The sequence below is a fragment of the Saccostrea echinata genome, unplaced genomic scaffold (genome assembly GCF_033153115.1).
Source record: "Saccostrea echinata isolate AGI-Se365-2 ecotype Australia unplaced genomic scaffold, CSIRO_AGI_Sech_v1 ptg000004l, whole genome shotgun sequence".
NCBI classification, from domain to species: Eukaryota; Metazoa; Mollusca; class Bivalvia; order Ostreida; family Ostreidae; genus Saccostrea; species Saccostrea echinata.
This window is the reverse complement of record NW_026889753.1, coordinates 11,366,833-11,491,550: the sequence shown is the minus strand read 5'-3', so window position 1 is coordinate 11,491,550 and position 124,718 is coordinate 11,366,833. Positions and strand designations below refer to the sequence as shown.

At 34.7% G+C, this 124,718-nt stretch overlaps 7 protein-coding genes across 8 annotated transcripts; 2 read left to right on the top strand and 5 right to left on the bottom strand.

Annotated features, from left to right (window-relative positions):
- Positions 1 to 7,935: 7,935 nt before the first annotated feature.
- On the bottom strand, positions 7,936 to 14,523 carry LOC133179179 (pirin-like). 2 transcript variants are annotated; one of them, XM_061313969.1, is made up of 9 exons: positions 14,494 to 14,523; positions 13,739 to 13,998; positions 12,276 to 12,368; positions 11,924 to 12,004; positions 11,256 to 11,462; positions 10,916 to 11,045; positions 10,190 to 10,275; positions 9,087 to 9,153; positions 7,936 to 8,714 (listed from the first exon to the last, which is right to left on the bottom strand). In XM_061313969.1, exons 2-9 carry the CDS (start codon positions 13,988 to 13,990, stop codon positions 8,587 to 8,589), a joined length of 1,044 nt encoding a protein of 347 aa, XP_061169953.1. In that variant the 5' UTR covers positions 13,991 to 13,998; positions 14,494 to 14,523; the 3' UTR covers positions 7,936 to 8,586. The 2 variants fall into 2 exon arrangements, with proteins under 2 accessions (XP_061169953.1, XP_061169955.1); XM_061313971.1 differs by having other exon boundaries at positions 8,595 to 8,883.
- A 2,499-nt stretch (positions 14,524 to 17,022) lies between these two features.
- Positions 17,023 to 25,342, bottom strand: LOC133179181 (pirin-like). Its single transcript, XM_061313973.1, has 8 exons — positions 25,162 to 25,342; positions 22,309 to 22,401; positions 21,441 to 21,521; positions 20,382 to 20,588; positions 20,030 to 20,159; positions 19,644 to 19,729; positions 19,249 to 19,315; positions 17,023 to 17,646 (listed from the first exon to the last, which is right to left on the bottom strand). The coding sequence occupies exons 1-8, from the start codon at positions 25,252 to 25,254 to the stop codon at positions 17,519 to 17,521; spliced, it is 885 nt and encodes a 294-aa protein (XP_061169957.1). The 5' UTR covers positions 25,255 to 25,342; the 3' UTR covers positions 17,023 to 17,518.
- A 3,461-nt stretch (positions 25,343 to 28,803) lies between these two features.
- Positions 28,804 to 44,058, bottom strand: LOC133179180 (pirin-like). Its single transcript, XM_061313972.1, has 9 exons — positions 43,944 to 44,058; positions 36,342 to 36,452; positions 35,969 to 36,061; positions 35,493 to 35,573; positions 34,897 to 35,103; positions 34,356 to 34,485; positions 34,118 to 34,203; positions 32,386 to 32,452; positions 28,804 to 31,041 (listed from the first exon to the last, which is right to left on the bottom strand). The coding sequence occupies exons 2-9, from the start codon at positions 36,438 to 36,440 to the stop codon at positions 30,920 to 30,922; spliced, it is 885 nt and encodes a 294-aa protein (XP_061169956.1). The 5' UTR covers positions 36,441 to 36,452; positions 43,944 to 44,058; the 3' UTR covers positions 28,804 to 30,919.
- A 3,319-nt stretch (positions 44,059 to 47,377) lies between these two features.
- On the top strand, positions 47,378 to 50,112 carry LOC133179170 (tripartite motif-containing protein 2-like). Its single transcript, XM_061313953.1, has one exon. The coding sequence runs from the start codon at positions 47,799 to 47,801 to the stop codon at positions 49,764 to 49,766; it is 1,968 nt and encodes a 655-aa protein (XP_061169937.1). The 5' UTR covers positions 47,378 to 47,798; the 3' UTR covers positions 49,767 to 50,112.
- A 1,976-nt stretch (positions 50,113 to 52,088) lies between these two features.
- Positions 52,089 to 58,776, bottom strand: LOC133179178 (uncharacterized). The gene is made up of 5 exons (XM_061313968.1): positions 58,591 to 58,776; positions 58,365 to 58,517; positions 55,662 to 55,910; positions 54,230 to 55,437; positions 52,089 to 53,857 (listed from the first exon to the last, which is right to left on the bottom strand). The coding sequence occupies exons 1-5, from the start codon at positions 58,745 to 58,747 to the stop codon at positions 53,660 to 53,662; spliced, it is 1,965 nt and encodes a 654-aa protein (XP_061169952.1). The 5' UTR covers positions 58,748 to 58,776; the 3' UTR covers positions 52,089 to 53,659.
- Positions 58,777 to 75,790: 17,014 nt separating this feature from the next.
- Positions 75,791 to 89,657, bottom strand: LOC133178927 (uncharacterized). Its single transcript, XM_061313580.1, has 6 exons — positions 89,580 to 89,657; positions 89,152 to 89,340; positions 79,791 to 79,944; positions 79,561 to 79,710; positions 77,295 to 78,511; positions 75,791 to 76,323 (listed from the first exon to the last, which is right to left on the bottom strand). Exons 1-6 carry the CDS (start codon positions 89,655 to 89,657, stop codon positions 76,126 to 76,128), a joined length of 1,986 nt encoding a protein of 661 aa, XP_061169564.1. The 3' UTR covers positions 75,791 to 76,125.
- Positions 89,658 to 109,074: 19,417 nt separating this feature from the next.
- LOC133179177 (ankyrin repeat domain-containing protein 50-like) lies at positions 109,075 to 123,149 on the top strand. Its single transcript, XM_061313967.1, has 3 exons — positions 109,075 to 109,265; positions 110,467 to 112,998; positions 120,686 to 123,149. The coding sequence occupies exons 2-3, from the start codon at positions 110,518 to 110,520 to the stop codon at positions 122,324 to 122,326; spliced, it is 4,122 nt and encodes a 1,373-aa protein (XP_061169951.1). The 5' UTR covers positions 109,075 to 109,265; positions 110,467 to 110,517; the 3' UTR covers positions 122,327 to 123,149.
- Positions 123,150 to 124,718: the final 1,569 nt, after the last annotated feature.

Here is a 124,718-nt window from a genome sequence, read left to right as displayed (position 1 = left end):
TGTTTTTCCAAGATTTGGGCCTCAGTCGCACCCATACAACCCACCCCCAGGTCCGAGCGAGCAGAATAAAACACCCAGTAGTCCGTAAATCAATGCATGCCCTAATGAAAATTCACCAATTGATATGGGGCCATTCACCTTCCCTCTGAGATACACACCTTCTTCTAAGGCCTACTGCTTTTCAGCTGAATTTCCTCTGCAACTGACCACGTGTCTTAGTTTCGCATTTACAACTCTGTCTATGATAAGTGTCATAGTGACACCTACATGTTTCACATCATTTTTTTCAGCAAGCACTCTGCTACACTGCAAATGTGTCCCAAAATTATTCTAATCATTTTTCTACATAAAATATCACATCAAACAGAGGATATCTCAGTTTTTTAAGAAATTTGACCGGGTCTTTAGTACGAAACTTTAACTTTCAAAGTTTGCTTTTCAAATAAAATAACTTTCCATATTTAGAAAGTGCAATCAATTCTGAGTAAAAATATACTAAGTACGTCTTATTTCAATGAAAAATAAAAAAGTTACAGGCAAATAAGTGACCCCACCAATTGACGGTCAACCACCTTAACCCCATATTCTTTGTGTTACTTCAAAAATGACCAACTCCTACAATCCAAAAGAAACTATTTCTTATCAAAACAGTGTTTAATGGTAACTTTGATCAATTTCAAATGCAGCTACATATAAAAAATTCAATAAGAATTGCATGCCTTGATGAAATGTACTCACATGTAACACATACTCTCCTATTTTTGATGTTTTGAGAAATCCCATTTTACCTCTTAATTGCTTGAATTTATACATCTATAGCTTGTTTGCAAAAAGAAAACCTAATCTGTTTTTCAGGATATTTACTGTAATATACAAAAACCCCTCTTGCATCAAAGTTTCAAGAAGAAGTGTCCCTGGAAATTGCAGTTATCTACCCTACCCCTCCAACCATTACTTCATTCTATTGAAAATATACTGTGGAAATCTGATTTTCCTGACTGTCCTTTTTCTGAGTATATCACGTTAAATTTCAACATATCTGAATGATCAAATACATGCATTTGATTCCCCTGAATATTTAAAGTGATCATCCTGTCATTACTTGGCATTTGTGAGTAAATTTCAGGTGCTTAGTAGAATCCAATAATTACATGAAAATGTACATATTTTTGATGGTTTTTTTTCATTAAATATGCAAAAACACCATCTGTTTTGTTTTGATTTAAAGAAAAATATATAATCTATATGAAAATAATGAAAAGGTCAAGTTCTATCACATTATGGAAGACAAATGAGGGGGGAAATGAAGGGGAGGGGGGTATTTTTTATGTAATCATCAATAGTAAAATGGGTCTAATTTGAAAAAAAAATTAAAGCACAGCAATTCTTTGAATAAATGTGGTTCTGTGAACTGATATTTTTGCATACTGACTCATTCCTTTTTTCAAAATAATGATATTTAGTGAAATACATGTAAAAAAGAGTAAGTTTATGTAATTTCAGTGATATCGCAATAACTGAGCCCCTTTAATTTTAATTAATACTAAGTGATTGCATCAAAATTTGATAAAATATATGGGACAGTGCCCAAACTATTATTTTCAAACAAATAAATTTTTCTCAGAAAAAAATTGCCTTACTCTGTTAAGATTTGTTATGCTGATGCTTCAAACTCTTTGAAAATGTGTATTGGGAAAGGTTTACCCCCCTTGTGTTTAGGTCTCTCTACCTAAATGAATAAGAGTCAAATAAAAGAAATATGGTGAGTTTTGAAAATGGCATACATCAATAAACTTATTTAGAGAAGAATTAGCCTAAATTACATATTTCTGAAAATTGGTGTTTTCTTGAAGGTGGCAGAGGATAGTTTTTTTTAATGCCAAACATGTGTCGAGGGGGTACACATATACATGCAATCCATAAAAACATATACATGGGGACAGTTTTCCAGGGGCTAATTAATTACACTTCATATGCCCATGGCCAAATTATGTCAACAAATTCCATGTAATCTGCCTATTAGAGTGCACATGTACCAAAAATGCACCTGGGAACTCCCCAAATTTTGGCTTGTTTTTCCAAGATTTGGGCCTCAGTCGCACCCATACAACCCACCTCCAGGTCCGAGCGAGCAGAATAAAACACCCAGTAGTCCGTAAATCAATGCATGCCCTAATGAAAATTCACCAATTGATATGGGGCCATTCACCTTCCCTCTGAGATACACACCTTCTTCTAAGGCCTACTGCTTTTCAGCTGAATTTCCTCTGCAACTGACCATGTGTCTTAGTTTCGCATTTACAACTCTGTATATGATAAGTGTCATAGTGACACCTACATGTTGCACATCATTTTTTTTCAGCAAGCACTGTTCTACACTGCAAATGTGTCCCAAAATTATTCTAATCATTTTTCTACATAAAATATCACATCAAACAGAGGATATCTCAGTTTTTTAAAAAATTTGACCGGGTCTTTAGTACGAAACTATCCCCTGCCACCTAAACTTAAAATCGTTGTTTTAAAATACATAGCGATACATGTTTGTTCAATAAATATAAAAATGGAACCAAAATAGAAAAAAAATACATGTAATTCCAGGGAGCCCATGTAATTCATCTAACGTCATCACCACGAAAATGAAAAATGTCATTGATATCATTAAATGATTAATGGCCAGGAGAAGTCCTGTATATGTAAGGTAATTATAAGGTTTATGTCATGACTTTGCATTTCTTTGAACCTGTGTTTGTTCGTGTATTTGATTTGAACATATTATGTAATAAAACATAAATGGATTGAGCAGGAGGCTTTGCCTGTATAAGTCCTCTTCATAGGTACATAGGAACAAAGCCTTGTATTGAAGATGAATTAAAACAAATTATTTGCAATGACAATGTAACAAAGAATAAGAATACCATCATAGATATCTTCAATTGCATGTAGAAACTCACATATTATCTTAGATTAACTGCCCAAATTTAACATTTGAATCAATGTCTTGTTAAAAGGTCATTAATTATACATTGAAGATATACTTCGTCATGTTCATATTTGATCAAATACAGACACTCACAGATTTTACACAATATGAGGTAAACAGCACATTTCTGGTAAGTATTAAACAAGAGGCCCAAGGGCCTTAACGGTCACCTGAGTATGATACAACAATTTAAAGGATGCATAGAGTATAAAATGAACTGAAAGGTGAAGCTTTGTTGCCCAAAAGCAAGAAAAATAGGGTGATCATGATCAACAAAATAATTGGTCTTAATATTCATTAACAGTTCATAAATTAGGTTCTAGTCTGTTCCCCATTTATCACTATCACCATACAGTATATTAACAAATTATCAATGCTTCTGTACTATTTTAATCCTTTGTAGAAATCTCTTACATTGGCCTCTCTTGGTCTTTGATGAATATTTAATAAGACAAGTTATTTTTGTCTCATTTTTATTTATCTACTACTTACAAGTCTATCTTATCATTAAAACTATGAAAGTATTTTTTGTATTATACAATAAAAGTTTTTGCATAATTCTCTTATTCTATTTACCTTTCAAGTACATTATTTACAGTGATAAATTATCACAAGTAAATGGCAAAGGGGAATAACTCCTCTCAGTAGAATACAAACTAATAGAGCCCTGGCCAGGACCAGAACACTTGACCAAATGGTCCAGATGTTCAAAAATCTGGTAAAAATTCCCTTCCTTATAATAACTTTTACTCTGTTTGCCTCAGATATGCCCAGGTGTGGAGAAGATTTTTAAATAAATAATGCATTTTTACTACAGATTCACTATATTATCAATAGAGCCCCCAACCCCAACCCCCCACCCCCACCCCTGAAACACCAGAGCTTCTGACCCTGGGACCATATGTTTGCTCATCATAACTAATCACTTTGTTTATCTGTTTAACACTAAGGAGCAAACAGGATTATTTAATAGAATTAATGCATTTTCACTAAATTATCAAGAGCCCCACCCTCACACCAGCACATCTGACCCAGGGGTCATGAAATTCACTACTCTGGAAGAAGCACACTTGCTCAGCATAACTATACACTTAGCTTCTTTGCTTTTTTAACCAGAAGAAGAAAAGAATATTTTCAAAGAAATTTTGCTTTTTCACTTTATAATCAATAAAAGCCCCCCCCCCCCCCCCCACCCCTTCACCAGAACCCTTGAACCTGGGGTCATAAAATTCACAATTTTGGAAGAGGCATCCTTGCGTATCATAACAATGTATTTTTAAATTAGTCTGTCTAAACCCAGGGGCAGAGAAGAAGATTTTCAAAGAAATAATTCACCTTCACTATAGGATCTATATAGCCCCGCTCTAGCACCAGAACTCCTGTCCCCGGGGCCATGAATTTCAAAATTTTGGAAGAGGCATCCTTGCTTATCATAACAATGTACTTAGTTTGTTTAAATAATACCCAGGTGCAGAGAAAAAGATTTTTAAAGAATTAATACATTTTCACTTTATAATCAATAGAGCCCCACCCTAACACCAGAACCCCTGATCCAGGAGCCACGAATTTCACAATTTTGAAAGAGGCATCCTTGATTATCATAACTATGTATTTAATGCGTTTCAATAATACCCAGGAGTAGAGAAGAAGATTTTCAAAGAATTAATGCATTTTCACTATATAATCAATAGAGCCCCACCCTAACACCAGAACCCCTGACCCAGGGGCCATGAAATTCACAATTTTGAAAGAGACACTCTTGCTCATCATAACTATGTACTTAGTTACTGTATTTAATACCCAGGAGCAGAGAAGAAGATTTTCAAAGAATTAATGCATTTTCACTATATAATCAATAGAGTCCCACCCTAACACCAGAACCCCTGACCCAGGGGCCATGAAATTCACAATTTTGGAAGAGGCACTCTTGCTCATCCTAACTATGTATTTAGTTAGTTTATTTAATACCCAGGAGCAGAGAAGAAGATTTTCAATGAATTAATGCATTTTTCACTATATAATCAATAGAACCCCGCCCTAACACCAGAACCCTGCCCCCGGGGCCATGAATTTCACAATTTTGGAAGAGGCACTCTTACTCATCATAACTATATACTTAGTTGGTTTATTTAATACCCAGGAGCAGAGAAGAAGATTTTCAAAGAATTGATGCATTTTCACTATATAATCAATAGAGCCCCACCCTAACACCAGAACCCCTGACCCAGGGGCCATGAAATTCACAATTTTGGAAGAGGCACTCTTGCTCATCCTAACTATGTATTTAGTTAGTTTATTTAATACCCAGGAGCAGAGAAGAAGATTTTCAATGAATTAATGCATTTTTCACTATATAATCAATAGAACCCCGCCCTAACACCAGAACCCTGCCCCCGGGGCCATGAATTTCACAATTTTGGAAGAGGCACTCTTACTCATCATAACTATATACTTAGTTGGTTTATTTAATACCCAGGAGCAGAGAAGAAGATTTTCAAAGAATTGATGCATTTTCACTATATAATCAATAGAGCCCCACCCTAACACCAGAACCCCTGCCCCTGGGGCTATGAATTTCACAATTTTGGAAGAGGCACTCTTACTCATCATAACTATATGGGTGAATTAAAAAAAAATGACCACCAAACTAAATTTTTTTGGCAAAATTCAACTACTTATAACATATTTTTCACTTATATCATCATATTGCAAATGCATTCTAGTTTAAAATCCTGAAGTGGCAATAGAATAGACAATTGGATTAAAAAGTTTCAGAATTTTTATTAGTATAATTTCTTTTGAAAAAAGAAAATATCATTACACCATAAAAGACTTTCTAAAATACATAATCACAAGAAATTATAGTTTTTTATGCTTTAAAATGGTAAAAGGGGTATAAATGATTAAATCTAGACCTTGAATGAGTATCTTCTCTTGCACATGTGACAAAAAATTGGCTTTTTGATTGTTATTTTACATTATTTTTTCAATTCTGGTTTGAAAAGTTTTAATATGAAAAAAATATGAAGCAATAAAATTCCCCAAAATTCACTTTCTTGTTCGTTCAAGTCAATTCTTTAAATCTAAGCCAAAAAAGAATTGTTATATATGAGTTCTCTTACGAAAAATACTAGATTTTGAAGTGACCCTATGTTACATTATTGTGTTGCACTCCTGACATCTGATATATATTTTATTTAACATTGTTTTAAAAATTATAACACACAATAACCCATTCTTACTTTGTAAATCAATTTGTTGTGTTGATATATTTCATCGTTTACAGCAGGTTTTTCATATTTTGAAGACCTTAAAACATGATTATTTGCAAAGTGTAATATATATAAATTGTATTTAAAATATATGTGAAATGATGAAAACTATTCCCTGAATTGACTGTAAAATTTCTGTAATTAGTTGATAGACATAGTGTTTTGAACATCAAATAGTATCAAGCATTTTTTTTCAACTTAATTTTTAGTAAAGATAGTTAAAAAGCATCGGTAATTATGAAGTAGTTTTGTTGCACTCCTGACTGCAGTAAAGTTTAAAATTAAAACCACAGAACACAAAAATTCATAAAGTGTTGGCAACATCAAGTGGTAATGAAATTGTGCAATACTTATAGTCCAATACTTCATAATTAAAACAGATGAAAGTATTTAAAATTCGCATTTTATCTGGAATTATACCCTATTTTATGCCAAAAAACTAGCTTAAATGTATATTTAGAAGATAAAATATATTTTAAAGCATATTTTCCTTTAGAAGACAAACACAGTAACCCACCAGAAAAATTCTTCTCATCATTTTTTCTTTCTTTTTATTCTTATTGGATGATTTATAATTCTAACATATTTGTTGCACTCCTGACCAAAAGCATTTGGGCCTTTAAAGTAGAATTCTGAAGTGAAAATTACATAAGAACTTGTTCTGTTGTTTCAGTGAAGTTGAGGAGGAATTACTCGAATTTTATGACAATGTTTTAGTGTGTTTATTTTTAATGTTCATTAAAAAAATCACAACAAAGTTAAAAACACATCTGAATTGATAAAATTGAAAAAGGAAGGATTTTAATAATAAAACTGTCAATAATTTAGCATTAAATTATACAAAGAGATCATTATTAATTAATGAATACTTCTAAGCATGAATAGAAGTCTTTTCGTCACACAACTTGAATCTTTAAAAAATGTGTTGCACTCCTGACCATAGAAATATGGATCTGAAGCACAGACAGATCCTGTAATTGATAAATCTATTTGGTAAAAATGTTCTTTGTGTCTCTATTTTCCAAAATAAAAATCAGAAAATCATATAATGATAATAGTTTTTTCATGCTTGGGAGCAAAATATCAAATGTTGCACACCTGACATTTTGGGGTATGCACATATACTTGACTCTCATTAATGCTGCTTGTGATTTATATAACATTTTTAATTTTTAAAATGTATATCAGTTATTATTTTACACTTCCAAAATTCTTTTTTGTCTTAATTTTCTATCAGAATTTTACAATTGATGTTTTTTTGGCAACACTACATTTTTTCTGTTGCACTCCTGACATGGTATAACATTTTTTTAAACATCAGCCATGACCACAACCTGATTAAACAAAAGTTACTACAGTCCACATTTAAAGCTCAATACTTTGAATATTATCAGGAAAGTCTTTATTTTCAACATGAAGCATTATTTTTTATTTCACAGAGCTCCAAAAAATATTGAAATTTCAAAATGTCACAAAAAGGTGTTGCACTCCTGACAATTTTAGCATCATTTTTGGGCATAACTTTTTTGTTAATTGAGATATCAATGAGATATTTGGCAGGTATTTAGACACTATCTAAAGACATATGCTGAGACATAGAAATCTATTTTCATTGCCTGTATTTTTAGTGTGGGTTGATAAATATGCGTTTGGTCATTTTTTTTGAATTCACCCATATACTTAGTTAGTTTATTTAATACCCAGGAGCAGAGAAGAAGATTTTCAAAGAAATAATGCACTTTCACTATATGATCTATATTAAGCCACGCCCTAGCACCAGAACCTCTGACCGTGGGGCCATGAATTTCACAATTTTGGTAGAGGACTCAATGCTTATTACAATGATGCCAACAGTTTGACTGCTTGATGTCCAGGAGTAAAGAAGAAGATTTTTAAAGATTGCATTAATTTTGGTGGTTTTAGCCCCACCCCTCAGGCCCCAGGGGGGCAGGGACCATGAAATTCACAATTTTTGTTCCCCTTCACACATAGATGCTATATGCCAAATTTAGTTGAAATTGGTTGAGCGGTTTCAGAGAAGAAGCTAAAAATGTTCAAATGTTAACGCACATCTCACGTCGCCGGACAAAAACGGATAGCAATAGGTCACCTGAGTGACTCAGGTGACCTAAAAAAACCCTGCAAAAATGGTGTGTATTAATTTTTTTTCAAATTGTCTCCATAAATATTATATACTGGTAATATAACATAACATTGATTTCCAGTGTCTATCTCTCGTACTATAAATATATGTACACAGTAATTAAGACTATACACAGAAAATGGTATGGAGGTGGTATGATCGGGGAAAAAAGGTCTCATCAAAAGACGTTATCCATTGTCATCCTCAGTGACAATAAAAGAGTTCCAAGTATGAGCATTTTCAAATCCATTCCTCCCAAACTGATAATCCTTTCTAGCCTGGTGAAGTTCCTCCTCTGATGACATAACAAATGGACCTACATAAATCACAAACAAGGGTGAGGTTACAGGTAACAGATTCCACTTAGATGCGATTCTTCACATAATCAGACTTCCATTTAGGGGCCTTCTCAAAACCATTTTTCCCAGACTGATATTCCCGAAAAGTTTGTTGTAATTCGTCTTGAGAGTTCATAACAAAAGGTCCTGGGGGATACAAAACAGGCTCACAATCAAATAGCAAAACATACTTAACAAATTTCATAACAAAAGGTCCTGGGGGATACAAAACAGGCTCACAATCCAATAGCAAAACATATTTAACAAATTTCAATAATTTCCATTTTTTCTAAATATTTCAGAGAGTAAGTTAATCCTACTTTGTACCTTATCTAAAACAAATGGCTTACCATACTGAAAAACAGGCTCTTTGATTGGTTCCCCAGCAATCATAACTAAATGACATTCTGTTGACCCCTAAAATGTAAAAAAAAAAATTTGGAAATATTTTCCGACGAGTTTATAGACATGATCAAATTTGGTCCATTTTTTGTTATAAGAAACAACCACAGATAACATTTTGCAATTGAAAACCTAAAATAGTTCTCAGCTCTAAATGAATCAAACCTACATCTATCTTCCTATCCATATACAAGATGTGTCTAACACTACTGCTGAGTCTGCATAAAATGATAGGTAAGTGTGCCCCTACATTTTTTTTAAAGCAAATTGTACTTTAAAAAATGATAGAAAAAATGATTCTATGGAGTAAACTCAGAGTCTTATTGTGTAAGAAGAATCATTTCCTCCCTCCATCAAGCTGTTATAACCTGTATACATACTTGCCAACCTCCAACATGTAAAAAGAGGGTCATGACCCTCATTGGAAAGTAAAAAATCTGGTCATAAAGCGTAACGACATTCACAACATATTTACCATGATTATATTATATTTCATACTGCATATATATACAATAAGCATTCGTATACTGAGGATTATTTTACTGACATGAGAAGTTTGAGCTAATTTTGAAAGTATTCAAATCCTTGTTTTTAAGCTATTTTTCATCTCCAGACCTAATAAACAATGCAATGTAGATTTAATGTACAGTTAGCCTCATACTATTTTTAATCACTCTATTTTATCAAATTAAAGTTGAGTTCCAAATTCTTTGATATGTACATAAATATTGTTTTTATTTTTCTTGGTGTTGTTGCTGCTAGCCCTGATAATGATCTTATTCTATCCAAACCCAATTTATAATGACTTCAACATAGTTTCAAAATTAGGTTGATAACTCGAAATTAAATGTGCAAACTAATTTACAAACCAAACCGAGATTTTCGGGTTGTTCGGCAAAAATCAGGTGAAATCCATGAGCACTGTGTTATAGAAATAATCAGGTTACAGGTTGAAAAATAAGGTTGACCCAAAAAATCGGGTTAATTGGTAACTTTGTGTATAATACATGGATAATCTCTATATAATCTTTATATCATAATAACAGCTTACAGAGTTCTCTGCCTGTATACCGTCTCCGTCATCATTGAAGGTTACCGTGTGATGAGCTTCATGTTCCCTCTGATTTCCTGCTGGACCTGTAACCATAGCAACAATATCTACTTGATGTCAGGATACGTGGGAAAAAGTCTGATCATGCATCATTTTGAAAAGTAGATACACATGGTTCAATGTACTTGTATGCTTATATTATTTTATGACTGGGAAGGTATTCTGATAAATTTCTCACAACATATGTTGTCTTATAAGGTTCTAATTGTTCTCATACTGATACCATCCCCTACTAGACATTAGGTAAATTAATAATCAAATACAAGGGATTTATAAAGTTTTAAATTATCTCCAAATATAACTTACTCTTAAATACAATTTCCACTGAAATAAAAATTAAGGTTTTTTTTTTTTTTAAATTTTGTTGAAAAATAAAAAACAATGCCAATTAATTCTTATCATAAAGCCTTGCAGTGCTGAAAAATATTGTAATCTGTATCATTTTGTAACCACTGTCTTGTGATATGTATCATTTGATTCATTTTACAGAATGCTTGTATCATCACAGCCTTCATTAATTTGAAGAAGTAAAACTTTAAGAACATGTACTATTCCTACAGTGTATCTGCACAGGTACATGTAGCAACCCCTGAGTATACAGTACATTTCCAAATCCAACTCCCTTCTATAAATACCAATGTATATATGCAAATCTTGCCAACTCACCAAACTTTGCCTTGCCAGATAGGATGTACAAGAAGGACCTCCAACCAGCAGGTATTGGTTGTTCCAGTTTAGATCCAGGATCCAGCTTAAAGTCCAGATACATTGTAGGAGTGCGAGTATATACCTTTGACTACAACATTCATAGGATAAAATCATCAAAGTCCAGATAAATTAATACTGAGAGGAAAATGAAAGCTTAGTCCATAAGATAGTCACAGTAAAATAGGAATGCTTGAATTCAAGGAGCACCTGTAAACATTTTAACTGCATGTTTAAAGTTACATACAGATGTGTAGAAATGTAAATTTTTAATAGTCACTTTATACATTTTCTTATTAACCTTTATGCCAAAAGCTTCCCCAGCAATGACCTTGACCGTGACCCCATTTTTGGTTGTCCTTGGGATGTCCTTGTCCTTCAGCTCCTGATAAGCTGGTTCAATCATTTTGTATTTCTTGGCCAGATTGACCCACAGCTGAAGGCCATGGGCCTCCCCCTCTCCATGTGGCATTTCACAGTGGACAATTCCTCTGCCAGCTGTCATCCACTATATCATAAATGAATATTTATTACTTCAAGGTGAACAATAATAAAAACTGTTAGAAGGAAAGGGCTTTATAGTAAACAATTTCAATGATCCCTTACTCTTGAATGATCGATTTTCTTAAATATAGAAGTACTTTCAGTTAAACTCTTGGAGGTATTTTGGCTCTCCAGAGTTTAAGATATCTGCATGGTTTGGTAAATCTCTCTCTCTCTATATATATATATAATTATATGACATTATGCATCAAATCTAACAATGACATCATAAATAAAGCTTCATAAACTTGCGGGAAGCAGTATAGTGAGACTATACAATGTGAAGTGCTATAACATTGAAAATAACAAAGGGAAAAATAAGAAGCAATGAATAATTATAAACAGTGCAGTCTTAAATTATTCAAATATGATTACTAGTATTACGTATACCAGAACTAATTTTTTTCTCTGGTTTTCCTTCTTTACCTGTAAATCTCCATCCTGAATTATCCCCTTGTGACCACAGAAGTCCTCATGTCTCATTGACCCTTTCAAAACATAGGTGACCTACAGACAGAATATTCACTTACAATTACCCTTGTCGTTTTTAGAATTCCTCTTGCTGTTTCAAATATTCATGTATAACATTATCTAGCAAATTAGCAGTGATTAATTTTTTGTTCAAAAAATGTTAAAATATTATCTTGAATTAAGAAAATTTCTGGGAAAAACGTGAATTGACAAAAAGTGAACAACAATTGAAAACATTCCCTCTAATTAAAACATCAATACACATTTATCATGTTTATTAACAAAAAATTGTAATCTAAACACATACCGTCTCAAATCCTCTGTGTGGGTGGTCCGGAAATCCCCCTGGTGCCTTTCCTTTGAATTCATCCAGCATCAGGAACGGGTCAAAATTTTTCAACTACAAACATTAAACATTGATGATATAAAGGGTTATCAAATGCAATTTGAATTTTCTACATTTATTTTTGGAAATATATCTCTTAAATACATTCACAAGAAGATAAATATTGGATGAATTCCAGTAGACTTCCCAGTAGCACAAGTTATCTAGGTGTGTCCTCAAAAGTGATCTCTGTCTGTGAAGGAGCTAGCCTATCAATGTGGAATTTCATTCTAAATTCATGTATACCGTAAATCTGGAAATTTTTGCTGTAGATAAATTTTTAGCAGATTTGCGCGTGCATTGCATTCGCAAAAATATATTTCTTAAAAATAAATCAACAACAAAAAAATGAAAAACAAAAATTTTTGCTATTTTTTAACAAGATGAACAGGTGTTCGTAAGCAGTGGTCATTTTTAGAAATCTGTTTATACTACAAGCTAATTACCCGTGACAATCCGTGCGTAAGACTACCTTCACTACATTCAACATCGTCCGATGGTCTGACAGGCAGTATGTCTCTTTTAAATTATTTCTTTAAGAAAGAGAGGCCAGTTGTTTTATCTAAGAACAGATGTTTTTATCTGAAGGTTAGTTAAAACTGACAGCATTTTATATATTTTTTGTACATGCGTGATTTATTAAAATGTTATGAAAACTTTAAATAGGTTAGATGTTTTATCTCCTAAATTCTAATATTTTATCTTATTATCGAACACTGGCATTGTTTAGTATTGTATGTACATGTGTAATTTATTGTAAGTACATGCGTAATTTATTGTATGTACTACATCCTTAACTTATAAACTGCTATGAAAATTTTAAGTGCTTTTTAATTTTAGCACCAATGTCAATTCGCAAAATTTTGAAACGTAAAAATTAATCAACAGCTTTTTGAACCAGATTCGCAAAAATAAATCGACGTAAAAATTTCCAGATTTACGGTAGTACCAGTAATATTCTGCATATATTGTCATTATCATGTTGATACCCCTTAGCACAATACAGTTGACCTTCAGTATATCAAACACTGATATCTCGAATACCACGGATATATGTCAAAGTGATTTGGAAGTCCCAATCACTTTTTCTTTATGTATTTTAACCTTGATGCCTATAGACTCCTCGGATATCTCAAAGTTTCTCGGTCCTATCAAGTTCGTGATAATGATGTTTGACTGTATATACAAGTGTCAAATGTGCATGTACATGTTTACATATATAGATGATGTATGTAAACTTACGCTTTTTAACCTATATTTTAGAACTTTTCCTTCTTATATTTCAGACTTGACAGAACTCAAAAAGAGTTCACTAAAATTATTCCAGCACTCGAGTGTTTTGAGCTTGAAACATCAATCAGATGATACACTGTTCTAAGTGATACCTCTGGTCTCCCTATACTCCGCCTGACTCGAGCCCCCACTCCTTCGTCCTGCTCCACGGACAGTACGGCCTTCTGTACGGTCCTAGCCTTCATAGTGGATACGGCTCGGGATACAACCAAACACGTCTGGTTAGAAAATCTGAATGGATTAAACTGCTGACAGCTTTTCTTGAGATGATTACTGGATGTGGCTTTAAAACTCCCAAGTAGGGCTGACAGTGTGCAAGTAACAAGACTGTATCTACTCAGCATTCAGGGTACTGCAACAGTCAATATTGGGAGTTTGTGATTACACCAGTTGATTCAACACTATCTAGATATAATTAGGCATTTAATCAAACAGTTGCCAAAATCTATTCATGTAATAAAATGAAATGAAAGTTGACAATCGCGTTTTTGAAGGAAACAATACATGTAGCCTGTATTCAGATTTTATACTGTACCGCTGTTATATCCACAAATATGTTCATAGTACACTACCATATGTAAATATATATTAATTTGTGAAAATATATTACACATGATATATACACACATGCACGTCGTCTTTGTATAAAGCCTTCTGTATGGATTGTCAATATTTAGAACATTCCACAATGACATAGCGGTATTTAATTTTTTTACGTAACATTATTTCAATGTCAATTAAATGAATAAGAGCAAAACACGGATGTCCGTGTATATTTTACATTAAAAGAAAGAAAACTGGATCCATTTAAGAATTCGTATATAACTGTTACAGTTAGTCTACTCACTGAAAATTTCCAAAGGAGACATCTAACATGCTACAATTTTTTGTAAACAAACCTAGTATGCTTATGTTTTTTTTTTTAATTTCTAATTACAGGAGAGTTCCGATTCGAGAGGCCCAAAGGTGTTAATGGTCACCTGAGTATACTGTACCACTGTTTGAATATAACTTAAGTTAAAACAAAATAAGCTGATAAATGAAGCTATGTTGCCCAAAATCAGGAGAAATAGGATGATCAGGGATCAGCAAAATAAATATAGATTAATTTAGTGCTCAGTAACACATTTTAAAGTTGATCTATTTACTTGCCTGCACTTGCCCCAATTTGACAAGTTATCTCCATGCTGGAACAAGATAAAACAATGGTTCTTGAGCACTATTAGTAAACTGATCTCAATCCCTCTCCATTAGACTCACTGAGTCTTTGAAGAACATTTAATGTACAAATATAAGGTATTTTTGTTCCTTTTTATTTATCTAGTATTTACAAGTATACCTGTTCATTAAAAACTAAGAGAGTACCTTTTGTATTAAAAATTATTAAAATTCTTGTATAATTCTATTATTCAATTGACCTTTCAATTGCATTATTTACACTGATTAATTATCAAATGATAGGTGAATAGCAAAGGGGAATAACTTCTTTCAGTAGAATACAAATTAATAAATTCACAAAGTGGTGCAGACTTTAAACAATCTGGAAAAATACCCTTGCGCATTACAGCTTTATATACTCTGCTTGCTGCCTAGATGCCCAGGAGCAGAGAAGAAGATTTTCAAAGAAATACAAGTGTAATGCATTTTCACTATAGAAGAGCCACACCCTAATGTTAACACCAGACCCTCTGACCCAGGGGCCAAGAAATTCACAACAGGCTCCCTTACCCTTGCTCATCATAACCATGCACTCAGTATATTTGCTAATTACCATGGACAGAGAAGATTTCCAAAGAAAACAATGCATTTTTTACTATAATATATTCCAAAGAGCCCCACCATAGCACAAAAACCACTGACCCTGGGGTTATGAATGTCAAAAGGATGATTCTCTATAAGGCCATTTTCAGGCCTATGATAAAATCACTTAAAAATGTGATTTTATGTAACTTTCATCATTCTATTTCATGATTTTAATGTTTGTTTTTCAACATCAATCACCTATCTCATGTGATTTAGAGATCACAAACGGCCATCAATTAAAGAAAAATTGAGGCTAGGTCTATTTACATCAAGTTTCTAAGCATTTTTCTAAATTTTAAAGATCAAAATTGCTTATTTATGTCAGAAACATTTGATACTATTTGAAGTCACTGTAGGCAGCAAAATGGCCTTATAGAGAATGAACCTTTGAAAAGGCATCTTTGTTCATCATAAGCATGCAATTAGTTTTTCTGCTAAATATCCAAGGGCAGAGAAAAGATTTTCAAAGAAATAATGCATTATTTTCACTATATTTTTAACAAACCCTCACATGAACTCTGGAACCACTAATTTCATAATCTTTTGAAGAGGCATCTTTTCTCATCATAATCATGCACTTAATTTATCTGCTTAATACTCAGAAACAGAGAAGATATGCAAAGAATTAATGCAATTTCACTTTATAATCAATAGAGCCCCACCCTAAACCAAAACTTCTTACCCGGGGGCCATGAAATTCAGAATTTTGGAAGAGGCATCCTTGCTCATCATAACTATGCACTTGGTTTGTTCAATACACTGTAGCAAAGAAGATTTTCAAAGAAATAATGACCTTTTCCTATAAAATCAATAGAGCCCCCCTCTCCCAGACAACCCCTGACCCTTGGGCCACAAATTTCATAATTTTGGAAGATGCACTCCTGATTATCATAACTGTGCAATTAGTTTATCTGCTAAATACCGAGGAGCAGAGAAGAAGATTTTCAAAGAATTTATGCAATTTCACTATATAATCAATAAGAGCCCCGCCCTAACACAAAACACCCTAACACCAATTCCAAAACCCCTGACCCACTAGCCAAGAAATTCAGAATTTTACAAGTGCTCATACATGCACTTAGTTTATCTGCAAAATATCAAGGAGCAGAGAAGAAGATATTCAGAGAAATAATGCAGTTTCAGTAAGAGCCCCCCCCCCCCCCCCCACTAAACTAAAATCCTGACTCTTGATCACCATAACCATGCACCTAGTCTATCTGCTAAATATCTAGGGACAGAGAAGAAAATTTTCAAAGAAATAATGCATTTTCATTTAATAAAGCCCCATCCTAACATCCTAACACCAGAACCCCTGACCCAGAGGCCATGAAAATCACAATTTTTGAAGAGATGCCCTTGTTCATCTTTAAATTATTTGCTTAATACACAGGAGTAGAGAAGAAGATTGCCAAATTTGGTTGAAATTGGTTCAGCGTTTCTTCTAGAAATTCCTAATTGAGGACATTTTAAGTGGTAAATTTTTAATACTATTGACTTAATTAATACATGTATATTGTATCTGACTTTTACCTTGGATTTGATATTAATCAGTTATACAACAAACATGCAATCATCTGAATTCTATTTTTATTACACACTCAAACATGTGGAATGTATTGTCAAAAAATATATTAACTAGGCAAACTTAAATCACATGTATGTAAATATTATTAAAATATTCTCTTTCTCCTCCCTCTTTCCCTCTCTCAAAATATACATATACATATAAATATGGCAAAATGTAACTCAAATGAATTTCATGTGAAATATATATGAAAATTTTCACAATTTCTCATGAGGACCATTTGCCTGTGTATCGTTACAATAAAAAAAAAATATTTCAACTCCAACAGTTGTACTTCTGTTTAAAACATACAAATCCAATAACATTTTATTTAGGATGTTTTGTTTTACATTAATACAATAATGCTTACCGAGAAGTTAATGTTCTTCATAAGAAAACTTATTTGATGTTTTTCATTTGTATCAATAAGCATTTTATTCCTTCTTGTAGATTGAAAGACATCTTAACACACCTCCTGAGAGAAATAATAGAGATCAGAAGTTGGTCAGCTAACATCGAGATTCTTTACATAATCAGACTGCCATTTAGAGGCATTCTCAAAGCCAGGTCCCCCTGTCTGATAGTCATGTAAAGCCTGCTGTGCTTCCTCTTGTGAGTTCATAACAAAAGGTCCTACAGGTAGAAAAAGTAATAAATTACAAATTAAAAAAACAGAAAATTTCTCAGGGATTAATGAACGATCTTGACTATTTGAACTAAGACCCTTGACCCTAAAATCTAGAAAAGCCTTTTCTACCTATAAATGAATTTGATGTCTGTAGGTTTCAAATAATAAAAAGTGTGTGTAGGAATAAATAAATATATTTAACTTAAACGATTTGTCACACAAAACTGAATAACTCAAAATCTTTATGTTTCTCTAAGCACATTACGGTCCATTGAAGATCATAGCAGCTATGTAGCTCTATGAAGAGCTACAATCACGAAGGATATGCTAGCCTAGCTGCTACATATTAGGGAATAAAAACAATTAATTCATATTGTGCATTAAAGCTGAACACGACTCGTAAATAGGCATTCACCATTTTTGATAATACTATCTACAATTTCGGCACTGGGGTATACTTTTCGCATTCGTTACACCTGACTGCTTTAGTGTCATGGGTATCGGCATGGAATGGTGACACATGTTCATGCTGGTTATCTTGCATTACCTATGTTTACATTTTATTGCAGTAACATGTATTTGTGTTTGTTTGTATACTGCACTGACCTGTGCAACTGTTGTAAGTTTCTTTGGTATATTACTCTCCTGCATAAGAAGAAGTACTCAGTTATTTGTTGTTGCTAACGAGTGCTGTATAAGCATACGTCTGTCTACACTGGTGACAATTGATTACACTGAACAGTGACTAAGTGAGTGGCTTTATATAGGGAACCTCAGATATAGCGAGAGACCAATTGATATGGCAGACACATTCCTTTTATGAATCGTGTTCAGCTTTAATGGACCTATCAATCTAGCCTAGCAGGTAGGCTAGCAGCTATGATCTTGAATGCAGCCCTGCAAGGTCACTTGCAAAGTGAAAATTGATTATGTAAGCTGACAGAATAATGGTCTTTTTGTCATGGTCCTCTGGCACATATTTTTGAAAGAATGTCTAATGCCCAAGATCAGAATGAATTTGTTTGGTCATAAAGATCTTGATCTTTGGCCAAAAGACCCTGACTCCAGTCCATAGGTGTCTTCCTACTTCCACATAGCATTTCCTATCTTTATAGTATATGAATATATATCAAGTTTGTAATTTTGAAATAACAGTACTATTGCACCAACAATTGTATAAATAATCTTGGCCTTTGTCTGAGACTCTCAAATTGATAATATCTTTCAACAACTTAGTGATACTAAAAGTTTGATAGTTCAAAGGCACTGAAGTTACACAAGACTGTTGACCGATGACAGAGGGACAAGTTTATCACACAGGACACATTAGTGCTTTATAATTTCTTTCAAATTACCAGAATTTTACGATAGCTGAACTTCAAAGCAATATGGTAATTATATTTTAATGCCTTTTATGCTGCTTCTTGACTGCTAATTCAAGTACACACTATCATATGATAAAATAAATACATACAGAAGTTTTGTTCCAAATGCACTAATTTATGATTGTGCTAATCAGTTGATGAGGAAGATTCAGCTAAATGTTGAGTGCACTAATTTATGTATGTTTACAGTATCTAATAACTACATAAAATCACATGACCTACCCTGCTGATAAACAGGTTCTTTGATTGGTTCTCCAGCAATCATAACTAAATGACACTTTGCTGTCCCCTAAAATGTCAAATTATTTCTCAGTATTAACAAAAGATTTCTGAGAGCATTGTTTAAGTAATACATGCCCCCCTCCAACAAATTTTCACAAAGTATACATTCACACAAAATGATTCTTTATAATATGATCTGAGGATTCTGCAAATAATTACAATTAGCTAGCATAACAGTCAGCATTCACACAGTTAGCTGTGAGGTGTTGGATAACTTAATTCAAGGTTTAATCTGAGCAAGTGATTCAACAAATCCACTAAATGTGATATAAATATTCTGTTTGTGTCTCCCTCCCTGAGTGATGAATATTTAACACTCAATATCATCAGCTTACAGAGTTCTCCACTTGTATACTGTCTCCATCGTCCTCAAAGGTCACCATGTGATGAGCCTCGTGCTCCTCCTGACTTCCTGCTGGACCTGTAACCATAGCAACATTTAGATATATAAAAAACAATGTGCTCATTGGCCACAGCACTCAAATAATTATTCCCATATAAAAATGTTTATCCCTGTTGTGTGTATACATGTATATAATTTTGAAAATGGCTTTTGTACATTAATTTTGAAGTGGTATTAAAGTAATGTACTGTTACAATATTTATCGGGTTCTTTTTCTATACTGCAATGCAAATATTTTGCTTTCCTGTTTCTATGTGAACTATCTTGTCAGGTTTCTTTGGATTTCAGTGTATATGTGTCTTACATGAACCAACCTACCAAACTTTGCCTTGCCGCACAGGATGTACAAGAAAGACCTCCACCCAGTTGGAATCGGCTGTTCCAATTTAGATCCAGGGTCCAGTATAAAGTCCAGATACATTGTAGGTGTACGCGTGTATATCTTAGACTATAAAAATTATACAGGATAAAAGATACACATGGCAACATTTTGGTCATAGAATGCATTCTCCACTAAGTTTCCTTTGTTGTTGATGGTTTTGAATAACAAAAAAAGTATAGCTGGGATAAATGTTTTCCATTCACATATATCTGTACAGAAAATATTCATTTTATTAAAAAATTGTTAATCTTTGGATAAAAAAAAGAATTGCAGGGGTCATTTCATTACCTTTATTCCAAATGCTTCCCCAGCAAGGACCTTGACCATGACTCCATCTTTGGTTGTCCTTGGGATGTCCTTTTCCAGCAGCTCCTGAAATGCTGGCTCCACCATCTTTTCTTTCTTGGCTAAATTAACCCACAGCTGAAGTCCGTGGACCTCTTCTTCTCCATGTGGCATTTCACAATGGACAATTCCTCTGCCAGCTGTCATCCACTACATGTATAACACAAGGTCACAAAGAACTGTATGTCTCCATGAAAATCTTTTACAACCGAGGATGATAAAAAGATTTTCTCCAATTCTAGTTATTTCTATGAGAGACATTTTTTTAATTCAACTAATGTGGGAGGTTTGATAGGTTCTTGGTAAATATCTCAAATACAATGGTTAGTTTGGATCTTGCGTCTAAAAACAGAGCAAATGACTGTAAATGAACTTATTCATGGTCACTCAAGCATAAAATGTAGATCAGATGCTGTATTCAATGCATATATAAATCAGAACATTATCTGTAAATTAGAAGCTCCATATGCCTCAATCAGTTTAATTTGAATAACCTTTTGAAATAAGCAGCCTGGAAAAGATCTCATTGCTTCCCTTAAGTTAAGAGGAGCCAATCTATTGTAAATGTAGGTCAGATACAGCATCCTTTGCAAGCATCAGACTTAACAAACATTTACAGCCACCACTTGTGCAAGCATAGTTTGGAAACCCTTGGGAGTCAGACACAGGCCTAAAGGCTGGTAATCCTAAGATACTGGAGCATATGAAGCACTGAACATCATATCTGCAAGTTTGGTCTGAAGTTGAATACCCCTTAATTGAGATAATTCATGAACTAACTTAAACAATAAGCTTAAAAGAAATAAAGGCAGACAGAAAAATGAGTGGATGGACACAGTGATTCCAGTATACTCCCCCTCTCTCTCACAGCTTGTTGCAGGGATATCAAATATAAAAAGTACTGGTATGGCTTGTGGGTAAATTTTCATTACAGGTACATTAAACACAGTGACTGATCTTTCTTGCTGGTTCATTTAGCATGCTAACTCACCTGTAACTCACCTGTAAGTCTCCAGGTTGCAGTAGTCCTTTATGACCACAGGAATCCTCATATTCAATTCCTCCTTTCAAAACATAGGTGACCTGCATCAGATAAAAAAATCATATAAAATGAAATTGATTTTGACTTCTTACATGTTAAGTTCACAGTTTCCCATTACTTTGTGACTTTTCATTTTTCACTGGACCACTGACACTCTGAATCTAAAAGCTCAATGTTCCCTTCATGTGAATTTATTGCAAAATGTACATCGTACAGTGTAGAAAACACAGAAGTGAAGCTGCAGAAAATGTACTGCATCAAGCACTTCAAACGTCTTAAAATGTCTTATGTCAGAGAGAGAGAGAAGGATGTGGATCTAAGAACTGAAATTCCATGTTCCATTTTCAATGTGGACAAAACTTGACTTAGGATAAAAAGCTAAATGATAGCAGCTAGAACTAATAACTAAAATATAGTATTCAATCCAACCCAAAATCCAAGTTCACATTTGACAATATGTGCATCATGAGGCACAGAGAATACTGCAGTCAGTCAGGTGTGTCCAATATGCCTTTTTCCTTCTTTATTCATGGTAGAGAAGAGCATATTAGAAATACTTGGATAGCAATGCTGCTTTGCATCTATCCACGCAGCCATCAATTTCAAAATAACTTCAGGAACTAAGATCACAATACCCCCCCCCCCCCCCTCCACTTTATCATGGAAATGTTGGCATATTCTATACATTTATTCTAATTACTAATGTTTCAAATTATTTCACACTGCCAAGAAACTTAGTTTAGTATGATGCATATATAAAACAGACGTATGTCTTGATACTATGAGAAATTAATATTCTACTAAAAGTGCAAGTTATTTTAAACAAACCGCCTCAAAGCCTCTGTGTGGATGGTCAGGCATTCCATCAGATAATTTGTCTGTGAATTCATCAAACAACAGGAATGGATCAAAAGTTTTCAACTAAAAAATAAATTAAAAAAACAAAACAAAATGATATACCGGTATTATTGCTAAAAAATAATAATGTGAAGCAATCTGTACGTGAGTGGTTCAAAGGATCTAATTTTAATGAGATTGGTTAATTAACACTAACACGTTTGGAATATGACTTTACTTTACCAGTCCCCAGAAAAACGTGCTGAAGTGACTTAAGTATATAAATTATGAGATCGCGTGAGCAATCGAAAAAAAATTAAAGTATGAGGTTTTTGGCCTTTTTGGTCCTAAAATCGAATTCTATGGTTAAAGTTTAGTTTAAAACTTTTGTTTTTAAACTAAGTTTTTAACCTAGTTCTCTGAAAAAATTAAATAAATATTGTTTATTCACTGAAAAATCGACAAAAAAAAAAAAGTCAACAAAGCACGTGAGCCGCATGCTTAGTGAAGTTTCTTTTGTACTTAGCCATTTTTTCATGTAAACAAACCAATGAGATGTTGTTGAAGCTGAATTAAGATCTTGCAAAAAATACAGATGCAACTGAAATGCTTAATAATCTAAAAGAACAAGACACTAACTCTAATCTCTCAAATGGTTAGGGAAGACTAACCCAAATCTCACAAGTGGATGCTAGACTAACCCTAAGCAGACAAATAATGTGCGAGGAATAACCCTAATCTCTCGGATGGATGCGAGACTAACCCTAATCAGTCAAATATTTCTGCAAGAACTAAACCTTGTCTCTCAGGTCGGTGCAAGACTAACCCTAACCAGTCGAGTAGTGTGCAAGACTAACCCTTATCAGTTGAGTGACGTTTATCTTACATCATAGTGCAATGAGTGCACGGATCTTGCGGATCTGGGGACCGGTAAAGTAAATTCTACCCACATGTTTAGGTTTATTCCAATCAACAGCTCCAATGTTATGGACCAGACATAATCTTTACAACTACATTGTTAAGTAGCCTTAATCTTGAATTTTGACAAGAACATGCCTATGGATGATCATCAATATATTCAAGTTTAAATACATTCCCATCCCGAGTCCTAGAGTAATTGCCAAGACGTGATTTCTATATAATATCTATGTCAAGTGACCTTGACCTTTAACATATGACCTTATTAAATTGAGAACATGTCAAAACTTTGTGCCATCTGCAACAACAAACTTCAGATTGAACCATTTCCAACCATAGATTCAACAGGTCCAGCACAATTTCTTGATTTAGCTATATAGCTTGATTTAGCTATATAGCTTGATTTAGCTATATAGCTTTGTTAAGCTATCCAGAATAGCTTGATTTAGCTATTTCATCACACTTTTTTCTTAATGTGTTATTTTTTCAGCATGTACAAAAAGTTGCTCTTGGTGTAGTGATAATATTGAACTCTTCTGAAAATAATGCATGTAAAAATCACTCATCAAATTGTGTCTCCTTGAGAGACTTTGTACTCAAAGTTCTGAAAGTTTTGGGGCAATTGGTAAATGTGACCACACAGTTACTTCTTCAGTGAAATTATAAAGAAGGCCAATTATGGTCAACAAGATAATTGATTGGTAATAATTCAGTACAATGAGAGGCAATCATACTTCTCCACGCCTCAACGCAAACAAGGTAGTGTACATGCAGTTACTCAAACAATGGAAATTCAGCTTTTGCTGAGTATTCAAATGCTGCAATGTTAGAACTATTTTTGATTTCGGTTGTTGTTTTGATAGCCCATAGTACATATATGAATAATCAAATACTTGCGACTTTTTGTCTATTTCTTACAAAAAACATTTTTCTGAAAAACTGCATATAATTAGCTAAATCAAGCTATTTTGCATAGCTTAATAAAGCTATATAGCTATTTCAAGCTATATAGCTAAATCAAGAGATTGTACCTGACCTGTTCAATAGTAGTCGATACACTGTTTACTTCCTTATTTTCCAGTGACCATGACCTTTGAAATATGACCTGTAATGGTCATAACACACTCTGTACATGTAGGTCATCTACAACAAATTAACAAACTAAAACTTTTGATTCATTCAAATTAAGAGTTCGGGAGTTATGATTGAAAATAGCTCGTATACGATTTTGTGACAGACAGATAATCGGTGAAACAGACAATCAAAATCTCATCCTGCTGCGGGAGACGTAAAACAGTGGTGCGCTCGTGCCGTAAAACACAAACTGCGGGACGGTTCGCCCCAAAAGACCATTCGCGCTGAGACGTTTCGCCCCAGGACGGTTCGCACCGAAGATCAATCAATTAATTATGTGGCAATTATCACTTGTTAACAGCAATTATCAACTTCTTAACTTTTATACTGTGTTATATTAATCCAATCAATTGGTTCAATCAATAATACCAATTTATATGGGTTATACTTAACACCTGACACCGCAGGGACCTATAAGGACCTATAAGTCCCTGCGGACACTGAAAACCAAATTATAACACCTTAATTACAAAACTGAATCAGACAATTATGATTGCTGAATAAACATAATTATATCTGCACATGGATAATTATACCTTTAATTATGGTATAAGCCTATTTTCAACAATTTAAACAGACATGAAAGTTTTTTTTAGTAACTTTAGAACTTTTTTTAATAAAGTCAATATTAACCTTATATGTAAATATTTATCTTAAAACATATCGTATTTATATCGTTATAGACAATGAAGATTAAATCGGGCGCGAAACGTCTCGGCGCGAAAGGTCTTCAGGGGCGAATGGTCTTGGCGCGAAACATCAATTGGGGCGAAACGTCCCGTTACCGGGTACCTCAGGTCTTCCTACACCCCGTCTGACTTTTGCTCCGGGCCCTACATCCTCCTCCACCGTCAGTAAAGCTTTTGATACAGTCTTAGCCTTCATTATAAACACAACACTGGTTCAAACCAATTGATATTAGTCATACACTTGTTTTGATTGACCATATTCATGATATTGTCAGAAAACTTTCTGAAGTAAACAATCCTACGACCTTTCATTGTTTCCAATCACAGAAGAGCGGGCCCCATTCGGCTCACCTCGGGAATGTATTTTGTTGATGATGTAATCAACCAAGGTATGCCGAGTAGACACAGAGGAGGCGGATCAAAACGAAAATATTGGGATGAACTGTAATAGGCCTATTTCTTTTCCTACATGTATAATGTTTCATAAAGATTTTAAACCATAGTATTCACATTTTTTCATTTCTTTTTTACATATCTGGTGAATGAAAAGAAAAAGCATGCATAACGTACTTATACATTTATGTAATTTAATGTATAATATATATATAATGTAATGTTAATGTAACGTATAACAGTTATGTAACATTTTCAGGTGCACCTCAAACTAAATTGACATGTTTCTGTATGATTTTAGTACATGTATACAATAAAACTTCCTCTTCCAAATAAAAACAAAAATTTAAGGAAGCTTCTAAGGCCAAAGTTTTTATTTTTTTTGGTTTACGATTTTCTGTCTCAAAAAAATGCATTGGGTGGTCGAAAAATAAAAATAAAAATAATTTAGGATTCAACAGTTTCATTTTAAAATACCAGCAATGTTTATTTTAATAAAAAATAATACACGTCAATAGTACTTTTAAGTTTTATTGTCTAGATCACATAACTCTTTTTATTAAATTTTGATTCCTTTCTAACTATAGACTGAATGTCATTTTCATTTACATATAGTTCTGATTTTTGTTTGTCAATCAGTGCTTGGTTCATGATGTTCAACTTCTTTTTGTGCTCTTCAGTGATATGTGATGTGTTATAAACCTCGGTATCCCCACAAACTAAAAATAAGGATCCAAATTTAAGTTAAATTTAGATTGATGAAAAATACGATTTAATTGTTTAACAATATCAAAAGTAATTGACACTGTTGAAATAAAGGTTATAATAATTTGATCATGCAGCTATCAAATTTAAAGTTCAACCTGCGGCACAATAGCCTAATAATTTCTCCATCAAGTCCTTCTTAAAATTTTTGTTATGTACATGCACAGTAGGCAATGCTCATTATTTACTTAGTAATTCAAAGGGCTTTGATCTCAATTGAGTATGAAATTTGCAAAGATTTGTATATTGAATTTACTTCTATATAAGAATAACAAATGTTTTATACACATTTGAATTTATCCACTGAAATACCAGTCAGCGTTACTTCAACTAAGATGTATCTCTCAACACTAAATTGGCCTAACTATTATCAATGGATTTATCAGCCTATTTTGGGAAACACCATTTTTGGGGAATTGGGAATAAATTATCGGCTATTTGATGAAAATGGAAAAAATTTAAATCCTGTATTCAGGGGTAATTCATTTAACATTTCAGCATGAACTCTAATTTGGGCAACCAAACGACAATTAAATATGATCCATCTTCATCATACAAGATCAATTATGAATAAAAGACTAATAAAAGTAAATTGGACTTCAATGAGTGTAAAGCATTTATACAACTTAGGGTAGTACATGTGTGTATGAGATTTCAATTTAGGTCATGTAGTATCTGTTTCTGGAGATTATAAACCTCCTGCAAAAAATTATACCAAGTACACATTTTCTAAAAGTCCTCTTTTAATATGTATCAATGCATTGAAAATATATTTTTCTATCTGAAATAATGCCTAAAGTCCTTACCATTCACTCGCAGGTCAATTGAGTAGGTGGAAATAACTTAATAAATCTATATAATTACATAGTATCATCTTTTTTAGAAAAACGGAGGAAATTCGGATTAAAAGTTGGCGATGTTTTTACAGTGTTTTTAAACATGTGTTATGACTGTAGCTTTGCTAAATGAGTTAAATAGATGAAAATTACAGACAGTCTGACAATTTTACTTTGTGATTTTTCAAGATAATTAAAAATAAAAGCATTGTTCACCAATTGGCAAAAAATACTGCCAAATTGGCAAAAACTGAACTCATTTTCAATTGAAAATGGGGCCGAATTTCGGCCCCTGAGAAGGCACTGATAAATCATTGTTATCTATAGGTGTAACCGTGTCTGCTAGGTCGATCAGGGTTGGGCATAAACTCTCCAATATTACGGTATGAATTTAGCCAATTGAGACATTGCAATTGGAGAAAGGGATCATGCATCCAATATTTTATTCACTTTTTCATGCAGAAAAAGTTCTTTAAGTGTGTGTCATTGCTTTCAGTGAGGAATTACCTTGTTACATGACAGAACCGCCATTTTTGCTTCGCACATGTGTTTATTTACGGTCAACTAAATGTTTGTAAAGGTCTCATATATTTATAAGCGCTTATTCGACTAAGATGCATTCTAAAATTTAAAACCCACCAGTTCAGCTGAGAAAAATCCGGAAAAATATGTCGGAAAAAGTCATTATTTTTATTTTCATGATTGGTGAAAATTAGGGTCGGCGGAATCGTAAACCAATGGAAAAAAAAACTTTGGCCTAAACACTGCAGACTGAAGAGTTCTACTTGTAGGGTAGTTTTATGTAGTTAGAGTGATTTCGCCTTAGAAGTAAAATGGAAGAAAATGTTTTTTTTTCAGTTAATTACATTGTAATAGATTTAAATATTCTTAACATTATATTCGACCAAAAATAAGTAATTGCATGAATTCATTATTTCCATTAATTTTCCCAATGTAAGTTAACAACAGTGATTTCTACATGTTCACAAATAGTCCGTTGTCTTTGAACATTTTTTCTGCAGAAATAAGGCAGGTACCTTATGCTGAAAATGAACTAAATAATCTTAATATGCACATCATTATGTGATATATTTTTCTCCAAGTCCAAAAAGCACTTTTTGTTAGGTGTTTAGAGCTTCCTTACACCACATTTTTATCTACCGATTTCATTTCACAAATTGATTTGCATCTTCCTCAACCCTAGTCCAAAATATCTGTTGTTTTCCAGTTTTTTTTTTACGATTTTGATTTGACGTGCCAGGAAAAGTTTTCCTGCATGGCACGTAAAATACCTAAATTGTGCAAACAGCCTGGAAAACGTAAGATATTTCGTACTACCTCAACCTGTGTGTTTATGGAATAATGTCTAGTATTTTTCAAAATTATGTATGTCTATTGTTACATGCTTTATTTATTTATTGCTCCAAAAACTTAAACCTGCTTAATCTTCCAGAAAACGTAGGTCTGATGCAGCATCTGAAGCAGTTCTGGTAGGTGCTCTAGATGCATCGTCCATGCAAGTTTAATCCAGGTAGTGGTACGGCTTTTATGGAAAGTACTTGCTCCTTACACTTAAACTGGGGGATGCCAATACTGAGGGTATAGTATAAGCTCATCTCCACATTGTGAAGGTGAGCTAAGCTCATCTCCACATTGTGAAGGTGAGCTAAAAATTTAACCCAACTACAAATTAAATAATCCTATATTATATGTAATTATTATACATATATGTATTACACATTCATCCAATGTTATTTTAATCATAACTTTATTGATTTCAAACTTTCATCTTCAAACAACAGAATGCTCTGAGAGAACTAATAAAGGTGAACATAACAAAGGAAAACAATAAGCAGTGTATAAAAGTAGGGGAAATATAACTATTAATAACAAGAAACATTGATCTTTAAACTAGCTAACACACAAAGTCTAAAATGTCTCATACAAAACACACTGAAAAAAAAAAACATCATTCAAAATAATGTTTTTCCTGGTTGGTCATTACTTTAAATAACCACATCAAGGGCAATATGTGCTGAAGTTATTAAATGTATCATGTTTTCAACCACGCATCTATCTTTTAATTGATCAAAGAATTATTAAAACATACAATTATGTCAATTTATAGCCTACAACAAAATTTCTGAATCAAATCTCAATTTGCAATGACAATTTAGAAGAATTAATTGTGAAAGATAAGAGAATTATAAAGATTTCTTATATATAAGAATTTCCAGGTAATTAACTTTCCTAGTTCAATGTTTATAACTGTGTCTGACTGGTAAACTTGCATACTAGATAATAAACACCCTTATTTGAACAAAATATTGGACACATTTAACAAAATTTCAACGAGTAAAAAAAAAGCAAATAATTTGTATTTATTTGACAAATTGTATAAGAAAAAAATACAAAATTTAATTTTTACATATCTAAAAGATTCCAATAAATCTGCTTTTTGAAAATACTAAACAGGTATGAACACAGATGTATATAATAAAAAGAGATGAACTTGTGCACTATAACTGTGCATTGTGACAGCACCAAATCATCAAATTTTCCTGCGAGAATAAAAACAATGAAAAGTGATAAAGTGAGCATTATCAAGGGATGCAACCCTACCCTCTCTCTCTCTCTCTCCCAAAAAAAAATCCAGAAGCTTAGAATAATTGAAGCTATCTATTGTGATTATATTTCTGTCAGCAGTCTTTTAAACTGAGGAAACATATAGTTTTAAAATAAAGAATGTATATTTAATACTACTGACTTTGTGTAACTGTATAAAGTGTTCATTTTCACAGCAGTTTTGTTTTCAGCTTTTTAGACAGAGAATCATGCTGCGATTACTTAACATCCCCAAGCTTTGCTGGTTATTTTTAATCAATATAAAATCTTTCCACTATGAACTAAGGGGCATGTACATGTTTGTACCACAATGAAAAAAACAAAACAAATGATTTTGAAAAAGAAAATAAATATCATCACTTTTAAAATACAACTCCTCGTCCGCTATTATCAAAACAGAACTGCAATTAAAGGGAGATAAAGCTGTAACATGTATAGGAAATTTCCTAGAAACATGGTTTCCACTTGACATCACTTAATAATTTAATCAAATAACTACAATCCTGAGTTCTGATAAGTATACAGGTTTATCATTCTCCATCTTCTGATTTTGAATATTTAGACATAAGTAAAAAAAAAAAAAACACCCTTCCCTGATAATGTGGGATGTATATGTGACTTCTAACAACACAACATACAGGTTAAAAGTACTATTTAAAGATTACACATAGTTCATAAACATTTGATAAAAAATGCTTTTTCGGTTGTATTATAGAGTATTTTAAAACACCTGAATAACATCTTTAGTTTTAATTCTTAGAGAACATTATTGGCACAGAAAAAAATATATACAGCATAAAGGATTTATGAAAATATCATTATAGACGATACTTTGCAGGGAACTAATATTTTTCATCTACATTGCAACTTTTTTTTTTAGACCATACTGCAATTTTACAATTTTATGCCTCTTTCCAATAACAATGTTGCTAAAAATATCACATCCAGGGCTACTACAGTTGTTCCCCATAGAGAGTAAATTCTGGCCAACATTACATACTGATGGCAAGTAGCGAGAAATTGTAATGTTGAGATGATCAGAAAGAATAGCAGAATTACCGCTACCAGGAATTCAATCTTGTCAATTACTTAGTATTATTCCTTTCTGCAGTGTCTTGTATATATAAGTGGAATGTAAAAATCAATAGTTGCATAAAATAAAAACAAAATGTATAATATTATACATAATCATCTTGCATTCTTCATAAAAATAAAAACTTTTGGGACTAGAAATTAATGAGATCAGCTGTTGCTTTGTAGGAAACTGGACTGCCAGGAACGTGCCTGCTCAAATCCATTGATGCATGATTTATAATCCTCCAAGGCCTGGTGAAGTTCCTCCTCTGTGTTCATCACAAATGGACCTGAAAACAAGCATGCATTAAAATTTAACAAACCTTAATCTTGCTCAGAAACAAAAGTTGGCTTGAAGTACACTGTATCTGTTAAATACATGGATGTGGAAATTACCATGGAAATTAGATATCATTGAGATGGTGGCCATCTCAAAGGGCCCCGCTTTCAGCAACGAACATGAAAATGTAAGGTAGTTGAAAAGGGTTTATTTTGAAGAGGAACATTTGTGTACTATTAAGGGATGTGTTGTTTGAGTCTAAAGGGCTTCTATGTCATCCTTGTTATAATAAAAAATGGCACAAAAATCACGAGTGCTCCATACCCTCTATCAAAAAAACGGCACAAAAATCACGAATGTTGCATATCCTCTATGAAATTTGTTGCATATCCTCTATCAAAATATGGAAGGAAGATCACAAATGTTCCGTACCCTAAGTCAATTGGTAAAGTTTGAGGCTGACTGGACTTAAGGGAAAGAAATTATGCACCGAACAAAGATTTTAAACAGAGAGGCTATTTTTGACCTTGACCAAGAAACTTCATTCAAGGTCACTGCACATCCATTGACCAGTGGCACTCTGTGAGTGAAGTATGAGCCACATTGGACCAAGGGGAGAGAAGATATGCTCCGGATAAGGATTTTTCATATAATTCTGCTATGATCTTAACCTTAGACCTAGAAACATGGTTCAAGGTCACTGCACACCCTTTACCCAAAGGAACTCTGTGGGTGAAATATGAGCCAGATTGGGCCAATGAGAGAGAAAATATGCTCCAGACAAGAATTTAAACAGAGAGACTATTTTTGACCTTGACCCTTGACCTAGAAACTTCGTTCAAGGTCACTGCATATCCATTGACCAGTTGCACTCTGTGAGTGAAGTATGAGCCAAATTGGATCAACAGGAGAGAAGATATGCTCCGGACAAGGATTTTTCATATAATTCTGCTATGACCTTATCCTTAGACCTGGAAACATGGTTCAAGGTCACTGCACACCCTTTATCCAAGGACACTCTGTGGGTGAAGTATGAGCCAGATTGGGCCAAGGAGAGAGAGAAGATATGCTCCGGACAAGAGATCTTGGACGGACGGAAGGACAGACGGACGGATGGACAGACTGATCACTATACGGTGCCCGCAGAGCGGGGACCTAATTATTCATAATTACCTATTGCAAATGCCTATAACTTATAAAAAAAAACTTATGAGAAGAATTGCATAAAAAAGTTCTTTTTGTGAGAACTTGACTTGATTCTGACAATTAGCAATTTTTTGTAATTCTCAAAGCAGAGAGAAAACAAGCATGTGAGGACTTGTCACCAGCTGGTTCAACAGGTGAGAAAACCAACCTTGTTGAGCCACAGGTTCATTTAATGGTTGACCTGCCAGGAGAATAAAACTGCACGGATCAGACCACTGGAAAGGAAGAAGTCATTCATTAATGTATCACAAGCACCAATATAATTGATATCCATGTACCAGTATCAGAATTTTTTTCAAATGAACAACCCCCCCCCCCTCCCTTTTTGGGCCAAGTTGACAAGTTACCACAGAGTTATCAGAATACTGTAGTACTTGATTTTGAGCCATTACTCATGTTTACCACCTAGTTATCAGAATAAATGAATAAATGGTTTTGAGCTACCACAAAAGTTACAACTGAGTTATGAGAATACCCGGTTTTGAGCTTTGTACAACACAGGTTACCATTAAGATATCAGTTTAAATGGATTTGAGCTACACGTTACCACCGAGTTATCTGAACACCTGCAGGCATGCTTATGAAGCTGTCTTAGGACTAAGACATCTCTTAAGATGAACTTACGACATATCTTAGTCTTAAAGTGAGGCCAACGAAGCTATCCTATCTTATGAGACTTCCTAATTTAAACCCTTAACTTTTTATCTTAATATCAACTTCTTCAAACCTTGTAAACCTTTTCATGTGTGTGTGAGGGAGGTGTGTGTGGGGGGGGGGGGGGGGGGAGGGGGTGGAAGTGGGGGGTTAAGTCACTTGTCTTTACAAATATACAGAACATGTTCATATAAATTACTTTCCTTGCCATTTTAACCAAGGGTCCATCTTTTCTGTATACTGTATACTTTTAATAATTCCAAAAATCCCAGGGGACTGAAACAAATTACCCCCACCACCCATTACATATGCACATACATAATTATAATGGAAGATGGACCTAGGAACATGTAATATTTGTTTTACAAATAAAGAAAGAGAGAGAACTGCTTAGAACGGAATTTATGACATCTTAACTTAATATTAATTAAAGGTATTCCTAAGATACTTTTGTTTTACACCCTAAGACAAGTCTTAGAATAGTCCTAAGATATGTCCTAAGTAATATCCTAAGACACGTCTTAAGACGCATCTTAAGGAATTTTTATAAGCATGTCTGCTGGTTTTGAGCTAGCACACAAGTTACCACTGAGTGAGTTATCAAAATTCCTATATACCGGTAGTTTTGAGCTACCATACAATTAAGATACTACTGGGTTTCAAAATACCTGGTTTTGAACTACCACACAAGATACCACTGAGTGAGTTATCAAAATTCCTATATAGTTTTGAGCTACCACACAAGTTACCACTGAGTGAGTTATCAAATTCCTGTGGTTTTGAGCTACCATACAATTAAGATACTACTGGGTTTCAAAATACCTGGTTTTGAGCTACCACACAAGTTACCACTGAGTGAGTTATCAAAATTCCTTTGGTTTTGAGCTAATATACCATTAAAATACCACTGGGTTTCAAAATACCTGGTTTTGAGCTACCACACAAGTAACCACTGAGTGAGTTATCAAAATTCCTGTGGTTTTGAGCTACTAAACAATTAAGATACCAGTGGGTTTCAAAATACCTGGTTTTGAGCTACCATGCAAGTTACCACTGAGTGATTTATCAAAATTCCTGTGGCACTGAGCTACCATACAATTAAGATACCACTGGGTTTCAAAATACCTGGTTTTGAGCTACCACACAAGTTACCACTGAGCGAGTTATCAAAATTCCTATTGTTTTGAGCTACCATACAATTAAGATACTACTGGGTTTCAAAATACCTGGTTTTGAGCTATCACACAGTCTCCTTCAGCATTTAAGATGGCAGTCTGGGTTGGATTTACTAGTTTTTCTTTGCTCTCTGGACCTAAAGTTAGAGCAAATAATTTTTTCAATAAATCATATCATTTAAATAATGATTTTAAGACCATGTGCATCAAAAATGATAAAATTCTGAAACAAACAACAGATCAATGCATGAATCATTATATGTTTGGCTTTGAAATTCATAATACATACCAAATAATGCCTTGCCAGAGAGGACATGAATAAATGCATTCCAGCCTTTGGGAATTGGCTGACTTAATTTAGTGCCTTCATTCATTGTAAAATGTAAATAAAGAGTTGGAGTCCTGGTCCTAATCTTGGACTGCAACGAAGAAAAGGAGTTCACAATTAATTCTAAAAATTATTAGCTTTAGTCTCTAGCATTTTAAATAGGTGCCTTAATTTTAAAGTTGATTATGTTGTAAATTCACTGAATTTCAATTTCAAGAATTCAAATTTCACATTTCAACTTCCAAAAAAAAAAAAAAAAAAATCATGGGTGTTTACTTTTATACCTTGATATCACAGCATTTTTTTTCAAAATGCAGTAATCACGTAAACAAACTTAAAGTGAAAAACTTCTTCGTTAAATAAAGTATCTGTACATTAATTATGGACTAAAACTGTGGAGACAAGATTTATCAAAATCTGACTTTCTAAAATCATACTTCCTCACAATGAAGTTTTGCAATAAAATGTTCCAACAGTACTATGACCCCTAGAGAAAGTTTACCTTGACACCAAATGCCTCTCCAGCAATGACCTTGACCTCTATGCCTTCTTTGGATGCCCTTGGGATATCATCTGCAAGCATCTCTTGACATGATGGTTCCTGCATTTTCTGTTCTTTGGCAAGATTAATCCACAGCTGTAGCCCATGAGCTTTTTCCTCGCCATAAGACCACTCACAGTGTACAATTCCACGTCCAGCAGTCAGCCACTAAAGTCAGTAATAGATGCAACATTGCATTCAATGTCATAAAATATAACACACATTATGATTCAAAAACTGTTAAAATGTCACTTAAATCTGAAGAGATATGCCATAAAGGTATCCATCTGACAATCTTAGCCAATAGGCATAAAGAACAATGAATGCAGCATCTGATTTGGGTGAGAAGTTTTAACATTGTGTTTAATAATTTATCTAAAAACTGGTTGAGATTTCATCAAGTGATTAAATGTGAAGCACTGCTTTTTTTTCTCCATCTTGATTCCCAGAGATTTATTATCTGTCCTGTTCATTTGCATTAACACCCCCCCCTCCTCCCTTTTCCTTTCCAGATAACATGAAGATTAGTTTACACAGGATTTTACATAAATAGCTACCTGAACATCCCCAGTCTTTAGCTTTCCTTTATTTCCTAAAAAATCCTCATGCTGACCAGTGCCTTTTAAAATATAGGAAACCTACAACACAATATACGGTGCATATCATATACTGCCTGATATGTCAGTTTCTTATTTAAAAAAAAAAATCCTGATATGGTTTGTGAGGGATTTTCCCTGTCTTTGATATCATCTACCTTCTGCTTTGAACATGTTGAAGGACTTTAGTTTATATTCATAGTCAGTAATACATGATTAAAATTAACTTATGAAAAATTAAAAAAAAAAACTATAACAATTAAGTCACTCAGTATGATTTCATACTGGTATTTTTCATTAGAATAGAATTTACACTGCAGTACATGTACCACTTTGAGATTTGTTACATATTTTAAAAATCATATGCCCAAAATTGTCCCTGATAAAATACACAATAAAATAAACACTAGTCTTTCATTTGACATCAAGTGACTCACCAGTTCAAAGCCTCTGTGAGGATGGTCAGGGAAACCAGTGGGGGGATTTACCGTAAACTCGTCCAACATAAGAAATGGGTCAACAATGTCAGACTAAAAACACAATGTTATTATGATCTCATTTGTTAGTGTTTAACATTATCCACTAAAAAAAACAAAATAAAACTGTCAATTATGTTTGACTGATCACAAAAAATACATTGTGCTTTATAGTAAACAGTAAATATCAAAATTAAACACAAAACAATGCTCAGAAGTACGAGCTCAGATCAACTATATCTTTTGAATATAAAAATAATCATGATAAATATGTATGCAATATACGTGTATAAAAATCCACCAGATGGGAAACACAGGATAAGGGTAGCCTTACCACATCGTCCCCGAGGCACCGCTTGATGGTGGTTCCATCTCCCTCTCCTTCTGACTGCTCTACGCTCTCCGTTACCTTCCGCACGCTTCGAGATGTCATCACTTAATTACTCTATATGAATGAATATTCTGCTTATAGATTACATACCCTAAGATGTATCATTCACAATACTGCACTGTGAGTCATTACTAAAAAATCTGTCATCACATTAAATTAAATACTCCAGTAACAATATAAATTGTGTACACATCAATAGGATATAGGAACTGATAGGTCCTCCTCTATAATACAAATGTACTGACATTACCCCTGTTTATGTTTTGATTAAAGGACAGTACACTGAACTGTACAGCTATTTATCTAATTCTCAAATCAGTGACAAAAATAAAGTCTAAAGTGTAAAATACTGGGACAAAACATTTCTAAAAGAGATTCTTTACCATTATAGCAGCATCTGTCTGCAATGATTATTTTTTATGACTGATAAACAATATAACAGTATCTAAATATTACAGGCTTCTCTCAGTGACTCATATTTCCTGTTTTTAACAATCTTGAAGTGTGCATCATACATGATCCTTAAAAAGGAATGTTTATTTATATATTCTTTCTCTAAATGCACAGTGTTTAGATTTTGTTTTTTTTAACATCTTTAATATCTCTGCCTATATTGAACTCTCTAAAAAAAAAAAAAAGAAAAAAGGGAGAGATGCTTGTGATGAACATGTATGTAAATTTCAGATTCATAATGCATGCTGATTTTGATTAATTACTTGGATCTTTATGCTTAGTTGGCAGTATTTCAGACATGTGGATTTTGAACTTTGGTGTCATTTTCCTGTAAGTGAAATCAGCTAGAGTCCAGACATCAATATAAAACAAAATAAAATATATACATGTACTTGTGTAGCAGGAAAAACTGAAATTTTTTTTTTAATAAATAATAAAAATAAAAAAAAAATTTACCAAGATTGTCAATACCATTCGATTATCCATCAAGGAAAAAAATGTAGTTAACTCAAATGGTTGAGATATATTAATCGCAATCCTTATTTAAATAAAAGAGGGGAGAAAAATAACAACCCTTCTTCATGTAATTATGTTTAAACAGGTATAAAGATAATATACTGATGCAAAGCAGCAAAGTGGCCAAAACTTTCCATGTGGGGATCAGGATAGATAATCTACATGTATGTCAGTGGACAATATCTGCAGTTGATTGCCGCATGTTGAGATAGATGGACATCGCATCAAATGTGAAGTGTCAAAAAAAAAAAAATACCAGTGTGTCATTCACGTGTATCAAAATTTTCTACCAACTTTTCTCCTATTTTTTTCTTTCTTTTTTTTTTGAATACTTTATTTATCACACTCATGAATTATATTATCTGATGAAAAATAATAATAATTAAAAAAAAAGAAACTTAATAATAGAAACAAATTAAATAATAAAGATTACAATTTTTAAAATCTTAGATATTCATAACTTTTACATATCTTATCAATAAGGAATTATTCCAATCCCTCCAAATAATATAATTTGATGACTGTCTTTGTCCATCTAGTAATATTCAATACACTTAAAACTGTTTTCCATTTGAAGAACAAATTCCAGTTATATCTCATCTTTACGGTATGCATAAATCGCAAAGGTGAAAGATCACGAAAAAAAAAGAGCATTGAAAACAGTATTGAAAATTGTAAACTATTTAATATAGTTGACCATATTGAGCTCAGTGGCTAATACATATAGCTGGTGAAAATGAAGCTGCATTTAATCAGATCTCTTAAGACTGACATCAACAGTTATTCAAATATTTTGAGGTGGTAACAAGCACTTATATTTTGAAACAGTTCCCTAAAATGGATTGCCACTGGTGACAGATGCATAAAAATCAATTTAACATGGATAATGAATGATTGAACACTGCATTGGAAAAATGGTGTAGGGATAACAAAGGCAATGACACAATTCTTGGAAGTTTGAATATTTTTTCCCCATGTTTCATTTAAGTCAGGTAAACAATTTGTATATTTCAGATAAGGACAACATTCTTTCTTTCAACTAAGAAAACTTTTAAGAGGCCCAGTTTAAAGACTATTTCTACCTATAGCTATTAATAGCGACCTACATGATTTATATCTACTGACAGTATTTACTTCTATCTACTTTTTACCTGTCTTTAAAATAGAAATAAAAAATAATTGAGACACATCTTTAAAAGGTCAGACATGTTGTTTATCATGTTGTGCACTTGCTCCGCATGAGCAGTCTAGACGAACTCCAAAAACGGCGTGAACTCTGAAAACGAAGTCTTTGACTCCATCATGCATTGCGGCAAAATGGTGTCAGATGTAAACAAACGATGGATTGTCGTTCGCTTTCTTCAAACATATGCCCAAATAATGGTTGTACTTAATGCATTTTAACTTTATTTTAATTTTTTTTGAATGGATAGTTACATTTATTACCGGTATATTATTTTGTGGATATTGACTTATTTATCGCTTCAAACTCTTGCATATTAGTAATTTGGATATACGACATCATATTCAATACTGCTGGTAAGAATTATTTTCTTATTTGATTTATTGTCTCCTTGATTTAAATTTTATGTCGTTCCTTCAATAAAGGTGTTTTTATTTGGTTTTGAAGACACCCAGCTTGTATTTTTATTACAATCAGAAATGCGTATTTTTCACCACGGAACAGAGATATTCACAGGTTCATTTTTAGAAGACATGTTGTGACCTTAATTTCTAGAAGAGTGGTTTTTAAAGTTTTCATATTGATAGATAATAGTTTTTAAAAAGTTTTCATAATAATATATATTCGTGTGTGATAAAAAAAATCGTTAAATATCGATGGTAAGAACTTACGTGTTAAATTCAGATGTCGTACACAAATAAAACACCGGAATGCTAATTTATGTGTAAAATTTACTCAAGTTTTTAACAGTTACAATATATATTGTCCCATTTTGCTTATATATCCCTTTTATTATGCATATTTACTTCTCAAACGTATCATTTTCTCTGTAATTGATCCAACTTCAAACGTGAACTCTGAAAGTAAATATCTCCTTTTTTGCAAATAAAATTAAAAATCTGACAAATACGATCTCTTTTGAAGTCTTTTATTTAGCATTTCTGAGTACTGGCATAATTGCCATACTTTCCAAAACTTTGCACAGACAGTTTTTGTTGACAGATCATTTTTGCCGAAAAATCGTCATTTTTTGTGTGTGTGTGCATGCATGGACTCTATTTTCAGAGTCTTTTTCAGTCTCAATTTCTTACTTCCGGAAACGCTGTTTTTGGAGTTCGTCTAGACTGATGAAGGATTGTCCTGAATCCTTTTATCTAAAAATGCATGAAGGCAAGTTTTAAAATTAATACAGAGTTGTAAGATGTTTTAGGTTTCTTACCACTTAGCTTTGAACTTAAGCTTCAAGAAAAAATGAAACTGAATGTATAGTTATTGATGCATAATTGGGAAGTTGAAAAGTAATCATTTTTTAACCAAATTTTTGTCGTCTTTATGTTGTCAGTGTGATAATACCGGTAGATTGTATATTAAAGAAATTTGGTACTCATCAATGATCATATTCCGACATACCTGTGATTGGCCTCAACATGCACATAAATGCAAAAAGAAGGTAAAAAAATAGCTACCTGGAGTAGAATTAAATTCCTACTCCTAGGTAAACTATAAATAGCTACGTAGATAGAAAAAGTCTGGACCTGTTTAATAGCGAGCGCAGCGAGCGGCGCCGCTCGTCACCGCGAGCTCCAACGACAACACCTGGGCGAAGAGAAAATTCGGACTACTGCACATTCATTCAATAGAATTTTTTTCCGCAGTAATTCTGACCCTCAATGCATCGCTTCTTGTTCTCGCTGCTAACTTCATTCACGTGGTAACAACAACTAAAATTTCACAAAAAATAAACTCACCTTAATTTAATGGATATTGCATGCAGATAGTAGATTAAACGTTCTTTGTTAAAATATGTGCACTTTTTAAACTTTGTTTATGGAAATGCAGCTAACATACGTCATGTGACGTCACAGTCTAGACGTTCCAAATGTCTCGTGCGGTTTGACGAGGCGGATCTTAAAATGAAGTGAACAATGCGCTCGCCCCAACATATATGGCAAGAATTTAGTGCTGATTTTCACCTATGTTCAATTGTAACCAGTAACACAGGTTACATAGCCTTTTCACTTGGGAGCATTTTCTCATTTATTCAGTTTTTCATTGGTTACACTGGTTACAAAGGTTACAGTGGTTACACTGGTTACAGTGGTTACAAAGTGATTAGTTCTTATCTTCATTTGTAACCAGTAACACAGCTTCTGATGAACAGGTCAGCATTTTTCATTTATTCAGTTATTAATTGGTTACACTGGTTACAATGGTTACAGTGGTTACATCTGTATCTACAAGTTCCCATTTGGATTTTATATGATTTGTCACCAAAAGAATATAGTTGTAACCAGTGTAACCTAAAAATAAAGACCCCTTTCAGTTTCAGATGATCTGTAACCATTGTAACCGATTGTCACCAAAAGAATATAGTTGTAACCAGTGTAACCTAAAAATAAAGACCCCTTTCAGTTTCAGATGATCTGTAACCATTGTAACCGATTGTCACCAAAGGAATATAGTTGTAACCAGTGTAACCTAAAAATAAAGACCCCTTTCAGTTTCAGATGATCTGTAACCATTGTAACCGATTGTCACCAAAGGAATATAGTTGTAACCAGTGTAACCTAAAAATAAAGACCCCTTTTGGTTTTAGATGATCTGTAACCATTGTAACCGATTATCACCAATGGAATATAGTTGTAACCTGTGTAACCTAAAAATTTTAAAACCCCTTTTGGATTTAAATGACCACCATCTTTGAGAGATATATGTAACCTTTGTTACTGGATTAAATAGTCTTGTAACAGGGTTACAATTGAACATAGGTGAAAGTCAGCACCAATTTCTTGTGGTGTCGGGTGGTTACGTTCCGATTCCGTGTTCGACCCGCGTGGTTACGACCCAAGTGGTTTCGACCTACACTCATGTCTGTTCTGTTCTGTCATTACCTGAGTACAGGGGTATACACTGTGCGGTAAACAAGAGGCCCACGGGCCTTATAGGTCACCTGAGTATCATGCAACAACTTCGCCACAATGGATTCATGTTTTAAACCAGAGGCCATGAAATTCACAATTTCGAAAGAGGCACACTTGCTCATCATAATTTTACATTGAGTAAGCTTACTTAATACCCAGAAAGAGAGCAGAGGATTATCAATGAATTAATGTAATCATTAGAGCCCTGCCCTAACACCAGAACCATGATGCAGGGGCCATAAAATTCACAATTTTGGAAGAGGCATCCTTACATATCATAACAATACTCTTAGTTCATCAGCTTAATACCCAGGAGAAAAGAAGAAGATTTTCAAAGAATTATTGCATTTTTACTATGTAATCATTAGAGCCCCACCCTAACACCAGAACCCCTGACCCAGGGGCCATGAAATTCATAATTTTGGAAGAGGCACCTTTACTCATCATAACTATGCATCAGTTTGTTTGTTAAATACCCAGGATCAAAGAAAAAGATTTTTAAAGAAATAATGCATTATCACTATATATTCAACAGAGCCCCACCCTAACCCCAGAACCCCTGACCTAGGGGCCATGAATTTCACAATATTGGAACAGGCACCCTTACATATCATAACTATACTCTTAGTTCATCGGCTTATTACCCAGGAGAAAAGGAGAAGATTGTCAAAGAATTATTGCATTTTTACTATGTAATCATTAGAGCCCCGCCCTAAAACCAGAACCCCTGACCAGGGGGCCATGAAATTCACAACATAGGAATAGGCACCCTTATTCATCATAACTATGCCTTCAGTTTGTTTGCCCTGGATCAGAGAAGATTTTTAAAAGAAATAATGCATTTTCACTATACATGTATATTCAACAGAACGCTGCCCTATCACCAGAACCCCTGACCCTGGGGCCATGAAATTCACAATTTTGGAAGAGGCACCTTTCATCATCATAACTATGTATTTATTTTGTTTTCATAATATCCAAGAGCACAGAAGAAGCTTTTTAAAGAAATAATGCATTATTACTATATATTCAACAGAGCCCCACCCTAACACCAGAACCCCTGACCCTTGGGCCACGAAATTCACAATTTTGGAAGAGGCACTCTTTCTCATCATAACTATGTACTTAGTTCATCGGCTTAGTACCCAGGAGCAGAGGAGAAGATTTTTGAATAATTAATGCATTTTCACTATATAATCATTAGATACCTGCCCTAACACCAGAACCCCTGACCCAGGGGCCATGAAATTCACAATTTTAGAAGAGACACCTTTCATCATCATAACTATGCATATTGTTTGTTTCCTAAATACCGAAGAGCAGAGGAGAAGATTTTTTAAGAATAATGCTTTTCACTACATATTCAACAGAGCCCCACCCTAGCACCAGAACCCCTGACCCTGGGGCCATAAATTTCTCAATTTAGGTAGAGGGCTCAATGCTTATTACATTCATGCCAACAGTTTGCCTGCTTGATGCCCAGGAGTAAAGAAGAAGATTTTTAAAGATTGCATTAATTCTGATGGTTTTAGCCCCACCCCTCAGGCCCCAGGGGGGTAGGGGTCATGAATTTCACAATTTTTACTCCCTTCACATATAGATGCTATGTGCCAAATTTGGTTGAAATTGGTTCAGTGGTTCCAGAGAAGAAGCTGAAAATGTTCAAATGTTAACGCACGACGGACGACGCACGCCGACGGACGAAAACAGATAGCAATAGGTCACCTGAGTAAACTCAGGTGACCTAACAAATGGATATTCGGTAGCTGCATATTGTATGGCTTCAGAGATGTACATGTCAGAAGGTCGTTGTTTCCGTATGTGTATTCAACATGCAGTCAGATATGGTTTCCTAATATTTTTTTTCTACTATCGCGGAACAAGGAAGTTGATAAATTTGATTTAGTAATGAATTATATTTGAACAGTTTTCCATAAAAATTAATCAAATACTTCTTCAAATGCACCGTGATCACATATGCACTGTCTAAACAATGTATGTTTCTCCAAATTTAACTACATACGATAATTATCACTATTTAAATGATTGAAATATATGTGGACGATATAAAAAAAATGTAGATGAAAAAATAAAAATATAAAACTGTTGAAAGTGTTAATTAATTTCGTTCCGAAGCAATTAATTGTTAATTGCTTTGGAACGAAACCACTTGGGTCGAACATGAATTCGTGTCGAAACCACGCGGGTCGAACAAGTAATCGGAACGTAACCACCCGCATTCATACGCCCCAACGGTCGCACCGTCAACATATTAGATTTTCCTAATAAAAACTGAAATGTTGAGTTTGAAGCGAGCTACCATGGAATTTTGGCGGTTTGCTAAGTCCCTTCTCCTCTATTTTAGGAATACTTGTCTTTTCTTTACTCAGATTATGCCAAAATCCGCCTGTGATATGAGCAGCTTACTGAGTTATTCAGTTTCTTGCTTTTTCCCGTCTTCAAAATTTTTACCTGAATTTGTCAAAATTATAAGCGCCAATGTTCGAGCATTTTTCTCCTTATTCAAAGTTTTTGAGGGAGCAAAAGATTTCTCTCAAAAGAATTGCTGCATTCGATCAATTTCAAATTTCTGTTTAGAATTGCGAATTGTTGTCTTCGATCTCGAGGCGGAAGTGATACCATATTAATCTCTAAATTGAAGAGTTCTATTTCATGGCCACGGGCGACAACGTTCACCTGATTCCACTCGCGTTGACAAACATCATTTTGCAGCGGCAATGATTTTTCATGATGTGATCCTGAAATGAAATTCTGAAAATTGAAGCGGATTTGTCAATTTGAAAAATGTTTTACGATTTTAATATTGTTGGGGCGAGCGCAGTTGAATACCTTCAAAAACTTTTACTTAGCCTACAATCTTAACTTTGATCTCCGCCTCAATACTCACATCCCGTTCCCTTTCCGACCGGTGCTTAATCAACCTCGTTCGGGGTGTTTTTCCGAGCTTACCGGAAACACCCGAGAAGATGCGATTGATCTTTCATATACATGTAAATTGTTAGGCTACTGAATTGTCTACGGATTTTTCGGAGAATTCTCATCTTGAGGTGGAGGGGGGGGGGGGGGCTCTGAAAATCATGACAAGGCATACACAGCGGGTGTGATCAGTTGACAGGGGATGCTTACTCCTCCGTGTCACCTGATCCTACCTCTAATTTCAGAGGCCCGTTTTGGCTTTGCTCATTAAATGTATTATATGATTCAATGCATGATTTTAAGAATGGTACAAACTCATTAAACAAATCACGTCTTTTTTCTTTTGCTAAAGTAATAGATGTAGCCAAACGCAGCGAGAGAAGCGGGGTAAAAATAAACACAACCAACTGTAAAAAAAAAAACAACAAAAAACAAAAAACAAATATCAGGCACACAGCATTGGTTTTGATAAAAGGGACATTATAAGGGGAATAAATGACACCTGAAAAAAAATCTTTAACGCCCCCCCCCCCCCTCCACCTCAAGATGAGAATTCTCCGAACTCTATATATTATTTGAGGGCTAGGCAGTGGCGTATATTCCTTTCTGCTAATGTGTAGGCTAATGTGAAGTCACAGTTTTCACCTGAAACGCGAATTTCGGGTAGGCAAGGAGGGCATCGCTCACCCAATCGCAACTTCTCGGGCCTTTCCGACTAGCGGAAAAACAACCTCGAATGTATTACGTAGACGCCATGACAGCCCCCCTTTTAACAAACTTTGAACTAAATGTGGGAAGACCTCTTATCTGTGGAGTATAAAGTTAAACTTTACTGAATTTAAAGATATTACCCAAAATATACTATACAAGGGACTCCAAACTCCGTCTATCCTATAGTTTAATAAATAGGAAGTTGAATAAATTTTTAACATCCGGTGATGTTAATATATTCGAGGTTGTTTTTCCTACCTCTGATGGAAAGACCCGAGATGATGCGATTGATCGCTCACCCTCAATGGAGGGTGAGGGGTCGGAGATCAACGTAAAAGTTGGATAGGCATAAAAGTGTGGATTGCTAAAAATACTTTTATTACATTTGATGAAAAAATAGTCTAGTAAACTGGTAAAAAATATGATTTATGATCAACTTTCCCCCATTTTCAACCAAATACATGTATAAATGTATAATATTTTTTACATCAAGAAAATGATGTGTAGGCTACAGCCTTTTTGCCTATATGGAATATACGCCATTGTTAGGGTCAATTAATATAGGAGAGGTTTTTTAAAAAATGTTTCAAAAATGGGGGGGGGGGGGCAGACTTTCAATAAATATTTTCAAATTAAATTAAAAGTAAAAAAAAAAAAAACGTCCAGAAAAAGGGGTGGGTTGGACTAATTTTATGTTAGAGTTATGTCTACCCGTTCCATTATTGTAGGAGGGATTTCTTTATTATAATGTATCAAAAGTGAAGGGGTGGGGGCAATCAGACTTCCATTGAACATTTTCAAACTAGATTAATAGTAAATATTTATACGTTCGGAAAAAAATACGGGGGGGGGGGGGGGCAATGATCACTGTTCTTTATCTTTACATTTCATATACAGATTTCAGTTTGAATTTCCACTGTTCTTACTCATTTGTCGCGCCGCTCGCTATTAGATATCAAGAAAATGAAGAAATAACATTTTTAAAAGCAAAATCCCATTCCTTTTGTATGAAACGCAACATGTTTGGTCAGAGTTATCGAAATAATCAGAAAGTTTTTCTTAGATTCAGGAACATTTTTTTTTAACTTACACTCGACAGAACGTCTCCATTTCAACAGGACAGACAGAAATTTGCAAGATTGACACTCATTTCATGTGTTCACTTTTTTAAAAAAGCGTTATACCAGAACTTAAAAAAATGACTAAAATTAAATACTGCACAAAAAGGGGTTAAGTATCTCTCCTGTTTTGAAATACTAGTGATCTTATTTTCATAATTTTCCATTAATTAAATGGAAAAAATGTGATTTATTATAAATTGCCGTGATCAAATTTCATTTCAAATTTTCCACCAAAATCTTCAAAATATCTTCAGTTTTGATGATTATATTTCTGTCCTTACTGTTAGTAACTCACATTGTATGGGAATTGATACAAAAGACAAAAGTTTAAACTAAGTTATGCTTAGCCATCTATTTCAAATTTAACATCTTCTATGGCATTTTCGAAATGTTGTAGGATAGGAGTACAAATGCATACATACACTAGTAGCTGTGATTGCATTTCACCTTAAATTTTACAATTTACAACACTATAGTTTAGGTAGACTATGTTTTGTATATATACAGGTAGTATGAAAGTCACATAAATTTCTGTTTTAAAGTTGTAACAAACTTTGCTTAAATATCTTTTAATGTAAGAAATTAGCATTATCATTAACATCTATGCTGGTAACAAGACAACTGGAAAACTGTCCTAATTAACTTTTTTTTTCAAGCCTAGATCTTGCATGTCCATCAGATGGAGGTTCACTTTTATTGATATAACTTGAAAAAAAAATTCTCAAGACTAAAGAGTTAAAGCATTGCCAGTGAAGAGAGAGAGAGAGAGAGAGAGAGAGGGTGGTTGGGTAGATAGGTTCATGTTTTTTTCAGATTATTAAATGGAGCTTATAGTGTATGTAAGAAGGTTACAAAAAGAACAGCTTGTATTATAATACACTAGGCTTGCGTCCGCCAATTGACCCCACTTAAACTGCCAAATGTTAATTTATAATTATCTAATACTGAGATTACGAATTCCCATACCATTCAACACGATTACCTCAACCTAAAAACTTATTTTTTTTCGATGTTGTCTCTATTAGCTGTGAAAAATGCGCAAAATATTTTTAAATGCTTCCAATCAGATAAAAAAAAAAAGCAGACACATTGATATGTGACGTCAGATTTATTTATCTTGGTCTCGTGTGTACAGATTTTTAAAATAATCAATGACTTGAAACATAAATTCTTGATCTACAGGTTCCTTTCATCACGCGTCTTGACTTGTACCCTTTGGAGGGTTTTAAAACTCTAGTTAAGGCGATGCGCCACGGGGTGACTCGAGTATGCACGATATTTTGTTACATGGATTGCCTTTTGCGATGTTTTTGAAAATTTAAATAGATACAACCATGGTAGCAACTACACCCATGATGTTAAGTTGATAGAAGTATGTGATTGTTCAAAAAGGATTTAAAGAACCAGCTTTCTTCACCTTAAATGGGCCCTCGGATTTTATCACGTCCATGGTTTAAAACGCAAAATCATTTGAGCTGCGATTAATTGATCAATACATTCCCCTAGTGCTAACGTTAGTAATGAATGCGTAAGGAGTTAGTTACTTTTTCGGAATAAGATGGGGGACCCATCAGAAGTTTCTTCTGATCCGCTTATGTGTGGGCTGTGTCATAAGAGATACAACGATCCAAGAATCCTGGACTGTTTCCACACCTTTTGTTGTGAGTGCTTGGAGAAACATACACATAATGCTCATTCCAAGGTTACCTTCCCGTGCCCGATATGCCATCTGGAAATCACCATTCCGAAAACTGGAATCAAAGGACTCAAACAAAATTATTACGTCAGGGCTATATTGGCAAGTGCCACTTATTCAACAAATTGTAAATGTGACACGTGCAAAGAAAACGAGCAACAAGCACATTCCAGATGTCTTGAGTGTAACAGTAATTTTTGCAAGCCTTGCAATACCCGCCACATGAAAGCAAATGAGACACGTGACCATCATGTGATAGAACTGTCACCACAAGAGGCAAAAAGCATTACTAAACTAACTCATCGGTCATTTTGTGAAAAACATAAAGAAGAAACAGTTTACTATTGTATTTTGTGCGAAACCCCGATCTGCAAGGACTGCGTCACAAAAGTGTCCGAACACAAGGGACACCGATATAAAAACATCGTTGAAGGGGCAAAGGAGAAAAGAAGCAAAGTGAAACCTATGATACAGAGCATGCACGAATACCTGCCATGTTTACAGGACTACCTCAATGAACTGCACTCAACCAAAAAGCTTCTGGCTGATTACGCCGAGGAAACTGTTAACGAGATCAAAAGTCGTTGCAAATACCTTCAACAAGAACTACAGAAAATCTGCAACTCGTTGGTGGAGGGAGTGGAAGGAAAATTAAAGACCGAATCCAATCGCATAGAAACACATGCTAAAACTATCGAGAATACTCTTCGGTCTGTCTCCACCATTACTAAGTCGGCGGAGGAGGCGATAAACCTTGGGAGCGACAGCGAGGTGGTGTTGATGTGTCAGAAGTTACAGAATAGGTTTAAGCACGCAGACAAAGAGATACCTCAGGTTGGCTTACATCCTGCCGTGAGCAGCAACTTCCATGTTGGAGAATCCCATGGCTCAAATTTGGAGGAGATGTTTGGGTCATGTGACACCACGGAAATTAAGCTGCCTATGTTGCCTATCCCCTGGGGTCTCCGAATAGCCTTAAATTTTGATGTTCAACTGATGTACAACTTCAAGGTTGCCAACCACATTGATACTATACATGCAATAGCTCCACTCTCAGAGAAGGAAGCTTGGATTTGTCACGGATGGGGGACCCAAGAAATGAACCTTTACTCAAGAGAGGGCGAGAAACTTAGGACGGTCAAATTGGATATTCAGATTGACGACATCCTCACAAAGCCAAACGGCGACATCTTAGTCTCTAGCTACGACGACAAAAAGATCATAAAGCTAGATGGAGACCTAAAGCAGACCGATTTCGTGCATCTGGACTTGTACCCAGGGGGAATGACGTATACCAAGCGGAACGAGCTGCTTGTCTGTGCAGTGGACAGTTACGTCACAACAAGGAATTCCAGATCTAGGCGAATGATCATTCGAATCAGCGAGGCGGGAAAAATTATAGATATGATTGAAGACGATGGATTTACCGCCATCTTTACCGCACCTTATCGTCTGCATGAGAACATGCTGGGAGATATTGTTGTATCCGATCGAGAAGAAGCTGAGGTTCACACGACAACGATCACCCTGGACGGGTTTGTCAAGAATAAATATACGGGACAGAAAGACTACAGAGTGAAGAAACCATTTAATCCCTTCGGAATTGTCTCCGACAAACACGGTCACGTACTGGTTGCTGACTGGAGTAACCACGCAATCCATTTACTGGATTTGAGTGGACAGTTCATTGGATTTCTGATTACGGAGAATTATGGAATTCGGGGTCCCAACGCGCTTGCATTGGACAAAGAGGGGTATCTCTGGATAGGGGACACAAAATCCACTGTGTGGATATTCAAATACTCTAGACGTGTGGAAAACAATACATGATCTACTTATGACAGGACTGGGACACAAAATCCACTGTGTGAATATTCAAATACTCTTTAGGTTTGGAAATTAATACTTGATCCTCTCGATTTATGGTAGAAATATCCTTGAAAATCCATATTATGGATATTCAAATATTTCAGACGTGTTGAAAACAATACATGATCCACCGAAGACTGAATAAGGGATATCTGAAGTTTGGATGTTCAAATACTGCTGGTGTGTAGAAACAAGGAAAGATCCACAATGACTGAGTTAATAGCTAGAATTATCCTTATGCTTTCCATTGCATTTATCCATATTTTATTAAAATACTCTTGTATTTTTATTAATGTATATTAAAAACACCTCGTATTTCATACGTGTTATAACTTTAGCAAGGGCACCGCAAAGCGGAGCATCCCCTTGCAAAAGAACATATCGGTGTTGAATATTGAGCATGTTGAGTTTTGATATGTTCCATATCATAAGGTATGTGGACCGCTGCCACAGTTTGATTTATTAATGGGTGTAAATTTATTTGAGCATCGATCATTATGAATGATTTTTGAGTTATAACCGATTCATGCAAGTGCTATACATATACATGTACTTTGCAGCTATTATTGTTTCATAGGCGTCGGAAGCAAATTGAAAGTGGGGAGTTAAACCAACAAAAAAAAAAAACTTTCGGGGGCTAAGCCCAATTTTCAATGCCTATATTATAGCATAATATACATACGAATGAATCGAAACTGAGAAAATCCGTAATTGGCGACTTCACTACGTAGGCAAACTACATGTATGTAGCTAAATATATAGTGATTGGACAAGAGCTGTTAAGAAGTAAACTTATGTTTACATGCTTAAAAAATAACGACAATAATCGTGGATACGTAAACCTGTAATTGGCAACTCATCCTCGCAATGCCAGGGGTCCCGAGTCAACACGTTGCACGTGTTGACTCGGGACCCCGGCATTACGAGGATGTTGGCAACTACACTGTACGTAGTTATAAGCTATTCAAGCTACATAGCTAAATATGATGTTAACAATCAATTCAAACCCGACTCAATTATAATTTACACTTGAAAAAGCAAAATGCTGTATGTTATATTTTAGTACAAATCTCTTTTCTGCTTAAACTTTCAGTAAGGCGTGACATTCTCGGCGATACATAATTTGTGTCTCTCAAATAGTGACCTAGATTCTCATTGGTTGCCGGATTAGCTCACCAATACTGAAATTTACACAGCTTTTCATTCTTGGGTGTAATACACACGGGATAAAAAAGAGTTCGAGTCAATGAGTGACGCAAGGAACTAGTTACATCGTTTCTTACAGTAAGGTGTGGCTTATGTCATCTCATCGTTTGTTAACAACAATCTAAAGTTGCTAATGTTATTAATTTCTTAACCAATGAGAATCTAGGTACCCATTTGAGAGACGCTAATTATGTATCGCCGAGAATGTCACGCCTTACTGAAAGTTTAAGCAGAAAAGAGATTTGTACTATTATCCCATCGTTCAGTTTTAGTTACGTGATATTGGAATATGAGAAGGTCAGACATCAGAATTATGTATTTGAACCAGTTCTACATAATCTTTATAATACTGTTTACTAAAAATGTACGATTTCTTTATGTTGACATATACCTCTGTTTATTTATGACTCCCATCTTAAAAAATATGGCAACCTGTATATTTTTTGCAATTATTAGTTAATTTAAACTAATACAATGAATACAGTGAAAATAAATGCAGTTTTTCTACTTTGAACCATTAAAACTGTGAGGTCGGAAATACCTTAAATCAGGAAATCGAAACCCCTCCATAAATCATCTCCTTCATTGCCATATATTATGTAATTCATACTCAAGGCTGAAGCAAGTAATGGAGAGAAATGTAAGCTAAGAGAATGTAAAGATACTTCTTGTTACACCAAGCCATCAAATGAAAAACTTATGGCATTTTTATCACATTTCCCCCAACGTGACACAAGAGGCCCAAGGGCCTTAACGGTCATCTGAGTATAATGTAACATTAAAGGATTCATAGATTGAAGTAAAATGTATATAAAATTAAACAAAATAAGCTGATAAACGGAGCTATGTTGCCCAAAAAGGAAGAGAAAAAGGATGATCAGGGATTAGCAAAATACTTTAGCACTCGGTAACAAATCGTTAAGTTGATCTTTTTACTTGCCTGTACTTGCCATCATTTGTTACTATCCCAGTGCGGTATAAAATAATAGTTATTGAGCTATAAGTAAATCCATCTTGTTCCACCACGCATTGACCTCTCTTGGTCTTTGAAGAAAGAAAACTCCTACCCTCATACAATTTATTGATTAAGGCTTTATTTTTTACATTCCTTTGCTTCAAAATCTGTAATGCTCCAATTCATAGCATCCTAGTCTTTGTTTTAGCAGTGAACCTTTTGAAAGTGACAGTGGGATTATATTGTACAAATACCATCTTGTAAAGTATCCTGTATAGTTCACGTTGACTATGTACATGAATGGTCTTAATTTTCACAGGGAATACACATGTGAAATATGAAAGCCTAGCACCAACTGTTCTAAAGTTATGGACACGGTTAAAGTTTTTCGAAAGTAGGTCAAACTCTCTTGGTCAAAAGGTCACAAATGTTGGTACCAAATGGAAGGTCTTGTCCTAACATGAAAGCCTTAGCACCAACCGTTCAAAGGTCATGGCTAAGGTTAAAGGTCAAACTCCAAGGTCACAATTTTTGGTACATAAAGAAGGTCTTGTCACAAGAAAAATATAAAATCTATAGCATCAAGCATTCAAAAAATATGACAAATGTTTAAGTTTTTAAAAAGTAGGTCAGACTCGAATGTCAAGAGGCAATAAATGTTGATACCCAAGGGAAGGTACTGTCACAGGTGAAATATAAAAGCCCTAGCACCAACTGTTCAAAAGTTATAGCCAAGGTTAATTTTAAAAAATCAAAGTGAAAGGTCAAGAGGTCACAAATGGTCAAAGTTAAATATGTACCCAAAGAAAGGTCTTATCATATCACAAGAAATACACAAGAAAAATGAAAGCACTAGCTAAAATCATCAAAATTATGGGCAAGTTAGAATTTTTGCAGACAAACAAACAGACAGACCAAAAACTAAATGCCCCCAAAAACTTTACGGGGGGGCTATGAAAACCTTAAATCTCCGTTTCCTAAAGCTTCAACATTAAGTATTTGTATCATCTATCATGGCCCTTCTGTTTGTAAAAGATTCAATACTGTTCGTTATCTCCATATTTCATTTTAAAATCATTTTTTCCTTCATATTCTCAGGTAAATATTTGACCTCCCCATTGTGGCTCCACTTACCTCCAAAGGACATGATTTATATAAAACTGAATCTATATCCTGTAAGAGTTTCATATGAGAAAAGGATTTTTTAAATGCCCCATCCTAAAATTGACTATTTCTGAATTAATGATCTGGTCCTTGATTTCAACAAACGTAAATACTCTTTGATCTAGGATGCTTTGTGGCAAGTTTGGTTGAATATGGCTCTGTGATTCTGGAGAAGTCGAAAATGTGAAAAGTTTACGGATTACTGACGTCACATGATAGTCAGACGGACGCTAGACATTCTTCGGTCAGAAAAGCTCGATGAGCTAAAAAGGGAACGATGCTGACGTATTTTCCCCAATTCTTATAATAAATGAACATGTGCAATCAGAAGTGAAAATCAAGTAATCTAACAATAAAAATGTTTGGCTTCATCTACGCGCAAGTCAACAATGCAATCATTAAGTAAAATGGATGCAAGGGAACAAAATGGCGACAATTTTTTCTCAGGAACAATGTCACTCCACTGAATGAATGGTGTTGGACCATCGTTTGGGAGGTAGAAGGAATCATAAATCTCAAAAGTAAACATTTAGTCTTTAACATCAAAACAGTAAAAATTCTTGGCTTTATCCACGCGCAAACCAACAGTGAAATCTAAAAAGAAATGGATGCAAGGGAACAAAACGGCGACGAATTTTCCAGGAACAACGTCACTCCACTGAAAGTATGGTGTTGGGTCGTCGTTTGGGAGGTAGAAGGAAGCATAAATCTCCCGTCTATCAGAATCCTGAAAGCAAAATATTACCAGAATCAAACACTGTAATGTTAAAAACAAAGGAGACGGTTCCCATGAACTTTATAAAATAAATATCCTTTTTTGATAATCCATCCATTTTACAAATTAGAAGTTAGACATCCATGCTTTGGTGTCAAGGACTTCCCCACAAATAGATAACCAAGCGCATTAATGTTTTTTCCTTTTTCTTCTTTTTCAAATATTTATGGTTTAAAAAAATGACAGAAATACTAGTCATAAAAATAAACATTTCTATATTTAACTTCATCCAAGCCAAAAGGTCGGATCGTTTACCCTGGTCTATATCCTTACAAACTGTCTTTGATTGGATGATTAAATATTTAATGTACATGAATAATTTACCTGCAAGTATACACTATGACAGCCCCTGTAGTTATGGAACCTTCTAATGTAGGCGAGAAACACATAAGGAAGTGTAGCAATGTTAGAGGAAAACGCAGATTTCCCTTCTATTGGAATTTCTCTGAGACGGGTTATCAGAGTGTGATAGGGAAACTTTCTTTTAGTTTTCTCTATCGCCTTACTGCGTGATTGCGCAGTTCTTTCCACAATCCACTTTAAATCCGCATTATCAGTAACAAATAATGGATTTCTTGGGTAGGGTAATTTGGCGTGGGAAGGAGAAATGTCAAATCTTAAAGATTGACCGTCCGCAGAATTGTAAACGCATGACGACATTGTTATACCTGAACCTGGTAAATCGGATGTTGCACATGTTTTTTTGTGTTCAGATTTATCCAGTTCCATACAGTGTTCTGAGCAGTAAATTGAAGATTTACACATGGTACAAGTGACATTGAAAGTCCCAGGGGCTAGTTTTTTTAAACACCGATTGCAGGAAAAATCTGTAAAATCTTTTTTTTCTCCAAACTGGATTTTCCCGTCATTTTGGTTTCTCCCTCCGTGTTCTTCCGGCGTGACAAGACCCATTAATGAGCACTCTGCAATAGTGAGAGTCTCTCTCACTCTCGGCTGAGATCTGTATGCTTTACATGATGTTTTGTGTTTATTCCAATCAGACTTTTGGCAATCTTTTGAACAGTAATAAACAACCCTACAGCCAGAACACCTGAGTTCTGCACTTTGACTTCTACAGTTTGCACATATTGGCAAAGGACTGCCAGGGCCCTTTTTATTCCCACATGTTGGTTTTCCCTCTACGGTGCAAATTGATTTGTGCGTTTTCCAGTCTGCTTTTTGACATTCAGGAGAGCAGTATTTTTGTAGTTTACATCTTTGGCATACTTTTATTGTACCTGTTTTTCTGCATACAGTACAAACATTTAGCGGTTTATGATCGTTATCTTCTTCATCAACGGTCGACTCTTTGTTAAAGACATCTTTCTGGTCGCCTTTCTCCACTCCTTGTAAACCATCTCTCTCCTCAGCTCGTACATGTATCTTCACACATTCATCCTTGTGTTTTTGTGTCCAGTCCTGACTTTGACACTTTCTGGAGCAATAAGACACCTTCAGACATCTTGTACATCTCTGTAGCTGCTCTGACGGTTTCTTGCAGGAAGTGCACGACAAAATTTGTGAACTTAATTCTATTAAAATAAAAATCTCAGTATTATGCAGGTAAAAATTCTTTGTTTGAACTTAGTTTAGGAGAAGAAGAAGAATTGGAATTTTCGGTTGGGGGAATTTCTACAGCAGAGCAACAGCGACTATGGATAAAAAGTGTGGAAACCATGTTGTGCAAAAATTATAATATAAACAAATGATATAATCTAATCAACTAAAATTGTTAAAGCCAGAAATTGTACTTTACTATGATCTTCTTCATCAACGGTCGACTCTTTGTTGAAGACATCTTTCTGGTCGCCTTTCTCCACTCCTTGTAAACCATCTCTCTCAGCTCGTACATGTATCTTCACACATTCATCCTTGTGTTTTTGTGTCCAGTGCTGACGTTGACACTCTCTGGAGCAATAAGACACCTGCAGACATCCTGTACATCTCTTTAGCTGCTCTGACCGTTTCTTGCAGGAAGTGCATGACAAAATTGGTGAACTTGAATCTATTAAAATAAAAGTCGTAGTATTATGCAGGAAAAAAATTCTTGGTTTAAAATTAGTTTAGGAGAAGGAGAAATACGTCCTCTTTTTTTTAACTTGAAAAATATAAATTTCATTAATAGAAGTTTTCTCTTTACATGTTAGCCCATGGCTCTCAAACTGCTTTTTGGGAATGGGGCCGGGGTCATAAAGATTGGGAAAATGGCGACATTTGGGGGGAAATTTTTGGATAACCATCATACTTTAAAATCATTATATATACTGGGTTTCTGGTCCTTGATATCAACTAAATTTCTTTTTTTGCAATACAGAGGAATATAAATAACTTAAGTTATTATATATCTAACTATATTTTCTTAATTTTTGGAAGAAATGACTATTGGGAAAATAGGTACCTTTTTGACTTGGGAATTGGGCACTTGAACAGCCCCATAGAAAATCGAGAGCCCTGTTAGCAACTTTATTTTATACATGTTGTTTTATGTTGTAAATTTATACTTCAGGCACTCCGTTTCCATTTCCATCATGATAAAAGAAGTGAATGTGCACATTTTACAGAATTTGTCAGCACATGAATATTATTGTTATTATTCCCCTACCGGTGAAACCGGAGGGGACTATAGGTTTCCTCTGAGTCTGTCTGTCTGTCTGTCTGTCCGTCTGTCCCACTTGGTTTTCCGCAATTTTCTTCTAAACGCTTGCAGATATTGAGCTGATTTTTGGTATGTGAGTGTATCTTGTCGAGTTACAGAATAAGTTTGCATCTCGTTCCACTTCAATGATTTTTGACGGAATTACGACATTTTCAATTTTTCAGGGTTTTCCGCACTTTTTTCTAAACGCTTGCAGATATTGAGCTGATTTTTAGTATGTGACTTTATCTTGATGAGTTATAGATCAAGATTGCATTTCATTCCGCTTCATTGATTTTTGACGGAATTATAGCATTTTCAATTTTTACGGGAACCAGATTACACTTGCCGGTTGGGGACTAGTATTGCTAATGCAATACTCTCAGAATGCTTTTGTTTCTATTTTTTTTCGGGGGGGGGGGGGGGGGGTTCATACCTTGTTTATGTGCCTAATATTTCATACAAAAGACTGTATGCAGCAAACCCCACTGAACTGAAGTATAAAATTTTAACAGGTTAGTAAAATGTTAATTATATAACACTTCGGATACGTTGCCATGATGCGCTCAGTGGCGAATATGCACATTTTAACGGTAAACATTTACTAGCACAAATTACCAATAGTCTTATAATATATATAAATACATTCACATCTTATAATGTTATCAATCGCTTTACCATTATTTCCATGCCCATCCATATGATTTTTTTTAGTGATATTACATCCCCTCATTTTTTTTAAACATCGGGTTCAATGGCATTTGACGTTCTAGAAATTTTCATCAATACTAATTGTATGATTGGCCATTGGAGAAAATGATTTGCACGTTTTGTGTTTTAGTCAGTTCTCACAACTTATCTCTCCTGTATCAATTTAATAAAGTTTTGATTACTAGTAAATCATTCATTAATGACTATATATTAAAGAATTATTCGATTGTTATCAGTTTCATTACAAATTGCCAATGACTTAGATCCGCCAACCGTAACCACCACCGTACTATCTTTTTTTTTGCTATTTCACGGCTGTTTATCGAAAATGAAAATAGATTTTAAATTAAATTTACTATAATTACTATGCGAGTGAAATCGATATATATTTGACGGACAACATCTCATAATTAGTGTAATATTAGAGGAATAAGTATGACTCTGGTGCAGGTGTTTCGGAGATTATTTGCAAAATTTATTATTTATAAATATATATCTACAATGAAGAAATATATTTTTAGAGGAAAATACTTTGCTCCCAGAGAGCTTATTGAATATGAATAACAATAAATTTCTGCATTTTATTATGAATTTGTAGGAGGACAATGGTACCGTCCATATATATTGTAGTTCACTAAATTTCCGCGACACTTTACTTTCGCGAGATAGCCATTTACTCTTTATTAGCAAGAAGAAGTATTCACAAATTGTGCCTATTACTCCATACAATCTATAGGAATACTAATATCACGAGAAGAAAATTTTTGCGAGCACATTGTCTCAAGTAATTACGCGAAAATAAAATTCTCACGAATAAAACGTGATTTACTGTACTTAAATCTGAGGATGCAACACTGTTCCATACACAGTCTTTCAGAAGAAGGTACGACCCAAGATTTTGGTCTTGGGTCGTTTTGCAATTTTATTTTCATTTTAACGTTGATAAAATTGTGATTTAATATTAATAAAAATCAATTTTGTTTTTAAAATTATATAATTATAATCTCAAAAAATTATGAAGTTTGTGAAATTCTTGACCTAGTCATACATTCTTTTGTAAAAGTGGGGCCTAAGTTTGGAAAACATTGTTTTCGTGTAAGACTGTCGGCTTACCGTCTATGCTCACTTCCTTGCAATCTCTCTCATGTCCAGCTTTCCAGTGATTTCGTTGACATTCCCGTGAACAATAAAATTCTCCCTTACATCGACTGCATCTCATTAAATCTGAGGATCGGATCCCACAAAAACTGCAAATGTTCTTCATTTCTACAGACATTAATAACAACCATTAAATATTGAACTGTAAGAACTTTTTTTCACAGGTATGTATTCCTCTTACCATCAACGCTCACTTCCCTACACTCTTTCTTGTGTCCCTCCTTCCAATGATTTTGTTGGCACACCCTGGAGCAGTAGAATTTTGCCTTACAGCGACTACACCTCTGTAATTCTGATAAGTGGACACCACAAAAACTGCAGTATTTCATCATGGGCATATCTGAAGTAAAATCTTTAAAAACTCATTGATATAAAAAGCCTCCTTATTGGGAGTGGTTGGGTCACAGCTGATTTTGGATACTGGGCTGTTGATGAGCTATTTGTGCAAGGAATAGTTGGCCCATGCTCATAACTATTATCCGTTTCTGATATTTTATGAAATCAAATAAACTCTGCAGGCCCGTAGTACGGGGTGGGGGTGAGGGCTACTTTTTTGAGAAAAGTTTTAAAATGTAATTTTAATATGTAAATTTTCATTTGGAATCTCCCCTCCCCCATTTTTTGTTGCCGTAAGGTAGAACACAAGTAAATCCCAGAATTTGAAAAGAAAAATTAACCGAAAAGTCAGAAAAAGGTCCCCCACACACTTTCATGCACATATACACACATGGAATATTTTTTGGAGTTTACTTTTTTCCATGATTTTTTTTAGTTTTGTTTGTTTGTTTTTTTTCCTTGTAATATTTTAAGGGTTGTCCCCACTTTGAAAAACGTACTGCTCAAAAATAACAATAACACTAAATCTATTTATGAAATATATGGAGATAACGAACAGTATTCAAGCTCAAAAGTCCATTAAACAATACAAATTTTGGAGCAGAGCAAACATCAGAGGTGGGATCAGGTGCCTTGGAGGAGTGAGCATCCCCTGCCTACCGGTCACATCCGCTGTGTGCTCCTTGTCATGATCAGGAAATAACGGAAAAATCCGTCGACAATTCAGTGTGTAAATAATGGCCTAACAATTAGTATGAAAAACGTCAGTCAGCATTTGATTTAATGATAAATTGTATTTGCTGACAAGGTCATTGTATCGAGACTGCTGATACTCTTTTTTCATCAACTTGTTTGTCAATATCTTAGATCGTTTTAGAAATTGTTCATACGTAGAGCATGCATTTGCGTATCGAATCAACCGAGAGATATAAACCCTGTATGCAGGTGATGTAGGTATATATATATATATATATATATATAAGTAAGGGAAGTTGACGATTAAAAAGTTAAATTCAACACGTTTATCATAAAGCTTGGTTGTTAGATTACCATTAACATCTTTTTCGAATAAAATATCAAAATATGAGTCAGATGTGTCAGACTCTGTGGTATCTTTTATTTCAAGCTCACCGGGATATATCGTGTCGACATAAGAATGGAAATAACCACTGTTAATTGACAATACGTCGTCGATATATCTAAATGTCGAGTTGAAGGCCACAGCAAATGTTTTCTTCTTTTCACGTATAAGATTTTGAACAAACTCTGCTTCATATGAATGTAAAATCAGTAAGCACATTTTCTTTATGCGCTATTTCATCGATGCCTCCAAAAGCACATTTCGCTCATCAAAATGATCATTTTTACATGTCTGTCATATTTATGAAGGTCTATGCCAACGTATAAACATGACTTACCATATTGAATACGGTTGAAAATATTTTATATTTCGTCTCAATTTGCACTATTGCACTACACGTTGGAGATAACGTTAACGTGACGTTATAACATATAAAATACGTTAAATTAATGTTATTTTTGCTGTTGTTGATACACATACTTTTCTTAAAATACAATTAAATAATTTTTTTTTTCAATTTTCAAAATATTTTTTTTTGTTTACAAGTTCAAAATAAAGGGAGGAAAAACCTATACTGGAATAAATTCTAATTAATACGTTGACATATTGTGGAGGGCCCTGGTGACGGAGTTAGGGTTCGTACACGGATGTGATTCTATTTTTAGCAGTTTATTAGTATAAGCCCAATAAATACATTTTAAAAACAAGAGGCTCATGGGCCACATCGCTCACCTGAGCACAATGGCTAGGAAAAAGCACAAATCAATTTAGTATTGAAAAGTTTACATGCGGGGGGGGGGGGGGGGGGGGGGGGCTTGAATTTTAAACTACATGAGGATGCTTCCATATCAATATAATAAATGGCTTTGTTGTTCTTAAGCAGAAGATTTTTAAAGATTTTTTCCTATATATTTCTATATTAAACTTTGATCCCCCATTGTGGCACCACCCTACCCCAAGGGGTCATGATTTGAATAAACTTGAATCTACACAATGTAACAAAGACTTCCAATAAGTTTCAACCTTCTTGGGCCAGTGGTTCTTGAGTAGAAGATTTTTAAAATATGCCACCATATTTTCACTATTTCTGAATTATCTCGCCTTGAATAAGGGCATGGCCTTTCATTTGAACAAACTTGAATCCCCTTTACCCAAGGATGCTTTACGGCAAGTTTGGTTGAATTAGGCCCAGTGGTTCTGGAGAAGAAGTCGAAAATGTGAAAAGTTTACAGACGGATGGACAGACAGACAGACGGACTACAGACAAAATGTGATCAGAAATGCTCACTTGAGCTTTCAGCTCAGGAGAGCTAAAATGGATTGAAAATATTGTTTAAGTTCATTACTAAGTTTAGCATACAAGAAACAAATTTAAAATATAATTCAGAGAGAAACATGGCGTGATTTCTGATTATGGTGACGGAGTTTGGGTGGCAGGGATAATATTGTACCCCATGTACTAACAGTTTGATTTTGTGAATAAGCTGAATTTGAACTTTGCATTACTGTTAATCAAAATATATGATTATGCAAATGATGCTGCTTATTATGACATTGTTAGGGAAAATGACCTATGATTGAGTAGTATTTTGGCAGGCGTTTTTCATACTAATTGCTAATACTAAATTTGACTACGGAATATTCTGTCTACCTGATCAATATTTAAGGGTGAAACCGATCGACCTGGGATACTTACTCCTCCTAGGTGCCTGATCCCAAGGCTGGAATTTTGGGGGGTTCGTGTTTTGTGCCCTCTTCACATATTTGTATTGTTTGTGGATTTTTTAAAAGATCGATCACTTTTTGTTAGCTTCACCGACTTCGTTACATTATTGCATAAATACTAGAGTCCCATGGGCCACAACGCTCACTTGAGTAACTTTGGCCCTTCAGTTCTTTGTCAGGTTTCCCCCCTTGTAATACTTATTGTGGCCCCACCCTACCCCGGGGGTCATAATTTGAACTATTTAGAATCTACACTACTTCAGGAAGATTTTTCCTATATATTTCAATGCTAAACTTTGTTTCCCTATATATTACAGCCCCACTCAACTCCTAGGGGCCATGATTTGAACAATTTAGGATCTACACTACCTCAGGAGGCTTCCAAATATGTTTCAGCTTTTTGGCCCAGTGGTTCTTGAGAAGAAGATTTTTGAAAATTTTTCCCATATATTTCCATGTAAAACTTTAATTCCATGTTGTGGACCCACCCTACCCCCAGGGGCCATGATTTGAACAATTTATAAACAAAGCTTCCACATAAGTTTCAGCTCTTCTGGTCCAGTGGTTCTTGAGAAGAGGATTTTTAAAGATTTTTCTGATATAATTCAATATTTTTCTTATATAATTCAATATAAAACTTTGATTCCCTATTTTGGCCCCACTTTTACCCGGGCCATAATTAATGTGAATAATTTAAAATCTACACTATCTCAGAAAGTTTCCACTTAAGTTTAAGTTTTTCTGGACCAGTAGTTCTTGAGAAGATTTTTTAATGACTCCACCCTTTTTTGTTTTTCTTGATTATTTCTCCTTGGAAGAGGGCCTGGCCCCTCATTTTAACAATTTAAACTTCCCTTCAGCCAAGAATGCTTTGTACTGACTTTGGTGAAAATTGGCACAGTGGTTCTTGAGAAGAAGTTGAAAGTGTGAAAAGTTTACAGACGGACGGACGACGGACAACGGGTGATCAGAAAAGCTCACTTGAGCTTTCAGCTCAGGTCAGCTAAAAACTTATTTTTAAATGCTTACCAGTGTTTTGAACTGTCTTACCTATTATCTTTTATCTTAAGTGTTCGCCCGTGTATACCTTAAAAAGAAATTCTCTGAAAACAAAACGAAACTACAGCCTGCAGCGATAATTTTCAAAAAACAACTCACTACAGTAGAGTTCTAAAGTTGTTCATGCATTTACATTATTTTTATTTGTAAAATGTCTTTTAAAATACATGTATTAAACGCCGTTTGGATATGAAAATAAGGGTAATTTTCAAAAAGAATTATTTCTGACCAATCTTCTGTATTTTGAAAAACTTAAAATAGGAAGGCGGATTTCATGTATTACAGGATTTCTTTACCGTCTATTTTTATCAGAAGCCTTTATTCTGAAGTCTGTGAAGGGTATATTTATTACCCCACCTCTGTTGATTTTTCGATGAAATCCTGGCTTACGATTGGTTGAAGTCTGTCACGTGAAGGGGGTGTATTACTTATACCTAGTCGCTTGAAAATCAATACATGGTCGATACGGAGTTATCGTTCTTTTGTAACGTTCGAACAACTCGAGTTCACGCGATTTGCCGAGTGTCTGTTGACAATGTTACAGTTAACTAATGTAAGTAACGAAGATGGAACATTTTTCTCCCTTTACTGAAAGTCTTCAAAACTGTCAGTACGTTATTACAGCACGAAACACTCGCACACGCACACGAAACAACATCACGTCACACAACGTGACGTCATAACAGGCATTGTATGAGTGATGAAACATATATAGTGAGAAAAACAATTTTACAAACCACAGACAATGCATAAATATTTTATTGGTGGGGTAAATTCGTTACATAGTTTTTTAGTGACAGGGTACGGGATGATACCTGGTTAGTAAATTTCATACCTGGCTCGGCTTCGCCTCGCCAGGTATGAAATTTACTAACCAGGTATCATCCCGTACCCTGTCACTAAAAAACTATGTAACTAATAGTATCCTTTTTTCCATCAGTGAACTTTAATGCGAGACATCCAAGTGCAATCGTAATTTTGGCCTTTCCGGCAACCTTGAAAAAACACCTCGAATGTATTTTACATTAGCGGATAGCAAATTTTATACGATATGGAAAAAACTTCCTATTTATCAAAGTAATGGATGGGCAGAATTGAATATCCCTTCTGTGGTATATTTAGCTCACCTGAGCTGAAAGACAAATGAGCTTTTTCTGATCACACGTTGTTCGGCGTACGTCCGTCCGTCTGTAAACTTTTCACATTTTCCATTTCTTCTCAAGAATCACTTGGCCAATTTTAACCAAAGTTAGTGCAAAGCATTCCTAGGTCCAGAAGATTCTAGATTGTTAAAATGAAGGGCCAAGCCCCATTCCAAGGGGATAAACAAGAAAAGGCGAAAATAGGGTGGGGTCATTAAAAATTTTCTTTTCAAGAACCACTATGTCAGAAAAGCTGAAACTTATTTGAAAGCTTTCTGAGGAAGTATAGATTCTAAATAGTTCATGGCCCCCGGGGGTAAGACATGACCACAATGGGGAATCTAAGTTTTACATTGAAATATATAGGAAAAATCTTTAAAATCTTCTGCGGCTACAAAAGGGAAAACTTATGTGGAAACTTCTTGAGGTAGTGTAGATTCTAAATTGTTCAAAACATGGCAGCCGGGGGTAGGGCGGGGCCACAATAGGGTATCAAAGTTTAACATTGAAATATAAAGGAATTTAAAAAAAATCTTCTCATGAACAACTGTGCCAGAAAAGCTGAAACGTATGTGAAGACTTCCTGACGTAGTGTAGATTCAAAATTGTTCAAATCATGGCCCCCGGGGGTAGGGAGGGGCTACAATAGGAAATCAAAGTTTTACATTGAAATATAAAAAAAAAATCTTTTTAAAAATCTTCTTCTCAAGAACCGCTGGACCAGAAAAGCTGAAAATTTTTAGGAAGCTTTCTTAGGTATTAAAGATTGTAAATTCAGTGAAACCTGTCTTATCCGACATGCTGCGGGAAATAAAATCAATGTCGGATTAGACAGTGTGTCGGATTACCCAGTGTTGAATATTTCTGAGCGTTATGATTGGTGTCAAATGACTTCAAAAACCATTTTTCATTAGGTTTAGAGTACACGTGTATTTAATTGTCAAAATGTTTGCATAATTGTGTGTTTCTTTGTTGTATAAAATATACCTTCGTTAATTAGCATTTCTTTGAGCATTAGTAAACTCTGTAGTACATGTAATATACGATGTTTGTTTTTTTAATGGACAAAACAGATGGAACTGCCGATCGCTTCAAGATATTGCAATTTAATTTTTAGCATTTTACTAAAGCAGTAGATGCATGGTTAAGTAAATATTTCGTTTACATGTACCTTCTTTACACAGAGGTATTATTTTTTTTTCTACACTACATTTCTCTCCGAATTTTCTCTACTGTTTACTTCTCAACATGGACTGTGCTATTAATACCGTCACGCGACTTTTCATACAAACCGGACGTAACTCTAAAACATTGTGATTTTTATCAAACAATCGTAATATTTTAAAATTTAATGGGCAACTTAAAGCAGTATTTTTGCTTCCGGCAAATCCTTTATGTGCACAGCCTTGCTTAATTCAGTGTATATTAACCCTGAAATGAAACTTTTTCTTTTAGACAAGATGTACCATTCAACTTGTGTATTGTCTACATGTTACGTTCGCCGTACTCTTTTTTTCGGGACATGGCTTTATGAAGGACTAACTGCATGTTTGATTTTAATTTCAAGCTAAAAATCTTAATGGAATCAAAATATCATGTACTCTTTTTATTTTCTGTCGCGTTGATGCTATTTCTTAAATGCGAGAATAAAACTGATAACAACAAAGAGAATTGATTGCCTAATTTTTTAATTAAAAATTGCTTACATAAACACTTTCAAACTTACATGTAATTAACTACTCTCTTGTGGCCAAACGGGGCATTCATGTCACCTGGCCTGCCGCTAATTATGGAACACCCTTGTAATTATGTCGGATTCCCCAGGTGAAATCATAATGTAATTATCTAGTTTTGATGACAAAAAAGCGCCGGAATTCGGAATGTACAGTGGTCGGAATATACAGTGTTTTGTTCTATATAAAATATAAAGAAATTTTGGGGAATAAAGTATGAGGTCGGAAAGTCCAGTGTGCCGGATTGCACAGTTGTCGGATTGGACAGTGGGCACTGTCATTGTTGTTCAGATCATGCTCCCTTGGAGTAGGGTGGGGCCACAATAGAGATTACATTGGGAAAAATCTTTAAAATTCTATTCTCAAGAACAGCAAAGCTATGATTAATTATCTTAATCTGGTAGCATTCTCTGTTTGTGTTGATTCACTTCTGCTCATATCATGACTCCCGTGTATACGGTGGGGCCTCAAAAGAAGATCAAACTTTTACGTAGGAATACATGTATATTGGGAAGAAAATCTGATGCATAATAATAGGACCAACGTGACTCAAGTGTGCATTGTGGCCCATGGGCCTCTTGATTTAATAGGTAATACATTCAATTAAGTTAAGCTCCAGAATCTACAAATAAGAGGTCCCCATACATTTATTTCAATGTTTATGAAAAGGTGGGTCGTCATAGACGATTACGTAATACATTCGAGGTTATTTCCGCTTGACGGAAAGCGATTGCATCGAAGTGTAATCATTATTGGAATATATTAACATTCCCAACTGTTTTCTCTATGATAAACACTTTGAAAGTCCAGTTTGCTGATTTCTTGATCATTATGATGAAATGTAAATTTCTCAATTGAAATGCCAGTGAAAGGTCAAATGTCAATCAGTCCTGTATGTAAATGATGCCATATTGGAAAACAAATATTTTGTAAACTTGATTTAATTTTATCTTATTTCAAATAAGTATTTGAAGGGTTATACAATAAATTTCATGAATTTTAATTAGAATATTGGCTTTATCAAAATACATTAACATAACTCTGATGAACGTTTTCTGAAAAGCGCGAAGTTGGCGTCAATCACCGAGAGTTAAACATTCCAGCATCCATCATCGCTGTCAACAAGAGCCGAGAAATCGTCACATACACTCCGAACTTAACATCTAATGCAGATATCGTCCAACATACTCACCCCTTGTCATCTGGTTTTGTAAACAACAAATATCCCAATTTTATCTGATACTTTGTCATCTACTTGCAGTCTGACATTCAACATGGCGGCGGAAAAAGTGAAACACGTGGGTGCGTTTCCGACTGTCCAACTAGATCTAGGTTACGTCTTTCATCAAAGCTAATCAAATGACTTTGATAATAATATAAAGACTCCTTTTGTTGTTCATTTAATTAATGTTGATGGTAAGTAACAGAAATAACCAATCATTAATTTTTTTCCATATTTTTATCGAAAATTTTTAGTAAAATTTGACGTCAGTGGGCGTGGCTATGAAAATTAACATGGAATGTTTCATTTATTTCAATTCTATTAGAATAGGCAGCATTTTCGATTTATATTTTATTGAAGCGTCTTTGTGCGACGTAATATTTTTTAAAGTAATTCAATCTTTTAATTTGGTAATTCCAACTTTAATCTCGGCTTTTCCAACTTTAATCTTGGCTTTTCCACTTTAAAAGTTAGCTTTTCCAATTGTAAAGTTGGTAATTACACTTTTAAAGTTGGTAATTCCAACTTTAATCGTGGATTTTCTAGCTTAAGTCTTGGTAATTCCAACTTTTATCTTGGCGTTTTGACTTTAAAGTTGGTTATTCCAACTTGAATGTTGGTACATGAAATATATGGAGATAACGAACACTATTCAAGCTCAAAAGTCCATTAAACAATTCAAAATAGGAGCAGAGCAACACGGACCTCCAAAACATCAGAGGTGGGATCAGGTGCCTTGGAGGAGTGAGCATCCCCTGCCGACCTGTCACACCCGCCGTGTGCTCCCTGCCATGATCGGGAAATAACGGAAAAATCCGTCGACAATTCAGCCTGTAAATAATGGCCTAACAATTAGTATGAAAAACGTCAGTCAGCATTTGACTCAAAGATAAATTGTATTTGCTGGCAAGGTCATTGTATCGACCATAGAACTTACGAAATGATTACTTTAAACGAGACTGCTGATATTCTTGTTTCATCAACTTGTTTGTCAATAATTTACCTCGTTTTACAAATTGTATTTACGTAGAGCATGCTCTTGCGTTTCGAATCAACTGAGAGATATAAACCCTGTATGCAGGTGATGAAGGTATATTGCTGCATAAGTAAGGGAAGTTGACGATTGAAAAGTTAAAGTCATCACGTTTATCATAAAGCTTGGTTGTTAGATTACCATTAACGTCTTTTTCAAGTAAAATACCCAAGTATGAAACAGATGTGTCAGACTCTCTGCTATCTTTTATCTCAAGCTCACCGGGATATATCGGATCGACATAAGAATGGAAATAACCATTGTTAATTGACAATATGTCGTCGATATATCTACATGTAAATGTCGAGTTGAAGGCCACAGCAAGTGTTTTCTTCTTTTCACGTATAAGATTTTGGACAAATTCTGCTTCATATGAATACAAAAAAGGTCTGCTAATAATGAGGCGCAATTGGTACCCATGAGAATTCCAATAGATTGTTGGAAGACCTGGCCTCCAAAAACCACATAGATATTGTCAATCAGAAACTCAGGCATCCTTTTAATGTCAACTTCAGAGTACTTGTGCGTACAATCAGAACTTTAAAGTTTGCTTTTTCAACTTTAATCTTGACTTTTCCAACTTTAAAGTTGGAAATTTCAATTTTAATCTTGGCTTTTTAAAGCTTTGATTTGAGCTACTTTAACCTCTTGTTTTTTTTATTCTATTTAGTACTATTAACTTTCAGTCACCTTTCAGTTAAACTGAATGGCAGAGTTTCATCCTGTGAAATCGAAAATGCTGCCTATTTTAATAGAATTGAAATAAATGAAACATTCCATGTTAATTTTCATAGCCCCGTCCACTGACGTCAAATTTTACTAAAAAATGTCCGATAAAGATATGGAAAAAAATTAATGATTGTTTATTTCTGTTATTTACCATCAACACAATCTATTTAAAATTAGATGTTCCGAATCCGCTACCGCTTCTCAAACATCTAACAACATCCCAATAGGGGTCACGTCAGAGCGACCTTTCGATTACGAATAAACATAAAAATTTTGGCCAATCAGATTCAACCTTCTGTATACGATTCTAAAATTAGTTCAACGGCTACATCTTAACATTATTGATGCTCAGTAGACTGTCTTACGTTGAATTAAAGTAATTTTGGTATAAATTAAACCTATAGTTCGCCAATCTGGCATTCTTACCGAAATAATGCAAACGAAAACTACATGTATACGTCTATATATCCCGCACGTCACATTCATATTTAGCACGGTCTTTACCATGCATATTTTGTTTACTACGAAACCCCTCGGGCGTTTAGGTTTGGCAGTGAAAAAAGAAACGCATCCGAACTATAAGCCAAGATTTCAGAGACGGCGATTTCATTGGGTAATCGAAAGGTCGCTCTGACGTGACCCCGAATGGGATGTTGTTAGATGTTTGAGAAGCGGTAGCGGATTCGGAACATCTAATTTTAATTAGATTGACCATCAACATTAATTAAATGAACAACAAAAGGAGTCTTTATGTTATTATCAAAGTCATTTGATTAGCTTTGATGAAAGACGTAACCTTGATCTAGTTGGACAGTCGGAAACGCACCCCAAATTAAAGTTTAAAAAGCAAACCTTTAAGTTGGAATTACAAACTTTATAGTTGGAATTTCCAACTTAAAAAAAATTACGAGACACTTATATGCTTCCTTAATAATTAGCATTTTTTTTTACCCGCATTTTCTAGAGAAAGTTTGGGTATATTATTGTTACCCTGGTTCGTCCATCCATCTGTCACACTTTCTTTTTCCTCAAACTTCTCTTTTATTTTAAGCAGTAGTCAATTAATCTTTTGGAATATGATAGATGGTGTCTAGTAGATGTGCATTAAGGTTTTTGAATTGTACTCTAGGCACCAAATAAGGGACAAAAAATGATTTTTATCCCCCCACAAAAACCTGGTTTCAAGAACTCTCTTACATTTTAACCCAGTAGCCAAATCATCTTTTGTGATATGATTGATGGTGTCCTGTGGATATGCAAAAAGATTTCGGTATTTTAATTTTCATCATGGGGTCAAATAGGGGGTCGAAAATGACGTTTATTTCTAAATAAACCCGGTTCCCAGAAGAACTCCTCTTACATTTTACGTAGTAGCAATCATCTTTTAGGGGATGATTGCTGGTGTTCTGTAGATAAGCAGTAAGGTTTAAGATTTATTCTATGTATTTAATTTTACCCTGAGGGTTAAATGTGGGTCGAAAAATGACGTTTTCTCTACAAAAAGCCCTGGTTCCCTGAACTCTTTTTACATTTTAAGCAGTAACCAAATCATATTTTGGAAGATGAATTGTGGTGTACTGTAGATGTGCAATAAGGTTTTCGAATTTTCATTTTCACCCTCGGTGTCAAATAGGGGATGTAAAAAAAAAAACCCTGGTTCCCAGACCTCCCCTAACATTTTACGCAACAGCCAAATTAGCTTTTCAAAAACGATTGTTGGTGTCCTGTAGATATGCAGTAAGGTTTCAGAATTTTCATTTTCATTAGGGGTCAATTGGCTGTCAAAAAATGTCGTTTTTTCTACAAACCTGGGTTCTAGAATTCTAATCATGGAAATAAGTATTGAATGGTTGGTCCTTGTGCTTTTATATTAAACATGTGTATTCCTTGTGACAAGACCTTCCCTTTGTTCATGTATAGATTTGATGTAAATATAGAATTATTGTGACTTCTTCCCTGGTTACCCAATTATGAAGGGGAGTGCATTCAGAGACAAACACTTAAGTGCATATATTACTGTGTTATGAAAGCATCTAGTTTCACAAACATGTATAAATGTAAAAACTAGATGCTGTCATAAGACAGCAATATCCGCACTAAGATGTTTGACTCTAAATGCACTGTCCTTCATAATTGGGTAACCATGGAAGAAGCCACAATAATGCTATAATTTACAAAAAATATATACATGTACTTGTCAAATAGAGCATAAAATGCCCAGGTGAACAGGTGGCCCAATGGCCTCTTATGTAAGTACTTCATACACTAAATTCATTACCAGTGAAATTACAGAATTTAATGATGTACAGTCTATTTAAAAGAAAATTAAAATTTAAAAGAAGACTGAAAAAGGATGTGTTTGTGAAATACTGATGCCTACGTAGGAAAGTTCATGACGAAGGTTAAAGTTTCCCAAATGCAAGTCAAACACCAAGGTCAAGAGATAAAAAATATTGGTACCCTGATAAAGGTCTTGTAACAAGGAATACACCTATTAAATATAAAAGCCTTAGTACTAATTATTCAAAAGTTATGCCAAGATAAAAGATTTTTTTTCAAAAGTAGGCCAAACTCAAAGGTCAAGGAAAAAGGGTCAAAATTAATTGTGCCCTAGGAAAAATCTTGTCACAAGAAATACACAAGTGAAATGTGAAAGCCCTAGCTCCATCCTTTCAAAAGTTATGATCAAAGTTAAAGTCTTTCAAAAGTAAGCAATCTCCAATATAGAGGATAAAAATTCGAATGTGTTGGTTTGGTACCCAAGGGAAAGTATTGTCAAAAGAAATTCACATGTGAAATATGAAAGCCCTAGCAACAACCATTCAATTTAAGGCCAAAGTGAAAGTTTTTCAAAAGTAGGACAAACTCCAAGGTCAAGGTTAAAGGGTACAATTGTTGATGTTTTTGCAAGAATTACATACGTTACATATGTGAAATATAAAAACCCTAGCACCAACTGTTCAAAAATTATGGTCTAGGTTAAAGTTTTTCAGAAGTAGGTCAAATTCCAAGGTCAGGGTCAAAGAGTCAAAATAGTTAATAACCAAAGAAAAGTCTTTTAGAGGATAATAAACATGTTTTTAATAACAGCACTAGTTCCAACCACTCAAAACTTATTAGCAAGGTTCGAGTTCTAAGAATCAGGGTTTTTTTTTAATTAGAAAAACGTCATTTTGCGACACCCATTTGACCCTTAGGGCGAAAATGTAAAGAACAAGGTACGTTTTCAATACAAATTTGGCCCTGTATTTTTCTTAAATATGAAAATGAAATAAGAAAATGAAACTCATGCTCTCTAAATCATTGAAATTCCATGCAGTATGAATATACAAATTGTTTTACTCAAATGACCTCCTTAATGCTAATTGTGACGTCATGAACTTGTACATTTTCCCGTATTTTCTTAAAAAGTAGTAGAAGACATCAGTTTTCAGTGGAATTTTCTATCAAATAATATAGAGCACATGCATCGCCCACAAAGATTTTGATAAATGTGATTTTTTAAATAGGATTTTACACAACATATCCAACAACTGAGGTGGGCGACGGATGTGGACGCTATTTTCTTAAGGACAATAACCCCAAAAGTGAGTCATTTGAGACTTTTTCTGTTTAAAACTTAGAAATGTAACAATTATTGACGTCATTTTTCAACAATGGTTCTCCTTCAAGTCATATCCTTTTAAGATTTATTACATTCATCTACTCAAATCATATTTAAGCCAATTTCTTAACATTTTAAAAACATTAAATTTTTAGGGCACAATAAAACCAAAACCGTACCTTTATTTTCTTATACCTTATTGCACAACTCATGAAGATGAAGAATGAATATTTTTTTTATGTACAGGTTATTACTTGGGAACATCCCCCAATGAATCAATACATTCAAAAACCCTCTAATGCTTTATAATATTCCTACGTTTAGCTCACCTGAGGCAAAGTCGAGTGAACTTTTCAATTCAACATTTCTTCAAGGTCTGTCTTGGTGATAGTTTAGTTCTTAGTTGGTCATTAGCATCTATATGATTATTCAATTATAAAACAGATTTTATCTATTTTATATTCCCTGCGATATTGTATTTGTGTCAATATCAGTTACAAATGCAACAAAAAGTTGTGACCTACATGTACCTTTCGGCCGAGTTTGAAGCGAAGGTTATCTATTCCCCCTGGCGTGAAAAGCGAGTCCCTCTTTCTCATTTGTGACTCCCCAAAAATAACAGCTAAACACGGTGGCAAAACAATCAAAAACCCGTGGGACTTTTTTTTTTAATAATTTCTGCACAAAAGACAAAAGATAACCTGGGGTGTATACTTCCTTGATTTAAACATATTTTATTGAGCATAATCAATAGGATTGGACACAAGTTTTACCAACTTTGTCTGTTCTTTTTAACACAAAGAAAATATACTGTAAATCACTTTCTTATCGCGAGAACTTTATGTTGGCTTAATTACGCGAGACGATTTGCTCGCCAGAATTTCATTCTAGCGTACATCTTTATTGACATAGGATATAAACAGTAATAATCAGCATTTGTGAAAATGTTGTCTCGCTTATAAATACCAAATACCTATCCCGCAAAAATAAGGTGTCGCGAATAATTGGTGATCTACAGCACATAGATATACACGCGATATACAACTAACAAATATACAATACAAAAATAAAAACTTCCTTTTCACTTAATAAAACAATACGTCACTTAATTCTTAACATTTTCCTATGGATTGCATTAGTTTTGCACTCAATGGCCACCTTTTTAAATAAAATATTTTTTCTGACAAATAAATCGGTGACAACTGTTTCCTTACCCCAGAAGCTTTTTTTTTAAAACATATATTTCACGCCTTGCATTAAAAATGAGGACATACGTTTGATTGTTCTTTCTTTGTATTTTATCAATTATAAACATGTTTAAACAGGCAAACATTGTTTCCTAAACAGCTAAATGATATATGCAATTTGCTTGAATATTATATGAATTGTTCAATGACAAATATAAAGAATAGGACTCGGGTATATTATAAATTGATATTATTTATTCCATGAAAAGAATTTCAATAATTATATCATCAGATGTGATGATATGTAATGTGCATAATATATGTCCTTGGTACCAAAAAGTTGTTTAATATTTTGACATTGGAAATTATGAAATATAAATAAGGCCATAATTTTATAATTAAAGATACTTAGTGAATAATTAATTACATATGATATGACTTGAGATTTACAATGCATTTTAGAAGAATGTTGTACTTATCATCAATTTATAAGCATTTATGTGTAATTTTCAGAAAATTCTGGGAAAATCAACTGGAGCAAAGCTGACTTGTGCTTGAGGTAGCATTACTATTTTTGGAGTAACAACTATGCTGAGGTTGCAGTATATGCCATCAACCATTGCCTCGAGAAGATTATTTACCACTTTTTGAAGAATTATTTTTCAAGGGAAAAATTTCCCCAAAAAGGATTACTAGTCATAAGTCTTCAGTACCTAATGGTACAGAACATCCAAAATTATAAACATCTCATCTCTTTCATTTTTAGTTGCAGAAGAAATTTTGTCTGATTTTGTGGCTGAGAAATTTGCAGATAGTTGGTTGTGGTCTGTTTTTAACATTTGAAATTGTTGTGAGAAAGGAATACCATTGGGTTTCAGGATATTAAAATATTATTTAAAGATCAAATTTATGAAAAACCCAATGTTACAAAATTAAAAAAAATCAGCATTTTGCAATCTGCAAAGGGAGGTAACTAGTAATGGAGGTAACTAGTAATATGCCAAGTATTTTGTTGGAATTTGACAGTTTTTATTTCCATTTCTCAAAATTCACCAGCAGAAAATTTTCTTTATGCTTGATTTATATTATAAATACATTGATCCTTATTATGTAACAAGTTGAATAAAATCCTATGGTTATATATTTTTTTTTTAAATTTGAATAATTGCATAAAGGTGAAGTGTGTATTTTCACTAGATTGTCATGTTTATCTAACATTTTCATTGTAACGAAGGTTTTTTTTAATTGAATTTATTTCATCTGATGTAATTGTTATGTTTTTAGCCCCTTTCCACTTTATATTTGTGTTTCATATTGTTTTTGTTATGTTTTCATGTTGACTTAATGTGCGGTATACTAAGATGCAATAAATCTGAAAATTAAGGTTGTAGTCTTTTATACTAAAATGTAACTGATGATTATATGAAGTATTTCTGCCAATTTGATCAATTTTGAAGAAATTTTTGTTTGGACCCCCCAGTCTCCTTAAAATACTTCTTCTTATGAACAACAAAGCCATGATTAGTTATATTTATAATATTTATATAGTAGCGTCCTCAGGTAATGTAGATTAAAATTTGTTCAAATCATGACGGGGGATCAAAATTTTGTATAAGAATTTATAGGAAAAATCTTTAAATATCTATTTCTCAAGAACGGCAAAACCATAATTAGTCATATTTATATGGAAGCATTCTTAAATAGTTTAAATTCAGATGTGTTCATATTATGACCCCCAGGGTTATGGTGGGCCACAATGGGCGATAAATGTTTTACATAGGAATACACAGGGGAAAAATCTGTTGATGAAAGACAGAGGGGCCCTTGTGATTCAGGTGAGCCTTGTGGCCCAAAAGCCTCTTTTTTCTTTCTTTACAGTTATGAAACATTATCTTCATTCATTTCTAATAGATGTCAGATTGTTCTGTTCTAATGTACTGTAGTATGAAAATGTTCATTAAAAGGGCAGCTGATCCCTTTTTTTCATAGCATAATAAAAATTAATGTATTTACAAAAGTTTTGTTGAAAAAAGATGGAAATTACCTCAACCCCTTCCCCCTACAAAATAGAAATTTCGAGTTTGGACAAATCCTTTTTTTTTCTTGTAAAAGAATTTTTAGGTAAGTTGTCAATTATCCCCCCACCCCATTTTCAAAACGATATTATGCGCTTGCGTATGAAGATCAAAACTTACTTTGATTTACTTTTATTAAAACAACACCGGACATAAAATTAAAATAAAAGTATTGCAAAATCTGCTTGTGTTAAAACTACTCTGTACAAATTAATGTATACATTGTACATGTAATATCCAAATTTCAATTTTGATCATCCCTGTAAGATTAATCGCAAACGGTTAATCATCCCTGGCAAGATAATCGCAAACGGTTAATAAGTAAAACACTAATAACATGATAATCGCAAACGGTTAATAAGTAAAACACTAAATGACAAGATAATCGCAAACGGTTAATAAGTAAAACACTAAATGACAAGATAATCGCAAACGGTTAATAAGTAAAACACTAAATGACAAGATAATCGCAAACGGTTAATAAGTAAAACACTAATGGCAAGGAAACACTGCAATGGATATAATCTTTTGCAGAGAACTCATGTACATCTTGAGGTCTTTAACAATGATAATCCATGAAAGCAAGGAGCATACAATTTATAGAGCTATATCTCTATGACGCACATTGATAAACAAATTCTATATGCACAACAGATCTAATTTCTTGGGCAAAGTGCTTATTATCAGAAAATTTGCATGACCGTGATGAAGTAGTAAAAGGTGAGCAGTGCTAACTAGCATTTTCTCTTCCGACTTATAAATGGCCAGTTGTAGTTTGAAAATGCAAATGTTAGTCTTTAACATCAAAACAGTAAACATTTTTGGCTTTATCCACGCGCAAACCAACAGTGCCATCACCAAAGAAATGGATGCAAGGGAACAAAATGGCGACAAATTTTCCAGGAACAATGTCACTCCACTGAAAGTATGGTGTTGGATTGTCGTTTGGGAGGTAGAAGGAAACATAAATTTCCCGCCTTTCAGAATCCTGAAAACAAAGACAAAAATGAAAAAGAAAAGACAAAATCCATTAAAGTGTTCTAAATCGATAGGTTCGATGGGAACTTCAAATAATTCAAGAAATCTTCTGTAATTTGGGCTTTTGCTAAAATGATATCATATGATATCTATAAGCCCAATATATTTTAAACACTAATATTTAACTAAAATTAAACCTTATATTCATTAAGAAAATAATAAAATAAAGGTGCAAAGGAAAACAATATATGACTTGCATTCTTTCACATATGCAAGGGACAAACTTTAAATCTTCACAAGTTCTTGCTTAATCCCCATCATCTTTATGTATGCTTAACATTATTCAATTACTTCTTATTTTTCTTGAACACTTCCAATAGACAGAATACTTCCATGTTTTTCTGACAAGCACTTCACCACAAATGTAGAACACCCAAACCACTGCTGTTTTTATATATAACCATGTTTTTACCTCTTTGATTCTGGTTGCAATGTTTTTAGGTACATAATTATATATTACATCGGTGTATTTAATTTTTTTTTTTCATGTATATGTGTTCTCTAATTCTACTTATTACAAGTGCATATTTGTCAAACCATATAGACGTGGCGGCCTACTTCACCTGATAGAGATGCTGTGAGACAGACTTCATTATTTTAATTTAGATATCTGATCAAAAGCACCGCTCACCATAAAGGGCATTTCTATAACTTTATCAAGACCATCATTGTGGATCATGGGCTAATATCCTAGCAGATTTGGTACGAATTGGAGGGTTTACAAATTATTTTTTTATGTACCTAATTCAATAATATAAAAGCACAACTCAATGCATGTGCTTCCAGCTCTGTCAATAAATTGCTGCATTTCATGCATTGATGCATGGTCAAGAATAGTGTTAGACTTTCAGATGGATGATTGAAAAAAATGCATTCATCAATATTTTTTTTCAAATGAGATAAGAAGTTTTAAACATGTACCTGCAAGTAAACATTATGGCGGCCCCTGTAGTTATGAAACCTTCTAATGCAGGCGAGAAACACATAAGGAAGTGTGGATATGTTGGAAGTAAACATAGACCTCCCTTCTATTGGAATTTCCCTTAGACGGGTAATCAGAGTGTGATAGGGAAACTTCCGGTTAGTTTTCTCTATCGCCTTATATTGTGACTGCACGTTTCTTTCAACGATCCATTTCAGATCTGCATCATCATCAACAAATATTGGATTTATTGGAAAGGGCAATTTGGCGTGAGAAGGCGAAGAAAATGTTGTATGTTTAAAGGGACTAGGTCCCGCAGAATCTTCAAAGCCTCTGCATGATGATACTGAAATTCCTGATATTTGATAGCATAATGGTACACACATTTTTCTGTGTTCCGATTTATCCAGATCCATGCATAGCTTTGAGCAGTACATTACAGACTTACATTCGGCACAGGTGACTTTGCAATTCCCAGCTGCAGATTTACATCGACGACAAGAAAAAAATGCCAAAAAGTTTTCTTTGTCGGTATCGTTCTTCAAGTCGTTTCGGTTCCTCCCTCCGTGTTCTTCAGGCGTGACAAGACCCATTATAGAACATTCTGCAACAGTTAGAGTTTCTCTCACTCTCGTCTGAAATCTGTATGCTTTACACGATGTTTTGTGTTTTTTCGAATCTGACTTCTGACAATCTTCTGAACAGTAGTACACAACCCTACAACCAGTACACCTGAAAGCTGCACTTTGACTTTTACAGTTTGCACATATTGGCAATGAATCGTCAGCGCCCCTTTCACTCCTCTGTGTTGGTTTTTCTTTTTTTGTGCAGTTTGATTTATGCTTTTTCCAGTCTGCCTTTTGACATTCAGCAGAGCAGTACTTTTGTACCTTACATCTTTGGCATACTTTCAATAGACGTTTTTCCCCACATACAGTACAAACATTAAGCGATTTATGATCGTTCTCTTCTTCTTCGATGGACTTCTTTTTGTTGAAGACAACATCTTTCTGGTCGTCTTTTTCCACTTCCTGTAAACAATCTTCCTCCTCAACTCGTACTTGTATCTTCACACATTCATCCTTGTGTTTCTGCGTCCAGTCCTGAAGTTGACACTCTTTGGAGCAGTAAGACACTTGCAGACATCCTGTACATCTCTTTAGCTGTTCTGACGATTTTTTGCAGGAAGTGCATATCAACGTTGGTGAACTTGATTCTATCAAAATAAAAATCTAATGCCCTGTTCACATGGAGAGTGTAATTCGAATTATACGTAAATTACTGCGAATTAAATTTGAACCGCGTTCACACGGGGCATTTAATGCGAATTGGTTTAATTCGAATTAATTTACTGCGTATTAATTAAATTACTTCGCATTAGCTCCGTGTGAACGCTGAGCGAAGCTAATTCGAATCAAATTTTGACGGATGCATAATGGCAAAATTAAGTCACATGCCACATGTCGGGGGTCAGATATAGGTAGTGAAAAAAAGGAAAATTTTGTTAATTACTGAAATGTGCACAGACACTATGACATTATGTCAAATGGATCTGCTCTGCATAAGGTGTCGTGATTTGAAAATGACGTCATAATAGCCTTACTGAATATCCTTACTGTAAACCTTTACTGCGAATTTTACTCTCCATGTGAACAGGGCATAAATATTACGCATTTTAAAATCTTAAACTTGATTTTTTTTTTATACAGGTACCTACATGTATATATTAAATAAAATTATTCAAACTTTGATTAATAAGTATAAACTGCTAGTTTTATAGATTGCTCTATTTTTTTTTAACAATATGACGTTTATTCATTTTCCATTTCGTCTTAATATGAGACTCTCATTCATTATGTATTTTATAACCTAATCCCTTTTTTTATACGTAGTAGATCTATTATAAAACAAAATTTTCCAAAACTTAAGATTTTGAATCTGGAAAGTTTCTGTGCTTTTAAATGATAAGCATATTTTTGGCCTATATTTTGATTTGTATATTTGGTTTGTCCTATGGCTGGCTTATAGGACCTTTCTGGAATAATATGACAAGTCTTTATGTTCAAGAAAACTAGGTTTGGTATGTAGCTTCTAAACCGCGCACTTTGGAATTTTCAGTTTGGAAAAAAATATAATTTAGTTTAGTTTAACTTCGTGATGGTTCATTGTGAATAAACGTAGGAAGACAATGGGGTTTTTTTTGGCTTTATTTTTGTTTTTTGTTTTTGTTTTTGTTTTTTTTTTGCTTCTTTTGTGACATCTTACCGTCTATGCTCACTTCCTTGCACTTTCTCTTGTGTCCAGCTTTCCAGTGATTTCTTTGACATTCCCGTGAACAATAGAATTCTCCCTTACATCGACTACATCTCATTAAATCTGGAGATCGGACGCCACAAAAACTGCACTCAGACAGTTCTACAGATATTAATATAAATCATCACCTAATAAAATAGACTGAACCTGCTCCATATTATATAGATATTTTCTCCACTTACCAACGCTCACCTCCTTACATTCCATCTTATGTCCCTTCTTCCAGTGATTTCTTTGACAGACTCTAGAGCAGTATAATTCCACCTTACATCGACTACACTTCTGTAAATCTGATGACTGGATGCCACAAAAACTGCAGAATCTCATCATTGACATCTACAATATGGAAAGCTCCTTATATTGAAATATTGGGCTAATTTATAGATACATCCTTAGTATCAAGGTTGACTCATACATCTATACTGATTTCTGGTGTTTTATTTTATCAAACTCTACAATAGGACTACACTTGACATTACATTATTTTTGGGGTGAACAAATAGGTACCACGAGTCCCCCCCCCCCCATCCCCACATTTGAATCTACGATGGGGAACCTGTCGAGTTCTCTAAATGATTTGTGACATGGCACAATCAAACTTTTAGCTGTGCGGTATCCATGGTCAGCGTAAGTTTCATTACGATTAGTTTTCACAATGGGGTAGACGCACGTTGATTTCTTTACGAGAAGGTAGGCTATTTTTAAAACAGTCATTCTACCATAAAAGGTATATCGATACCAGGTTTTGGGGCGAATTACATTGTAAAGTAAAGCATTACATTACCATTACTTCAAGAATTTGGGCATTTAATTGCCATTACTCTGAATTCTTAAAGTACTGCATTACATTACCATTACTTTAGTGAAATAATGCATTACCATTACTTTTGGTTTTTATTAAAAATAGAAATACAAATTTTGCAACTATTTTCATAAGCATGCATCCAACCCCTTCAAAACTAAACATGACAAATGATAATTCAAATTTGATTGCAAGAACCTGTATTTATCACACTGTATTTAACTTTTTATTATTCAAGGGAAGTTCAAACATTTCAATTGTCAGGAAGATAAAACATGTACAATATGTACTTTTTGTATAACTATTGATGTCATATAGCAATAATTTTACTTTGGGGCACTTTAACCCTTGCCAAAAATATCTAATAAAAACTATCTAATGATAAAGCATAGCTTATTTGGATCTAGTACCTTATTTAAAAATACATGCATTGACAAAGTTAATAAAAGGGTTGGACAGTATGTTCATTTTGCTCTCCTAAGTGTACAATGCCTGCATGTCTTCTATTCCTTTTGGTGTAATGGATTTGTCATGGTCAGCTCAAGCTAGACCAACTCAGTTAATATTTCATAAACAGTCAGAAGAAAGGCACTGGTAATTTAGAGCACTTCTCAAAACAATACATTGTTTTAATTATTACATAACCCCAGAGGCATAGTTTGTTTTGAAGACACTCAAATCCTATCTAAAATAAGTGTGAAAATTTAAATGTAATATAATGTTACTTTCAACAGAACAAAAAATGTATTTAAATAGATACAGAGAGTTTATTTATTTAGAGTTTAGTTAAATAGGTTAACTTTTTTCATTCATTCCTATCATTGAAAAAATAACCTAAACAATAATTTCCATGTTCATTTAATTTCTTTAAAATGGGTACATACAAAATAATGCTTTTTTAATGCTATGTAATGAAAGCATTTCTCTGGATTTGAGAAAGTAATACATTACATTACCATTACATGCTATGCAATTTTTTTGGCATTACACATTTAAAAAGTTAACCAATTTGAATAAACTCTCTGACTGTATCTATTTGAATACACTTTTTATTCTGTTGAAAGTACAATTACCAAAGATTTTCATACTTATTTCAGATTAGATTTAATTTCAAAGAATATTTTAAAGTTTTTTTTAATATCCTTTAAAAAATAATTCCGGTAATAAGTACACTAATTAATATACACTGTAAATTGATAATTGCAATCTTTTGGATAGAATGTCATCAAAATACACAATGTCTCTAAGGTTATGTAACAATTAAAACAATGTATTGTTTTGAGAGTACTCTCTTTCTTCTGACTGTGTTTATGAAACATTAACTGAGCTGGTCTAGCTTGAGCTGACCATAACAAATTCATTGCCCAAAAAGGAAAAGAAATAGAAGACAGGCATTCTTCTTTTAATAGAGCAAAATGTACATATTGTCCTTTTTACAAGTTTGTCAGTGCGTGATTGTTGCCATAATTTAAGGTTCTAGATCCAAATAATGTGTAAATGTCTTATGAAGTTAAGTTTTAGTTTTGGGGAGGGAGTAAAGAACTACGCACGGTAACTCCCGATTCCCGCCTACATTTTACAACCATTTAATTCAATATTAATGACAATTTGGCCATAAAATCTTTGTTTAAAACAAAGAACAGTTCAGTGGTAATTGATTAATTATTTTAATTCCAGTGCTAAATAGTAAAATATCCCTAATTCCAGCTCTTGAAATAAGGGGGGTAGACGATATTTTCCACTGAAATCGGGCTACAAAGCATCACCACATTCTGAAATAGTCTTGGATATGAAAAAATGTTTCTTAAATCTTTTCTTATGCTTTATGCATATAAAATTAAGCAGATATATTAGTAAAATATAATGTTTCAGTTGTAAAGCACTTGGAAATTGCTGAAAAAATAAGCATTTTTGTCGTTTTTTGTATATAAACATATGTTCCCCCCTGTGAAACACAAAAAGCTTTGGTATGAATTTGTGAAATGACAGTCCATATTACCCGTAAAAAGGAATTTTTGTTTCACGGGGGGGGGGGGGGGGAGATGTTTTAAAAATATTTTCCGTTTTCCGTTGATTTCTATAGTGAAAAACACGTTTTACCAAAATTTTAGAGTTATCTCTCGTTGTTTTCCCAAAGAGGTAATGTTTTATGAAAATCCATATAAATATCAATATAAATATTAAAATTCATTCGAATATCTTAACTTTTGAAAATTGACTTGGAGGTAGGCGGGAGAACAATACTATCGTTCGCAGTTCTTGCCCCAAAAGCTGATTGCTTTATGACATCAATAGTTACACAAAAGTTGCTATTGTACATGTTTTAATCTTATTGGCAGTTGAACTTCCCATGAATAATAAAAAGATATTCAAATTATTTACAATGTAATAAATACAAGTACTTGAAATCAAAATTGAATTATCATTCACAATGTTTACATTTGAAGGGGTGAGATGCATGTTTATGAAAATAGTTGCAAAGTTTTGTGTTTCTATTTTTGAAAACCTCCAAAACTAATGGTAATGGTACTGCATTACTTTGTTAAAGTAATAATGTAATGCATTACTTTAAGAAATTAAAGTAATGGTAATGGTAATTTAATGCCGAGATCCTTGAAGTAATGGTAATGTAATGCATTACTTTTCAATTTCAATTCGCCCCAAGCCTGATTGTCAGTAGAATCTATGATACATTGCTGAAATTATTCCGTCAGCAGTGGTAAAAACTCAATTCCACGAGCTTGCGCGGGATTTCATCTAGTAACATGAAATAAAAAAAAAATAATTGCTTCAAATTGCGGAAGCCCGTTGAGGCCAATTCAGAGAAAGAAATATTTTTTATTGCGTTTAAACGCAAAACATTGCAATATTGCAATATTTTGCGTTTAAACGCAATAACTTTCCGATTAAACGCAATACTTTTTGCGTTTAAACGCAATAATATTTTTGCGATTAAACGCAATAACTTTCCGATTTAACGCAATACTTTTTGCGTTTAAACGCAATAATATTTTTGCGATTAAACGCAATAATTTTTGCAATTAAACGTAATAGTTTTTGCGATTAAACGCAATAGTTTTTGCGTTTAAACGCAATAATATTGCAATTAAACACAATAATATTGCGATTAACCGCAATACTTTTGCGTTTAAACGCAATAATATTTGCGTTTAAACGCAATAATCTTTGTACAGGCAGCTACAGGCAGTCATTTGTATCAAACCTTGCAGAGTACAATGGACCCACGCATACTTATATCTTTTCTTTCTCTTTTTTACTTATTAGGAAATCGTGTGTTGTCTGGCTTTATAGTATCAGATTTATTCGAGCAAACGCTCTCCGAAAGGATAAATCACTTATATGAATCTATAGAAGAGAAAAAAATGTCGGGTTGTAAAAACGAAGGCAACCTAAGAAGAGACATTCTTACGCTTATTAGATCTCTACATACTTAATGGTTTTGGTCAGTTGCTTTGTTAAAAAAAAAACTATCCCCTACGTTGCGGTCACGAAGTTTAACCCATGTATAAAGGGTTTTTAGAAAAGGAATGATAAAATGTTGGAATTACGTACAACATGTAGTATTTAGACTTAAATGTGCATTCTCAACATTTCCTATGGTTGCATACTGTAAACACAAGAACATAGGTGATGGATTCATATGAGATCATAAGAGATCAAAATCAAATGAAAACAGATTGATCGCTGTGTACTACCAAATTGACAAGTGCCATTAATACCACTTAAACATTATCTATAAGTTGTGATACGTAAGCAAAGAAGATCCGATTTGTTCTGTGTCTTTTTGCAAAATTTTCCAGTTTTTGAAAATTGTTGTAAAACAATGGCATCCTTACAACCTGAATGTCTTAAACGTATTAGAACCCAACACTTTTAATGAAGTCTTTGATCAATTGAATGTTTCAGTAATGTTGCATAATTACTAGGATCCTAGTACATGTACAGGTAATTATAAGCTTTGGCTAATTGATGTTTGAATTTGAAAGTACAGTATCATTGTGTTTAAATGCAAAACAAATCATTATAAGGAAGGGTTATTGCGTTTAAACGCAAAGATTATTACGTTTAATCGCAAAAATTATTGTATTTAATCGCAATATCATTACGTTTAAAAGCAAAAATTATTGCGTTCAAACGCAAAAAGTATTGCGTTTAAACGCAAAAATATCATTGCGTTTAAACGCAAAAAGTATTCCATTTAATCGCAAAAGTATTGCGTTTAAACGCAAAAGATTGGGTTGAATCGCAATCTTTTGCGTTTAAATAGTGTTTTGCGTTTAAACGCAATACACATTGCGATAAATCGCATTCTTTTGCGTTTAAACGCAATGATTATTGCGATTAAACGCAATAATAAATATTTCCTTCTTTGAACTGGCCTCAACGGGCTTCCGTATCAAATAACTAATTCAACAACATAAATCTCTAAAGGACAAATCAGTAAAAATTCCACAACCCTGGTATCGTTAGTTTGTTTACAACAATTACGGTGTACCCACGGTCATAAGACAATTTTATGAAAGTCAATGCATAAAGAAAACTTTTTAAAAATAAACCCGAATATGGTTTATTTGATTTTTCAAATCTGGCACGAATCTGATATTAAGTTAAAATTTAAGGGGTCGGATATCTTACGGAAGTTAATTTTCAGCAATAAAAGTTAAATTCTCGGTATTAGTTAAGAAATAGATAACATGTTTAAAAACTTCTCTGGGAAATGAAGTGGGTCGGTCACGTGATCAAATCCTGTGAAGGCCGAAGGCCTTCTCAGAAGATTTGATCACGTACCGACCCACTTCATTTCCCAGTGAAGTTTTTAAACTTGTTATTTATTACTTATATATACATTTGAGACGGACAATCGAATATAATCGAATATAAATATTGCACTAACTGTTCGTCGTAGATTTTGACAAATTACGCAAGGTGTAAATCGGCTTGAAAAGCGTTTACGCTTCAAATTCATCTGGCAAAGGATTCTGTTTTGAAGGGAATATTCTGTGAAAGGCTACTTGTGATCAATTATAGTGAGCATATTGGTGTCTAGGAATTTTTGTGTTCGTGAGAGCCCGTATTCGATGTTAAAAAAAACACAAGAAACACGCCCGATGTTTGATAATAAAAAGTTGGAGGAATTTCGGTCGGAAAGGGATGGATGGAGACACTTGTCCGGACCAGTTAATTTGGAATCAAGTTTAAAATTTGATCAGAAACATAAAATCTACGATTTTAATAAGGCATATTTATTATGATGTTGACACGGAGACACAGGCGACAGCTTACATTGTTAAGACAACGATCTCGATGATGGAGGTGTGTTACGTCTACCGAACTTCCCGAGTGCAGTGTTTGTCAGCTGTTTGTGGCGTGTTTGCATTACATTGGTATTTTTCAACAGATTTTCAAATTTATTGTGAGTAAAGTTTAATGAAAAAAAATATAGCATTCAGAGGTCTACAAGAAAAATAAGGATAAACGTTGAGACTATGCAGCTCAGACATGAAATTTATAACACGTAGTTTTCTATTCTCTATGTAAAATCGACCAAGAACTGTATTAATTACTCGTTTACATTGTAAATAAAATGATTATTGTTTTACTTGGGTATTTTGTACATTTTTTATGCATGAAAAACATGCTATATTGCTAAGAAGAGTAAGTTAGTCGTAAGTCTTTTTATGTAGATATTACTGCGCGGTGTGATTAGGTCACGTAATGACCTATGACCTTCGAAAAAATTCATACAGGTATGAAGATATTTGCTCTCTGTATGTTTATATAATAGAGAGATACCACAAATGTATATATATATAAAATTTACGTTAGTTTTAAGATGTTAACCAAAAGCATGAAGTATTTCGCTTCTAAATCAATAAAACTTTCTTAAATGCAGAAACACTCCTGAATCACAGTTACGGAAGTTCAATTCTTAAGAGAGACAACTACATGTAGTTTTGTCCAATTCAATCTGTTATTTCGAAATTTATCTGACTCGAAGCTGCAATCGATCATATAAGGTTTCTACGGTCATTTTCAGGTAAATTCTATTTGTTTATGCCCCCGTAATCGAAGATTCGGGGGCATATAGTTTTTGCCCTGTCCGTCCGTCTGTCTGTCTGTTTGTCCTCAAAAAGTCCTCAACTTTCGATTGGTTGGAGCTATGGCTTTCATATTTCACATGTGTATTCCTTGTGACAAGACCTTTCTTTGGATACCATCATTTTTGACCTTGGAGGTTGACCCACTTTTGCAATATTTTATGAGGCTTTAACCTTGGCTATAACTTTTGAACAGTTGGTGCTTGGGCTTTCAAACTTCACATATGTATTTCTTGTGACAAGACCTTTCTTTGGATACCAACAACGTTGATCCTTTACCTTAACCTCGAGTTTGACCTACTTTTGAAAAAAAACTTTAACCTTGGTCATAACTTTTGAATTTTGGTGCCAGAGCTTTCATACTTCACTTGTATTTTCCTTGTGACAAGACCTTCCTTTGAATACCAACAACTTTGACTCTTTGACCTTGGAGTTTAATTTTGAAAAAATTTTAATCTTGGCCATAACTTTTGAACAGTTGGTGATGGAGCTTTCGTACTTCACATGTATATTCTTGTGAAAAGACCTTCTTTTGGACACCAACAATTTTGGCATTGACCTTGACCTTGGAGTTTTACCTACTTTAAAAAACTTCAACCTTGGCTATAACATTTGAACGTTTGGTTCTAGGGCTTTCACATTTCACGAACATGTGTATCAAGACCTTCTCTGGGCACCATTTGACCTTGACCGTGACGTTTTACTTACTTTTGAAAATCTTTAACCTTCGCCATAACTTTTCAACGGTTGGTGCTAAGGCTTTCATATTTCACAGGTATATTCCTTGAGACAATACCTTTCTTTGGGTACTAACATTTTTGATCTCTTGACATGGAGTTTGACTTGCATTTGAAAACTTTAACCTTCGCCATAAGCTGCCATACGAGGGCATCAGTGTTTCACAAACACATCTTGTTTTTATCAGGTCTGCATGGTTTATGTACAATTGAAAACAAAAGCATTTATTTTCTGCGACATGCTATGATTTCGTATGAAACAAAATGAATGCAAAAGAGTTTTTTTTTTCTTTTTATATAGGGAAAAATCTTTTCTTTAGTATTCCATGCAATTAATTCGAAACGCTTATACAACGAAAGATTTCGTTTTGAAATTTGTAAATGAGTGAAGCGACATTAATATATGCAGTAGAATAGGTTTTTTAAACATGTTCAGGGACGTAGCATTGTTTTTGAAAGGGGCTAGCCTAAGAAAAAAAACTTCTACTTAACTTAAGAAACTTGACAAGCCAAAGGAAAAAAAAGGAAAATTGTCCATACTCGAAAATCCTATTTCGTTGGGGGGGGGGGGGGGGTTCCAACTCTTCCTTAAGTACCAAATTTTATTCATACACTACTACATAACCTTTATTTGACTAAACTGTAACAAAAAGTGAACAATGAACATTTTCAATAGTAACAAGAGGCCCATGGGCCACAACGCTCACCTGAGTCAATATGGCCCTCTTGTGCTTCATCAGCAGATTTTTTTCTATTATATATTCCTATCTAAAACTTTTATCCTTATTGTGATTCCACCCTACCCCCAGTGTCATGACTTTAATAGATGTAGCCCTACCCTACCCCTCAGGGTAACAATTTGAACAAACTTGAATCCACACTACCTCAAGACACTTCCTTCCTGCTGTTCTTGAGAAAAAGATTTTAGAGATTTTTTCCCTATACATTCATATGTTAAACTCTGATAGTGCATTGTGGCCCAACCCTACCCCATGGGGTCAAGATTTGAACAAATTTAAATCTACACTACCTGAGAATGTTTCCATATCAAATTGACTAAACATGGCTTTGCTGTTCTTGGGAAGACGATTTTTCCCTAGATACGAGGGTCATTCAAAAAGTCCGTAGACTTTTGTCATAACTTTTTTATTTAACGTCATATTACAACCAAATTTGGTACACATATTTTCACAACAGATTCAAATATTTTGATCGAGTTATAAAATTGGAATATATCTTGATGTTTATCAAAATTATCAAAGATTTGAGATAGCAAAAACGGAGTCATGGAGCAGGGTCAAAATTGAGTTATTTACTAATTATACTCTGAAAGTGCTGGAGATACCAGGAAATATATATAAAAAATGAGCCGTGCAATTGTATATAATGGAAAAGACAATTTTTGAGTGGGAGAGACTTTGAATCGGACAATGGATGGTCTGCGAAGAAACAGATTATAGTTTAAAATCTTTTCAAAAGAACGTGATGTACGCTTTACTGTCGCGGAACTTATAAAAGCATAGTTACGCGGTAAAGAATTTGAAAACAATGACAATCGAACTTACGGTATTCGAATAATTATTAGCAAACTAGGTGTCAAGTGTTATGGATACGTTTTTATGAATGGGGAAGTCGCTACCAATACGTTATAAAATGATAAGGCAGAGTAAGTTTTGTGAAACTTTCTCTACGTTGTCTTTGAGGTTACAATGTTTTTAACCGTGCTCCGTGGCGACGATACGATATCGACGCAATATTGTCGATATCGACATCGAATTCGATCTAGTACAAGTGTTGTATTCCATTCCACTCTACTGAGGAACCATTTAAAAATGAAAAGATCTGTAGTCCTGAAATAATTTTCTGGTAAACAGCTGTTCCTCACTTGAAACTTTTCTTCCAATTTCTTTTTGTCATAGCAAGATTTAGTATTAACTGCTTTTGGTAAACTGTACTTCCTCCAGACTTTGGCAGCTACATGGTTTTCCTTAAGATAAAGTTCTGGTCCTATTAGCAACCGCTTGGATGAGGATGTACTGAGAAGAGTGTGTTGTGCAGGACTCTGATGGAGTCTCTTTTTAGATCAAAGTTTTCCCAACATAAATGAAGCACAGAATAGTTATCAGAAGAAACATGTAGTGGAAAGTCATAACTACACATTGCTCTTCCAGTCCTATTGTCTTGATGTTGGATTGGGTGTGACCGAACTGGCTTATTTCTAGCTATATAAATGCCTTGCAATAGTATGTGTTAAAGCATCACCACTTTCTTCGGCTTCTTAGTGTTCATCTGCTTTTCGGATTTACTGGATACCTGATGCATTACGAAGTTTTCTTTCTCCCTAAAGGAGCCAATATGAAGATGGTGGCTAAGGCAATGATCTGAGTGCATTATTCATGTACCAGTATCACCGCCGATTCTTGAAGATGTCCCTCGTCAAACGACGTAAACTCAAACGCACTACCCTCAACATCAGCACTGCTACCCAACTCAGAAGTAGTTTGGATGCTTGATTTTTTTCTATGTTGGAAATGTTTAACTAGTTTGTCTATCAATTTATCTGTTTTGTAGTTGGTTACACTGGGACTTATCTCATAAGTATTTAAAGTATTGCTCAGTCTCGATCTCTACAGTGTGACTCTCGATGATGTGTTTCTCCACATAGATGCATATAAAGCCAAAGTTACTTTTGTGAGCCTCTACAGATTTGCTTGTTTCAGAGTCATTTTGAGAGACGTGCTTTGCCTCATTTTCAATGTATTTACATATACAGATAATTTGGTATCAAGCTTCCCTTGCTAGATGTTGGTCAATTTTACAAGTCAATTTATAGTCACATTTATTAGCAACTGCTTATCTAATGAAGTCTTCTGCACATTTTGTCAAACACTTTGTCACTGTTTGTTTGTCACAGAAGGAGCTAGAAACAACCACAGTGCTGCAAGAATGGGCAGATGGCCGTTGTCCTATAGAGATACTTGGAACACATTCGGCTTCGATCTGTGGAAGTCTGGAAGACGTTGATTTCCTTTTCTCTTGTCTGCTGAAGTTTTTAAAACTCTGGTAGCACCATCTGAGGGTCCCATAATTAAAGGGGTCTAGGTAGTCTGAAAATTCTAAAAGGATTCGTGTTCCAGTGGATCTTTTGGAACTGCATATGTTAATCGTATTTTAGCAGGCTTTGTTATCGTGTTAAACCCAGCATCTTTCAGGCCACCTTTTTCTTTTTTTCTTTTTTCTTTGGTTATCTAAATTTTCAAAACGTAGAATGCATTGTCTTTCACTAATGTCTATTGACGTTTCCAGGTAGATTTTTTCTCCTGATTAAGCTTAACACTTTACTACTTTCAAGGACTTACCTCCTAAAAGTAGACTTGAAGCAACAATAAGATTGCATTATTTTGAATTATTTATCCCTGTACCGGAAAAAAAACAGTTAATCTTCATGATTGCTGATCAGACAGATATATGTATCTCTATTGTCTATGATTTATTAACTGAATTAATCAATCCATCAATTAGTTAGTTGATACATTTTGATTTAATATTTTTTCAAGACTTTTTAGTTTTCAGTTTATTCATTGCAAGCCTGAATGAAATTTAATGATATTCATGTAATGATGTTACATAGCATTAATGATACATTGTAGAGAGTATTTCTTCGTACAGCTTTTACCAAACATATTTAAATGTAGATACTGAAATTTATACCAGCATTCATACAAAAGGATGAAAATTTGCTTTATATATAATTTTAACTATGAAAATTAAACATTATTGGAATTTTCCATTGATTTTGATAAGACCCCCCCTCCAAACCTAAGGGTATAACAATTGTGTGCATGTTAGAGATGCCAGCATTTATAATTTAATAGAACTATGATATATCAAAGTTTTAAGACAGACAAACAATTAGATATTTTAGGAATTAAGCCTATACACTTTTTCCAATATTCAGTAGTGATGGGCAATCGAAATTTTCTCATAATCGATTATCGGAATAATCGGATTCACTATAATTGATTAATAATCGATTGATTACAAGTATTAAATTTGTTCATTTTTGCATGAAGAATAAATTGGTAAAAATCTGGAGTGATTTCTAAAATGCACGGTTGATGTATTTGGTATCACTGGATACTTTTATTTAATTGTTATTTATGAGGGTTCGAATAAATGCAGGAAGTTTGGGGGGAAAAAAGATCTATCTATCGAAACTAGTTTGATGGCCAAGGTATTTATAATCTTGAGATATGAGCCGAAAAGTGAGGTCCTTGGCACCGTGGGACAGACTATAGGATTTAGTTACATTCAGAGAAGAATGAATCAAGAAATCTTGGAAATAATTTGCTTTTAACTAACTTTTGATTAATCGATTATCAAAATTATAATCGATTATCTATAATCAAGGGCCATTTCGACTAGATAATCGATTTAATCGATTAATCGGTACATCACTAATATTCAGCGATTTTTTAAAATAATGTCTTCTGCGTTTGCCCCAAAAACCCTTAACGCCCCGACGACCAGAGTGCAAGCATGGCTCATTTTGTAGCATTTTTATAAGCTTTCAGAAAATCACAGCCTCCAAAATTCACCGGGTGGGGTGGGGGTGGTAGCGATAGCTCAAGGACTTTTGGAAGAATACGTCACTGGCTGATTATCTAGTCTTTTTTAATAGCTAACCTTGTTACTTTTTACGACCTGATATACAAATTATATTTTTTAAAACTTACTTACCTGTTGTGTTCTATCTTTTGTATTCAATAGATTTTACACAAACACACGTATGCAAATATCGACTAAACCTTTTCTCTGAAAACAAAACGAAAGTTCTTTTGTAAAATGCTTCCAGTGAAAGTTCGAAATCTCGCTTAACAAAGTGCAAGGACTTGTTTTCAGTGAAGTCGTCAATTACAACTCGTCTCCTGTTTCGGGTCACTCGTTTGTATATCATGTCATATGCATATATATATTATGTCACAAAAACTCCTAATAAATAAAATGGCTATAAAGAACGTTTCTTGTTGCTATAATCATCATTTAAAAAAAACAAAAAAACAAAACAAAACAAAAAAAAACAACTTGAAAATCTACATTAATGGAGCATACAACAACAAAAGTCATTATTTTAGCGTTTACCCAATCATGACAAGGACCACACGATGGTTGTCACAGGTCGACAGGGGATGCTTAATCCTCCATGTCACTTAATCTCACATGAAGTACATTTTTTTTTATTTAAAGGGAAAAAATATTGAGAATACAGTCAATTTATCTGGTGTATTCAATAAGATTCTTTTGATTTCCTAAATTCAGAATCAAAACCTTTAAGCTTGATGTATTTATACATCCACGTCCGAGGTTAGAGTGCGAGGCACCACCAGAGGAGCTCCGAGTGGCATTTACCTCCACATAGTACAAAATTCAAAATTTACAACATGATAAAACTATCAGCTACACCATCGGAACTGTTCCTTCAACAGTGGTAAAAATTCAATTGCGCGGGATTTCATCTAGTTAAAAAGTCGAAGAATACTTTGTGTACAAAGCTAGGGGTGGATGGGAGTGGGCGAAGGGGGGTCCCCAAGCACCTGTGATTTGGATATGGAAATAAAGTCACTTTGAAAATGACGTTTTTGACCAAATATACAAAAAATTATAAAATGATTAATTTTGTTTCCTTCAAGTTTGAAATATTAGTTTTGTGAAGAAACATCGGTTATCGTTCTTTGAGCAAATAGAGATATTATTAATGATAAACTTTTTTTTCAGAAATCAGCCACATTTCCATTAAATACACGTTCATACAGATAACTTGAATAATGTTTGCCAAAGTAATTGTGGAAATGTTAAGATTTTGTAATAACGTCATAAAATGAGTGCAAAAAATGTAAAGATTTATGTAAAAATGGTAGATGACTATTTGAACACCAAAGAAATCCTAAGATTTCTTTATATTTTGGGAATCTGTTATTTATGGTATTTCTATTAAACATCAGTCAAAAATATAGATATATATATCAATCCATAATGCATCAAATTGTTTGTTTACAAGTGCTTTGTATCCTTAAGCAATGCTAAATGCACAACAAACGAAAGATTTCACCTCTGCACCAAACACACAAGATAACCAGGATGTTTACTTCCTATTCATTTAATCAAACAAAACTTTTTCACATTTTCCCACGGGATTGCATTAGTCTTGCACTCATTGGCCACCTTATTAAGTTAAAGATTTCTTTTTCTGAAAAATAAATCGGTGACAACTGTTTCCTTGCCCCAGAAGCTGTTTTCTAATTGTATTTATATTTCACGCCTGCCATTAAAAAATCGGGACATTTACCCACGCGACATTAATTCGACACAAATTTAAAAGAACATTTCCTTTATCATTGTGTTTTTATATCAACTTTTGTTATTTTTGTCTGGTGTAATGTTAAGTCTCTAGATCTGTGAAATTAAATGATTCATGATTTGTGAGAAAAGCACAACGCGATTTAACGACAGAAATGACTTATTCAAAATAATAATCTAGATTTCTAAACCACAAAGTTTAAATAACTGATCAAATAAAAAAAGACTTAGTTTTTAACAATGGAGGATATTATCAGGGAAGGTAGTGGTGGCTATACGTAAGAAAATCAAAAATACAATCTGATGTAATTAACCGTTGATACTTATGTTCTGTCGACTTACTGACTATTTGGCAACATAGAAATCTCTCTCTCTCTCTGTTTTCTTTGTCCGCTATATACTTTAAGGGGAAATGATGAAAGAATTTAAACCAATGTCAGTTGATCTTATATATAATGTACAGTTATACATGTACCTTGTCAAGTGTATGCAACAGACATTAGACTAAAACTGACATATTTATAAAATATATATTAGAGAGGTTCGCCTTTACTACAAGACAAAGAAATTTTGCCTAAAAAGACTACAGTTATATGTTTAGAATTTCTCTTGTTATCTTTCTCTAGGGGAAAATGATTATAGTTAAGTATATAAAATATATGTGTTTTTCATTACACTAGCTACAGAACTGTAGCTTTCCGGGATAGAAAATTCGGACAAACATGTTATTCTGCAGCAAACTTTATACAAGTAATACATTTCCTGACAAAGCCTTGCTCTTCTTATTGAGTTTTTATGATAATTTACAGCTAGTTCATCAGTGTTTAAGTTGTAATTGTAAATATATGAACATGTCCCTTTATATAGGTGATTTTAGAAATTAATTTTGACGTCAAAGCAAAGGTTCTTTAATACGAATTCAAAAGTTTTGTGAACAAGCAAATTCAAAGAATTGTGGTCCCCCGCTTTCGGTGTCTTAGTGGTTTGGATGCAATGATTTTATGGCATATGTTAACTGTCTTGTTTGTATGTCCTTCAAACTTATAGATCAGAGTCATGAAAACAAAAATTTATATACCTTTTTGAGAGGTGTTGTCATAGGTTATGTACATGTAAAATATGAAAGCCTTATTTTCTCTCGTTCAAAATTTCTTACCAATGTAAAAAAAAAAAATGAAAAAGACTGTAAAATAAACTTCAAGGTCAAGGTCATGATGTCAAAAACCAGAGTATATTGGGGAAGGTCTTGAAATGGGTAATGCACATGACATATCTCCTCTCATTCAAAAATTATCAGCAATGTTAAAATTTTAGAATCTTAGGTTAAACTTCAAGTTGGAGATCATGGGGTTAAAAATCATAGTACATTTGGAAAGGCCTTGTCACAGGTAATGCACATGACAAATATGAATGCTCTATCTTTTCTTCTTCAAAAGTTGGCAGAAATGATAATTTTGAAAATTAAGTCAAACTTGAAGGTCAAGGTCACGGGGTCAAATATCATAGCACATCCCGAAATTTCTTGACACAGGTAACTTCTTGACACTTGTCAAATATGAACACCCTATCTTCTCTCATTCAAAACTTCTTACCAAGGTGATTTTTTTAAAATTAGGTCAAACCTCAAGGTCAAGGGTCACTGGGTCAAAAATCATAGCATATTCGGAAACGTCTTATCACAGGAAATGCACATTTCAAATATGAAAGCTATATCTTTTCTCATTTAAAAGTTATAACCAATGTTATTTTTTTAAGTATGTCAAACTTCAAGGTCAAGGGGTAAAAAATCATGGTACATTTTGGAAGGTCTTGTCACGTCACAGGCAATGTACATGAGAAATATGAAAGCCCTATCTCTCCTCGATCAAAAGTTATGCCCAAGGTAAAAGTATTTTGAAGAAAATTTTTGAAGAGTAGATCAAACTTCAAGGTCAAGGGGTCAAAAATCAGTATATTTGGAAAGGTCTTGTCACAGGTAATGTACATGTGAAACAAGAAAGCCTTAAGTTTTCTTTTCTCATTCAAAAGTTATGACCAAGGTTTAAGTTTTTGTGACAGACAAACTGACAGACGAATGAGTTTTAATGTTCCCACGCTTTCGCAAAAGCGGGGGACAATTACTGATATGGAACCAAAATGGATCCCCTGATATATGGATTGAAATCTTGGGTTTACATGTAATATGTGATATATTTACAACAATGGAGATACACCAGGGCCTCATGATCTGTAAATTGCTTGTCATTTTGTGCATTTAAGGAAACATTTGTTTTTTAAAGTTAATATTAATCACTCTCAAGATATAATATGCACTTCATAGCAGGTATATACTAGTATTACCCCGGTATATATATCTACTTTAGTGCGTCTAAAATGGGGTGTCAAAACGGATCAGGGCATAACACTCGATTTTCATATTAAAACTTGATAACTGAACCATTAAACACAATACATGCCATAGTTTGGGTTTTGAGATGATGGATATATGGGAAAGTCTCCTTCTTATTTTGGGGATTTATGAAGATTTTACCTCTTTATATTCCTATTAAGTGTGATTCCATTGCATCCCGTATCCGGGACAATAATGATTTGAACAAATTGAGATTTCATTGTATCTGGAAGGTCCACCTTAGTATTCCAACATGCTTCTTGTAAAGAAGATTTTTGTTCAAATCCCATTCTTGGTCTTCTTTGGCACGATTCTTCATGACCAAGGATTCTTTAAGGCAAGTTTGGTTTGGTCCAGTGGTTTTGACGGACGGATGAGGGACCCAAAAGATCCCTTGAGCCTTTGGCTCGAGTAAGTTACTGAAAGTGTGAAGCTTTTTAATATGAGTTTTGCTTTCGTTTCACTTTTGTTGTTGTTTGTTTGCTTGATGTTGATTTTTTTTAAACATTATTGCTATGAATCTTCATTTAAACCAATGATCTGCATTCAAATAAATAGAAAGGAATTGGTTCAAAGTGAATACACAGTACAATGGATCTTTACTTTCAATATCGAACTTTCTGCACCACGACTCGATAAATTTATACCATGACTTTCTTAAACAAGAGCAGGCTTATATTTCTTGTTATTGATAATCTGCGATAATTATCTAAGATTATAAATAGGATAATAAAGTCCGGGGGTGTCTTGCATACGCCTCAGTAATAGGGAACAAGAGATATTGACACTCAAATACGTCATAACAGTGTACTAAAGGACCCGCCATAAAATGAACAGATCAGGCCAGAGCAATCTATAATGACGATTAATTAGATTGTCAAACCTAATTATAAGCTTTTAAAAACACCCATTGCATAGATTCTTTGTGCATACATGATTTTTAAAAGTTACAGCCTTAAAGACTTGTCTTATCACACTTCTTAATAATATGCCAGTATGAACATACAGAACTTTCTTTCACTTTTAAAGATAAGAAATCCCCAGTTCAAAAAGAGACACAAATATAACCAATATAATATAAAGTTAGTACGCAGTTGACACATATTAAACGGCTCCCTGCGACGAGTGCTTTTGGTTTGCCTCAGTTTGGGACCTCAGTCCTATTTTCATGTCTTGCAGCGTGATTCGAACCTGGAACTTACAGATCATCTCCTTACACAGCAATTCAAAAGCAATCCTAAAGCTTCTTATTCTTTACGTATTGTTTCAAAGGCTTCTTACAGTGGGGGGGATCCAGGATTTTTTTTGGGGGGGGGGGAGGGGGGGGGGGGCTCTTTTTGGACAAATAAAAAGGAAATAACCTGCCCAAACCTGAAAGGTTTCTGAAAGGGGGTAAGAGAAGACACTTTCCTGAGTCAACTCTTTTCAAATACAGGACTTTCATTACAGTTTCAAGAGGGGTCCGTGTTTCCTAAGGGATTCAAATTTTTTTTCGTTATTTTACATAGATATTTAAAATTCCAAGGGGAGGATCCCGACCCCCTCCCCCAGATCCATATCTAGATCCGTCCCCGAGTAGTCCAGTTGCTTTGCAAATATATGTATGTAGTTAATTGGATTGTGTTACTATGCGGGGTCAACGGAAAGGTCAAAAAGGAAAGAAATAGTTGTCATCTTTATATTACATGTACCAAACATTTGCGATAAATTGACTGTTTTGAATGGGTAGGGCGATCAAAATACAAGATGCAAACTAATTTTAATGCCAAATGAAAAAGTTTACAAATCAAAAAACTACAAAGGCTTCTAGGAGAATTCTCTTTTTCTCCCCAAAGATGTTTCGAAGTGACATAACTTTTGAAAAGTGTGGATTCAACTATCCTATACTGTGTATACATGTAGAGAAATATATTAATTTTGTATGGTTATACAATTGCAAGGCAAGCAATCATATTTTTGTAAAGTAATAATAAAACATCCTGTGCAGATGATGCTTTGTCACATAGCCCGTCTTCATGAAGATAAATGCACAATTTATCCGGAAAATAGATGATTCCCAATAGCATGTCAACAGAGATGGTGATGCTATGGTAATGCAGAGAAATTACAAACTCAACGCCTCAGTCTTCAGAAAGCACAGAATTGTCAGACTTCGTGTCTCTGATTATTGTCTGTGAAAACAAAGCTCTCCCATCATTATTCTCTGCAGTTGTATGCAGTGTGATATAATCCTGATTATCAGTCCAATGTCCCTGGCGATGCATCCGCTCCGAGGGGCAAATAGTTCTTCATGTCAGGAGCGATGGCAATCCGTGCCTTTTTTTTTGGTACGACATCTGTCTCGGAGCTATCTAAGGAATTTAAATTCACCTAATTTTACAAATTAATGGGACTGAAAAAAAAAAGAGTCGTGGTCCAGAAATTATGTATACGCTTTGAAAATTTTCAGGTATTGGTAACTCTAAATCCCCCATTGTACCCGTAGAGAAACAGTAGAAAAACGTATATAAACTAATTTACCCACAAGGTTCTCTATTCCAAACCAAAAAAGAAGAGTTATTCTGATCAAAAACCCTTCAATCACTTTTTATCAATACACTAAAAATTCCACAAGGCAAACAAGACAAATAAATAAGGGTGAATTACGTAATCTAAGGATTAATATCATTTAGCACCTGCAGAGTGTAGGTATAAGTGTGACCTTATATACAGTACAGTATCCTTAACCTTATAGAAAACCCAGTGGTTTTAGTGTTGTTACAGAGCCAAGCGTCCTGTCACCGCGTCAATCCGAGATAGTCATCTATATCAAGCAGGTGTCAGTGGTGAAAGTCAATCTCGATCCCCATCATTAACCCTAACTTTTCCGTCACTTTAATTACAGTGTTATTTATTACAGAATCGATGAAATATTCTGCTGAATCAGATTGAATGTTGAAATAGCTTATTGTTCCTTATCATATAACGAGAGGGAATGGAGCAGTCAAGCCGTTTCTTGAACCATATTCAAATTACAGATGTATAGGTATAAAAACGTTTTTGATCCAGCATTTGAAATCCAGGTACTTGACAAATTAATCCTACCTTGCACTTTATATAAATATGTCAAATGTATTATGCCATAATATTAATGTTGGCCTTCGGTTCCTTTCTTATGTGATTATTTCTGGTAGATATGCACCATTTAAACAGATTTACTCTGCATTTACTTTGGGCTGCTATTTTAACACCTCTGTAACTATGCTTTAATTGTGACAGATTTATGGGTTAAAAATGTTGGCTGTATGTTTCAATTTCAGTTTAAAAATTCCATCTCGATTAAAGCGAGGCTTATCTTTCTAAAATGTAGATTCCTTAAAGTTTATAGACGACAAAAAATGTGGCCGCTATTCGGCAAGTACATTAAGGCTGAATTTAAGATATAAACTGTGTAATTGTTAACGATACAAGGAATATTAACTGGCAACTCCAAACATTTTTTAACAATATGAATTTATATTGATCATTTACATAAAGGTTAAACAATCTGAGGTAACATACAATGTATATTTAGATCCCTAGCCATGCCGGGAATTGTACATGTATAACTATACGATAGGGAATGATTTTTCGCGTGGTCATTTGCGCGAATTTTCTTTACCTGGGGATGATTCGCCAAAATAACACCCTTACCAGTTTAAATTTATATCTGTATATATATTGAAAGCTTTTATTTACATTTTCTTGCCTCTTCCACATTGATGTGATATAATTGCAAATTCGTTGCATCCCACACACTTGATTGTCAAGGCCCTTGGACCTTTTGCCTTTTTCAGGGTAAGTACAAAGCCCCTGCCAGATCTTTAGCCATTTATAAGGATATTGCTTGACAATACAACAGGACATAATCTGATGGGTTTTGTCACATATTCGCTTTAATTAACATAATAAGAATAGCTTGCGATCAGATCAGAGAATAATCTGACATCTTGCAAAGGAATGTGGGGTATTCATTGAGATAGCATTTATTCGGATTACATGAATAAGATGAAAATAAATTGTATGCTGATCGAGGTCACCTTTTTGTTCTTAACTTTTTCCTTCAAGAATGCCTTGGATTTTCATCTTTCTGTTACAAAAGTTTCATAATTAAAAGCTTTAGACTAATACGATCACGTTTTTCATAAAAATTTAAAGGGGTCCCAACACCAAGCCAATTAACACCGCAATAAGCCATTCACATCGAGTGTAAATATCACTTATACACCCAAAACAAACCTGGAAAGCATGTTTTACAGAAACACGAAGTTCAAGTGGAGCTCTTCAGCGCCGATCAAACGTTTGGTACCAATCTTCATCATAAAAACGCTTCAAAGAATAGGATTTTCATATTGTTGTTCTCTTGCCCACCCAGATCTTTACCGGAAAGAAATAATTATATTACAGTAGGCGACAAACGTTCCAGTCTGGCTTCGTACAATATATATCTCGGCTTTTCAGTCTCAAGTGTCTCTTGAAATAAACGCAACTTCCAGTCTTGCAACTGGAACAGTAAGCAATAGAGAGCAACTATTCAACTTGAATTCTTGAGACCCATTTAAAATAGTGTGAAAATGAATTTTTACTTTTTTCAAATCTGTTGAATATTTCTAGAATATGATTCTTTGATTTAAATATATTTTTTTTCTGAAGACAAGTAAAATGTTTTAGTAGCAAGGCTTCATACAACTTGATTCTCTGAGGATAACCATGATAACCGTCTTATTGATTAAGATTAACTCGAAGCAAAAGGTTCCTAGAATCAATGAAGACACCGAGTTGTTTTTGACGTGAGAAATCTTTGCCTATTTACCGCGAATACACAGTTCAATTGATTCTTATTCAGTGTGTCTTTTAGCTTCTGAGAGTGATACTGGCCACGAAAGGCAACATATCTTCTTCCCAGAAAAACAACATTGAAAGTCTTTTAAGCATTTATTTCGTATGTAAAACAGGTCTCTTTTGGGATTACTGTGCATTGATTTTTTGCTGCTGAATCGGCCAGAATACAAGACGAATATTACATAACATCATAAAAATAGTCGGAATATGCAAACAGAACATTGCTTGTTAATTAGATCAGTAGCAGACTTCTAGTGAGTAGCGGGGATCCAAGAATTGGTATTTTCAGTCGAGATATCAAGGCAAGTGTGAAAAACTGCAACTTCCGAAGCTATAGCAGCCTGCAGTCGGAAACGGACGGATTTTTTTTTATTGGTGAACATATTTTCTTAATTAAAATTTGAATCATTTTATAAGGACAGTTTTTTTTTTATATTATTGTTGCCACATAGCTGTAAGGTTGCAGGCTTTAAATCCCACTTTGTTGTTTCCATACAAAATTTCGACACCTAACTAATCTGAAGTAGTTGGCTGTTCAGTAAATTTATGGAATTACATAATAAAATTTAGAAAGCAAATTCATTAATCAGCGATTCCAGTATTATCGATTAAACAAGGTTTAACTGCTTTCTAACGGTAGAGCCTTCTAGTTTCCTACTTAGTCGCGCCATCTGTCAGAAAAATCAGCTAGCGTTTAGATCTCTACTCATTAAGTGACATGGAGGTCTATCGTTTGAAATCCTCGTGTCCATGATCGATGAGGGCAAATTCTTGTCGGACGAGCTTCTCTATTCGGTTCAATAAAGCTATCCCTGAACTACGGGAGAGACCCAGAGTAGAGCAAGGAATAAAAAATAATATAAAATTGAGCAAGAGTCATCGTAGGTTATATTTCTCGTTCAAATTAGAACTAGAAAGTTCAGTGTTTTGGTTCACAATCAATATTGTATATATGTATTAAAAAAATCTTTAAAGAGAAAATTTGACCAAAAGAAAAAAAAATCGAAAATCGAAAAGCTCCATAAGTCTGCTGAGCAGACGAAGATGGTGGGTGGCCTTGGAGGTCACATATATGTATTCTGTTAATAAAGACCGGTGAATGTTCATCGTGGCAAGAGAAAAATTAATATGTTATGCAGATTTACACAGGAGCACTAACTGCAGATGTAATATTCCTTTTTTGATCTTGTTAACCATTATGTTAAAGTACACGTCTACTTAATGATAAGGTATGCAGCAGATATTAAAAGTGTTAAATGGAATGTGATTAATTAGAACGCACCTGCATGAAGCGGAACTGACTTCCGTTAATTTATACATGGTCAACCTGTGTTAAGGACCATGGTTGTTAGACAAGCAGAAATACCCCTCCCCTTAATTTGCATGTTTGAAAGGATGAAAACCATCTAATTATAGAATTGATGTAAAGGTCTGAGCTGTAAAGAAAGCATTGTATTTCTTTTGAGGATTGCCAGACAGATACTGTTGGAAAAAGAATGTTCTAAAAGCAAAATGTGCTTCAAACAAATGACTTTTATGATTGAAAGCTTTTGAAATTAATAAAGGCAAAGAATGCCAATTACGTTGAAGTAATTGTAGTAATTGTGGTATAAAAGACGTGTTATTGGAAACATTTTTTCGGCAGTTCCCTATATGTGCCTTACATTGTGATATTCTGCACTTTGACCGTTTTATTACATGTAAATTTAAGTAAGTACATCATGTACATAAACCAATGTAAGAGGATAAAGAAAATTAAAAGTATTGTGTAAAATATATATAATCATTTACTGTATTTTATTAAACACCACAATCATTCAAGTCTGAATAAAGATCTACTTTAATAAAATAATTCAATGTGCATCCTTTCAACTTAAATCATATGACTTGTTAGAGAATATGAATCATGGTAAAAATCATTTTTCTTTAAGCAATTCTTAGGTTCAGTGAATAACAGATGCACTGATGTAGACGGACTTCCTGTTCGTTTTATTTTAAGGGTAAGGGGGTCCATATACCATCTTGTAAATGTCCAAATCATTATCTTGATGCTTTAAAATCAAGATATTTAGACTAGGTAGACTTGATTCTTTCGCACGCTTAAGGGAGAGAACTTGCTTAGAGAGTAAGGATTCTTTTTTTTTTTATTTATTAAAATGTCTTTGGGGGGGGGGGGCAATTTGGCAAGTAGTTTTGGTTACGTACGAAAAATAGATCCGGAATATGACATAAACTTTGAAGTCAAGCTGTTTAAAAAAATGTGTTCCATTAGTGGCTGTTCTATCGTTTAAATGACATTGTCTAACGTACCACGTACAACAGAGTTCATCAAGTATCGGGAAAAGGTGCAGATAACTCTAATGTACACATTACATAGAGTTCCGAAGGTCAATATGGCGGATGAAGATCGAAAAAAAGATTGGTGAAATGGTTAAAATTAAAGATAAACCATAATTGATTTATCTTGTATTTCTCAGCGTAACATCATTTATTTTCGAGAAATTTACAGCAAATAAATCTGTTTCTTTCAGCCATATCATCGTTGCATTCTACATAGGAGCTTTTTCTCCATATTATATATTATATTATAATATTGTACCAGTATTCTAACTGTATATAACTCTCGGATCAAAGCTCTTTGTGGACACAACCTAATGAACTTAACATTCTCTAACGGAACGGACCGAATTCGAATCGATATTGTCTCCTTTTTAACGGTACTCTTTGCTGACGATTTATTAGCTCCATGTCCGCAAATTTCCTCTTGTCGAGGCCGTTGAGTGTGGCCAAATGGTAAATGTATCACTAGAATTTCTCTAAATTATATTTAATGAACAGTTGAGAAATAATCAAGGTCGTGTTAGAAAAAATGTTCGAAAAACTTCAACAACTTGTTTCTTCCGACATGAAAGAGACAAATGACTTTGTGTTTGCTTTATTCTTGTTTCCGGGACAACGACCCTGCATGCTCCATCGTTTTAATTTAAATTAAATTTAACCAGTATTTTCACGATGCATTAGTGTTATTATTTTGTCTACAAGCAGATGATATTCTAAATAGAAATTTTATGATTAATGTATCCTAAACCCTGCTGAGAAAAAAAGCAATGGTCTGACTCTTTGTGATTGAAGGTCAGTGACTAGTACAGGGGGATGATTATCTGCCTATAAAAATGTCCTAGCTAGGACTTTACTCCAGTCAAGGTCATTCACACTGCTAACAACAAGGGGATTACATTCAAGAGAACTTGGGGTACCCCCAGAACTAGGTTAGTTGGTATATCATTCCAGAGATCAATGTTCCCCACCACTTTTTGTGTACAACTAGGAAATGATGATCGCTTGACAGCAGTAAAGTTATGTTTGTTTTAATAGAATAAAAACTACTGGGTATATCATTCCATTAATGCACCTGTCCGTTTTTTTAACCTTTACTGGAAAGACCGCCATTGCAATCTCTGGACTGCTTAGTATAATACAAATTTTATGTCATAAATTTCTTTCTACTTTTCTAGAAACCTACCAAGTATGGTTAGCCAACACCACAAGGACACGTGAATCTTGTAAACATGTATTGGCGAGCGCTATTTGCAATGACCTGCCAGATTTTTGAATATGATTTTCCACGTGAGTAATCGTGTTTACAACAGAACCTTAGAACAACACATGCCAGAAATTGAGGACTTGATGGACGAAGAAAGAACATGTCAAACCTCTTTATGAAATGGGGACAAAACGAAGTATTATGTGTCTAAAAGTACGCAAAACACACCAAAACACAACTCCACATAAACAAAATTGTCCTTCGGAGCTGCATATTGTGCACCAGAATAGTAGGGTCATGTTTTGGATGTTGACTTTTCTGACAATAACGATGCCTTCAGGTGCAAATTCTGTTCTTACTTCTATTATTATAGATATAAAACGATTAGTATCCCGTGATTACTGTCTTGTTAATGTCAATCAGGATCGAAGGCGTCAGAGTGCATGTTCCACTGGCAAGTATTGGATTCCAAATACAGATAATTATGCCACATTCATGCCATTAAAATAAACAAATTTGTTTACTTGAAGGAAAATCGACGCAGTAACTACAAAAGAGATTGCTGGCCCGGGTACTATCGAGTTCTTCATTCAGTCTGAATATTAGCTTGCAAGTCACGAACCCTTCTGTATTTGAGGCCACCTTTGTTTAAGTACATAAAACTTCCATTAAATAACTGGTTGTTTATAAATGCACTTACACAAATTCTCCAACATCTTCAAGGAGTGAAGTTTTATTACTGTCATAAACCGCTTTACTTAATTTTCTTTGTAGATGCTGATTGTTTTATCATTATTATTATGTTCTTGAAATATCTTATTTAGTATCACATTATTCCTTCATATTATTTTCAATTCAGTTTTTACTTGACTTAGCTTGGCTTATTTATGTCTTTCCGTGAGAAGAAACAGGCCTTAGAAAAGTCTTCTCTATTCTGATTTGTCACAAGCTGTCATGTTGTAATTTTTGAATTTACCGGGTGGTAGTAAATACAAAAATTACAATATGACAACTAGTTGTCAAATTGTAATTTTTGTATTTACTGCCACCCGGTAAATTCAAAAAGTACGATATGACACAAGCTTTCAAGGCGGCTTCATTTCATGGTCTGAATCTTTTCGCTTTTCTTTCTACAGTCCTTCTCCGTGTTTTGTTTGGTCTCCCTTAACTCCTTCGTCTTTCAGGTGTCCACATAAAGGGTATTTTGACAGGGCTATCGGTTCTCATTCTTAGCACATATCTTATCCATTTCCAGTTTTTGAAGTTCTTAAAATTTTCATTTTTCAGTTTTTAAACGAATGTTGTTGTTTTTTAAACGAATGTTCTACTTATAGGGTGGCAGCATTACATCTGTTCGAGTATAAATAGTTACTTTTCTCTCTAAAATATGGTAACCATTGTAAGAATATTGTTATGCGGTAGCCTGATCAAGAATTTTAAGAGTAAAGGGTAAGTGCATAGTTTTCTCACCAAACACCACTTCACAATTCGACAAACAGAAATAAAGACGCCTTAATCCATTCATCCCCTCCAAAATATGTTATATTTTACTGCTCTAAAACTTAAGATTCTAGTCTAGTCTTTATCAGAACAAATCTACAGTGGAATTAAAAAAAAGCTTATTGATAGGAATAAGAATAGTGAATAAAAGAAGATATTTTAGATGTCGGAGAACGGAAGGGAAGGAACGATATAAAGACTCCAAAGGTCAGAAATCAGTGGTCAACGAGAAACCGGAACAATGAGGCCAGCGAGAAACCGGAACTGAGAGACCAGCGAGTAACCGGAACAATGAGGCCAGCGAGGAACCGAAACTCAGAGGCCAGCAAGAAACTGGAACCCAGAGGCCAGCGAGAAACCGGAACCCTTAGACCAGTGAGAGACCGGAACTCGGAAGCCAGTGAGAAAACAGAACTCAGAGGCCAGCGAGAAAACGGAACTCAGAGGCCAGCGAGAAACGGAACTCAGGGGCCAGCGAGAAACCGGAACTCAGATGACTTTATTTGTCCTGGTTTCGCAAGGAATTCGGTGAATGGCTTGTTTTGTAGAGACAGAATGACTGAAGATATGAATGATTCTTTTTTTAACTTAATAGAGCGGATTTTGTAGTCATTGAAGGTGTTTGAGCACAATGGAAATTATCTCAATTTAGACCCACGAAATATAAAAATGAAACAGGACCTGTGAGACATGTATTCTGTAATGTAAAGTGGTTGCACGTTTGCTTTTTTTTTTTTTTTTTTTTTTTTTTTACCTGTGATTTAAGTTAATGCAGAATATGAACAAACCCTCAACTTAAACATGCAACCACTCTAATGAACATTTCAATAAAGAATTCGGATCTCATTACTTCCTGACAACTTATCAGGCCTTGAGCTGCTCCCATGGAGTTCATGAAAATCGAGTAAAGGGCCTTACTTGACCTTAATAATTCATCTTCAGCAACGGGTGTGCTTTACATTTGAGAAAAAATTCTTAATCTCTTTACAAATAAAGACTTCACAAAAGCAATCCAATTAAACTATAATACTATAAGCCTTGACAGCTAGAGGAATGGTCGCATTCTTCTTGCGCCTGTTGGCGTATGTACAAACAATGCACCCTTAATAGCTGCATATTAAGTCTTACTGTGCGACTTTTTTGCTTGTAGAGCCGTGTATTGGGTTAACACGGGAGTGACTAGTTCACATTTGTAAATACTTTACATACATGTACTTATACCTGTACATTGACAAATTTATAGTGTCAACCTGCGGTTACCACTCACGTGTCTGGCTAACTCAGGACCCCGTCCACGGTGTTACGGCCATCATCATTAATTATATCACAGAAGTGACTGTTTTGTAAATGGTTATTTGTATTATGACAACTATTAAAAATCAATAATCTATGAATTTAACACTTGATTTCAGGAAATTATCACATAATTTTTCCAGCGCATTTTTCTTTAATTAACTCTGGTCTATTCGCCGATCGATTTGCCTAGAACATACTCAATGTGAAGGAACAATATTTGTATATTTATACATATGATACAGTAGTTTCTATCCACCACTCGATCGATGCCTTGTGGCTTTTAGAGCCAATTGTTCCGAAAGTCCTCCGGAAGATTTCTTTCCTGATCCTAGCTACTCTCCTGGGTTCTCCTGGGTAACCAGACTCACCGGCCATTTCTGATTCTGACATCCTGCCAAAAATTATGATTTGATACATCTCTTTTATTCTCAGTTATATAGCTATATTTGATAGACCGAAGTAATCAATATATTGAAGCAATTACTGTGTATTAGGGCGAACGATGGTTAATTTATCTGACCGAGAAAGACAAAAGAGTACAGTAAAAATTATTACTGGAGGGGAAAATTGATGTAGCAAAAGGACCCCCCCCCCCAAAAAAAAAACTATTTATGCACCAATGATGTACTTTATTTTGCAAGACATAACTATAATTTTTGTATTATTGCTCGATATACGGTCATTATACTTTTATTCATGAATTCTGCAACGTGGTCGTAATAATGGGTAATTTGGGGAGGGACAGAAGTCCCTCAATATTTTGATCAGCTTGGTGACGTAGAGAAAAGATAAATAATTTTGGAATTTTTGTAACCCCCCCCCCCCCGCCCATATATATTACATGTACAACATAAATTTTCGTAAATTATCTCAATTTATTTATTATGACAATCATATTGTATTCATTGTTTGTAAAACAAGGAGAGGATTTATTAAGTTGAAAGAACTTGTATCCAATCCTTTTGTATGTATTATTACAATAAAATATGTTCAAATCAAATCACCACCCCCCCTCCGAAATCGATTATCTTTCGAGTTGTTTGGTATTGGTTCTGACATTTCTCTTTCTCCAACAAAATAGAATTTCAGTTTTCATGACAAAATAAAATGAGTGTATCGAATATAATTTAGTCTTTTGTTTCGTTTCTTTGTCCAAGATTTATCTTAGCCCCCACCCATCACCCATCATCAATTTTCACGACGATTTTATACAACCCAGACCTCTGGACAAATGGAAAAGTGGAAAGATAATATTGGAAATAATTTTAATTTCGTTGTTTGGACTTTAATTAATTGAGTATGATGTAACGTTATGTTGGAATCATAAAAAGAAAATTAATTTATCATAAAACTCTGTTTAATAGAAATGTTTGTCTATCTAGGATAGATAAAATTTATACAAAAACTTTTATCCATAAAAGAACACATTAACATGCTTTTAGGACACCTAGGTAGTTCATCATTTACGACACCAAGATGTCCATTTGGCTCGTGGGTACGGCTAATACCAGTAAAACATTGTTTAACATTCCCTTATCAGCAGAATCCTTCGTCAAGGTGCGACGTGAAATGTGTCAATTAACTGATCAGTTGGATGGCGATGGAATTTTTATCCTGAGGGTAGAAGGGAAGTGAGAAAAACAAATGTTACATGATGACAATAATTACATCTATTACCGAAAGTTTACGGTTTACAGGTACGGGATTAAAAAAAGTCGATAACGTTTTCAGGTGTCTGTCATGCAAAGTAGAGTTGATTAGAACCAACCGGGCTACTGGGTTTAAAACCTAACTCCGCCTACAACGTCTAATCAACATTCTTTGTGTTGGCCTGCGATAAAAATAGAGTAGGAGAGCATGGTAAATATCTACTGAATGAAACAGTGTGTATTGAGTTTGACCAAGCACTGGACGGGAAGGAAATTGAGCTGTGTGTTTAATTAGTCTGGGACGGAATTTTATAGTTCTCTTGGCATGTTGACAATGGATTTGCATCAAATAAATTTATAAATTACTGCAATAAGCGAGGATAATTTTAAAAAGTTTTGACAGTGTAAGTATTTTTTTGTATATATAGTATATTTCTAACTTTTGTATATGAGTAGTGCTGAATTAGGAATGAAATCAATGTAATGTATAATAAATGACTGTGGTAGTTGGTATATTGGCCATTACTATTTTTGTATTTCAGCAATGCGACAAAAAGCCTTGCTGAGTTTGTATCGATTTTTTCCTCAGAAGATTGAATCTGAATGTTTGTGACTGATTTCTAATGTGTAATGCACGTGTTCTCTCAGATCCCGATCAATATTTGGTCTTGAGATATCGGCATTATTCTGTCTGACTTATCTTCAAGTTATGATATCCCAAAATATTCAAAAATCTACATATTTCCTATACCATGTACATCATTTCATTTAATATGCAAAATTGTGTTTGAGGACCTCTTAAAATCCCCCATCTCATTATAATAATATCTGGAAATTGTCTGCAATCATTTTGTAAAACGAATTATCAAAAGTACAGGCTGTCGAAATGAGTTTTCAAAAAAAAAAAAAAAAACCAAACAAAAAAAAAGAAAAAAAAACCCCAGTAGTCTGTGAGAAAATACTGCAGACTAAACAGCAGAAGGTTTACAGCTACTGAAGACATTCTTTATCGCTCTATCAACACTGTTATCCCCATCGCTTTCCCATGGCTGAAATCCAACTCGCAGCAAAAATCGACAAAGGCAGAAAGGGTCGATTATTGAACCCTGCAGATAACTGCTAAGAGTCGTCCGTGAACTAAGGACACATATGTTTTGTCACAGGAGGGGAATGTTAAATCTGAGAGTCCAGGCCCTTCGAGCATCCCCCCCCCCGTTGTAGAGGTATCAGTTTACCCCCCTTATTTTATCTGGTCCCTTATCTCGAGGTGTTATCTTAATAGGCCGCTAACGATTAATGCTAATCTGCCCCTGATTGGTAGAGGAGATAGTGTGATATATGTATGTCATTCAATGGCTTAATTCACCGCATTGTTTGGAAGATTTTTTTGTCCGTCTCTGCATCTGCTGCAGCCAGGCATTGATCAGAGTCAGGCCGGGCTAACCGTCAGAGTGCGTTATACTACGACTTTTCTATAATAGCTCATATTTGTCACCGAATGTAATTATGTCAAACCTCTGGCGTAGCCTACACTTTTAAAATATATATTACGTGTAATTGTGCTAGGATCACGCAATTATTGCACTTGATGTTTTTCTTTGACAGCGTGAGGGAGGAATACACTCCAGAAAACAGAGGAATGAACCACTCGCCACGATGACACAGTGCCTACTGAAAAAGAAGCAGTTTTTTTGTCGGGAATGGGCCTTCAGCAAGATCAACCATTGTCTGGAGAGTCGGCCTTCGTCCAAGACATGTGGGGCCCTCATTATGGGGGGCCCAGGGTGTGGAAAGACTGCAATCGGCTGCGAGCTGGTGTGGCCAACTATCCCGCAGGGTAAGCAGACGCTGCTGAACAAACGTTTGTTAGGCTACCACTTCTGTCAGGCGCATGACATCGACAGTTTATCACTCTCCAACTTCATCAGTGGACTAGTCGAACAACTGTGTAATTCCGAGCTGATAGCCGGATACTGTGAAAGGCTAGAAACTTCTGAAGCCAAACGGTTACGCCGCCCCGCTGAAATCGAACGCAACCCCGATGAGGCTTTTCAGGAACTTGTGCTGAAACCCTTGTCTTCCATTGAGCCTCCTAATCATACATTATTTCTATTAGTGGACTCAGTTGACGAGTCGTATCTACAGTCACTGAACGATCGTACGACCGGAAGTAAAACGATAGCCGAACTTCTGGCCAACAATCACACTAGTTTTCCAAATTGGCTTCTCTTAGTGTGCTCATCACGGAAGCAGAGCAAATCTGTAACTCGTATGTTCACAGGTTTCCGGAAGATAAGTCTGGATGATCTCCGGAAGTCGCACGTGGTGCGAGATGTCCAGCAATATATTCTCTGTAGACTCGACCTTGAGGAGGACCTCCGCCAACACCTAAGTCGTGACACGGCGGAAATGCTCAATCAACTTCACATCAAAAGTAATGGTTGTTTTTTGTACTTGGAGAAAGTTTTGGACGGAGTTTCAGAAAAATTCATTATGTTACGGGAGATCCGCGAAATTCCGGGGACGCTTAATGGCCTCTATCTCTGGCTATGTCAGCGGTTATTTGTGCGGAAACAATTTTCTAAAATTCAGCCAATTTTGAATGTGATTCTCGCCTCCAGAAAACCTTTAACTGAGGAACAGTTATTTTCCTGTGTGCAAACGTCAAATCTCACGCTAACAAAGGAAGATTTTGACAAGCGCATAAAACTGCTTTCAAAATTATTAATTGAGGGAAACGGGGGTACTAAAATTTTATTTCACCACAGCTTTGCTGAGTGGCTTCTGGACGTAAAACATTGTACCCAAAAGTACCTGTGTTCTGCCGCGGAAGGTCACGGCATGTTAGCGATGCATTATACTGTAAACGCTGCAAATCTCTCAACTGCTGAGGTACAGGATTTCACTTGGCATCTGGTGAGAACCAGCTTCGAGGAACCGATTCAAACATACCATCTAACTCAGTGGTTATTAGTCAGTGGCGCAGATGTAGAGAACAGTTTATCTGCCGGTGTTCCGAAAGAACAAAAAGTAGTCAAAATTTTACTGGAAGCCGGGGCTAAAATGCCGATGGATGCCGAAGAGGCAGAGTGTGCAAGTCTTCAGGCCAGCATGATTGAAGAGTCAGAATCATGTGACCAGACTTTAGAAGATGTGGACCTCCAAATCAACGAGGTGGACGGAAACGGACGGACTCTCTTGCATACTGCCGCGTACGAGGGGAATTTAGACTTAGTGAATCTTCTGTTGACAAAAGGTGCAAACGTAGAGGCGGTTGATCGTAGTGGACAGACGCCCTTAAATTTAGCTTCGCGTCAAGGTCACGGGACAGTTGTGGCCACTCTTCTCAGTGCTTCCGCGTCTGTTGATTCTACAGACTGTGAAGGATGGACTGCTTTGCGGTCAGCGGCATGGGGTGGACACACGGCCGTCGTGTGTTTACTGTTGGACTCGGGTGCGGATGTAAACTATGCTGATAAAGATCAGCGAACGGCTCTGCGGGCTGCGGCATGGGGTGGACACGAGGATATTGTACTTCGTCTATTGGAGCACGAAGCAGACGTCAACAAAGCGGACATCGAAGGTCGCACCGCGCTCATTGCCGCAGCCTACATGGGACATTCTGAAATTGTTCAGCATTTACTAGAGTACAAAGCGGATATAAATCATGAAGATTGTGATGGAAGGACGGCGTTATCAGTTGCTGCTCTGTGTATTCCAGCCAGTGAAGGACACGAAAGCGTCGTCGGCATCCTTCTGGAGCAGGGCGCCGAAGTTGACCACCAGGATAAGGACGGCATGACGCCATTGCTGGTCGCCGCGTGCGAGGGTCACCGTGACGTCTGTGAACTGTTGTTGGAGTGGGATGCGGACATTGATCACGCAGATAAGAGTGGTCGAACGGCTTTACTGGCCGCAGCATCAATGGGTCACGCGAAAATTGTATATCAGCTTTTATTTTGGGGTTGTGCTGTGGACACGATAGACTCCGAAGGAAGAAATGTCCTCAGTATAGCTGCTGCCCAAGGGAACGAAGATACGGTGCGCCAGCTGCTTGAACGAGGTTTAGATGAAATGCACAAGGACAATGCTGGATGGTCTCCCCTTCACATGGCGGCGTATGAGGGACATCAAAAGGTAAATGTACAATATTGTACTTATTTAATTCATGCCCGGAGTATAACAACCTACATATTATAATCTAAGCTTGGTAACTGGTCCAAGAACCAAAAGAATGGTATAAAATATTTAAATGAGCTTTAATGATTTTGTGAAAATAAAAACTTGGTCTGCACCTTTGTGAAAATTGAAATAAAAAATATTGTATATATTTATGGACATTTATGAATGACCGTCATTATTTAATACCTATCCTTACAATATGTAAAGTAAGACCACGTAATACGTCATAAATATAACCTATGATTTATTATTGGTAGTACATCTCGGGTGAATCTACCTTTATCCCTGCCAAGTGTCCATTTCAACATTCCTATGCAAAAACATTTCTTTGAGAAAGGATCGATTTCACCACGGTTATTGGATACTCGTTACCGCCTAAGTGTTTTTGTCAATGTAAAAAAAACTTAGGATTGCTTTTTATTTCATTCAGTATTTTTTTTTCTAGTCGTCTGTGGTTTTTATACACCTAAGTGTCTTATTTAACCAAGGTGCACTCCTGTGTGACTTGCGGGAACCAAATACCAACCTCTGTTTACATTATGCAAAGTTATTTTTTGATACGCAATAATTGCATAATAGATGAAATGTTTAATTTTAGATCTTATGTAGAATCTATTGTTTTTAAAAAGTGGGATGGGGGTTCTAGAAAAATTATTTAAGGACATATTTTTGTTTATCTATTTTAAATAAGAAATTCTCCAGTATGGGGCGACAAATTCTAGTGGGTGACACAATATCAGTCCATATTTCAGCAGTAATCAGACCTTAGACGCAATTTTATCGATGCTTAAAAATTAACTTTCCTATTTATAATTCGGACATTTATTGAGTTCACAGTTCTACCTGTTCATATGGTATTGAATTTATATTCACCGAATTTTAAATTGTTAATGAACGATAATATCGATATTTATATAATGCTGTGGATTCCGTATCCATTTAGAAAAGAAATAATCAGATTTTGACTTTGAATGCAGAACAAAGGATTATGTAATAGCCAAAATTCCAAAATAAACATTATTGTTCAGGTTGACTGTTGTTAAAACATCTGAAGTGGCGACCTATACCACTAAATGTTTAAAACAAATTTAGGAGTCCTTTAATAAATTCTGACGTGTTATCGGCGTAAAAACGAATATTGTCAGTCTTTTAAGTTACATGTTCATTGTAAGTACTTTAACTCGACATGCACATGTGACTTTGATCTGTTAGGTATGTGCAGTGGTTGCAAAAAGGCCCTGATAAGGACTGTGTAAAATTCCTTGTTCTTGACCCAGAGAGGCCTAGCTCAGATGATCACATACCAAAAATGACAAACAGGAATTTACAGGGTCAGAGGTTAATCAGGCAGAGTTTTTAATTAGACATGTCTCAGTAGGAAAACAATTGTTTTTAAATAAAAGACCAACATGCTTCTGAAATATTTAATCTGAATTCAGAGTTGTCATTCCAGGACATTGAAACTTAACATTAGAGGAAGATAATTGCTTATCAATGGCGAGTTTATGAATAAAGTTAAAAAAAAAAGATAAAGCCCTGCCAAATTGTAATAACAAACCAACTTTCATTTTAGAGATACCAATCAGTTTAAGACACAATTTTCGTGTTTTGTGTATTTTTACAGGTCTACATGCAGAGTTTTTATCGGGAGGTTGATTCAGTGTCTGTTAGATCTTTTAGAAACTTGACAACTCACAGCTGATTTCATCCTCTGTTGTTTAATCTGACATATCTATCTCAGTTCATTTAACAAACCCGGTCTGGTAGGTCTAATTATATAGGACGATTCCCTGTGCATTCTGGTGATAGCAGGAAAATGTTTAATAGCTTAACGATTTTTTTATTCCACCTGTAATTAGAGAAGTAAATTAAAGAAATATAACTGAGTTTGCAACATTTTTAATGATCTGGAAAGCTGGCGAACCAGAATGGGAAAAGCAGGTGTATAGACTCTAAAAAAGTAGCACAGAATTGCTTCTGGTTGTAGAATTTGTGACTCAAATAAAAGTTACGTAATCGTTGCTGTTGCATGAGTGGTTTTAATTATCACAGCGCATGGTTTATTAAGAATATAAAACCTAACTTAAATAGCCATTTTATTCTGTCCAACCAGCTACTGATGTAAATTTTTAGGAGAAAAATATTTAGGAAGTAGGAATGCAAATAAAAGAGGGAAAGCGTGTAGGATTTTAGGGTGAATGGCGCGGACAGAGCCAGTGTGGTATGATCGTTATGTACAGACAACTAAAACAATTCCATTGTTTGCTTTCCACTCTCAGTGTTTCTAAAAACAGCTTTATTTGGCAGGATCTAATGAGTATACTTGTCTTGTTTGGTAATGGACAGCGAGTACACAGAATTGTTGATGAGTAGAACGATTGCCGGACATCTCATTTATTGATGAGCATTTTATCGATTTCTCTGTGTAGTTAAACTCACTATATTTACACAATTTAAGGTCTCATTTGCTAAATGTCATTAATGTTTGTAACTATGGGGAACGCTAAAAAGTGGAAAATAACATTCTGACAAAAACGACGTTTTATATGACGTTAATTTGAAGGCAGTCGAGTTGTTTTTTTTTATTGGGCATGTAAACAATTTCAAATTCTATCTAAATAAGGGACAGCGGGGCATCAGCAGATGTTAGAAATATTCTTTGTTTCTAGCTTTCTGTCCCAATCCTTAATTTTGGTATCAATAGATACTGGCCTCTAACATAAGCTTGTGAGGTCGACATCAGGTATGATGTAGCAATCAATCTTCCTGGAGGTAAATTAATTATCTCTCTGCACACCTGAAAGCCAGGTAAAACTATGGAGGAAAATTCGTATGAACCAGCTAACTAGTTCGAGATTTTAAATATTTCAGAATTAAACGACAAAAATAAAGCGCTATCGCTATTATTGAAATGCTTTCAAGATGCATATTGTAGTTTATATCACGGCTGATTAACTTCAGCTGTGGTCTAGGCCGGAGGAGGAAAATTTGGTCCTGTTTTAATTTCCCCTTACTTGATTGGACAGCTGAGATTGTTAATAACATGTCAAGTAAAAAAAAACGCTGACTTTGATCTCAACGAACGTGCTGCACTATGTTTACACGTGTTTGCATGTTTCACCACTCTTTGTATATAGCAGTTAGCAGCGATACATTAAATCGCCTGGACAGCAGGCTTTTACAGTATCTTTGTTAGAAATCCTGACGGTTTAAATGTAGATTACTGTGTTCTGTTTACTTATTTTTCTGACATGTGATGGACTTATTTCACCCAGATACTTACGTAGTGTGATTTATTCCCTTCTGTAGCCCTCACACTGAGTACAATTTAACCTCCCTCGCACCTGTTGGATAAGAATTATCTATCTCTATATTCACCTGTCAAATCTAGCTTTATTGTCTGTGCTGACGATGAAATTCAAATTGATAAAGTAAAGTAATCACCAGTAAAAATGAGAAGTAGGACGTTAAGCAGCAGCAGACGTTTTAGTCAGATTGAGGTTCGCGATGAGTCAGTTCAGGTGTGATTGATTGATCCTCCACAGGTGAAGAGGGGGTCACACATTGTCGTCCGCCAGGTCACACTTAGCAATAGTCTCATTAGCTGGTATAAGCGGTGCTCTGACACATTTGTGATTTTTCAATAAAAAGGCAATGACCCATTCTACACATGTAGACAATTTACCAAAAATTTTATATTGAATCTGTTGCGACGTTATTTTAAGGTTCATAAACCCTCTGCTCACTCAAACAAAATGTAGCTTTAACTTTTATGATTTTCCTTAAGAAATCTACTTTATAAGTAAAATACAAACAATTCTATCATAGCTTGCGGGCAGAATTAAACAAATAAGACATTTCAACTTGACAAATGTATAAAGGAATAATAGGCATTTATGTAATAAAGAGTTATCTCTCTTATCAGAGTATAAATGAACCTTAAGGTCTGACGACACGTTCCTCTGTTTTGTTTGTCAGGCTTTGTAATATATAAATCTTCTCATTTCTAAACTGTTTTCAAAATGTCTTAAAAAGAAAATACACCAAAAACTGTGATATTGACAATTCAAGTGATTTCGAATAGAATATTATAGGAAACACTATCCTCTGGTATTGTCATGTTGTAAATTTTGAATTTACCGGCAGACAGTTAATACAGATTTTTCAACCTGACAACTTCATGAGAGTATCTTGCACAAATACCTGGTAAGACATTAATTTTTTTTTTTTTGTGAGGAAATTTGTTAAAAAAGCAGTACTTCAATGACAAATTCTCGGAAATATTATTATTGAGGAAGCTGCGTCAGACCTAACAAAATAGAAAAATTATTTTGGATCTTTTTTATATAACTTCGACGCAATAAAATGCCAAGTTAAATCTTGCATATCTTTATGAAAAGTATACGACTTATGAATGCTTTTGGTTACAAGAATGTTTAGAAGTTGTATTGCCTGCTGAATTTGTCTGTTAATTAGTGGTTTTCTTTGTGGATCTTTGATGATAGACACTGACAAGAGAACATGGATCAGTTCTGGCAGATACCACTCTCTGTTGATCAACATTGTTACATCCCTGTCAGAGTGTGCTAACATTTCTTTTTTTTCTATTTTGGCACGTTACAAAGCTTTCGTTAAGTACAGCTTCCACCAAACTCTACAAATTGTCGGTAGATGTCGGTTATTGGATTCGCCTTGAGCATGTTCAAACCTCTTCATCTGATATATCAAGTTTTTATACTTGGTCATAAGAATGGCTTGATTTACGTACAAGCAATTTGAGAACGTTATTATCAGAAAATGGAGAAATACCATGGAATCTAGATTTTAATCATGATATCAAAATTTCTTTGTGTTCTCATTTGATAGACTCCGTATAGAAAGAGTCCATTTTTGTCTGAAGTTGGCACATTTTGCTTGCTGCATATATTTAATCGGATAGAATTGATCAGCCATACTTCACACTTGAAAAGACTTACTGCACACTTATGGGAATTATAGCTTTGTCAGATTAAGTAGATTAAGCCGATTTGCATTTTAACAAAAAAAAAATCTATTGGATTTGCCAGCACCAACTCTTTTAATACAATCTATCTGCTCTTTTGCAGTATTAAATGAAAAAAGAAGTGTAAATCGGTGCGTTCTTTTCAAAATGAATTTAAATGCTAAAAATAAGGGGTCTACATTTAGAAGAAATTTCCTTATAACTTTTCATTCGTTTTCTCATTAATTTGAAGTAAATGACAGTTTACCTGAAGGCCAAAGTAAACAGACGATTACGACACCCGGAAAACAGTTTCCCCTCGACTTCCTGTGGATAATGCTAATTTGACATTAAAGTCTGTCCCCTGCCGTTGAATTAGGTCAGTATGTTAACTGACAATGCACGCTGTTGATCTTGAAGGATATCCCATAACCTGATAACAGTAACTGCAGTTTGTCATGAAAGTTTGCAGTTTTCTTTGAACAGCTGCTGAAAAGTGCAATATATACATGTATAGAATAGAATATGTTTATTCACCAGTCAAGGGCCCTCAGGAGGCATATACAATTATTTCAGAATGATTACATATAAATAATATTAAAGTATATTGTAATATGAAAGAATATAAATCATATCTATGTTTCTGGGTTTTTTTGATTGACTTTGCATCAGGCTCCTGTATATATGCTATGTACCCTCATCCCCTTTGTTTGTGTCCAATTCTCAGAAAACGCACCGGTTTACTTCTGTAACAGTTGTGATGCCGCGCATTAGCTTAGGCTAAGTAATTTTGATATGGAGAGTTTGATACTTATGCATTATGCCTTCGTGAAAAAGCTTTAATGACGTATTGACAACACCAAGTTGTTCCCCAACTCTTTCATACATACATGTATGTGGACTTGTGATTGGATTTGACATTCCGGGTCAATTATCCTTTGTATAGAGATAATAAGCTTGATAAATCACCCTTCATTATCTTTTCTTTCATTCATAAAGGTGGTTATCATGTCAAGACAACAGACAAACAACAGAACCTGGGGTATGGGTAAACAGTCCTGTGTAAACAGTAGTTATCATATACCACAAATACTGTGTATTGTAAACATAACTATCACGTGATACATGTACAACAGTGGAGCCATATCAAAGAGTACAGTGTTCTTGTTCAGTTCGTCTGTAAATATTTTTTTTTTGAATGCTACTCCATTTGTGGTTTTGGTCCGATTTCAATCATACATGACATAAATGTCGACTACATCATATTGAATGGTTCTGTTTATAATTTTTTTTAATTTTAATGAACGGTGTTCACATATTTTTTAACAACGAAATGGTGAATTTAAATTATTCCAAAGTGCAGAATGAAGATGAAACACGGTAAAATGGTAGACTACAGCAAAGATGCATAATTCGATATCGATTTTTTAATATTTGATTATCGCTTATGTCATGGTTACAGAAGGTAAATAATCTATGGTCCTTAAAATTATTTCAAACTGTTACACTTCCCGCAGAAATGAAATGCGGTTCAGTTCTAGAATACATAAAGAAAATCTTTCTGATTGTAGTTCGTTAGAAGGTGTGTCCTTGCTTACAAAACATAAATAAATCTATTGAATTATTTCAAAATCATATTTCTATTTTAGTTTTGTCTGATTTTCATGAAAAATTATACATATGTAGAATAAGCAAAGTAACAATTCTGTAGAATATATAAAATTGTATTGTCGTGGTGGCTGGAAATGGAACTATTTTTATAAAAGATTCATATGTTGTAAACTTACTTGCATCATAATATTTAGGTCTATAGCTTCATCAGAAGTTTGATTTCCTCTGTTTTGGAGCAAATCTTCGAATACTGAAACCGTGCTGTATATTAAGAGTGATTTCATGCAGTGTAAATGCAGAAATGATGCAGGATTAAACCGAAGAAAATGTAAAGTGAACGATATTATACATTAAACTTGAACAAAGTTTACAAAATGCACAACACACTCCAGTCTAAGTAGATTGCATGTCTATTTGTTCTTTTTTCTTGTTTGTTGGTTTCGTTACCTTCCTGTTGGTATACAACGCTGAACTCTCCTGCTCCCCGGAAATAATTAGATTCCCGCCCAGCTCTAAAACTTATTGATTTTTGTTACTGTTTTGCAGAATTATGCCTTTATATAATGTGCAAGCTTGTTTAATGGTGTAGCTTTTGTAATAATGATGAAAGAGCAACAGCAAACCTAAAAAAAAAACGCTATTTCTATTTTTTTAAAAGCTTTTTAAAATTTGATTAAAAGGCAAATATTTGTTCCTTGAAGTCAATTAAAAAAGCTTCTTCGATTGACAGTTACACAAAGAAATCCTAGGATTATTGTGTTTAATTCAAAACGGCATTAATTCAAGTCAAAACTGTTATTGGTTTTGACTGTACTAAATATACCCCAAGAACTTTTCCATTGATCAAATTTGTATCCCTTGTCCAAAGATTGAATAGAAGATTAACTTTTGGTTAAAACCTCAAGGTGCTTTCTTTACGTAAATGGTCATAAATGGTATGAAATAATGATAAATTTTACTTCATTCTAAAATAATTAATGATTATTAACGTCTTGTGGGATTTAAATTAGGAAAAATTCTTTAATGACTCTCATAATTTATTTTTTGCAGGTGGCAGAGTGCCTTCTGGAGTTCTGCGCAAAAGTCAACGAGAGCGACAACGATGGCCGACATCCATTGGTTCTAGCTGCACAGGAAGGACACCTAGCGGTGGTACGCTGTCTCGTGGAGCATGGCGCCACAGTTGATCACAAGTCACATGACGGGAAGACTGCGCTACGAGTGGCTGCTCTGGGCGGTCACTTAGATGTTGTCGAGTGCCTCATGTCGTGCAACGCAAATATTAATTACAAAGACTTGGATGGAAGATCTACTCTATACCTATTATGCCTTGAAAACAAGGCTGATATGGCTCTTTTTTTGCTGGAAAATGGTGCCGATGCTGAATGTACCGATTTAGAAGGAAGAACGGGGCTGCACATTTCAAGCTGGCAAGGTCACACTGAGGTTGTACAGCATCTTCTGAACTATGGAGCACAGGTTAATGCCGTGGATAACGACCGGCGATCTGCTCTTCAGTCCGCGGCATGGCAGGGACACGATCAAATCGTCCGTCTCTTACTGCAGAAAGGTGCCACCGTGGATCACACTTGCAACCAGGGCGCCACTGCTCTCTGCATTGCAGCACAGGAAGGACACGAAGATGTAGTCAGAACTCTCTTACAATTCAAAGCCAATCCAAATCACGCAGATCAGTTTGGTCGGACGCCGGTGAAAGTTGCAATAAAAAGTGGACATTCCAGTGTGTGTCGGTTATTGGAAGAATACGGCGCTGTTGCGCCAAGCTGCAAAAGCAGTCGAAGTAATTCGTCAGCCTCCAGTAACGACACTAAACCTACAAATACAACCGGTGGCGTAACTTCAGGGGTCATAGTTAATGGCAGCCAGCTCAATAGCTCGCCTTCCGATTCCCCCGACTCAACCTTTGACCGACGTAAGTCGTACGCTTCTAACAATTCTTCCAAGTCGTCCAGTAATTTTACTTCTTCTACAAATCAGAGTGCCCACAGCTCCAATATGCATGGAGGTAGTGACTGTCTGACATTTACACAGCAGCTTCAGCAGTGTTCAATGAGCCGAAACCGACCGCGCCCAGCCAGCCGTGTCCTGTCCCCGGTAAGTGAACCTCAGACCCCCGTACAGTCCCCTCCTCTCTCGCCAATGGTTGAGGTTCACAATGAATTGAATAATATCCACAGCCAGATCTCTCCTTCTACCGAAAGAAATTTAAACCAGTTTGCACCTGTGAAATACTCAAACAACAAACAACAGGAAATAACGGCAACCATCAATATTATCACCAACCCAAACGCCGAGTTCGCAGACGACCCGGTTTGGCAAATTAACCCTTTACATTTCAAGAATATCAAAAGCGACCTTGAGAAACTTCGTCTGAAACAAAGTCCGGTGAAGGAGCAGCCTTCCAAGCTCATCATGGGACAGAGTGCGCTGCGATCACCGGAAATGAGACGGAAGAGAAACGGGATAGTTACGAACCCAAACGTAACAAAAAGTCTCGGGATCAACAGTCCCAATATCGGTAAACTGTCCAGTATTGACCACAGCCAATGCAAACTTAATGGGGTTAACGATCCTGTGTCAAATGGAATCATGCCTGCTCCGATGTGCAATGGACATCAAGGCGCAGTTCGACCCAACGGCCTACCGCTTAAAAAAGAAACTCCACTCTAGAGAATTAGGATATATCTGTTTGTATCACTATATTCAGATGATTTTTACCTTTAGTTAACGTTCACAAGAAGTATAGATATTTATTGTAAAATTGCAGTAATTACCAGACAAATGGACGATGTGATGAACAAGCTGGTCTCTGTGATATTAGCATACAGAATACTCTTTTGTGGATTGGAGGTGACTACAACAGGCGAATCACGTGGACAAGCTTTCCTATATAACTTCATGCTGGATGGTCGGCGTACAGACCTATTGTTTTGAAAACTTCATCTGACATTTCTTTCAGTGAGCATGTGTTTGATAAAAGGTGCTTCTATTCGTAGTGAAATAACTTTGTAACAAAGTATTTAAAAATATTATCCGAATGATCGCTATGCAAACTATTCAAGCTGAGTTCCTGTGCAATATCATTGTCAACAGACTGTAACATTGTATATCCATGAGGGAACGATCGTTAATTATACCAGTGCTAAACTTTTGATGCGGTATGAGTCCCATTTCACTTCAACAGACACGTTTTTTTTGTTGCTTGTAAATATAACTGGCATCAGTGTTTTCGTTTTGTAGCAAAGCTACAGATATCACTACAATGTATCTTTTTGTGCTATGTTATAGCTATTTCGTGCTACATTAACACGCTTTAATTACTGTGTATTGTCTAGTCATTATGCCATACCTGATGAATTCCGTCTGATCAGCTGTATATGTGGTTATGTTGGAGATACTTTGTTCTCATTTGATTCTGCTTGTTGATGATTGTTAATACACTGCTTAAATTCATATTTAAAAAAATGTAATAAATGATTTTGAAATCTTTTGATTTGATTTATTTGGTTCTCAACACAATGAAAACTGTGGAACAATCTTGGAACTGTTTGTCTGTCCGTCCTACGTGGATGAGATCCAAGGATCTTTGTGATATATCCAATCAGGGGAGAAATTAGACACAGTAAAGTAGACACACGTAAAGATATGAAAATTAGACTTTTCATGATTGAATATCATCACATTATCATAGCATCCTTGGGTAGTGTAGATTCTAAATTGATCAAATCAAGGTAGGGTGGGCTAATTTTTACATTGAAATATATAGGAAAAATCTTTGAAAATCTTTTTCTCATGAACCACTGAGCCAGAAAAGCTGAAACTTATGTTGAAGCATCTTTGGGTAGTGTAGACTCTAAATTGTTCAAATCATGACCCTCGGAGGTAGGACGGGGCCTCAATAAGGAATCAAAGTTTTACATTGAAATATATAGGAAAAATCTTTGAAAATCTTTTCCCCATGAACCACTGAGCCAGAAAAGCTGAAACTTATGTGGAAGCATCCTGGGATAGTGTAGATTCTAGTTTGTTGAAGTCATGTCCTCCGGGCTTTCGCGGGGCCACAATAGGTATTACAAGGGGGAAAATCTGGTGAAGAACAGCAGGGCCAAAGTTACTCAGGTGAGCGTTGCGGTCCATGAGCCTCTTGTTTTTTAGACCGATGTATAGATTTCTTACACAGATATATATTTTATATAAATGGAAATGTAGCAAATTTTATATATATTTTTTCTCTCTCTCTCTCTTTGAAAATATCATAATGCTTTTATCGTATCGAAATCTGTCCTAGTGATCCCAGACCGCAATCAGGACATACGTAAAGAAAGACAACTCAAGTATGAATACATGTACACGAGTCGTCATATGGTAAATTGTAGGTTTGTTTGTTTGTTGTTTAACGTCCCTCTCGAGAATTTTTCACTCATATGGAGACGCCACCACTTGCCGGTGGAGAGCTGCAAATTTTTGACCTATACTCAGCACTCAAGGCCATTGAGCAGTGAGTAATCTTTTTCGTGCCAGCACCTACTGCGACACGGGACCTTGGTTTATACGGTCTCTTCCGAAAGACCTGTCTCCACGTCCCACAGTGGAATTCGAACCCGCGACGTAAGGATCAACTCCTTACTCTGCGACCCTAGAGCAGACGCTCTAACCACTGCGCCACGCAGGCGACTTAAATTGTAGGTAAAATATGTGTTAGATGAGGTCTCGAAGCCTTTGAACAGTAGAAAAACACTTTTCTCTGTTCCGAGGCACCTGCAATAAATTGGGATTTGTTCTGACCCTAAAGAATGTGGCAATTTTAATAAATGAAAGTGACAATTCGATATTATAGCGTGATGTATTACACTTTGTAATTTTATAGCAAAGCAAACAAAAATAAAAGAAGGCAATTTACCTTTGGCCACGTTTTTTTAAAATTCAAAATTAAACAATCTTGATCTCTGTTCATTAGCACCAGATATGTGTACATATTGTATGAAGCGCCGTTTTGGTACTTATTGCCATTTAGTGATATCACCTATTCGAATAGGTGATATCACCTATACGAATAGGTGAT

Coding starts and splice junctions, on each gene's coding strand:
- LOC133179179 (XM_061313969.1), bottom strand. CDS start 13,990: ATGCTGAGTAGATACAGTCTTGTTACTTGCACACTGTCAGCCCTACTT. Junction 11,046..11,255: donor GGGAAGCTTTTGGCATAAAG/GTTAATAAGAAA, acceptor TGAATGTTGTAG/TCAAAGGTATATACTCGCAC. Junction 8,715..9,086: donor AGAGCCTGTTTTTCAGTATG/GTAAGCCATTTG, acceptor TGATTTATGTAG/GTCCATTTGTTATGTCATCA.
- LOC133179181 (XM_061313973.1), bottom strand. CDS start 25,254: ATGAAGGCTAAGACTGTATCAAAAGCTTTACTGACGGTGGAGGAGGAT. Junction 20,160..20,381: donor GGGAAGCATTTGGAATAAAG/GTAATGAAATGA, acceptor TAATTTTTATAG/TCTAAGATATACACGCGTAC. Junction 17,647..19,248: donor AGAACCTGTTTATCAGCAGG/GTAGGTCATGTG, acceptor TTCTACCTGTAG/GACCTTTTGTTATGAACTCA.
- LOC133179180 (XM_061313972.1), bottom strand. CDS start 36,440: ATGACATCTCGAAGCGTGCGGAAGGTAACGGAGAGCGTAGAGCAGTCA. Junction 36,062..36,341: donor GGTGCCTCGGGGACGATGTG/GTAAGGCTACCC, acceptor TTGTGTTTTTAG/TCTGACATTGTTGACCCATT. Junction 35,104..35,492: donor TAAAGACTGGGGATGTTCAG/GTAGCTATTTAT, acceptor TACTGACTTTAG/TGGCTGACTGCTGGACGTGG.
- LOC133179170 (XM_061313953.1), top strand. CDS start 47,799: ATGGGGGACCCATCAGAAGTTTCTTCTGATCCGCTTATGTGTGGGCTG.
- LOC133179178 (XM_061313968.1), bottom strand. CDS start 58,747: ATGCCCATGATGAAATACTGCAGTTTTTGTGGTGTCCACTTATCAGAA. Junction 55,438..55,661: donor CGTTGATGAAGAAGATCATA/GTAAAGTACAAT, acceptor TTATTTTAATAG/AATTAAGTTCACAAATTTTG. Junction 53,858..54,229: donor GTCATAGTGTATACTTGCAG/GTAAATTATTCA, acceptor TTTTGCTTTCAG/GATTCTGATAGACGGGAGAT.
- LOC133178927 (XM_061313580.1), bottom strand. CDS start 89,657: ATGCACTCAGATCATTGCCTTAGCCACCATCTTCATATTGGCTCCTTT. Junction 89,341..89,579: donor AAAACTTCGTAATGCATCAG/GTATCCAGTAAA, acceptor TGATCTAAAAAG/AGACTCCATCAGAGTCCTGC. Junction 79,945..89,151: donor AATTGGAAGAAAAGTTTCAA/GTGAGGAACAGC, acceptor TCCATATTGTAG/ATGTCAATGATGAGATTCTG.
- LOC133179177 (XM_061313967.1), top strand. CDS start 110,518: ATGACACAGTGCCTACTGAAAAAGAAGCAGTTTTTTTGTCGGGAATGG. Junction 112,999..120,685: donor CGTATGAGGGACATCAAAAG/GTAAATGTACAA, acceptor TATTTTTTGCAG/GTGGCAGAGTGCCTTCTGGA.